This window comes from Xenopus tropicalis, chromosome 10 (assembly GCF_000004195.4).
Source record: "Xenopus tropicalis strain Nigerian chromosome 10, UCB_Xtro_10.0, whole genome shotgun sequence".
Lineage (NCBI taxonomy): Eukaryota > Metazoa > Chordata > Amphibia > Anura > Pipidae > Xenopus > Xenopus tropicalis.
The window spans coordinates 33465313-33592338 of NC_030686.2; the positions used below are offsets into that span (position 1 = coordinate 33465313).

The window sequence follows — 127026 nt, forward strand, 5'->3', positions numbered from 1 at the left end:
GAAAGGTCGTGGAATTAACCTAAAGTTGCTAAAGTTAGAAATTTACCTATGTGAAGTGGTTCCTAACACTGCCTGAAATTAAGAGGTGGGAAAGCAGAGAGTCGTGAGCTACAAGCGAACCAATTGGATGCCATATAAACCCAAGGGGGTCTGTAAGTACATTGGCAATCGGAAAGGGATATCACAACGGGGCACAAAAGGGTGATATAAGTAAAAGTCATCACTGGTGTTAAAAAGCACATGAGAGTGCACATTGTGAAGTAATAACAGTATTACACTATATATTTTTTTTTAATTTTTTTTTCTTTCTGTCTTCTTTTCCTCATAAGACCTTCTCGCTAAGTCTAAAGCAGAAGAGGGCGCTTTGGAGTAATTTATTGAACTGTATAACTCTTGAGCAAGGGCATGTTTATAACCCCAAATTGCAGTCGTTAGGGTTGGAGGAGTTATATGTGCCACTCAGATGCATAATGGTTGCCTAGCCAATAATTCCCTCCATAGTGCTTCCAGGAATTGTGCAATATTCAGTTCTTCTGAACCCAGCAATGATTGTAATTACAGAGTTCCGCGGTACCTTTATTTGGCATGCTAAATGGTATTGCCTCGGCACGAAAGAAATCTTCCATGAGATACGTCACCGTGTTTCTGCAGGGGGAGGATGCACATCAACATGTAGGAAGTGCCCATAATCAGGGATATTGTCTATGGAAATGCAAACAAGTTGACAAGACTTTCTTAATTGACTCTTTCAAATGAAGGAACATTTGCAAGTATATATATATAAAAGAACAGAGGTTGAATGGTTCCATCGCCTTAATGCATTGACCCCTAATGGCTTAAATAGAGATTTTGATTTACATCTTTTCTTGTAATTTAATAATTAGTATAAAGTGTTTTTCATTTTACTACAATGATGATGGGGTGAACTAATATGTTCCTAATCTTCATCTGGGGTGTTTTGCTAGACTTGATTTATTTGCTATATGGGGAATAATGTCTGATTACTTAAGTAACTATACCTTTATGCAATGTTTGTCATGATATATCACGGAATGGGTGTGCTTGCTTCCTTGTAGGTGTGACGCGTTGGTTGTGCGTCTCGTCTCCAAGGGACCTGGTACGTCACTTCCGTGTGCTTATTTATACACGGAATTGGCAACGGATGTATACTACAGAGTTTTGAACAGTCACGGTAATACACTTGAGAAAGGGATATGGTATTCCCGAAACGTTGCGTGCTGACTGTTATTTTAATGGACAAAGTTTTACATGGATGTTTTTCGTATTTGGATGTTTAATCTGAGCTTCAATAAAAGCTAAGTTTTATCTACTTGGAGTGCGACTTGGTTGGAATACATATATATATATTTATTTGAGACAAGAGCTTAATTTCAAAGGCAAGTTCAATGAGTTTGTATGGATACAAAGGTAAGCATGCAGTGCTGCTCTTCACCATGGTCCATGCATGCTCCTGCCAAATTGTGGTTAGCACCAATGCACCCCTGCTGTTACAAACAAGCTCACACATTTGACGCAAGGGGACCCAGGGATTACCAGTAGCCGGTACCTCCCTGTAATTCCCTTAGCAGGTGGCATCAGTAGCTGCAATTGACCTTTATTCCAAAAATATATGCAACTTGCATGCTACTGACCAGAAAACACAAATTTGCTCCTATAGTGGTGCTAAAGTTATGAACGAGACCTGTGATTTCATATATTGACAATTTGGTTAGCAACACTTATTCAGTCAAGGTAGACTCCTGTATCAGGGTCCCTGTATAATCACAATAAAGGATTTAAGGAGGATTAAAGAAATGGCTGCCAAGATACCACTGCTTCCCTGTGCCCAATAGGGCAGCTCTAGCAGACAGAGGCAGGAGATGATCTAAGATGCCTCTGAAGGCTTTTAGCTTATTTGTTGTAGTGAATAATAGCTGTGCCCTTCCTCCGACCGCCAGCATTACTTTTCTGCCATACTAGAAAACAAGACGTTTTATGACCGTATAAAGGAACAAAGCTACACAGGGAACCTTAAGTATCACTCATGTGTCATCAGTGATAATGTACCCCCTACTGTAAATGATAAGGATATTAGCAGTCACTGAGGGGTTCTGTGACCATATAAAGGCACAAGGCTGCAGGCTGAGTTATACAGGGAACTCTGAGTATCACTCATGTATTATAAGGGATAATGTACCCCCTACTGTAAATGATAAGGATATTAGAAGTCACTGAGGGGTTCTGTGACCATATAAAGGCACAAGGCTGCAGGCTGAGTTATACAGGGAACTCTGAGTATCACTCATGTATTATAAGGGATAATGTACCCCCTACTGTAAATGATAAGGATATTAGAAGTCACTGAGGGGTTCTGTGACCATATAAAGGCACAAGGCTGCAGGCTGAGTTATACAGGGAACTCTGAGTATCACTCATGTATTATAAGGGATAATGTACCCCCTACTGTAATTGATAAGGACATTAGCAGTCACTGAGGGGTTCTGTGACCATATAAAGGCACAAGGCTGCAGGCTGAGTTATACAGGGAACTCTGAGTATCACTCATGTATTATAAGGGATAATGTACCCCCTACTGTAAATGATAAGGATATTAGAAGTCACCGAGGGGTTCTGTGCCCATATAAAGGCACAAGGCTGCAGGCTGAGTTATACAGGGAACTCTGAGTATCACTCATGTATTATAAGGGATAATGTACCCCCTACTGTAAATGATAAGGATATTAGAAGTCATTGAGGGGTTCTGTGACCATATAAAGGCACAAGGCTGCAGGCTGAGTTATACAGGGAACTCTGAGTATCACTCATGTATTATAAGGGATAATGTACCCCCTACTGTAAATGATAAGGATATTAGAAGTCACTGAGGGGTTCTGTGCCCATATAAAGGCACAAGGCTGCAGGCTGAGTTATACAGGGAACTCTGAGTATCACTCATGTATTATAAGGGATAATGTAGCCCCTACTGTATATTACAAGGATATTAGTTACTAAGGGATTCTGTGACCACAAGGGGTCAGGCCGAGTTATACAGAGTCTCTCCTAATGTAAACTATAAGGATATTAGCACAAAGCAATTCATAACTTTCTTAATATACAAGTAAGTATATGCAGAGACTTTATAGATTTTGCTTTTCTTTAAATCCGGGTACACTGTGGCAGAGAATACGGGGCTGCTGGGACTATTGTGGGTAAATCACTAACAGAGTACGGTAATGCAAATTGTGGAGAGAACAAGTACAAGCCATGTAACCATGTACGCCAGTGATGCCCAACCAGTGATCAACATGTTACTCACCAACCCCTTGGATGTTGCTCCCAGTGGCCTCAAAGCAGGTGTCTGTTTCTGAATTTCTAGCTTGAAGGTAAGTTTTGGTTGCATAAAAACCAGGTGTACTGACAAACAAAGTCTTCTGTAGGCCACCAGTCCACATAGGACATCTACCAGACAACCAATCACACAGCTTATTTGGGACCCCAAGGGACTTTTTCATGATTGTGTTGTTCCCCAACTTTTTACATATGAATGTGGTTCACGGGTGAAAAAGGTTGGGACCCCAGATGGCAATGCAGTTTTGGAGAGATCTTTGGTTCAGATCATGTAGATATCAATTTATTTTTCCAATTTCTTTGCCAACCTTTCTATGTACAACACGACTGCTATGGTACGGCCATAATCCCCTGGAATTCTCCGGTTAAAGATCTTTGATTACAGCACGGAATCTCTGTGGGTACCTCAGCAGGGCCAGGGGAGCAGTAGGCACTAAATCACTGCTATTATTTCAGTCTATCCGCACTGATACAAAAATGATCATTTACAATTGAGAAATGGAAAGGGAACAAGAGGAACAGAATGTTGAAATCTCTGTTAGGGAGTGTGACACAGCATGGAAAATGATAGCAGCTCAATCATATCTCTTCCAAAAGAACCGACGATTCAAGAAGAAGAAATAACTCATCCTGAGACACAAATGAGATTGTTAATATAAAGAGGGAACAGACTGTCTATAACAGTGCGGTTTCCTCCCATTCTGTACAAGGTTTAAAGGGAAATAAACCGAGACAATCATTTTGCATTCAGCTTATGGCACACTGGTGAGGCAGAGCCGTGCTGAGCCCACCACTCTCCAATCTAACACCTTCATACAATAGACAGTGTGTCGGGAACAGGTAATTAAATGTCATTTTAGGGACAGTTAGAGAAGGGGTGCAGGTAGGAAGATTTCTGATTCAAGCATTAGCATTAGACAGAGAGGGAGGTTTGCTGAATAGAGGTTAAGCCACACCAGGATACTGGAATAATTGTAGGGATACAGAACCCTCAGTTTAATTCTTCCTAATCCACAGGGCAAGTAGCTGGAGCAGGGGTCCTCAAACTTTTTAAGCAGAGGGCCAGTTCATGGTACCCCAGGCTGTTGGGGGGCTGGACTAAAATCCTCCCCCAGGGACCTCATACTATGGTGTGTTCCCTGCTGCTTCCTGCTCCCCCCTGCGTCCTCCCGCTCCCTCCTCTGGCTCCTCACTGCATCTTCCCACTCCCTCCTCCGGCTCCTCACTGCATCTTCCCACTCCCTCCTCCGGCTCCTCACTGCATCTTCCCACTCTCTCCTCCGGCTCCCCGCTGAGTCCTCTGGCTCCCCACTGCATCCTCCCGCTCCCTCCTCCAGCTCCTCACTGCATGCAGTCTTCCTACTCTCTCCTCCGGCTCCCCGCTGTGTCCTCCAACTCCGCCCTGCGTCCTGCTGCTCTCCGCTGTGTCCTCCAGCTTCCCATTGCGTCCTCCGCCCCCCCCCTGCATCCTCCTGCTCCCCCCTGCATCCTCCCGCTCCCCGTTGCATCCTCCAGCTTCCCACTCCTTGCTTCAGATCATAAATTACCTTGGGGGGGCAGTATCTGGCCCATGGGCAGTAGTTTAAAGATGCCTGAGACAGAGAATAGTTAACTCTGGGCAATATTTAAGCTCTAGGGCTCCAGTCTCAAATGACAAAGCAAGTTTGTGCCTGCGCCCCTCCAGCTGTGTCTGGGTGTGTGAGGGTTGGGGTAGGTAGCTGTTAATTTGTGTCCCTATAAACGTGATTCAGGGAGCCCTTTTGTCGTGCCATTGTACCATGTAAGCCTTTGTGCCTATTATTATCGAGCTGCATTGTGAAAGGGACCCTGAATATGACAAATGCCATTCACCTTGTATTCTGCTCTGTTTCGCTGTAAGTGAATAGTGTGTGTGTGTGTATGGAGGACATATAAGAAAAGGATGCCTGCATCTGTGCAAATGCAGTTTAAAAGGAGCTCAAACTCTTCAGATGCACAGTCAGCCATTGTGTTAAGAAGTCACTGAAAACAGAGGAAATGCTGCTACTTTAACTACACTGTTTTTATTCTGGATATTAGGGCCCATTGCAGAGACACATAGCCGGACGTCTGATTAAAAGGCAATATATTCCTATTAGCGCAGTTGTGCATCACTGAGTGCAAGTGGTAAGTGACTGTGATATTCACAAACCAATCATTCCTGTGCCGACTTACAGCAGGGAGTCAATTATAGGAGATGCTGAGAGAAGGGAGAAGGGCACTCAACTGTTATAGTTCAATGAAGTCCAACTAAATACAAAATGTCCTGCTGAATTGTGCTTAGTACAGGGGAATCCCTATGCTGCCATAGTTTTATGGTATCTCTCTGTACAGGCTATGAGCAAACTTAGGGGGCTGTTCCTGCTGAATTGTGCTTAGTACAGGGGAATCCCTATGCTGCCATAGTTTTATGGTATCTCTCTGTACAGACTATGAGCAAATTTAGGGGCTGTTCCTGCTGAATTGTGCTTAGTACAGGGGAATCCCTATGCTGCCATAGTTTTATGGTATCTCTCTGTACAGACTATGAGCAAACTTAGTGGGCTGTTCCTGCTGAATTGTGCTTAGTACAGGGAAATCCCTATGCTGCCATAGTTTTATGGTATCTCTCTATACAGTCTATGAACAAACTTAGGGGCTGTTCCTGCTGAATTGTGCTTAGTACAGGGGAATCCCTATGCTGCCATAGTTTTATGGTATCTCTCTGTACAGACTATGAGCAAACTTAGTGGGCTGTTCCTGCTGAATTGTGCTTAGTACAGGGAAATCCCTATGCTGCCATAGTTTTATGGTATCTCTCTATACAGTCTATGAACAAACTTAGGGGCTGTTCCTGCTGAATTGTGCTTAGTACAGGGGAATCCCTATGCTGCCATAGTTTTATGGTATCTCTCTATACAGTCTATGAACAAACTTAGGGGCTGTTCCTGCTGAATTGTGCTTAGTACAGGGGAATACCTATGCTGCCATAGTTTTATGGTATCTCTCTGTACAGACTATGAGCAAACTTAGTGGGCTGTTCCTGCTGAATTGTGCTTAGTACAGGGAAATCCCTATGCTGCCATAGTTTTATGGTATCTCTCTATACAGTCTATGAACAAACTTAGGGGCTGTTCCTGCTGAATTGTGCTTAGTACAGGGGAATCCCTATGCTGCCATAGTTTTATGGTATCTCTCTGTACAGACTATGAGCAAACTTAGTGGGCTGTTCCTGCTGAATTGTGCTTAGTACAGGGAAATCCCTATGCTGCCATAGTTTTATGGTATCTCTCTATACAGTCTATGAACAAACTTAGGGGCTGTTCCTGCTGAATTGTGCTTAGTACAGGGGAATCCCTATGCTGCCATAGTTTTATGGTATCTCTCTATACAGTCTATGAACAAACTTAGGGGCTGTTCCTGCTGAATTGTGCTTAGTACAGGGGAATACCTATGCTGCCATAGTTTTATGGTATCTCTCTGTACAGACTATGAGCAAACTTAGTGGGCTGTTCCTGCTGAATTGTGCTTAGTACAGGGAAATCCCTATGCTGCCATAGTTTTATGGTATCTCTCTATACAGTCTATGAACAAACTTAGGGGCTGTTCCTGCTGAATTGTGCTTAGTACAGCCTATGTCATGGAACATATTTATTGTGACTGAGGTGCAGTGTTCTGAGTGCATCTTCCATAGGGCAGTCAGTATTTAATGGTTACCTTTTCTTTGCATGGATTTTAAAGCCTGTGCCCAGTTGTTGCTCTTATTAACATGACTGCAACTGTTGCACAAGGCCTACTTTGAACCAGTTAAACACCAGCAATCTACCAATTTTGGTAGATTGGATGGATGATATTTCATTGCACCTGAGAATAGGAAGCAGTATGGCAGCTCCCACACATACAACACAGATACGCATGTTTAAATACATAAAAGTTACCCATTGTGTCCCATAAAGGGAGAGTAAGGGTGCATGCAGGGAGTTCTGGCCCTGCAGAGAGTTGCACCTGATATCTCAAAATGAATGTTATACAGCTGGAACTTTGATAGAAATGTAAATAAATGATCCACTCCATCCCATATAACTGAATCAAACACACGATTTTCAGGCAAAAATAAAAATCTTTTTATTGTTCCTGTCAAGCTGATGAATGCAGTGCATGAATGGAGCATACTGTATCACCAACACGCCACTGCTGTTATTAAATATACAGTGTTTTTTTCAATGAAAAAAAAAATATATTGTCACATTATTTCAGAACTGATTGCCGAGTGATGTGAAGGCCTCTGTGATGCCATACCAACTGCTCTGTATTATATATATGATCAGTATCTGCACAGTATTAACAAAGAGAAGTCACCTGACATAAAAAAACAGCAGAAATACAGATAAAAGGGCCACCATACCTTTGTGTTTTAGTTCGCCTTTGAATTATAAAAAGCAAAATTTTCCCCTTTTTCCCCTATTTTTTATTAAGGTCTTATTGCCTCAGCCTACAGTTATACCCTTGATTTTATCAGTTATACCCTTGACCTTATCAACTCCCATAGCCCCCCTACTGTGTTCTAATCTTCTAGCAAGAAGCCAAAAGAGGGCATGGCCTGGCAGCACAAGTGAATGGTTTGATATGATTGAGAGCATATCCCACTGAAAAGGGCTGTATATAGAGCTCTCCATAGCAATAAAACAGTCTCTAACTGTATGCACGTACTAACAATTATACCAGCCCATGTATTCCCCTGTGCTTATTACAGTTCTGCAGGGCCAGTCCCCTAAGTTTGCTCATAGCCTGTACAGAGAGATACCATAAAACTATGACAGCATAGGGATTCCCCTGTACTAAGCACAATTCAGCAGGAACAGCCCCCTAAGTTTGCTCATAGCCTGTACAGAGAGATACCATAAAACTATGGCAGCATAGGAATTCCCCTGTACTAAGCCCAATTCAGCAGGAACAGCCCCCTAAGTTTGCGCATAGCCTGTACAAAGAGATACAATAAAACTATGGCAGCATAGGGATTCCCCTGTACTAAGCACAATTCAGCAGGAACAGCCCCCTAAGTTTGCTCATAGCCTGTACAGAGAGATACCATAAAACTATAGCAGCATAGGGATTCCCCTGTACTAAGCACAATTCAGCAGGAACAGCCCCCTAAGTTTGCGCATAGCCTGTACAGAGAGATACCATAAAACTATGGCAGCATAAGGATTCCCCTGTACTAAGCACAATTCAGCAGGAACAGCCCCCTAAGTTTGCGCATAGCCTGTACAGAGAGATACCATAAAACTATGGCAGCATAGGTATTCCCCTGTACTAAGCACAATTCAGCAGGAACAGCCCCCTAAGTTTGCTCATAGCCTGTACAGAGAGATACCATAAAACTATGGCAGCATAGGTATTTCCCTGTAATAAGGACAGTTTTGGAATAGAATTTTGGTATAGTGGCCCTTTTATAGGAAATAAAAGGATTAGGACATAGTAGTAAAACGCAGAACCGTTTTTACAAAATTCTGACATTGTTTAGGATACAGAGTATACAAGGGGCCCATGTGCAGGCTGGAACTGACCCCTTGTTTTCTTGTAAAGCATCTGTCACAAATATGAATTAATTGAGAAACATCTCTAAAAAACCCTGCCCTTGAAGAGTTTTCTGTTTTTGTTTTTTTTTTTTTTGTTTTTTATTAGCGAAGGCGAAGCGGTGATCAGATATAGCGATACTGTAATCAGCCACTCACATGACAAAAACCGCCCAAAAAACTTGGTTGACAGTTAGTATGTATATAGATGCTGTAAACTACCCTTAAGTGCCGATTCCATCACCGCCACTTTTATGTTCATCCATACCACATCACAGTGAATGGATCTGTCCGAACACTTCATCTGCTAATTTGTCTGTAAATAGAATTCTGTACATTCATATTGGAACTGCCCCCACAGTCAGGTCTTACGCCCCAGATGTGCTTGCTCGTTGCTATCCAGAACAGAAGGCAGTTCCCATTTTAGTGTGTCTGACTGGTTAGGTCACAGGAGGCGCCGGGCGCCATGCTAGGTCTCCCGTAGCTCTGTAATGCTCCGTTAGTTTGTGTAAACATTTCACAGTTTAAATAAAACTTTTTGTAGTGTTCATATGCGTTTAAGACGGCTGCCGTATTCCCTGAAACCCCACGATGGCGTGGGACCTGTCATATTAGAAAATTAAGTTTATCACAGTTTTGTCATTGTTATTTGGTGTCCAATAGTTTGTGTTCGTGGCTCCCCGGTACCGTTGTATCCCTCCAAATCTGACACGGACATTGTAGCACCCACTTCTTCAAAAAACTTTTTTTGTGGATAATGATTGACTTTTCAGTGGCAACAGTCTAATGAAACCATTGATATCTCATGTAGTCCAGTCAGAAGTTGAACGGTAACGCCGACGGATCGGACTGATAAATTATTATCTGACCCTGAGTTGCATTTAATAAGGTCCCTTCTTGAAAGAAAGTCCCATTATGAAATAAAGTCCCTTCATGCCATAATGTCCCATTTGACCTAAAGTCCATGAACTAAGGTCCCATTTGGTCTCATCATAAAATAAAGTCCCATCAGAAAAATGTCCCATCAGGTTTTAACATGAAATAAAGTCCCACCTTGAATTAAAGTCCCATCTTGACTTCAGTCTCATCATGAAATAAAATATCACCATTTAATAAAGTACTATCATGAAATAAGATAAAAAAAAAAGTCTCATCAGGCTGAAACTTGAAATAAAGTCCCACCTTGAATTAAAGTCCCATCTTGACTTTAGTCTCATCGTGAAATAAAATATCACCATTGAATAAAGTACTATCATGAAATAAGATCAAAAAAGTCTCATCAGGCTGAAACTTGAAATAAAGTCCCACCTTAAATGGAGGTCCCACCTTGACTTCAGTCCCATCATGAAATAAAGTCCCATCATGAAATAATGTCCCTTCTTGAACAAAGTCAGATCTGTCCAGAGACTATCATGAATTTAAACCCTTTGTTTAGTCTGTAGCAATTAATTGATGGTAGTCTCAACATGTCTTATGTCTAATTAGTATTTGAATGACATATCTTTGAAGGTAAACTATATTAAAAAGGTTGTTGGACTCTTCCGTTCTGGGCTTTATTTTGCCTGGTTCTTTCAGGCATTACATGTACACACAGTTCACAGCAATGAACCAGTTCTGCATCTTCATTAATCCTAATAAACACGAGGCACTTTTTCAAGCTTAATTCATTTGGGGCAACTGAAAGCTTCCCAGCTGTTCCTGCCTTTGATCTGATATTGTGATGTTTACAACATTCTAGCCAACAGTGTTTTACATGAGACTACCTGTCACATCATATATATATATCTGCATTTATATACATCCCAGTGACATATCACACACACACACACACAAACTACCACAAATGCCATTTTTTGGGGGGGAAGGTTGAGGTGGGGATATTTCAGGAGACATTGCTTTATGTATTACAGAGTCCTATGAAGAGTTAAATGTAGTTTTTCTGACTATTTCACACAAGCTGACACTTGAAATGATGCTGTTTATACACCCTGTCTTCTCTCTTCGAAGGTCAGCTTCCTTCTGCAACCGTATGTTTAGAAATGTCCAGACGCTGTGTAAGGCGAGTGAGCTTCTGCAGGACCCAGAGGGACCTATGTCTGGCATTCACCAAACATGAGCTCCCAGCAGAAAAAGCAAAGTTGCATTTAACTCTTTATAAGTTTAGAATTTTTCTGCACTACTCAATTTGATTTCATAAGAGTTCCCCTTTAAAAAGGGTGGTGTTAACGTGTGTTAGGAACTACATTTAACTCCAATCATCTCATAAAAATAAATAACTCTTCCCTGTCCTTTATAGCTGACATCATTTAAATATAGAAAAATAAAGACCCCCATCCCACCTAAATATCACTGGGTGTAGAAGGGTTGGGTGGATCACATTGTCGGGTATTGCACCCTTATTTCACAATATCATTTAGTCTAGGGCACTTACCCAGATATCTTATATACATATATAAATGAAGTACTACAAAGTGCAGCATGTTGTGAATCCATTGGCACACTCCATACAGTAAAGAGTTCTTGAGCAAGGTGGTCATCCCAAACCATTAATGGGTCTTCATGGCCAAATACCTCCCTCCCCATCCAATTAAAAGATCTAACCCTATCCACATTTCCCGAAATTCATGCCATAGCAGCATATGATTTCTTTGAAGGTTTTCCGCATCTCCAGACTGCGGAAAGCATAGATAAGAGGGTCGATGATAGAATTGCACATGATCAGTATGAGGTATGTGTTGAAGTAGGACGTGTAGCAGACACAATAGGAGTTGGAGGGGCATGAAATGATCAGGATGAGGTGGAGAAAGAATGGTGCCCAACAGACAACAAAGACTCCAAGAAGTATGGTGATGGTAATAGCTCCCTTCATGCACGTGCGCTGCTGGACCACGCCGTCCACTGGGAGGGCAGCGATCCGTTTCACGTGCAGCCGCGCAAACAAAAACATGTGCACGTACATGGTGGCCATAAGGACCAGCATGGTGAAGAACATGGTGATGAGACACACTATGACGGTTTTGCTTTCGGAGAAGACAATGAACACAATGCCGCAAATGATACACGATGTCCAGATGACCACGATTAAGGCTATCGCTTTTTTCACAGTCATGATGCTGTGGTAGCGCAGGGCATAAAATATGGTGATATACCGGTCGATAGCAATTACCAAGAGGTTACATATAGAGGCTACTAAAGAAATGCAGATCATAGAGTCAAAGACGTCATCCAGATGCTGCAGCAGGTAGTCCCCGATGACCAAGTACTTGTTCTGAATGGCAATTACAATTGTCTCGAGGGCATTGGACACGCTGACCAGCATGTCAGCCACGGCCAGGCTGCAGAGGAAAAAGTACATGGGCGAGTGGAGGTTTTTATTTTTTAGTATGGCAAGGATCACAAGGATGTTCTCCAGCAAACTGATGATCCCAAGGGTTAAAAAGACCTCTGTCTTTATCAAGACTTGTTCACAGAATCCGATCCTGCTGAGGTTGCTGAGAAAAAGTGTCTCGTTCGGATCCAGAGTGGCGTTCGCCAGGACAGCCTGGACAGAGAAGACGTTGGTCGTGTTCATGGCAAAGGCTTTCGCAGACATAGCAGGAGACTTCAAGCCGAGTTGGAACTGACAACACTTCTCAGAAATTCATCTTCTAAACAATCCATATATTTATGAATCTGCCGTTCCTATGGTAATCCCTTGACGAGGTCCAGAGGAGTCATCTCTTTAATGACTGCTGTGCATTACATCTGTCTCCATGCTCCTGGCACGGGCACTTGGTTGCTGTGTTGTGCCTCAGTGCTCCGTGGAATCCAGTTGTACTCCAGGAGAATATGTGTGTGTGTGGCAATGGCAATGTGAGGCAGAGTGCATCTATTTTCCACTTTCATTGATAGCAATTGGCTCCTCCTTTAGTTCCTACACTCCAGCCTCTCCTCTCCGCTACTTACAGAGCAGGTATATTTCTAAGTAACAGCCCAGTTCTACTACCCACAGCCGGTACCTTCGGAACTCTGAGCTACTCCATAGCCGATGTTCTGGTGCCCTCTGCAGATTAAACCCTTAATTCCACCGCTGCGCCGGCTGCTAATCTCTCTCTCTTTTAAAGCTGGTGATAAATGTGGGACACTGGGGAAAGGCAGCAGATTGATGTAATTCATCTAATTACTATAGACTACGCTTAATAATCTATATAATGTAGGTTAATGTATATTCTCTCTATAGACAGGGGCATCGTCTGAGCAGCTGCAGTGACTGTGCCCTTCTAATTGCTCAGACTGGGATTTTTTTTTTTTTAATACATGACATTTTCTATCAAATGAGTATTGGGCTAATTAGCTAAGCAATTTATTAATGCTCATCGTTATTCATTCTTTGGTGAATCTGATGGAAAGGTTGTGTGACACACAGATTGGGATGATAACCTTTGTACTGAAATGGGAAAATCAGCACCTTAATGAGCAGAAGTCCCAAAACACAGTGCAGGAGCGTTGTGATTGGCTGCTTGGTTTTTAGATCTCATGCAGTCAATAGGAATGTGTCAGCTTTACTGGCGCATAAACTGTTAATGCAGTGTGTGTGTGTGTTTGGGGGGGGGGCGGTTAAAGAGAGACGGGTTAGATGGGAAGTCATAGCCCCTATAAGCACCCCTATAAGTGCCCATTAAAAAATACCATTCTGTAACCTGCACTATTTTTGTCTGTCAGTCTTTTAACTCCTTCCTTTCCTCCCTTTCCCACACTTTCTACTCAGCTGCTACATTTTACTATTCTTTGTTTAACCTTTACTTACATAACTTTAACCCTATTCTCCCCAGACTTGATATTCTACATTTCATCTGTCTTTGTTCATCCTGTTCTATTCACTAATTTGTCTCTGTTTAACTCCTTTCTTTCCACACTACCCACACTGAATGTTGGTATTTGTTCTTTCATAATCTTATGTTCAGCCTGTTCTTCGCCAATCTCTCTGTTTAACCCTTTCCACCCTCCAGAAACTGAATGCTGAAATTCTTCCTTTCCACGCTCTGTGTTCGCTCTGTTTCATTCACTCTATGTTCAGCCTGTTGCAGTCACCGGTCTCTGTTTAACTCTCTCCTTTCCTCCCCTAAGCTATTGTTGAAATTCTCCCTTTTATCACTTAATTCAACATATCCCTTTCACCCACCACTTGGTTTAACCATTTCCTTATTGTGTGTCCTTCTTCCCCAGAGATAACTGAAACTGAAATTGTTCCTTTCATCATAAAGTTTTTCATTTATGCCCTCCTGTTCCCTTCACCAATTGCTCTCTGTTTAACCCTTTTCTTTCCTTGGTGAAATTTTTTTCCCATCATTCTGCATTCAAAATCTTCCATTAACCCACCCTTCTAAGTTTAACCCTTTCATTTCCTCCTTCCTTATTCAATGTCTTTTATTCATCACACTGTGTTCATTTGTCCCACTGTGTATTTGGAACAAGTCCGCTGTGCCTATTGATGCAATTTGCTGCGGATTACCTCCACATTCAGCAGCACTTTACATAAACCAGGCAGGACAGACACAGTGGCGCTTAGTGCAACTATATGGAGATGTTTTTGGATGCAAGTACCTTCAATGAATGGCATCAATGCGTGTAACTACTAGTGATTAGGGATAATGGCCTGTTTTGCTTCGCTAAAAATAAAAACAGCAAAATCATAGAAAAATTCTAATTCTAATTTTTTTTTTCCCCAGCAAAAAACATGATGAAATTCTATTGCATGGAAATGTTGGCCTTTGGTGAACATGCAGATTTTGCCATGAAACTGTACTCACTCCTCCCCGGTGACCGCACTTGGCTGCGTTTGTAAACAGCCTTTTTGCAATAGACGGATCAAGACCAATTGCAGATTGATTATTATGTATATATGGGCAGTTGCAATTTTAACCTCATCCTTAACTCTGTGTTCCTGCTGACAATATATTCTTAGATTAACCCTTTTGTTTTACCTCTTATTTCCTCGTATGTTCATTCTTTCATTGAGAGTTTCCTTCCCAATTTTCATTATTATTATTAACCCATTCATTCTACAACTCATTTTATATCAAACACTTCTATGTCACTCATACAGAAACAGCTGTTCTCTAATCTTTCCCCTTGCCTATACTGCTGCCAATGTAGATTATATAGTTAACTTCATTAGCAGTGAGCCCATTGCTCCAGTGAGATACACAATGTATGCAAACCATTTTGATTTGCAATTTGTCAATCTGTCAGCCAAGGTATTAATCAGTTTGAACTGATGTATCAGTTTGACAGATGAAGCCTTTTGATCTGAGTGAGTAAAATATGATCGATCTGTGAGTTATTTCCAATTCACTGATCAGTTTATATGGAGGAAATAAACCCACATAATCAGCTGTTCTCATTTAAATTAAAGGGCACAACAAATGCGTAAGCTGAGAACTGCAATTAAATGGATACATGAAAAATCTACAGACGATTCACAACCATATAGATACAGATTTGTAGAGACAGAGATGAGGAGAAAGCGTTGGAAGAGTAATTGCCTGTTTTGCTCTCTTTTCCCTACAGAAATAGGGGTTGGTAACACTAGATAGGTACCTAATATATAGGGACAGAGACATGGGAAAGTGTTGGAAGGGTTACTGCCTGCTCTGCTCTCATTTCCCTACAGAAATAGGGGTTGGCAGCACTAGGTAGGTACCTAATATATAGGGGCAGAGACAGGGGAAAGTGTTGGAAGGGTTACTGCCTGCTCTGCTCTCATTTCCCTACAGAAATAGGGGTTGGTAACACTAGATAGGTACCTAATATATAGGGACAGAGACAGGGGAAAGTGTTGGAAGGGTTACTGCCTGCTCTGCTCTCATTTCCCTACAGAAATAGGGGTTGGCAGCACTAGATAGGTACCTAATATATAGGGACAGAGACAGGGGAAAGTGTTGGAAGGGTTACTGCCTGCTCTGCTCTCATTTCCCTACAGAAATAGGGGTTGGTAACACTAGATAGGTACCTAATATATAGGGACAGAGACAGGGGAAAGTGTTGGAAGGGTTACTGCCTGCTCTGCTCTCATTTCCCTACAGAAATAGGGGTTGGCAGCACTAGGTAGGTACCTAATATATAGGGGCAGAGACAGGGGAAAGTGTTGGAAGGGTTACTGCCTGCTCTGCTCTCATTTCCCTACAGAAATAGGGGTTGGTAGCACTAGATAGGTACCTAATATATAGGGGCAGAGACAGGGGAAAGTGTTGGAAGGGTTACTGCCTGCTCTGCTCTCATTTCCCTACAGAAATAGGGGTTGGCAGCACTAGGTAGGTACCTAATATATAGGGGCAGAGACAGGGGAAAGTGTTGGAAGGGTTACTGCCTGCTCTGCTCTCAGTTATACACCGTTAGCCAGTAAATGTTGCACTGGTAGATAAGGAACCGAGCAGGAGTTGCCTCTCCTTTTCATTTCTTGCAGGTCTAATGATTTGGGCTGTCAGCTCAACAAACAGAACAATAGATAGATGGCCATATCATGCAGGAATTCTTATATGGTATTCATCCATTAAACCCTGGATGGTCCATTCTGAGCATTGGCCAGTGTACAGTTTGAGTACCCAACTCAGGCAAGAGAAGCTGTTGAAATAGCAGATACAATAGATAGTTCCAAGAAGGTTTGGATGCAAAAGTGATTCAGATCTATTGCCATTTTGAACATTTTCCTTCCAGACAAGCATTTGTTATGACATTTTACCCCTTATAGTGGGGAGAATTATTTAAGAAGTCAGAAGTGTTTTCTTCGCTTCATCTTAATAAAGAACAAATAAACAGTGAAGGATGAAGGGATTATGGCACATAAAACCCTAGTGGGTCCCCCAGTCACTGAGAGAGACAGTCTTGGTTAGTACTGTGTCTCAGAAGGATAAGCTACAACTTATATTGAAGGTTTTTACAGGCGGCCAATTGTCCTCTGATGGACACGGAAGGGGCATTAATATGGCTCCTGTGTCAAAATATGAATGTTTATTTAGGACTTGGGTTTGGATTCAAACTACTAGTTTGTAGGCAAAATTAATTCAGTCCCTCCAACAAATGTCTCCAGCTGCCGCCTGTTTGTACTGAAACAATGAAACCAGATTAAATACGAACAGGAAATTATTATTGTAATAAAAAAAGGCCCTCAGCTGTGCACAAGTCTGGATTTTATATCCTTAATAAGCAATATCTCCGGCTTCCCTTCTAGTGCAGGATTTAATCACCGATTCCCTCTCTGCTCCTGAAACTGCCGACACCCATCAACAGAGCTCACTGACTGCTATTCCATCTTCCACCAGCAGTTGTTGCTATAAAGTTTCTTTCCCAAAAAGCTATACAGCTATACTCTGTATGTTCTGGGCACACAATAAGCTGTACCCTCATACTGTACTGTCTAAGGGAAACAATATGGCACCTCCCTCCCATATGTATAAATACAAATATACAGAGAAGGAATGTTCTGGGCACACTATAAGCTATACCCTCATACTGTACTGTCTAAGGGAAACAATATGGCACCTCCCTCCCATATGTATAAATACAAATATACAGAGAAGGAATGTTCTGGGCACACAATAAGCTGTACCCTCATACTGTACTGTCTAAGGGAAACAATATACAGTCCAGAGGGGCAGAACTGTTGCTTTACTCCTGTATATGTAGAGAGTCCCTAGGCTGCCATAGTTTTATGATATTTCTCTGCACAGACTATGGGCAACTTAGGGGGCTGTTCCTGCTGAATTGTGCTTAGTACAGGGGACTACCTATGCTGCCATAGTTTTATGGTATCTCTCTGTACAGGCTATGAGCAAACTTAGGGGGCTGTTCCTGCTGAATTGTGCTTAGTACAGGGGAATCCATATGCTGCCATAGTTTTATGGTATCTCTCTGTACAGGCTATGAGCAAACTTAGGGGGCTGTTCCTGCTGAATTGTGCTTAGTACAGGGGAATCCCTATGTGCCATAGTTTTACGGTATCTCTCTGTACAGGCTATGAGCAAACTTAGGGGGCTGTTCCTGCTGAATTGTGCTTAGAACAGGGGAATCCCTATGCTGCCATAGTTTTATGGTATCTCTCTGTACAGGCTATGAGCAAACTTAGGGGGCTGTTCCTGCTGAATTCTGTTTAGTACAGGGGAATCCCTACTGTATGCTGGTCAGCAAAGTTGTGGTCCTGTTATTGCTTTACATCGCTGATAATGTTTGCATATAGTATTAGGCAGTGATTCCCCCAAGAAAGGTTAGGGGAGTTGTGGTGTTCTTTAATAGTGAAACTGATAAGATTTACTGTGAAATTCCTTTACACTGTGTAACAGGAAAGCCTTCTGGGTCCCAGAAACAGTATAATGTCAGTCTGGATGTTATTCTTGGGTGTTTTGAATACAACCCATCAAAATCAGCTAAACATAATGGCATTGATCTTTCAAAGCAAAAAGCAGCCCAGGGACCCAACTGAGAACATGATTAACAAGGATTTTGTTACTGCTCATCAAGCAAAGTTGTGTTATGTCATGTGACAAGTGTATTGATTGAATTACTACACTGTTTCTCTTTATTCCTCCCAGCTGGGGAACTGGTGAAGGGTTTAATACAATTGGATAAGTCAGTTGTCCTGTCAGACTAATGAATGAAAAAAACACAGTAACTGTTTCTGATTAAAGCTATAAAGCTAGAGTACTCCCATTTGTATAGCAACGCTTTGTTCAAATAGGTGTACACTATCCCTAATAATACTCTCTGTTCCCTGTATAACTCAGCCTGCAGCCTTGTGCCTTTATATGGTCACAGAACCCCTCAGTGACTTCTAATATCCTTATCATTTACAGTAGGGGGTACATTATCCCTTATAATACATGAGTGATACTCAGAGTTCCCTGTATAACTCAGCCTGCAGCCTTGTGCCTTTATATGGTCACAGAACCCCTCAGTGACTGCTAATATCCTTATCATTTACAGTAGGGGGTACATTATCCCTTATAATACATGAGTGATACTCAGAGTTCCCTGTATAACTCAGCCTGCAGCCTTGTGCCTTTATATGGTCACAGAACCCCTCAGTGACTGCTAATATCCTTATCATTTACAGTAGGGGGTACATTATCCCTTATAATACATGAGTGATACTCAGAGTTCCCTGTATAACTCAGCCTGCAGCCTTGTGCCTTTATATGGTCACAGAACCCCTCAGTGACTTCTAATATCCTTATCATTTACAGTTGGGGGTACATTATCCCTTATAATACATGAGTGATACTCAGAGTTCCCTGTATAACTCAGCCTGCAGCCTTGTGCCTTTATATGGGCACAGAACCCCTCAGTGACTTCTAATATCCTTATCATTCACAGTAGGGGGTACATTATAAAACCATTAAACCCTCAAATCAACCCTGTAAATCAATTCCTGTACCTTCTAATCAATGGGGAAATCAACCTTATACATGATTATAATAAATGCAGTTCATAGGCCAAATAGAACAATTCATTTAGCAGTATAGTGATTTCCTTAATTGATGATTAGTGGGAGGGGGAGGGGGGAGAAAGGTAGGAAGAAAACATTCTGCTCCAGTATATCTATAATATCAATAAGGGTAGGAAACAATTAATACTTAGGGGCACTATATACATTATTTACATAATCCGTGACAGCACCACGCTGTATAGGGTGTATTAGACTAGCTGCTTAGCTTTAAATTGAAATGGAAGGGATATACACCATGCCTGCTCCCTTCCTGCCTCCCTTCCCTGTATAAGGCCTGCAACCTTGTGCCTTTATATGGCCACAAAACCCCTCAGCGTGCAATCTGGTGCCTTTATATGGTCACAAAACCCCTCAGAGGCGTCTAAAATCCTTATAATTTACAGTTGGGGGCACATTATCCTTTATAATACATAAGTGATACTCAGAGTTCCCTGAGTTCTCTGTATAACTCAGCCTGAAGCCTTGTGCCTTTATATGGTCACAGAACCCCACAGTGACTTCTAATATCCTTATCATTTACAGTGGGGGGTACATTATCCCTTATAATACATGAGTGATACTCAGAGTTCCCTGTATAACTCAGCCTGCAGCCTTGTGCCTTTATATGGTCACAGAACCCCTCAGTGACTTCTAATATCCTTATCATTTACAGTAGGGGGTACATTATCCCTTATAATACATGAGTGATACTCAGAGTTCCCTGTATAACTCAGCCTGCAGCCTTGTGCCTTTATATGGGCACAGAACCCCTCAGTGACTGCTAATATCCTTATCATTTACAGTAGGGGGGTACATTATCCCTTATAATACATGAGTGATACTCAGAGTTCCCTGTATAACTCAGCCTGCAGCCTTGTGCCTTTATATGGGCACAGAACCTCTCAGTGACTTCTAATATCCTTATCATTTACAGTAGGGGGTACATTATCCCTTATAATACATGAGTGATACTCAGAGTTCCCTGTATAACTCAGCCTGCAGCCTTGTGCCTTTATATGGTCACAGAACCCCACAGTGACTTCAAATATCCTTATCATTTACAGTGGGGGGTACATTATCCCTTATAATACACGAGTGATACTCACAGTTCCCTGTATAACTCAGCCTGCAGCCTTGTGCCTTTATATAGTCACAGAACCCCTCAGTGACTTCTAATATCCTTATAATTTACTGTAGGGGGTACATTATCCCTTATAATACATGAGTGATACTTAAGACATTTGGGCCGATGCCCAATTTATGCTATTGCTGTGTTTTACATTATGGCCACATGGCTGACCTCATTTAGCCACAGTACTATGCTGGGACATCAGCCTAATATGAATGCTTTAAGGTTCCTCCATGGAGTTGCATTTATGGGCTTGTCTCTTTTGTGCATAAAAGCGCTGCAGAATATGCCAGTGCTATATAAATAAAGCATATCTATTATTCTGATGAAATGCATTTGCCGATGCGTGTGCACTTTATTGTGCTGTTAGCATAGATGCATGTTGTGCTGCTCCTTGTTAGAAGGTCACTGGCTGAGGTTAATGTACAGTAAGTCTTTTTCCCCACTCCACAAAGGCTTTAAAAGAAATGATCTAATGAAGAGGGGTACTTGAGACTCTTCCATTGCATTCTGAGTATTACGCACGTCAGTTCCAAGGAAGCGCTTCTTTCCCTGAGCACAAGTGGATCCTGATTAAGCCCCCCTTGTGCCCAGCTGTGTGCCGGCACATCCCCTGGGAGCCACTATGGCTGCTGGTGATAAATGAATAACTCGGCACACTCATCCTTATCCTCACAGCCACGGCTGGTGGGGACAGGTGAAATCACTCAGGCTGCGAGGAGAACACAATTTGAATATCATTAGCAAGCGAATGAGCTTGGCACACAGCTACCCGGGAAGTGCTTCAACTAAACTTTTTACTTTCCTCAAGTTCATGAAAAGATTTCCATAAACAGGCCAAGAGAAGTGAACTGGGACCCAACTGGTAGGCCATCTGCACAAGTGCCCAGTTTGCCTTGATCTTCTCGTTGGGACGATTACCTGCAAAAGGAGATGGAGCTGCAGTCATTTCTGCATTAACCATAACTGTTCATATATCCAGCTTCCAACATCCCTGGAACAAGAATTAGGTTATAAGTCATTGCCCTGAAGCAAATGGAAATCAAGTTGCTATCTTATTTAACATGAAGTGGGTGCTCTCTCTTCCTACAATCAATGGATAGTTCTCATAGACTACACAGAGGCAGCAAATAAATTCACTGGGCACCACTCAGTGGCTTTAGATCCTTATCGAATAGGTTGTCAAATTGTGGGGCTGACCATCTTCCTTTAGGTCAGGGGTCCCCAACCTTTCTCGTGAGCCACAGTCAAATGTAAAAAGACTTGGAGAGCAACACAAGCATCATAAAAGTTCATGGAGGTGCCAAATAAGGGCTAAGATTCGCTATTAGGTACCTCTATGCACCCTATCAGCTTACAGGGGGCTTTATTTGGTAGTAAATCTTGTTTTTATTCAACCAAAACTTGCCCCCAAGTCAGGAATTCAAAAATAACTCCCTGGTTTGGGGGCACTGAGAGCAACATCCAAGGGGTTGGGGAGCAACATGTTGCCCCTGAGCCACTGGTTGGGGATCACTGCTTTAGGTACTGAAAGCAGTATATGCTTATAGGCCATATTCTTTTTTGCTTTCCTAGATATTCATTGAAGCCACTCTAAAGAAAGTTGTGGGCCCCAGATGGCATTGGTGAAGATGTTGGCAGAGGCCTTCTGCTTGATGGAAGGGTAGGACTACAGCTAACTCCCACTAGGCTTCTCCAAGCAACCAAATCATTTCAAGGATGTCTGACTATGTGGGTCCCTGAGCATATATTCTACTGCAAAGCATTTTGAGCATTTTATATTCCGTCAGTAGCAAAACATACAACAAAATCCACTTTAACATACACAATTCCCCAGATACCAATGCAAGAGATTTCTTGCATGAACTCTAATTTTCAAAGAAAAAGGGCAAATCTGACATATGTTCGACATATAGGGATGGGAGATCATCAAAATTCAGCAATGTATGAGACATTTGCATTTTTCACAAGAAGAAAAACTTGATGTTCCTCAGTAATTTGCATCAATTGCCATAAAGCGGCTTAAAGTGGCATTTTGCATATTTGTGCGTTTCCCATCTGTAACAGTTTAATATTCACAGATAAACCGGAGCTAAAAAATTCCCTGTCTGTATGAGAAATCACAAAGCGTGAAGGCATTAGCGTTATTTTTAGATGTCGACACTAAAGGGTTTCTCCATAGGCATCTCAGTAGATCAATGCAATCAAAGAGAAGAAACCAGGGTGTGTGAATTGATTATCAGCTCAGGGTGCCGACGGCTAGCAAAGCACATTGGGTGCAAATTGATTTTCAAGCCATGAGGCAGACTGCTGCCAAAAATGTGTAGGGTGGGGGAGGGGCAATTGATTTCCAAAGCATGGCTCCTGTCCAACCTAATCAGAACTGATTCATTAGTTATTTTGTTTTGCTCAACCTCATGGAGTGTAATGGAAAAAAGGCCAATTTATACAAGTGTATAGATGGAGATACCAGTACAGGTTGCACTCCGACCCCCTGGCGCTCAAATGAATAGTGAATGTTTGAATATTAGAACACAACAGGCCCACGTGGCTCTTCAGAAAGAAACTAGTGGAACAGACATACAGTATAGGATAATCAAAAATCCCTCCAATCCTGTAGGCAATAATGAATAATAGTTGGTGCTGGATTCACTTTGGAATAAAAATGAATATTATCTTTAAAAAAGACCTCCTTGGAGCTTATTGGGCGTGTCCTAAGGGTCCCTGAAGGAAGCACAGTAAGTGAATGAAAGCCAATCACAGCCCTACAGTCACACAAGCAAAGACAGGCTTCAGTTCCCTATCAGGTCAGCCTAGTTGCTGATTGATTCTATTCTACATTACAGTGTGCCGCCGGCCCCCCTGCACAGCCTGGGAAGGAGGCAGGAGGCAGGAGGGATAACAGATAAGCAGGACTAGTTGGGATTTTTAAGAAATCTTTAATAAATCAGCCCTAAACACTACTTTTTTAAGTACATTCCTTCTATATTTAGAGGAGTATAATGCACTGACTAGTGACGAGCAAATCTGTCCCGTTTCGCCCAAAAGTTCGCAAAACATTGAAAAAATTTGCAGAACGGTAAAAAATTAGCAAAGCGCGAAAATGCAGTGCATCCAAAAAAAATAGGTTTTTTGGATGCGCGCAACATTTTTTTTTTGCCACGCGTCATTTATTTATTTATTTTTTACAAATTTTTCACACTGAACTTTTGCGCCTCTTCCGCCAATGGTGAAACTGACGCATTCCTGTTTTCACCCAATATGTCTCCTTTAAAGGAGAAGGAAATGTTGGCATTTTACTGCCAATAGATTCGCCACATTAGTGCCACCTAGAACAATATATTTTTTCTGCAGAAACCATTACCATACCTGAGTAACAGCTTTAGAAGTTTTCTCCGTTTGCTTAAGATTCTGTGTCTGAGAGAGAAAGTCAGACACTGGAACATCATGTTTACAAAAAAAGAGACAAGAAATCCTGTGTTTCTTTTGATAGAGGATTCTATAGTGTGAGTGCTTATGGCTGTATTTACATAGACCTTTTCTGATAAAGCTTACTTAGTTTTTACCTTTCCTTCTTCTTTAATAAGCAATCAGGCAATTGTACAATGTTAATAATGGAACAGTTGGCTGAACAGATCACAGAACATAAGGGGTAGTATCCAAAGGGCTGATAGGGTGAGGGGCACCCATGATCGAGTTGGCAGGGAGGCCAAGTTCCCACTACCATGATTGTTGGTATCAACATCTCCTATCTACATCTATATCTGTCTGTCTATCTATCTATCTATCTATCTATCTATCTATCATCTATCTATCTGTCTATCTATCTATCTATCTATCTATCTATCTATCTATCTATCATCTATCTGTCTATATATCTATCTATCTATCATCTATCTATCATCTATCTGTCTATCTATCTATCTATCTATCATCTATCTGTTTGTCTCTATCTATCTATCTATCTATCTATCTATCAAAGCTATCTCTCTATTTCTGTATCTCTCTCTATATATCTTTATACATGAATCTAAGCATGATGGTTTGTTGATGGATTAATTCAGAAACCAGTTGCACAGACCTGGAGAACTAATACCATATTGCCCACTTTCATCTCCCCAGTACCGTGCTTGTTTTGCTTGTAGATATTGAGCTCTATCAACATTTACTATCTATATCTATATCCATCATCTCCATCCATCTCCATATCTATCTTTGATATTTTGTAACCTGCAGTACTACATTTGAACCCTTTCCGTCCATGGCCAATCTTTCTCCCAGGGCCGCCTGGGAATTACATATTTGCCAGTGAAGGCCGAGAACGCATTTTAATAAACTAAGTGAACTCCCATAATCTGTATAGCAATAATAATAATGCTTGTTTTTTTTTTTCTTTTACGGAAATGCGAAGGTGGGAGTATGAGCAGTTTAAACTCATTGAACTAGTAAGAACATGACTGTATTTGGTAAGTTAAATATCTACATTAAAAAGCACAGAGCAGCATATGATGTGGGTGGTGAACTGATTGCACTTAAAGCCCAATTTCTCTATATATTTATATATCTTGAAACTACTGTGGGTTCAGGAATATAGAGGGACCTAGAATGATAAGTAACTTCCATAGCCAGTATCTGCCTCTATAGCCTGACTATTTTGTAGATAGATAGATAATCTAAAGGCAAACTTCATCTTGGCATTGACTCTTTTATCAACTCTTATCTATTGAATGTCTACAGGGGCTGATGTGGGTGCAGGAATAGACATGGGCCCAATGGGTTTTCTGGATGATAAGCAATTTCAATATAAGTAAATAAACCAGAACATCTTGCCTATTCTGAATACAAGAAGTGAAGAGCGGAAAGCTTTTTCAGTTTTAACCCAAATGAGTGCTATTGATTTGCAGATGACTAAATGCAACATGCCTGGTTTTAAAATAGAAATTATAAATAATGAGTAATTACAGTCTATTCTATAGAGTCCCAGATATTTCCATGTGTGAGGACGGCTTTGATTCATGAACCATGAGGAGCTGGGGTCCGATAGGCGCCTGTTTGCTCGTGTGATATGATAAAAGGGATTGATTATCTCAGTGTCACTGAGTCATTATGTGCTCTTCTCACTTCTACAAGGAGAACTTGAATTGGTTCTTCCTGGAACAGCCAGCGAGATGAAAAAGCTGGGGTGCCACGTGCAGGGGGCTGCGGCATGGATAAGCTAATGGGTGATGTATTAGTCTGTACTTCATGCTTTTTATGCCTTTTGCTGAATATTTCATTAAATAATCTTTAACTGTGATGTTCTGTAGTAACAATCACCTGATTAGTGATTGCCATAGAAGTCATAGAACTTTCAACTTAGCCTACGTGCTTCTTGGTAGAAAAAAATAAAGTTCTTATCCACAACTCAGCAGGATTCATGAGGAGGTCCAGATGGACTGCACCTTGCTTCTAGGGCCAGATTTAGAGCAGGGGAGTATTTATAATAAGGCACCCGCAGTCCTGTGACTAGGGTACAAGGTTTTGGGGGGGGGCCCTCAGATGCCTACATATTTTGGCATGGATTTTCATAGGAAATCCGGTGAAGGAGCTGGGGGGTGAGGGGGTAGGGGTAGCTTTGCGGAAGTGACATCACGCACACAACCTAGGGGACGTTTTTAGGCCAACATGAGTTTCCTGCTCACTAGTGTTGAGCAAAATTTTTTGCCAGGTTTCACAGTGAACTTGGACTTCAACGGGTAAAACAAATTGTTGTTCGAAAAAACGGCCATTGACTTCAATGTATTTTTCAACTATTTGTCATTTCACAAATTTTTTGGCAAAGCAAAACTGGACAGATTCACTCATCACTACTGCTCACTCCTTCCCCACCACGTCTCTTGCCTCTAATGTGAAGTCATTCTGCCTCAGTCTGCATGAAAATCAAATGAAAGGTAGCTGGGCCCTTATAAATTATAGGCCATGGCGACTTGGAGAGACTCTATGGTAATGTGCCACCCAGTATTAACTTAAGAAAATACCATAAGAAAACAATTTAGACCATAAGAAAATAATTCAAAACTTGGTATGACCAGGCCATGGATTTGCGGCGAATTTCGCGTTTTGCCATTGGGGGATTTTTTTGTGAAACAGGTGACAAAACTCGCCGTACATCCAAAAATTGTCAAGCTTGTCAAAAGAATTGTCGCGCGTCACAAGTATTGTCTTGTGCCAAAAAGAATTGTGTCTCTCATCAAAAAAATTGTCTGTAGCGTCAAAAAGAATTGCCGCGTGTCAAATGTATTGTCGCACGTATTTTTTTGACGCACAACATTTTCCCTGTTTCACAAATATTTTGCTGTTTCGCGAATCTTTTGAAAGATTTGCAAATATTATAGTGAAGCGAAACGGCACAGATTCCCTCATCACTAAGTATGACCTTTTAGCTTATCCTTGCCATCCAATGGCTCTTGAACTGCCACTAAACTATACTTCCCATGATCCTCACCTTGTTGTCAGTTAAGATGTGTAGTTCATGAAAAGATCTGATCTCAAACAAAAGGCAAGTGCCTTAGCATCCAAAGCCTGTGGCCAATATTTGCCCATAAATAGGAAGAACCACGTCAAGAAAGACCTTTACAATGACTACAGAGAGCCCCAGGAATTCTATCAGGGAATTCAGGTCAGTGCAACACAATTTTTTAGCCATAAACCATAATTCATGCCATATAATCAAGACTATACAGCCTGCTTAAAGGTCAGATAACATTTTTGGATCCAAAGTCACATAGTTCTTCACAAGTAGGGCAAAGCCAGCTAACTTCCATATAGAAGACAAAACCTATTCCTGTATTGGATTCCATCCCCTGTAATATTGAGTCAACCAAAAAAAAAAAAAATGATTCTTCTGGTGGGATCTATTATCTCAAGTTTCCAGTTCCTTCAAAATGGGTCCTTATTGTAATTAACATATCCTTCATATTATGGATGCAATAGGAGAGGCCCATGCACAAACCTTGTCACTTCCGGAATGAAACATCGTTATAAAGATGTTATAATGAAGATGAGCCCCAGAGCCCGGCATGACCATCTCCAGAGCTATAGGGTAGCATGTTTCTACATATGATAAAGCATCTATGACAATAATCATTCTAGCGCACATTGGCTTCATGTCTCCTATATGACACGGCTGTCCTCATTGATAATGGGGCCCCTTGGCAAGTGTGTGCAATCCCATTATGTATTATCCCAGGTGAAATCTCCGGTTGCTTTTCAGCTACAATCTGTAACAACAGAAGATATCCCTTCTTTATATGGTATCAATGTATCTTCCACTGATGTTCCCTGAAGACCACAGTAACACATGAAGGCATACTGTAGCTTATTTTCGGCATACATTGGAGAGCTGCTATCAAACCCAGCACCAATGCAACTCGTGTTCTTGTATATAAAAGCCTTTGTGCTGAGAATAAATGTTTTTTTCATGCACCAAACTGTGCGCTTTTATTTTACTCTCTGGGGGGACGGTTCATACATGGTGAACATTTCTCAGAAACAGTGGAAACGTAAGCATTTTAAATAGATATCCAAGCAATCAACCAGATCCGAACTGTGAGTCAAATTTATAGTGAGATAATTCCAGCACCTAATTGCTTATATTGTGTCTCTCAGTTAGCTCCTAGCATATACTGTATATCCTGCCTGGCAGCATAACAAACTACCCCTTCTGTGGGATTACACAAATACCCCCCAGTTGGATGAGAAATGATAACTGTTTCCAATAGCAAAACACACAATCTGAGGGGTTCTGTGCCCATATAAAGACACAAGGCTGCAGGCTGAGTTATACAGGGAACTCTGAGTATCACTCATGTATTATAAGGGATAATGTACCCCCTACTGTAAATGATAAGGATATTAGCAGTCACTGAGGGGTTCTGTGCCCATATAAAGGCACAAGGCTGCAGGCTGAGTTATACAGGGAACTCTGAGTATCACTCATGTATTATAAGGGATAATGTACCCCCTACTGTAAATGATAAGGATATTAGCAGTCACTGAGGGGTTCTGTGACCATATAAAGGCACAAGGCTGCAGGCTGAGTTATACAGGGAACTCTGAGTATCACTCATGTATTATAAGGGATAATGTACCCCCTACTGTAAATGATAAGGAAATTAGCAGTCACTGAGGGGTTCTGTGCCCATATAAAGGCACAAGGCTGCAGGCTGAGTTATACAGGGAACTCTGAGTGTCACCCATGTATTATAAGGGATAATGTACCCCCTACTGTAAATGATAAGGATATTAGAAGTCACTGAGGGGTTCTGTGACCATATAAAGGCACAAGGCTGCAGGCTGAGTTATACAGGGAACTCTGAGTATCACTCATGTATTATAAGGGATAATGTACCCCCTACTGTAAATGATAAGGATATTAGAAGTCATTGAGGGGTTCTGTGACCATATAAAGGCACAAGGCACAAGGCTGAGTTATACAGGGAACTCTGAGTATCACTCATGTATTATAAGGGATAATGTACCCCCTACTGTAAATGATAAGGATATTAGAAGTCACTGAGGGGTTCTGTGCCCATATAAAGGCACAAGGCTGCAGGCTGAGTTATACAGGGAACTCTGAGTATCACTCATGTATTATAAGGGATGATATCAGATATGTGCATAGAACTGCAGTTATGAAGTAGCAGATATGCTGCAAAATAATTAATCATTAAGGTTGGATAATTGGCAAGAAGGCCATAAAAGTGCCTTGGAACAAAGCATTTTGCCCAAGGGTCTACAACCCTGGTTCATAAAAGTACACTTATAAGGCATTATTATTCTCAAGCATCTATACAAATAATTTCCATGATTTGAATAGACAAAAACTGAGCATTTCTCCCAAAGCGGCACTCATATTCCTATTTACTTTATATTATAGATAAAGTAATATACTTATACAAATGTTTTAGTACGAATGTATCCCTGACTATCCTGCCGGCAACCCCATATTCCTAACTGATTTTGTGACTTTAAAAACTTGCTATTTATTTCATGTTGCATTGTTTACAGCCCCAATATGACCCTTTTATTAGGTTTTCATTATTATTGATTTATTCTTAAATACTCAAAAGGTCACTTCCATAGTAGTATGTAAACCTTTAGAATATTGGCTTGTCACTTAGAATAAATGCCAGCTAAATAATGCATCGATAACAGGCTTAAAGAGGTAGTTCAACAATAAGTCAACTTTTACTATTTCCAGCAACTTTTCAATTGGTCTTAATTAAATTTTTTTTTTTTTTATAGTTTTTGAATTATTTCTACCTTATCATTATAGCTTTCAAATGGGAGTTACTAAACCCAAAACAAAACAAATTATTGCTCTGCAGACTAGGCATTAGTCATTAATAGTATCTGACATTACATCATCACCCGGCAGGGCATTCCCCAATCCCCACATGATATTTTCATCCCTCAAGTTTATAGCCTTTTTATGCAAGAAAGTAATTGGCTTGAGTAGCCACTGAATGACACTGCCTAGAGTTGCAAAGCTTGTTATCCACAAAAATCCCCATATTCTTCTCAGTTAAAAATCCCCTGACACACAATTTAAGTTTTTTTGTCTGAGATTTGGAAAAAAGTTAAAAAAAAAAAAAAAAAAAATGAATAGATAACTCCTTCTATTCTCATTTCCATCTAGATATCCATCTGGGAGTAAGTCGGGCAGGGCCTACGCATTGGCAGATAAGCTTCCCATGCATGGCCAGTTTTAGGGAGACCTACTTACAAAAAAAGCAATGGAGCAATGGATTTTAGAGACCATGACAATGCACCAAAAAGCAAGACCAGTGTACATGCTCAGTTAGTAAGACTATGGGGATGATTTACTAAGACACGAATTCCAACCGAATTGGAAAAATTCCGATTGGAAAACGAACATTTTGCGACTTTTTCGTATTTTTTGCGATTCTTTTCGGCGACTTTACGACTTTTCGGAAATTATCGCGACTTTTTCGTTACCAATACGATTTGTGCGAAAAAACGCGAGTTTTTCGTAGCCATTCCGAAAGTTGCGCAAAATCTTGCGATTTTTTCGTAGCGGTAAAACTTGCGCGAAAAGTCGCGCCTTTTCCGTAGCATTAAAACTTAAAAGGCGCGATGTTTTGCGCAAGTTTTAACGCTACGAAAAATCGCGACTTTTTGCGCAAGTTTTAACGCTACGAAAAATCGCAAGATTTTGCACAACTTTCGGAATGGCTACGGAAAACTCGCGTTTTTTCGCACAAATCGTATTGGTAACGAAAAAGTCGCGACAATTTTCCGAAAAAATCGCAAAATACTGATCATTACGAAAAAAACGCAATCGGACGCATTCGGCCCGTTCGTGGGTTAGTAAATGTGCCCCTATGAGTCAGCTTCCTGCTGATTGGCTCAGATCCACATTCCTAAGGGGGACAGTGAGTTCTTAGCATTTTTGAGGGAGGGGGGAGCAGGAGAGGGGAGAGAGGATAGAGCTGCGTGTCTCTGGCACAGGAAAACAGACACAAGAAATCTTTTGACAGAGGACTCGGTGCAGCGTTTCTGTGAGTGCTTATGGCTGTATTTACATAGACCTTTCTGATAAAGCTTACTTAGTTTTCACCTCTCTTTCTCCTATAAGTCTAAACCTGGTTCTCTGCATCTAAATCAATATTACAAAAAACAGTTTTCAGGTGCCATTCACTTTTGATTTATGCCATTGGATGTGTCAATAACTCTATTAAACTCATCAAAGTAAGCAGAATCCTCCCTGTGCCTCGGAGACACGTTGCAAGTTAAGCTAAAGACATGGCAAATGATTTCCGCACACAATATAGGCAGAACGATCCATTCTGTCTGTTTTCTTCTCTTAGTCCCATATGTTTCCTATAGATCAAAATGATTTCATATGGGAATAAGATCAATGTCGATGGCTGAGCACAGGCCTGTCTAAAAAGGGAAACAGCTCTCTAATGGAATCTGATTAAACCAAACAATCCCACCGCTTTGTCAGCATGAACTCTCCTGCCGGAGTTGGGGATAGGATATACATATATATATGTCAGGGAGTGAGAGAGAAGTGCATTGGGAGAGGGTCGGAAGGGATTAGAAGACTATGCTATGAGAGCTGCTCTACTGCACACACATTGTAGCCTTATACACACATAGGGTGATTGGCAGGTTCTTTGACTGTTGCCCACTCCGTTAATTTTCCTTTCTGTTATAATTGAAAAGTAAATATTGACCCAGCCAATATCTATTTTCTTGGTATGTAGAGTCACTGTTAAACCCTCATTTGTGCACAAAATACCCCTAGCTCTGTCTGTGCAACTGGATCATTTTATAGACAGTTATAGACTAGTTACTTCATTGCTCCTTAATTTCAGGGTTCAGCCTAGGGATGGGAAGAAGAAGCAGTTGTCCCTGGCACGAGTGGAGGGTGGGGTGCAATTAAAATATAAAATGACTGAAATAATTACACTGCTACTGCTCCCATCCCCCAGCTTACAAGTTCAGGGAAAAATGGGGGGCAGGACGGGGTAAGTGATGGAGGGGATCTGGGGTCATGAATGGAAGGGGGGCTTTTATGCAATGGTAGGCTGTAGGACCATAGAGCACCATATATGAGTGTCTTGGCAAGGGGACACCTACATGCCCCCCAATGAACAGAGTACAGGGATGGGACCCGTTATCCAGAATGCTCAGGACCAAGGGTATTCCGGATAAGGGGTCTTTCCATAATTTGGATCTCCATACCTTAAGTCTACTAAAAAAATCAATAAAACAGTAATTAAACCCAATAGGAGTGTTTTGCATCCAATAAGGATTAATTATATCTTAGTTGGGATCAATTACAGGTACTGTTTTTATTATTACAGAGAAAAGGGAATCATTTAACCATGAAATAAACCCAATAGGGCTGTTCTGCCCCCAATAAGGGGTAATTATATCTTAGTTGGGATCAAGTACAGGTACTGTTTTATTATTACAGAGAAAAGGGAATCATTTAACCATTAAATAAACCCAATAGGGCTGTTCTGCCCCCAATAAGGGGTAATTATATCTTAGTTGGGATCAAGTACAAGGTACTGTTTTATTATTACAGAGAAAAGGGAATCATTTAACCATTAAATAAACCCAATAGGGCTGTTCTGCCCCCAATAAGGGGTAATTATATCTTAGTTGGGATCAAGTACAGGTACTGTTTTATTTCTACAGAGAAAAAGGGAATCTCTTTTAAAAATTAGAATTATTTGCTTATAATGGAGTCTATGGGAGACAGCCTTTCTGTAATTCTGAGTTTTCTGGATAATGGGTTTCCGGATAAGGTATCCCATACCTGTATTCATTAAGCAATTCAAGTTCTCTGCACCTTGCTTATGGTGAAGAAAGGGTGCAAAGAGCTAAAAACATGTTTGTGTTAAAGGGAATAAAAACCCCAAATGAAATTTTGCTGAATGAAAGAGAATGTAATTGTAAGCAACTTTCCAATATCCATTCATTAAACATCCCAGGCTACAAAGTCATGTGACAATGTGATTGCCATGGAAATCAGCACTTCCTTGTTTCTCTCTCTCTACTTCCTGCCTCTGAGTTCTGAAACAATGTTTCCAAATTCTGTTAATCAGCTGCTTCTGTTACATTGTAACGAAGGTCCGAGTCCCCAGGGCAGCCCGTAGAAAGGGACAGATGTACTTTCTATAGTATTGTTAGTGCTATTTAAAATTCCGGTTGCCCACTCCGCCCATTGGCATTGGGATTAACCCCTTCTTGGACACATTAGGAAATAAAGAGACATTTGGGGAGTCTGATCAAGCAATAGGAAAGCATAGAGTCACCCACGCATGTCCTTATATCCCCATTAAACAAATAGAAGGGGAAAGGGTAATGCGCCATCAGTGATCCACCTTGACAAACATCAAAGGCAAATCAAAACGCAGTAATTTCCCTGAACTCCATTTACAGCGAAATGACACATTTAGGCAGAAAAGCTCCGACCATCTCGTCATTATGTGTGATTAGCAGACACCGAGCCCTAATGGGCTGCTTTCCCTGTTAAGATGAGCCGTGAAACACAATCAAAGTGTATTTATAACTGAGCTATTATTATTAATAACTTGTATTTATAAAGCGCCAACATAATCCACAGCGCTGTACAGTAATTGGGTTTATACATTAGACTTATAGAATTACATACAAAGCAGCCAACAGCCGATACAAGAGGTGAAGAGGGGCCCATAACGTATATTCTGCCATATCCAGTCTGATTTGGCTCACTAAATCAGCAATTGTGATTTTAAACGGAATGAAGATTTTTTTTTAGTAAATAATCAGAATTATTGAACAGGGCACAGATATTACTAAATAGAAGTTAAGTGGTCAATAGGCGCCCTCTCCTGGTGGAAATACTACATATCCACTCACTCATGATACACTTGAACAGGCATCCTTAAACTACAGCCCACGGGTGGATACGGTCCCCCCAAGCAGGGGCGCTTCTGCCATTAGGCGAGTTGAGAAACTCGCCTTAGGCGGCAGAAGCGGCCCAGTTACCAGGGGCGGCAAAAAAACGCTCCTGGTAACTTTAAGAGCCGAATTTCCGGTTTTTAAACCGGAAATTCGGCTCTTCTAGTGCAGAGAGCGCAATTACGCTCTCTGCACTAGCGATCTCACCGCCCCCGGACCCGCTCCTGCGCTCAGAAGGTAAGCGCTGGGGAGCGGGGGGGGGGGGGGCGGCATCCAGGAACCGCCTCAGGCGGCGATATGTACAGAATCGCCCCTGCCCCCAAGCTAATTTACCTGGCCCCCACTATGATCTGATGTGAGAAAGCAGCGGAAGCAGGAGGACACAGGGGAAAACCGGAGGAAGCAGCGGGAGTGGGCCATAGTAGGAGGACACGGGGGGGGGGGCTTTATTCCAGTCCCCCCAACAGTCTGTGGGACCATGAACTGGCTCCCTGCTTAAAAAGTTTTAGGACCCCTGCACTAGGAGTTAATTATGCCTCTGTGTTTGAGGGATAAAAACAGAGCAGGCAGTAACCCTTCCAACACTTTCCCCTGTCTCTGCCCCTATATATTAGGTACCTATCTAGTGCTACCAACCCCTATTTCTGTAGGGAAATGAGAGCAGAGCAGGCAGTAACCCTTCCAACACTTTCCCCTGTCTCTGTCCCTATATATTAGGTACCTATCTAGTGCTACCAACCCCTATTTCTGTAGGGAAATGAGAGCAGGGCAGGCAGTAACCCTTCCAACACTTTCCCCTGTCTCTGCCCCTATATATTAGGTACCTATCTAGTGCTACCAACCCCTATTTCTGTAGGGAAATGAGAGCAGAGCAGGCAGTAACCCTTCCAACACTTTCCTCTGTCTCTGCCCCTATATATTAGGTACCTATCTAGTGCTACCAACCCCTATTTCTGTAGGGAAATGAGAGCAGATCAAGGGAGTAACGCTTTCAACTCTCTGATGCCTGAACTAGTAGTGCTTTCCAGGAGACACAAGGAAATCCCTTGAGTTTGGAAAGGATTGTTACATTGAGTCAAATTGTGAAATTATCTCCCCATGGGTAAATTAAGCTGGCCATACACGCACTGATAATATCGTATGAAACCTCGTTTCGTACGATATTCTGTGCGTGTATGGCAACTCGGCGAGGCGACCGATATCGCAGAAGACTGTAGATATCGGTCGACTCGCCAATCGGGCAGGTTAAATGATTTTGATTGGCCGCCATTGAAGGCGCCCAAGCAAAATCTATGTTCTAATTGGCCCCTCTTCTCCACTCACCACCTCTAATGCAATCATATCAGCACTGTTTTCCCACAATCCAATATAGGACAAATAAAGCCCCAGATGATTAAGAGGAAGGGCTTCCCCATAAAAATATTATTCCAATAGACCAGTGATCCCCAACCAGTGGCTCACTAACAACATGTTGCTCCCCGGCGCCTTGGATGTTGCTCCCGTGGCCTCAAAGGTGCTCATTTTTGAAATTCTGACTTGGGGGCACAAAGACCATGGGGCCTATTTATTATGCTGTGCAAACGGAAATTCACAAATATAACAGTGTAAAAAGCTGTGTAAAATAAATGGAGATGTTTGCCATCCAAATGCCAGATTTTACACCGTTATTTTACCTAAGTTCTGGCGGAAGAAAAAACAGTGTAACGCATTAAAAATCACTCCAATTTTACTCCATTTTTTACACGGAGAAGTCTGGCAATGTTTGCCGATTTTTGTCGTCATTTCTTACACAGAATGAGCCAATAAGGTGCTTAAGGTTTGGGACTGTCTGTATGAGAGCCAAGGCAGGTCTGGGAATATATTTTGCAAGCTTTTATCTGTCTGAAATGTTGGTTGCTGCTGATTTAGGAGTTATTTAGAAACCAGTAGGGGGCAGTGTATGAACACATAAATTGTGTGTCTTTCGAAGTTTTTTGATTTTACAACAAATTAAAAAAAATAAACAAAGTAAATTGGCTATTTTGGCTATAGCATGTCCCGATCTGGCCTCATTCCCACCTACATCACTGTAAGTGCACCACTTTTGGGGTGATTTGGGGTGGGGTGGAGGTATGGTATAGTTATATCTGTTGTCCATCACCCTTGTTCTAGAGACTTTTACATTCAGTATATGGAGTAACAGCCAACTGCTGTTATTAATCGTACTCATTTTTACATGAGAGGAAGGTGCCGCATTGTTTCCCTTAGACAGTACAGTATGAGGGTACAGCTTTTTGTGTGCCCAGAACATTCCTTCTCTGTATATTTGTATTTATACATATGGGAGGGAGGTGCCATATTGTTTCCCTTAGACAGTACAGTATGAGGGTACAGCTTTTTGTGTGCCCAGAACATTCCTTCTCTGTATATTTGTATTTATACATATGGGAGGGAGGTGCCATATTGTTTCCCTTAGACAGTACAGTATGAGGGTATAGCTTATTGTGTGCCCAGAACATTCCTTCTCTGTATATTTGTATTTATACATATGGGAGGGAGGTGCCATATTGTTTCCCTTAGACAGTACAGTATGAGGGTATAGCTTATTGTGTGCCCAGAACATTCCTTCTCTGTATATTTGTATTTATACATATGGGAGGGAGATGCCATATTGTTTCCCTTAGACAGTGCAGTATGAGGGTACAGCTTATTGTGTGCCCAGAACATTCCTTCTCTGTATATTTGTATTTATACATATGGGAGGGAGGTGCCATATTGGTTCCCTTAGACAGTACAGTATGAGGGTACAGCTTATTGTGTGCCCAGAACATTCCTTCTCTGTATATTTGTATTTATACATATGGGAGGGAGGTGCCATATTGTTTCCCTTAGACAGTACAGTATGAGGGTACAGCTTATTGTGTGCCCAGAACATTCCTTCTCTGTATATTTGTATTTATACATAGGGGAGGGAGGTGCCATATTGTTTCCCTTAGACAGTACAGTATGAGGGTACAGCTTATTGTGTGCCCAGAACATTCCTTCTCTGTATATTTGTATTTATACATAGGGGAGGGAGGTGCCATATTGTTTCCCTTAGACAGTACAGTATGAGGGTACAGCTTATTGTGTGCCCAGAACATTCCTTCTCTGTATATTTGTATTTATACATAGGGGAGGGAGGTGCCATATTGTTTCCCTTAGACAGTACAGTATGTGGGTACAGCTTATTGTGTGCCCAGAACATTCCTTCTCTGTATATTTGTATTTATACATAGGGGAGGGAGGTGCCATATTGTTTCCCTTAGACAGTACAGTATGTGGGTACAGCTTATTGTGTGCCCAGAACATTGTTTCACTGTATATTGTATATAGGAGCTATCGTAGAAACTAGTATGTGATCACACGAGTAGTGCCTTGGTACCACGCAAATCTCCTGACTTGATTGTGAATACCTTGGAATTTATTTGATAGTTTTGTGTCTTTAGAATTTCGAGTGAAGGTCCTTTCTTTCAAATACTTCTGAATCATTTAAAGGAGAAGGAAAGGTAAAAACTAAGTAAGCTTTATCAGAAAGGTCTATGTAAATACAGCCATAAGCACTCACAGAAACGCTGCACTGACTTCTCTGTCAAAAGATTTCTTGTGTCTGTAAGTCCTGTGCCAGAGACACGCAGCTCTCTCCTCCCTCCCCTCCCTCAAGAATGCTAAGAACTCACTCCCCCCCTTAGGAACGTGGATCTGAGCCAATCAGCAGAAAGCTGACTCATAGGGGCTGATTTACTAATCCACGAATCCGAATCCCGAATGGGAAAAAATCGGATTGGAAACGAAAATTTTGCGATTTTTTCGTATTTTTTGCGTTTTTTTCGTCACCGTCGCGACTTTTTCATAGCCATTATGACTTTGGTGAATTGTCGCGACTTTTGCATAGCCATTATGACTTTGGTGAATTGTCGCGACTTTTGCATAGCCATTACGACTTTCGCGAATTGTCGCGACTTTTTCGTATTGAGCGCTCGAAAAATTTGCGACAATTCGCGAAAAAGTCGCAAAATAGCGATCATTATGAAAAAAACGCATTCTGATGCTTTTCAGACGTTTGTGGATTAGTAAATGTGCCCCTTAGTCTTACTGACTGAGTATGTTCACTTGGTCGGGGTCTCGGTGCAGGAGTGAGGCATTATGGGAACTTTCTTTACACAGCTCAGCGTTTTTTCTTCCTGTTTGGCTTCTGATCATCTGAACAGGTGAAATATGGGGAGACTTAAGGGCACTATTGAGAGAACTGAAGGTATGCCTGCAGCTTGAGATTAACTCTTTATTAGCCTTTCCTTCTCCTTTAATGGTGACCCCCCCCCCCCAGTACATACCTATTGGCGAGTTCTCTGTATGTAAATGTTTTTGTGCACCCCCGGTACGTACCTACTGGCACATCTATAATAAAGTGACTGCCCAATGCAGTATATTGATGTTAGTAATCCTGAGTAGGTCTCGCTGGCTCTCGGGTACATCTAAGTGATTGCCAGACACAGTATCCCCAATTGAGCAACCGTAATCTCCTTCTTCTGATCTCCGTATGTGTGATAATATCACTTACCTCCCTTTCCCACCACAGTGTATGTGAATAGACTGGATGTTTACATTTGTTTCACATAAGCGAGCTAGCCGGAACCTTACTCTCCTCTTAATAAAGTTCAATTTGATTTTCTGTAAGACCTGCGAGTGTGGACCCTTGACTTATATTGTGTTTAGTGATATCTCTAATGGGCTGCACCCAGGCAAATGTGATCTACTTGAATGTGAGCGCCGGCAAACTTTGTATATGGTTAACCCCTTTCTCATATATAGATATAGAACCTTGATGTTTTATAACATGGAAAGATTTTGTTACTGATTACTTCCAATTGAACAGTATTTTAGATGTTTAATACCAACTATAATTTTAGTATTTGCATTCCTGTCAGTCACCACTAGAGGTCTCTCTATTCACTCTGATGGAGCAAGATGCTCAATATATTTGTAGGCAGATTCCTTTCAACCTTTTAGCCATCAGCTTGCTTTGTATTGCTCACAAACTGACCCTGCCTGCCCCCGACTAACAGTATGAACTGGATTTATATGTAAGGGCATATTATGTAATGCTCTAGTGCCATGGCATGCTACAGAACCCTTACTGGGGGCACATATAGAACTCTTGTTCCCTGACTAATGAAAGAGTCTGGAGACTGCTGGTCAGTACAGCGGCCTTACTACAAGCCTGCAGATCCTGGCATGCTAGGGGGCTGGTGGTAGGGGGGCTTGGGCAGGGCCTGTGTCCCTTACTATCTCTCTTTTGAATATGTCTGGCTGACAAATGTGTAAAGGTAAAATCTATTTAACTATAGAACCTGGTCATCCTACTCCCCTAGTTCAAAGTTGCAATAAAGTACTATTCCCTATCTAGTAGAGTCAGTGGTGAATGCAGACTGTCTATGAGCAGCTGATCTGTATATTCCAAGCTTCTGGGCAGAGCAGTTAATTTCTATTGTGATTGGGGAAAATGTCCTGTGTTATTAAGCTGATAAATACTACCGGCTTCTGACATTACACCTGTCCTTGCTGCACACTTGAAACAAAAAATAAATGTATAGGAAAGAAGAATAGAAAGCTGAGGCCCCAGTCCCGACAGGTGGTGGCTACTTGCTCTGAGTAGGGAACAAGGAAGTGGCTTTCCCAGCCCACAAGGAAGTTACCTGCAGGCAGAGATTTGCGCAGCAAGTTTGTTTGGGTCAGACATGCACCGGGCTCAGCCTCAGCTGGGAACTGAGATAATACTGTTTGTTGCTAGGGGCTACATATGGAGAAACTTGTAATGGCCTGTACAAACCCCTATCTGATTAAACAGGTAAGTCATTATTCAGATTTTCTATCTGCTCTGAGTAACCTGACTGTATTAGCTATCCGGTAATGTCCCTATCAGCACTGCGGGAATTTCCAACTGTAAGAAACTCACCTGTATAACTCAGACTGCAGCCTTGTGCCTTTATATGGTCACAGAACCCCTCAGTGACTTCTAATATCCTTATCATTTACAGTAGGGGGTACATTATCCCTTATAATACATGAGTGATACTCAGAGTTCCCTGTATAACTCAGCCTGCAGCCTTGTGCCTTTATATGGTCACAGAACCCCTCAGTGGCTTCTAATATCCTTATCATTTACAGTAGGGGGTACATTATCCCTTATAATACATGAGTGATACTCAGAGTTCCCTGTATAACTCAGCCTGCAGCCTTGTGCCTTTATATGGGCACAGAACCCCTCAGTGACTTCTAATATCCTTATCATTTACAGTAGGGGGTACATTATCCCTGTATAACTCAACCTGTAACCTTTTGCTGTATTACAGATATTAGAAGAACAGATATAATACTAGGAGGGAGGGTTCTGATTGGAAAATGTACTTGCAAATAAACATAAAATGACTTTGGCTAGGGGGCATACACATAGTATAACTGAATGGAGTACCCAGGTCCCTTTATTGCATGACGGGGTTACAGTAATGTTTTCAGAGAACAACAGAGACTCTCAGCCCTAGTGCGTTACTGCCTGCAGGCATGCTGAGCCGGTTCTCTTGCAAACAAAACCTCTTCTGTAATTGCACAACCAGTCTTTCTCCTCTAAAGGCAAAGTAAGAAACTACTTAATTATTTCATTATGATTGTCATTTAATATTGTTGTAATGACCTGTAAAGAATTCATACTTTTTCCATTACAGAGTATCACTCTTTTGTCCATTCAGTTATACTATATGTATGCCCCCAAGTCATTTGCAAGAATATTTTCCAATCCGCACCCTCCCTCCTGGTACTATAGCTGCTCTTCTAATAGCTGTAATACTGCGCAGGGCTGCAGGTAGAACTATACAGGGAACTCTGAGTATCACTTGTGTATTATAAGGGATAATGTACCCCCTACTGTAAATGATAAGGATATTAGCAGCCACTGAGGGGTTCTGTGCCCATATAAAGGCACAAGGCTGCAGGCTGAGTTATACAGGGAACTCTGAGTATCACTCGTGTATTATAAGGGATAATGGACCCCATACTGTAAATCAGGGGTCCCCAACCACCAGGCCAGGGACCGGTGCCGGGCCATGGGCTGTGCTGAACTGGGCCACCTCTGGTCCCAATTACAACTTTGTGAAGCCTAGGGAGCTTTCTACTGATCGCAAAAAGGACCAAAGTACTAAAACTTCATATTAAGCATCAGGGGATGTCACCACTTAATTGGGAGAAAGAAGACCAAGGGGGCTGGGGGCATCTAGTTGCAGGGAAACAAGCTCAGGTCTCCCAATGATTTTGTATTATGATGATCTGTATTATACCCACCACCCCTGGTCCTCGGAAACATTGTCTTGCTTGAAACTGGTCCGTGGTGCAAAAAAGGTTGGAGACCATTGCTGTAAATGATAAGGATATTAGAAGTCACTGAGGAGTTCTGTGACCATATAAAGGCACAAAGCTGCAGGCTGAGAATGTACCCCCTACTGTAAATGATAAGGATATTAGAAGTCTGTGGAGTGGTGAATAATCCTTGTATAATATATACAGTGGCTTGCAAAAGTATTCGGCCCCCTTGAACTTTTCCACATTTTGTCACATTACAGCCACAAACATGAATCAATTTTATTGGAATTCCACGTGAAAGACCAATACAAAGTGGTGTACATGTGAGAAGTGGAACGAAAATCATACATGATTCCAAACATTTTTTACAAATAAATAACTGCAAAGTGGGGTGTGCGTAATTATTCAGCCCCCTTTGGTCTGAGTGCAGTCAGTTGCCCATAGACATTGCCTGATGAGTGCTAATGACTAAATAGAGTGCACCTGTCTGTAATCTAATGTCAGTACAAATACAGCTGCTCTGTGACGGCCTCAGAGGTTGTCTAAGAGAATATTGGGAGCAACAACACCATGAAGTCCAAAGAACACACCAGACAGGTCAGGGATAAAGTTATTGAGAAATTTAAAGCAGGCTTAGGCTACAAAAAGATTTCCAAAGCCTTGAACATCCCACGGAGCACTGTTCCACCGATCATTCAGAAATGGAAGGAGTATGGCACAACTGTAACCTACCAAGACAAGGCCATCCACCTAAACTCACAGGCCGAACAAGGAGAGCGCTGATCAGAAATGCAGCCAAGAGGCCCATGGTGACTCTGGGGGAGCTGCAGAGATCTACAGCTCAGGTGGGGGAATCTGTCCATAGGACAACTATTAGTCGTGCACTGCACAAAGTTGGCCTTTATGGAAGAGTGGCAAGAAGAAAGCCATTGTTAACAGAAAACCATAAGAAGTCCCGTTTGCAGTTTGCCACAAGCCATGTGGGGGACACAGCAAACATGTGGAAGAAGGTGCTCTGGTCAGATGAGACCAAAATGGAACTTTTTGGCCAAAATGCAAAACGCTATATGTGACGGAAAACTAACACTGCACATCACTCTGAACACACCATCCCCACTGTCAAATATGGTGGTGGCAGCATCATGCTCTGGGGGGGCTTCTCTTCAGCAGGGACAGGGAAGCTGGTCAGAGTTGATGGGAAGATGGATGGAGCCAAATACAGGGCAATCTTGGAAGAAAACCTCTTGGAGTCTGCAAAAGACTTGAGACTGGGGCGGAGGTTCCCCTTCCAGCAGGACAACGACCCTAAACATAAAGCCAGGGCAACAATGGAATGGTTTAAAACAAAACATATCCATGTGTTAGAATGGCCCAGTCACAGTCCAGATCTAAATCCAATCGAGAATCTGTGGCAAGATCTGAAAACTGCTGTTCACAAACGCTATCCATCTAATCTGACTGAGCTGGAGCTGTTTTGCAAAGAAGAATGGGCAAGGATTTCAGTCTCTAGGGGGCTGATTTACTAAGACACGATTTCGAATCCGAATTGGAAAAATTCCAATTGGAAACGAACATTTTGCGACTTTTTCGTATTTTTCGCGATTTTTTCGGCGTCTTTACGAAAGTTGCGCAAAGTCGCGATTTTTTCGTAGTGTTAACACTTGCGCGCAAAGTCGCGCCTTTTTCGTAGCGTTAAAACTTAAAAGGCGCGACGTTTCGCGCAAGTTTTAACGCTACGAAAAAATCGCGACTTTGCGCAACTTTCGTAATGACGCCGAAAAACTCGCGTTTTTACGCAAAAATCGTAAAGACGCCGAAAAACTCGCGTTTTTACGCAAAAATCGTAAAGACGCCGAAAAAAATCGCAAAATTACCGATCATTACGAAAAAAGCGCAATCGGATGCATTCGGCCCGTTCGTGGGTTAGTAAATGTGCCCCTAGATGTGCAAAGCTGGTAGAGACATACCCTAAAAGCCTGGCAGCTGGAATTGCAGCAAAAGGTGGTTCTACAAAGTATTGACTCGGGACTGAATAATTACGCACACCCCACTTTGCAGTTATTTATTTGTAAAAAATGTTTGGAATCATGTATGATTTTCGTTCCACTTCTCACGTGTACACCACTTTGTATTTCAATTTCACGTGGAATTCCAATAAAATTGATTCATGTTTGTGGCTGTAATGTGACAAAATGTGGAAAAGTTCAAGGGGGCCGAATACTTTTGCAAGCCACTGTATATATGTATTCCTTTTGTATGGGAATTTCATCAAATCTTGTGTCTATGCGCGTTTAGCAGGAGTTAGAGTTACTGTCCATGGTTTGTGAATTGCTTTACATAGAAATCAGGTTTTTATTATCCCATAATTGGCCTCTGTAAAATACATATTAGTTCTGGCAGCTAGAGTCAAGGAAAATAAAATATATGGCTACTGAAAGAGGCTGCCTGTGCAAGATCACATGTACTAAAAGGAAGTGTAAAGGGAAAAATAGGAACTAACCCATATTTGAGGGTATGTGCCCTTATCTGGGAATCTGTAGGAAAATAAACATATCGAGTGATGCATTTTTTAAAAGAGAAAGTATACCTTACGTAAGTATTCTCCCATTAACCCTTTCATCTGCCTTGTTATTGTGATCTGTCCGCTCTACTTGTTACTGGTAAACCCACAGACAAATGGGTAATGTCAAACCATAGACTAGAGTCCTACACGGGTCCAGTTGGATAGACCTGTACCCAACCCAGACCTGCTGACCCAGGATTGGACTGGGCTGGTAGAGCATCAGAAAAAATATGGTGGGCCTCGCAGACCCAATCCCCACTGACACTTCTCTGCTGAGGGGTTGTGTGGGCAGCGGGCGAGGGGGTGCTGGGGCCCCTGGGACAGCAGCCCTGGTAAACTCTGCACCCCCAGTCTGACCTTGTGCTGACAATATGTCCCATACCCGCCACCCTGCCTAGTCTGCTACCTGGGCCCACCCGAAGTGAGATTATTTACCACCCAAGCTAGGACCTGCCAATCTGGAAGTGACATCACTCAGGAGGAGGATCCACTAGGTAAAGAGAATTTTTTTTTTAAAATCATGGGTGGGTGGGTGGGAGGGATAAGAGAAGAACTTTACCCTCATATCCAGACAGGGTACCCACGGGCCACATTCCTACCCCTACCGCTTTGTGAGTATTCTGCTGGTCCCCTTGGTTTCCCAATCCACTGCTGGTGTTGAGCGAATCTATCTCGTTTTGCATTGCCAAAAAAATTGCAAATCTTTCAAGCGAAACGGTGAAAAAATCAGCAAACAAGAAAAGTGTGCGTCAAAAAAAATTGTCGTGCACAACAAATTGCGACAAATTGTCTCAGCTCTTTTGACATGTGACAATACGTTTGATGAGACAATTCTTTTTGGCACGAGAGACAACTCTTTTGATGAGATAGACAATTCTTTTTGGCGCAAGACAATTCCTTTGACGCATGACACAATTTTTGGATGCACGCTGAATTTTTCGGCTTTGAATTTTGTCTCCCATTTTGCAAAAAAAACGCCAATGCGGAACACGCTAAAACCATACCTGCCTAATTTTTTCACCATCACTAACCACCACAGGTCTGTACTATAAATTCTATGGCATGGTGACGCTAGCCTATCAGTCTCTAGTCTACCATAGACTCTATGGCACTGGTGCATGTCAGTTTTAGCAAAGTTTTATTTCCCCTTTAATAGAACAGGTTGGAATGACTGATATAACAGAGCGCATGAAAGTGTGTTGGGGCGGTTGGGGGTCTCCATAATATAATCACGTTGTACAAAGACAAATCACTGACAATAAAGCTAATGTACTTGAGAGCTGCAGTAATTCCACATAATCCACTTAACAGATCAGCCTCACAACTGCCATTATGTCTGTGCAATAGAAACATATATTTAAATGGTGTCCCCCCTCCCCAGAAATCACATGAAATGACAAAACATCTGTAAAGAGACTCGCTCCCAGGGAGCCATTAATAGATAATTACTGTGTGTGAATTACCATTCTGCTCTCCTACACAATAACTGTATGTGCCGAGAGCGGCAAGAACAGTCGCCGGCCCTGCCTGCTTAGCATTCATACGGCCGCCAACATACGACACAAACGCACCGTGTACTGCTCTCCAACTGGAGACCCTGACTCTCTCTTTATTTCTGCATTTCAAAGTAGCGCAGGCGCTTTCTATATCCCCAGATCTGATTGGAATGGGGCATTGTTCCATTTAAAAGAAAAATAAATAAAATATAAGCAATAAATAAAAAAGGTAATGGTAATTTTCCAGCATATAAATAGTTTGGGGGATCGTAGGGAGAAGCAGAGGGAGCACCAGATTAAGGACTTCTCAGGCCTGGAGGTGGATAATAAAATGGGTTGTATGCAAAGGCATACTGTTGACTGAATAAAAAAATGTTAATTTTACACTTGAAGAAAAAAAAAATTGCAATATTAGGTGTAACAGGGAAGCAGAATACATCTACATTTACATGTATGTGACTAAACTGTAATACTTGCATATCCATAGTGTTTATTCAGGTCTATAGGGATAGTCAGCATCATATTATCTACTGTGGCATGTATATCCATATTTTGCCAGTATAAGGTCTCTCATTCCATATATATTATCCAGAAAGTGCTGAATTAGGGAAAGGCCTTCTCCCATAGACTCCATTATAAGCAAATAATTATAATTTTTAAAAATGATTTCCTTTTTCTCTGTAATTATAAAACAGTACCTGTACTTGATCCCAACTAAGATATAATTACCCCTTATTGGGGGCAGAACAGCCCTATTGGGTTTATTTAATGGTTAAATGATTCCCTTTTCTCTGTATTAATAAAACAGTACCTGTACTTGATCCCAACTAAGATATAATTAATGCTTATTGGGGGCAGAACAATCCTTTTGGGTTTATTCAATATTTAAATGATTTTTAACAAACAAGGTATGGAGATCCAAATTACGGAAAGATCCATTATCTGGAAAACCCCAGGTCCCGAGCATTCTGGATAACAAGTTCCATACCTGTATATATACAGTATTTTCCTCTCTCTCTTTCTCTCTCTCTCTCTCTCTCTCTCTCTCTATATATATATATATATATATAAAAATATATATATATAATGCCCTACTGCCTGCACCTTGCCCTACCGTCTCCATTTTGCTTTGCCGTCTCTTCGTCAAACTGGAGGATAAATAATTCTGAGCTTCAAATTATGACAAGAAAAACTGCTTGAGGGATTTGGAATGAATGGAATGTCACTACTGCTCTGTAGTGTGTTTATCTGCCCCAGTGCGTTAAATTACATAAGATCTTGAATTGTTATATTCCAAAATCTGTGACTGAACAGATGTCAGAAAAGTATTTTCTTTTAGAATGGGCAAAGTTAAGAGATCATGAAAGTAAAGGTAAGAAACAGAGATCAGTGTAGCTACAAATCCTCACTAAACACATGAACCTTCTAACTTTTCCTTTATTTGTTACTCTTTTGTATGATTCAAGTTTTCTGGCCTATTTTTTAAGCCTACAAAAGCTACATTAGTATAGCACAAAGGCAAAATGCATCTAAACCTGCTTGGCCAAAGGAAGATCCCTTGCTCCCTGGCACTGATTGCCCAAAAAGAGCAGGAGCTGATCTGGTCCTGGCTCCTAATACACATGCTCATGGCCGGCGATCAGTGCCAAGGAGCAACAGAGTGGAAGCAAAGCTGTTGAACACGGCGGCCACCATTTTGAGGGCCAAGGTTCTGTACTGAGTACCTGTAATATTAAGGGACAATTGCTCACCACAATTGGCATGTGCAATGTTCAGCAACTTCACTTCCATTTCCTTGCCCCTTGGTGCAGATTGTTGGCCAGTAGCATGTACACTTGGAGCTAGAACCAGATGAGCTTATAATACACATACTCATTTTGTCAATTGGGTGCCAGGAAGAAAGGGACATGCCCAATCATGTGCTCTCCAACTGTGCTGCACAACTGAGACATATTGGGGGGCAGCCTGTCCGTTTTGTTATTTTTTCTCCAAAGAAAATTGGAAAGTTGTGGAGTTCTGTCCTAGGGTTGGACTGACAGATAAAATAAATAGTTTCAAGGAAGCGTTGTGTGTAATTTTAGCAAGTGAGGAAATACAAGTCAGATGGAGTTGCTGATGCCTTGGAGTAGAAGTATCGGAAAACCCTATTGTCCAAACACACCAAGTGAGGTCAAGTGGGATTAAACATGGTCTCTCCTAATGATCTGCTGAGTAACTGAATGGCTGAACAGTGAGTTTAGGTTGAGCTAAAGCTTTCAATAATACGCTGTCTGGCCATTCCCTAACAATTCCGGGTGACACAGATTCGCTATCACAGTCGGTTCTGTTTAACCCAATAACCGATACAGAGCAGCACGAAAGACATTACTCACATTTGTAACTGCATATTATCCCTAAATGCAGAAAAGTTATAAAAGTAATAACCAAGATATTTGCCTTCTTTGCAGTGGGGAAATCCCTTGTTTCAATGTCTTTTTAATGTCCTTTTATTGATTTACTTCTGTAAAGTTATAAAATTAAGCTAAACATAACACAAGGACAATGGTGGCAGCCAGTTAGAAATTCTTTTGGGGAGCATTATTGTAGCAGGTTGGGACAGATGACCTGTGAAGGGCCAATACAGTATGTTGGTTAAGTCAATTTAATTGAAGAAGAATGAGTAAGTGTCCCTGGATGTTGCCAGATTTCCTAGGTCTAGAGGAGATGGTATTAGGCTTAGTTGAAGATGAAGCTTTTGCCCCTGTTTAGAACACATAATAACACATACATAATGTTTAATTCCTTCTTCTATGTCCCCACATCCTTTCAGACAGTGGGGCTCGTTTATCAACACTGGGCAAATTTGCCTATAGGCAGTAAAGGTCCCCATACACGGGCTGATAGAAGCTGCCGATATGGGTCCCTTGGACCGACTCGGCAGCTTATCGGCCCGTGTAGGGGCAGAACAGAGTGGCCTGGCCGACCGATATCTGGCCTGAAATTGGGCAGATATCGATCGGGCAGGTTGGAAAATCCCGTCGGATCGGGGACCGCATCGGCTCGTTGATGCGGCTCCCGAACCGACTGCCCCATTGCCGCGTGCAGAATTCAATCGTTTGGCCCACCGACATGCCTCCCCGATATTGCCACCCGTAGGTGGGGATATCGGGTGAAGATCCGCTCGCTTGGCGACATCGCCAGCTTAACTCATAGCAACCAGTGATCAGTGATTGGCTTTTTTCAGCCAGCTGCAGGTAGAACAGTGAAAGCAACAATTTAAATGGTTGCCATGGGTTAAGGTCCCCATACACGGGCCTATTATAGCTGCCGATATCAGTCCCTTGGACAGCTAATCGGGCCGTGTAGGGGCAGAACCGAGGGGCCTGGCCAACCAATATCTGGCCTGAAATTGGCCAGATCTCGTTGATGTGGTCCCCAAACCGACTGCCCCATGGCCGCAAATGTAATTCGATCGTTTGGCCCCTTTACTGCCTGTGGGAAAATGTATCCAGTGTTGATAAATGACCCCCAGTGTCTTCTCAAGACCTGCTGTAGGGCATTTCATGCACATTATATGGTATATGTTGGAGGCTCTGCAGGTTTTACGGCATTACAGCAGTATGTTACTTGAGGAAGATCGCATTGCAGTTGTGTATTTACACTTGGGCGTATATTTATCATGCTGTGTAAAAAGTGGAGTAAAACATTACCAGTGATGTTGCTCATATCGGCCAATCAGATGCTTTGCTTTGGTTTTCTGTTGAAATCTAATTGCTGATTGGTTGCCCTAGGCAACATCACCGGTAATGCTTCACTCCACAGCATGATAAATATACCCCTTAGTGCCTGGTGTAGCCATAACTAGCTTGGTGGCTGACCTAAATCCACTTTTATTGATGACTTAGCACTTATCTGCCATTTTGCATTTGATATTACTGCTGTCTGTTATATCTATAAAAGGGGCAACCACATTCATAGCATTATTCTGCTCAGCTTTTGTAGGAAACCACAAACCACAATGTATATGAATGAGCAGTATTCCTTTAGACACATTATTACGTATGGACAGTCGGTAGCTCTAATCGTGCCGCTCGCTGGAAGAAACTGAAGATCTTCTAGCAGATATCTGAGGGTCTGCTTACTCACGGATTTTTAATTTTGTTTTTAGTATTATATTGATTTTCTTTGTCTCTCTTGATTTTGTGTATGCGTGCCATCGCTCATACAAAAAGCATAAGGAAAAGTTAAATAACAATTGATATTCTCATCTCATACTTGGCTCGGAGACGAAGAAATAAAAGAAAAAGCTTTTCCTGCCAACTCCAGTTTGTACGTGGAGAAGTCAGCAGTCTGCAAGAGTACAAACACTCCCGGACTCAGGAACCTGAATCTCTCTGAAGGGTTTTATCGGTGGAAAGCATTTACAGGGCATGTGGTCAATATAATATAAAATATGAATTAAGTAATCCTTTTAGAATTGGTGTAGCGGATGGGAAGAAAGAAGCAGAAATGCAAGCTTCCTCAGAGGATTCTAGGAAATCATACACTCTATACCTGTACTTCTAAAACTCCTTGTTCATTGGGGTAGTGCTTCTTTGTCTTAAAGTGCTTGCTCTCCAATATCTTATGTTGCACTGCTCTATACATAAGGCACCAGTGCTCAGAGTACAGATTGCAGTCTACTAGTAATTAGCGAATCTGTTGTGTTGCTTCTGCGAAAAATTTGCGAAGCGCGAGTGTCACGCAACTTTTTTTTACACAACCCATTTTGGGGTGACCATGCCTATTTTGATGCGACTGTGACTTTTTTTGACGAGCAACACATTTTTTTTTACGCCAATTTTCATGGACGTTTCACGAAGAAATGCGGAAATTCACCTGGTGAAAAAAGTTGCTTATTACTACAGTCTACTAGTAGATCTTGAGTTGACAGTAGACAGGGTCGGACTGGGCCGCCGGGACACTTGGAAAAAACCCGGTGGGCCCTGGCCCTAGTGGGCCCTGGTTGGCCCAGACCCAGTGCCTGTTGAGGCCCCCCCCCCCCGCCGCAAGTGTCCTCCCCTGACACGTTTCACTTATGTGTGGTCAGGGGAGAACGTCGGGAGGGGGTTGCATTGGGGGACGCGGCCGGCGGGGGCACTTTGGGGGATTTGGACCCCTGGGGCAGTAGCCCCGGTTGGCCCTGCACCCTCCAGTCCAACCCTGCTAGTAGATCACAGCAACCCAGCACAGTCTTTATTAGATCACTGTTTAAAACAATGGCATCAGAAAAAAAAGCTTGTCTTGTCAATTTTGGGTATCATTCAGTAATTAAATTACATTTCTATGGCAAATGTAATATGTTGAGTGGTAGCCCCAAACATGATAGACCCAAACACATAGTAGACACCCTGTTACAGGTGTTATGTTACTGCTTCTGTTTGTGGAATTAATGTTTTCTTCTGCTCTGTTCCCCCATTGTGTTACCCTCCAAAAATCATCTTCTTTAATGTATCCCCAGTAGTAGTGACCTCAGTAGGTCTCATAGAATGACGAGGGACAGCAAAGAGCAAGTAGAAAGTGAAAAGATATTTTCTACTCTTCAAAGACACTCTAATGTTTCCTTCTCCTACAGCGTATGGAGCACCAGTAGGTCCAAGATTTAGAGCGTCTCTTTGAACCGTACAGTAGGTATATACAATAAATGGTGTTTTTTTTTAATCCAGAAATCAGCTGGCAGAATTATTTTCACGTTTTTATGTAAAAAAGAAAATCATTTTCTGAATGATACAAAAATAAATAATTTAGATGGTAAACGATAAATCCTCTCTTTTCTAACCTTGGGTCTTCAGATGTTTCTTAATGAAGATCCATGCATGGAACAAAACGTTGGTGTTACAGTGATATCATTTTCTATATGAATATTTCGATTAACATCATAAAGAATGTGCATCAGATTGGGGCTATTATTATTATTATTATTATTATTATTATTATTATTATAGGCTGGCACTATTAGCTTTTCCATGTTTTGACCCAAGGTTAAGAAATAGCAGAATTTTCACTCTTTTGAAAATCTAACCATTAATTTGTGATGTGATTCATTTTGATGAGAAAGTTTTTACTTAGAATCAAGCCCACAAATTCTTATTTATCAGTTTTTGTCCTCGGAAATGATATTGTAATTCAGTATAATGCGAGTGTCCCGGGCAATTCATATTCTCTGGCTGAGAGTGAATTTGTCAGCAGGATCCTTCACTTTGTCAACAACTGACTCACCTTTAGTGTCTCCAACTGACTGCAAATCCACAGGGAATGGAAATCAATAGGCAAAGTCAACCTCTCATCACGTCACCATTTTCCTCTAACATAAGACAGTTCATACAGTATTTTTTATTTTGATCGACAATTAAATACAGGAAACACAGAAAGAATAGCCAGCACACACTGTGGCAGCAGCTAGAACACGCCTGTGCCGGCACTTGGTCTAAGCCACATTCTGGAGTTGGCCAGCTGCTAGAAACTACTGTATAAAAATCCATTATTTTTACACAAAATGAAGGAGAAAGGTTGCCAGTGCCCAGTTTCCCTTTAAAAATAATTGTGATGTTAGTACGACACTTTGGCCAAAATATGTAAGCTCACGTGCCATGTCAAGACCCCTCATTATATGTGAGTCCTACACTGCCTGTTAGCATTCTAAGTTTGTAGTGCAGTTAGAAAAACATCAAAATAATGAGGATCCCTAGAACTAAAAAATAAAGGTGGGCAAACACTATAAAATGTGGTATAGAGAAAACTCCCCCTGGTGACCAATGGAGGGTAAAGCTACTAGACACGATTATATAAGCTCAGTTACCACTCATGATTAGTAAAAAATTGTATACATTTAGTTAGAATCAAGTCTCCCAGAAAACAGTGTGACTGAGTACGACCATGTTGCACTTACCCTTAGCTCAGGAGCTCTAATGAGACAGCAGGGAGCTTTAAGCCCCACCTGTAAGTAGTCCCTTATTTTAAAGGCTGAATGGCAACTAGAAGCAATATTTGGCTACAATATGTACACGAAACACAGAAAGAAAATGCCAGCACTCAGTCTAACTCACGCTGACGCTGAACTCAGCAGCTAGAACACCCTTGGGCCAATGCTTGGTCTAACCCACATTCTGGAGTTGGCCAGCTGCTAGAAATGATAAAAAGCCATTATTTGCTCACAAAAAGGGGAAAGATTGCCGTTGTTCAGTTTGCCTTTGAAATGACTTTTTACAAAAAATGAGGTTAGTACCACACTGTGGCCAACATATGTAAGTCCTACCCTGCTTATTACCAGTCTATTCTAAGTCTGTAGTGCAATTAAATCAAGTCCCCAAACACAGGAAAGTGCTGCAGTTTTGAAGCAAGAAGTGAGCAAAATGTATCCAAAAATTCTGGAATTCAGCCTAATTTATTTGGTAGAGAGTACTGCATGACTACATGGTAAACCCTAAAAACCACACACAACATACACATATATACTGTACAAGGTTGGAGACAGGTTCTAGCTTTTTTGCACACTCAACTAACAATAACTTCAGCACAAGTGATTAGCCAGAACCTGCTTACAGGGGCAGGCCACCTATAGAGATTTCATTTGCCAACCTAGGATAAACCTAATAAAATAAGTGTTCCTTCCTACAGCTGTCACAATGCCCAAATATAATGGCCCATTTGAACTTTATTTACAACATGTATGCTAGGTTCCACCACTGAATTCCCCATTGACCCATTAACCTATCAGCTTGTCTCTCTACAGAGCGTATCTAACACTGACCCCCAACAAATCCTAGCCCATCCCTGTTGTCCTAATATTTCTCTATGAACCTAACCGTGTTGTTGCACCCTATGCCAAATAATGCTGACAGCTACACCCCCATGTCAGTGAAGGTCCATTCCGGCCTTTCTCCCTCAAGTTGCATACATTAGACAGCAATATACGTATACTGAAGCTTATTTCTTAAATCCTTTCAGAATCCGCTATACATAAAACTGGTGTTATTTTGATTTCATTGCAACTTCATGGCTGCCCAGCCAGAAACCTGTAGGCCAACCTTCCATAGAAGGAGGTAGCTTAGCTTGATTATTTCACACACTGGACCAATAACTTGCATTTGAATCATTCTGGGTTATTCTGTTTAAATATTTTCAGCTCTCCCAAGAGGAGATTGCAGAGATTATGAAGAAAGTGAAAAACAGAGAGATTAGTGTCGAAGAGGCTGTAGAGCTGACAAAAACCGAGGGCAAAGTGCAGGGGGAGGAACCAAAGCTTTGTAACTCGGTATGTATTGACAAGTTTCTTCATTTATTCATTTCATTTTTGATATCAGGGGATTCTATTCTGCATTTAAGAACGAAACTAACTTTTGTCTATTTTCATGGCAATGAAAAAGTAATACATTCCACTGAACTTCATCTGCAGCTAATACATATATAGGCCAATATACTGTATAGGCCAGTCTGGGCCCTTAATACATTGTAATGATAGATCACTGTAAAACGTATTTATTTATTTTTGCTTGGGAATAAAAATGAATCCCCCAAGCCAATATTTGTTCAGTTTGTGGTGATTTCTACCCAGCATGCCAGTCATTTTATACTACATAAAGATCAATTATCATATTAAGTGTTCCATATTATAATATTCTGTTTCATTTTGTATGTACTTTAATTAGTGCTAAACAGTTTTCTGTCAACAATTAAATTCAGTTAATTGCATGTTTTAAAACAGTGATGGAGTTGTTGCACATCTAAGCTTCTTAACTCAATTACTCTGTTCATTGTTCCTGTGCTCTGAACAATAGGTATCAGATTGGATCTCTCATGACACTCGTCTGAATATTCTGGTATATACACAACTAGAATCTTAGCCATAAAGCAGGGCAGGACTGCTGCTTACAATGGGTATCAGATAGGATCTGTGCCACTGTGACAGAATGCTCTGTTATACAGATAGCTAGAATCTCAGCCATAAAGCAGGGCAGGACTGCTGCTTACAATGGGTATCAGATAGGATCTGTGCCACTGTGACAGAATGCTCTGTTATACAGATAGCTAGAATCTCAGCCATAAAGCAGGGCAGGACTGCTGCTTAAGGCCCCCATACACGGGCCGATAGAAGCTGCTGATATCGGTCCCTTGGACCGACTTGGCAGCTTATCTGCCCGTGTAGGGGCAGAAACGATTGGATTATTTATTTTTTTTAACTTCAAGCTCCCCGATATCGCCCACCCGTAAGTGGGGATATTGGGGGAAGATCCGCTCGCTTGGCGATCTCGCCAAGCGAACAGATCTTACCGTGTATGAGGACCTTTACAATGGGTATCAGATAGGATCTGTGCCACTGTGACAGAATGCTCTGTTATACAGATAGCTAGAATCTCAGCCATAAAGCAGGGCAGGACTGCTGCTTACAATGGGTATCAGATAGGATCTGTGCCACTGTGACAGAATGCTCTGTTATACAGATAGCTAGAATCTCAGCCATAAAGCAGGGCAGGACTGCTGCTTACAATGGGGGGGGATCAGATAGGATCTGTGCCACTGTGACAGAATGCTCTGTTATACAGATAGCTAGAATCTCAGCCATAAAGCAGGGCAGGACTGCTGCTTACAATGGGTATCAGATAGGATCTGTGCCACTGTGACAGAATGCTCTGTTATACAGATAGCTAGAATCTCAGCCATAAAGCAGGGCAGGACTGCTGCTTACAGTTATCAGCATACAATCACTATTATCATGAGAAATGAAATAAAATACTGCAGTTTTACATGAGTATAAACCCACACAAACAACAATGTAAAGCTACTAAAAAGTGCTCTTCTTTTCAGCAGTTCTGCAATTAACATATATTCACTCCATTCCAATAGCCAGCCATTAACCGAGTACAGTACATAAAGGTTTATTAACTTTCCTTCAAAGCGATTCTGCTTTTCCTCCCTAAACGAAGCGCCTGCTCTCTGCACCCACCGTCCCTTTCAGCCTTGGAATAGGAAAAAAATTTTTTTTTATTAAATAACAAAAAGCAAATGCATTCAGCGATCCACAGGTTCTGCTGAACCTTTCACAACAGAGAAGAGGGTTAGGCTGAGAATCTCATTTATTTCCACACCACGCTGCATACCAAATATCAACGCAGCAATAAATAAATAAAAGAAATAAATCATAGGAAACAACGGTCCTTGTGTGGGTCACAATGAAGCAAATATCTGAGAAATTACTTTGCCGATATCAATCTTCCATGATAAGGCTATTTTATTACATTTTTTTATTATCTAAATCGGGTGATTTTTTCCCCCCTCTTTTTTTATACATTCTTACATGGCAAAAACTCTTTATGGACCCAAATTTTTAAAGGACAAATTTAAAATACAGGTATCGGACCCCTTATCTGGAAACCCATTATCCAGAAAGTTCTGAATTACGGAAAGGCCATCTTCCATAGACTCCATTATTAGCAAATAATTCCAGTTTTTAATAAAACAGTACCTTGTACTTGATCCCAACTAAGATATAATTACCCCTTATTGGGGGCAGAACAGCCCTATTGGGTTTATTTAATGGTTAAATGATTCCCTTTTCTCTGTAATAATAAAACAGTACCTGTACTTGATCCCAACTAAGATATAATTACCCCTTATTGGGGGCAGAACAGCCCTATTGGGTTTATTTAATGGTTAAATGATTCCCTTTTCTCTGTAATAATAAAACAGTACCTGTACTTGATCCCAACTAAGATATAATTACCCCATATTGGGGGCAAAACAATCCTATTGGGTTTATTTAATGGTTAAATGATTCCCTTTTCTCTGTAATAATAAAACAGTACCTGTACTTGATCCCAACTAAGATATAATTACCCCTTATTGGGGACAGAACATCCTTATTGGGTTTATTTAATGGTTAAATGATTCCCTTTTCTCTGTAATAATAAAACAGTACCTGTACTTGATCCCAACTAAGATATAATTACCCCTTATTGGGGCAGAACAGCCCTATTGGGTTTATTTAATGGTTAAATGATTCCCTTTTCTCTGTAATAATAAAACAGTACCTGTACTTGATCCCAACTAAGATATAATTACCCCTTATTGGGGGCAGAACAGCCCTATTGGGTTTATTTAATGGTTAAATGATTCCCTTTTCTCTATAATAATAAAACAGTACCTGTACTTGATCCCAACTAAGATATAATTACCCCTTATTGGGGGCAGAACAGCCCTATTGGGTTTATTTAATGGTTAAATGATTCCCTTTTCTCTGTAATAATAAAACAGTACCTTGTACTTGATCCCAACTAAGATATAATTACCCCTTATTGGGGGCAGAACAGCCCTATTGGGTTTATTTAATGGTTAAATGATTCCCTTTTCTCTGTAATAATAAAACAGTACCTTGTACTTGATCCCAACTAAGATATAATTACCCCTTATTGGGGGCAGAACAGTCCTATTGGGTTTATTTAATGTTTAAATGATTCCCTTTTCTCTGTAATAATAAAACAGTACCTGTACTTGATCCCAACTAAGATATAATTACCCCTTATTTAGGGCAGAACAGCCCTATTGGGTTTATTTAATGGTTAAATGATTCCCTTTTCTCTGTAATAATAAAACAGTACCTGTACTTGATCCCAACTAAGATATAATTACCCCTTATTGGGGCAGAACAGCCCTATTGGGTTTATTTAATGGTTAAATGATTCCCTTTTCTCTGTAATAATAAAACAGTACCTGTACTTGATCCCAACTAAGATATAATTACCCCTTATTGGGGGCAGAACAGCCCTATTGGGTTTATTTAATGGTTAAATGATTCCCTTTTCTCTGTAATAATAAAACAGTACCTGTACTTGATCCCAACTACGATATAATTACCCCTTATTGGGGGCAGAACAGCCCTATTGGGTTTATTTAATGGTTAAATGATTCCCTTTTCTCTGTAATAATAAAACAGTACCTGTACTTGATCCCAACTAAGATATAATTACTCCTTATTGGGGGCAGAACAGTCCTATTGGGTTTATTTAATGTTTAAATGATTCCCTTTTCTCTGTAATAATAAAACAGTACCTGTACTTGATCCCAACTAAGATATAATTACCCCTTATTGGGGGCAGAACAGCCCTATTGGGTTTATTTAATGGTTAAATGATTCCCTTTTCTCTGTAATAATAAAACAGTACCTGTACTTGATCCTAACTAAGATATAATTACCCCTTATTGGGGGCAGAACAGTCCTATTGGGTTTATTTAATGGTTAAATGATTCCCTTTTCTGTGTAATAATAAAACAGTACCTGTACTTGATCCCAACTAAGATATAATTACCCCTTATTGGGGGCAGAACAGCCCTATTGGGTTTATTTAATGGTTAAATGATTCCCTTTTCTCTGTAATAATAAAACAGTACATGTACTTAATCCCAACTAAGATATAATTCATCCTTATTGGAGGCAAAACAATCCTATTGGGTTTAATTACAGTTTAAATAAATTTTTTTTAGCAGACTTAAGGTAGGAGATCCGAATTATCCGGAAAACCCCAGGTCCCGAGCATTCTGGATAATGGGTCCCATACTTGTATAATGTTTTATAAAACTAATATGGGTCTTCTTTATTAAGCTGTAGCAAGCTGGAGATTTTTTAGGGTGTAATGATAATCTGATCTCAACAGGAAGCTCTGCCATCATTTGGGAAGGTTTATATTCCCTTTATGTTCCTAGCAATACAAACAGGGTCAGACTGGGGGATGCAGGGCCCACTGGGGCTACCTCGGGGCCCTGCACCCCCAAAGGTGCCCCCATTGCATCCCCTGCACCCCCACAGGGGCCCCTGTTGCTCCTCCCTAACCCCCCTAACCCGCCCAAAGTCCTCCCCTGAGCGCTAAACTTACTTTCAACCCATCAGGGGAGGGACACCGGGGCCCACCGGGTTTTTTTTCCGGCGGCCCAGTCCGACCCTGGATATGAATAGAAACAATCCTAAAACTATTCATGTGAACTTCACCTTTGTTCATAAAAAGCTTAAGCAAATAAATAGTTTGGATTTCTGTGGAAAGGAGTAATATTCTGGATTTCTATGGAAATGATGAAATAATTGCAGCCTGGAAAAGGGAAGTGATAATTAAATAAACAGAGATGATAATAAAGTTATAAGTAACTTCTGACAGTTTCCTGTAAATTGTCTGTTTTATACCTGTTTTACAAGGGTTATTTATTGATAGAGCTGGGGGTAAGGTAATTTCATACTCCCCCTACATTTATTTTAGTTAGTATCCTGCTAGGGGGCGATACAATGGGAATGTATCTTGGAGCTATGCTTTGCTGATACTGGGACTCTATTAATTTGCCAATTTACAACCTCCCATCTGAACAACAAGAGACAGGCTGGGGCCACTGTGTCATAAACGGCCCAAATCTGCGTCAGAACCTGGACCATGAATTTACTGGGTCACATATTACTGTGGCTACTGTGTCATATATCACTAGTCAATGTGGTATGAAATTCTGGTGCCACTGTGTCATATAGATTACTAGGAATGTGGAGCATTTTGGCATGGAATGCTGGGGTCACTGCATCATATATTGCTGGAACCACTGTGCCATGACTAGGGCTACTGTGTCGTACAGTATATTGATATGGCTACTTTTATATATTGCTATAAGCCTGGGTCACTGTGGCATGAAATCCTGGGGTCACTGCATCCTATATTGCTGGAACTACCGTGCCACAAAATACTAGGGTTACTGTATAGCAGTGATCCCCAACCATTGGCTCAGGGGCAACATGTTGCTCCCCAACCCCTTGGATGTTGCTCTCAGTGCCCCCAAACCAGGGAGTTATTTTTGAATTCCTGACTTGGCGGCAAGTTTTGGTTGAATAAAAACAAGATTTCCTACCAAATAAACCCCCTGTAAGCTGATAGTGTGCATAGAGGCTGCCTAATAGCCAATCACAGCCCTTATTTGGCACCTCCATGAACTTTTATGGTGCTTGTGTTGCTCTCCAAGTCTTTTTATATTTGACTGTGGCTCACAAGTAAGAAAGTTTGGGGACCCCTGCTGTATAGTAATGAGCAACATTTTTTCACCCGGTATGGATATTACTGTGGCCATGTATTTCGCTAGAAACCTGAGTTACTGTGGCATAAAATCCTGGGATCGCATATTTCTGGCGCCACTGTGCCATAAAATACTAGGGTTACTGTGTCATATTTTGCTATGGCTACTGTTATATATTGCTAGGTCACTGTGGCATCTCTGTGGGTCTCTGTTGCCTTTATTACTAGAGCCACTGTGTCACATGTCAATAGAAAGCTCAGGTCATTGTGGCATAAAATACTAAGGGGACTGTTTTATACATTGTTTGGGTCAGGATAGGCATCAGCAGCACAGTTTTAGGGTACAACCATTTTGGGAAAAGGGGTTTCAACTGAAAATAATAATGGGGTTTATTAAGAGCAGAGCCAGGGGTAGACAGGAGGGGCAATCGTGGTGGGGTAGGCAACCTCTTCTGTCGCCTACCTCTATTTAGGGCCCTGTGCACATTTATTAACTTGCGTTCATTTGAACTTGTGCAAGTGGTCTGCTATGTTCCCTAGGGCCTAGGGCCGTCACTAATTGGCTCGGATCAGTGTCATGAAAATGCAAGGGATAAAAATCACAATATATTAGATGTAGGAGTCCTTGTAGCTTAAACGTCCCTGCAGAACTGCATTTGGCTCAGTGGCTTTTGGAATATTTTCTCTCTGTACAGCGTATGAGTAAATATTTGTGGAAATACCAGTGCTGCGTTAGTTTTATGGCATTTCTCTTCCGTGTTTGATTACCACAAAGTAAAGCATTATTTCAATTAGTTTGATGAAATAAATAAATAAATAGTATTATTTATCATTGGTAGAAACCAGTATTTAACCCACTTTTTTCAAGTTTTTGCCCTTCTTAACAGATAAACACAATTAACATAGAACAGTAAAACTGTGAAATACCAGCATGTCAGGAACAGCCTTGTTTCTCCCGCGTTTGCCCTTTATATTGCATCGCTCAAAAGGCAAATTATATTCACACTAATCTGTGCTGGTTTCCAATGTCTCCTTTTTATCTTAATTGCTTTAATGTACCAAATATTTGGAGAAAAGGTCTCTGCTTGATTAAATGTCACATAAACAGCATGCAAAAAAGCCAGTTTTTAAAAATGTTTTAATTTAATTTGAAATCTCACTTTTTAATGTGCAATTCTTTTGTGCATTTATTTATAATGAATTCATCATTTATTATATACAGTAAAATGGAACAAAATCGATAATACAATATAACATCCATATTATATAAAATTATATTTTAAATGTATAATATAACAATAGCTCTTTACCAATTAAAGGTGCACATAATGGTAATATTTTCATATTGAACTGTGCTTAGTACAGGGGAATCCCTATGCTGCCATAGTTTTATAGTATCTCTCTGTACAAGCTATGAGCAAACTTAGGGGGCTGTTCCTGCTGAATTGTGCTTAGTACAGGGGAATCCCTATGCTGCCATAATTTTATAGTATCTCTCTGTACAGGCTATGAGCAAACTTAGGGGGCTGTTCCTGCTGAATTGTGCTTAGTATAGGGGAATCCCTATGCTGCCATAGTTTTATGGTATCTCTCTGTACAGGCTATGAGCAAACTTAGGGGGCTGTTCCTGCTGAATTGTGCTTAGTACAGGGGAATCCCTATGCTGCCATAGTTCTATGGTATCTCTCTGTAGAGGCTATGAGCAAACTTAGGGGGCTGTTCCTGCTGAATTGTGCTTAGTACAGGGGAATCCCTATGCTGCCATAATTTTATAGCATCTCTATGTACAGGCTATGAGCAAACTTAGGGGGCTGTTCCTGCTGAATTGTGCTTAGTATAGGGGAATCCCTATGCTGCCATAGTTTTATGGTATCTCTCTGTACAGGCTATGAGCAAACTTAGGGGGCTGTTCCTGCTGAATTGTGCTTAGTACAGGGGAATCCCTATGCTGTCATAGTTTTATGGTATCTCTCTGTACAGGCTATGAGCAAACTTAGGGGGCTGTTCCTGCTGAATTGTGCTTAGTACAGGGGAATCCCTATGCTGCCATAGTTTTATGGTATCTCTCTGTACAGGCTATGAGCAAACTTAGGGGGCTGTTCCTGCTGAATTGTGCTTAGTACAGGGGAATATCTATGCGGCCATAGTTTTATGGTATCTCTCTGTTTTTTCTAAATTGATGATAAGGGATATTTCTTCTCAAGTTTTTTTCTCGCTCAAATTGTATTAAAGTCAGTGGGCATTTTTTCTTTACTGCGTGACTTTTCTACATGCCTAGTGAAAAAGTTTGCTCATCACGAACTTGTGCTTAGTACAGTGTAATACCTATGTTCAGTTAAAAAATTTAACCAAATGAGAATCTACTGGTGCATGGCTGGGCCAATACTGCCAACCATGAAGGTGCACAGAGGAGTATAAATGTGGCAAACTTAAGCCAACAGTTGTCCAGTCTGACCAGACACTAAATGGCCTGATTGGCCATTTTGTAATCAATAGACTGAGTTCTTAATAAAGATTCACACATTTGGCCAAATCCCCAAGTCATGGCTTAATTTTGTCCGTAGTGATTGAAATTTTTCACTATATTAATTGAAGTCTGATTGGGCCCCATCACATTTTGTACATTTTGGACTCATACATAGGTCAATATGGATGCCAACGTGGTCAGGAGTAGTGATGAGCGAATCTGCCCCGTTTCGCTTTTCCATAAAATTCACAAAACGGCGAAAAATTCATGTCTATTTTCTGTCGCCCGCACTGTTTTGACGCATCCGCGCCTTTTTTCATGCTACCGCGTCCAATTTTGGAGCGCGAAAAAAAAGATTCCGCGCGATGCATTTTTCCGTGGCGCAAATTTTCACGGAACATTCGCGAAACAATTTGCCAATTTGCTGCGAATCCATGCCTGCCGAAAAAATTCGCTCATCACTAGTCAGGAGAGGCTTAAATGACAATCAAACTCGGTCAGGAGTAGTGATGAGCGAATCTGTCCCGTTTCGCTTCGCCATAAAATTCACAAAACGGCGAAAAATTAGTGAAACGCATTTGTTGCGTGATTTTTTTTGACGCCCGTGTCTATTTTCTGTCGCCCGCACTGTTTTGACACGTCCACGCCTTTTTTCATGCGACCACGTCCAATTTTGGCACGTGACAAAAAAGATTCGGCGTGATGCATTTTTCCGTGGCGCGAATTTTCACGGAACTTTCGCGAAACAATTCACCAATTAGCTGCGAATCCATGCCTGCCGAAAAAATTCGCTCATCACTAGTCAGGAGAGGCTTAAATGACAATCAAAGGCTTTTAGAATAATTTGGGTTATTGTGTGCAAATCAAATGTACCAGGCGTTTTCCCAGCAATGAAACAAAAACTATTGGTAAATAGGCAATTTTATTTTTCATAATCTTCATTCTGTCCTAAATTGCAATAATATATCCACTCTGAGCCCTCGCTGCCCGACCAATCAGCAGGAAACTCATGGTTATATATATATAAATGAAGTGCTGAGATGTGGTTCCTGGAGCGCAGTCAGGAGAACAGACAATCATTTTTAGGAAGACAATAGACGTGTGTATCATTCATGCTCAATCCATCTCTGCTTCCAACGCTCTTATGGATGGAAGGTCTCTATCTGACGTGATCCTCTCTAATGATGTCTTCTAGGAATCGCCCAGCAAGCAGCAATACAACTTCACGGTGTACAAATTCCGGTACAGGTGGCAGAAGCGAATACTGCAGGTAAACCATCAAGTCTATATTAATTGTGTTCTTGGGTTCCTTGATTGACTCCCTTTCCAACTAGTAGGCCCTTAAAAGATTAATAAGTAAAGACCAAGCAATAATATTCTCCAGCATTTCATAGCAAAGTCCCAGTTTCTGTCTGCTTTCTGCAAAATGTGCACTTGATAACCTCACTTGGCCCACTCCTCCTCTGTGGGTCAGATGTTCATACAGCTTTCCTTACTGGAATAGAAAACATTTAAAGTCTTGTTAAAATGTACCCAATCATACCAATTTTTTCCATTTATTATTCTGGGTGTAAAATTGTAATAATGCAATGAGGGTACAGCTTATTGTGTGCCCACAACATTCCTTCTCTGTATATTTGTATTTATACATATGGGAGGGAGGTGCCATATTGTTTCCCTTAGACAGTATAGTATGAGGGTACAGCTTATTGTGTGCCCAGAACATTCCTTCTCTGTATATTTGTATTTATACATATAGGAGGGAGGTGCCATATTGTTTCCCTTAGACAGTACAGTATGAGGGTACAGCTTATTGTGTGCCCAGAACATTCCTTCTCTGTATATTTGTATTTATACATATAGGAGGGAGGTGCCATATTGTTTCCCTTAGACAGTACAGTATGAGGGTACAGCTTATTGTGTGCCCAGAACATTCCTTCTCTGTATATTTGTATTTATACATATGGGAGGGAGGTGCCATATTGTTTCCCTTAGACAGTACAGTATGAGGGTACAGCTTATTGTGTGCCCAGAACATTCCTTCTCTGTATATTTTGTATTTATACATATGGGAGGGAGGTGCCATATTGTTTCCCTTAGACAGTACAGTATGAGGGTACAGCTTATTGTGTGCCCAGAACATTCCTTCTCTGTATATTTGTATTTATACATATGGGAGGGAGGTGCCATATTGTTTCCCTTAGACAGTACAGTATGAGGGTACAGCTTATTGTGTGCCCAGAACATTCCTTCTCTGTATATTTGTATTTATACATATGGGAGGGAGGTGCCATATTGTTTCCCTTAAACAGTACAGTATGAGTGTATAGCTTATTTTGTGCCCAGAACATTCCATCTCACTGTTTTTGTATTTAAACATAGGGCTTGGAGCTGTCATATTGTTTTCTATTTGCCAGTACCAGTCTTGCCTATTATTGTCTTCCCCGGTACCCGGTTCCTCCTCAGTTTTCACTTTAAACCTAGATACCAGCTGCGCTTATACCATGTTGCACAGACAGTACCGTATAAAGCTTTGCCTTATTGTATCTTTTTATCATTTCTTTTAAATTTTGTTGTGCATTTTTTCCATTGTAAGACCGAGCACATGAATGACATAAAGTAGACTTATCTCATTCACTAAACCAAACTGTTTGTTTCCAGGGATTATAAAGAGCTGAGACTGTACCCATAGGGTCTAATTTACTAATCCACGAATCCGAATGGGAAAAATTCGGATTGGAAAACGAACATTTTGCGACTTTTTCGTATTTTTTGCGACTTTTTAGTAGCCATTACGACTTGCGCGAATTGTCGCCACTTTTTCATAGCCATTACAAATTTCGTGAATTGTCGCAACTTTTTCATAGCCAGTACGACTTTTGCGAATTGTCGCGACTTTCGTATTGAGTGCTTGAAAAAGTCACTAGAGATGTAGCGAACTGTTCGCCGGCGAACTAATTCGCGCGAACATCGGGTGTTCGCAAGTCCGCAAATTCGCGAACTTTTTGTGATGTTCGCAATTTGGGTTCGCCGGCACCGAAAAAATCGCAAAACTTACGATAACGGTACGAATTCTCCGAAAAAAATCGCAAAACTTACGATAACGGTACGAAAAAGTCGCAAAACTTACGATAACGTTACGAATGAACCGAAAAAGTCGCAAAACTTACGATAACGGTACGAATGATCCGAAAAAGTCGCAAAACTTACGATAACGTTACGAATGATCCGAAAAAGTCGCAAAACTTACGATAACGGTACGAATGATCCGAAAAAGTCGCAAAACTTACGATAACGGTACGAATGATCCGAAAAAGTCGCAAAACTTACGATAACGTTACGAAAGCTCCGAAAAAGTCGCAAAACTTACGATAACGTTACGAAAGCTCCGAAAAAGTCGCAAAACTTACGATAACTTTACGAAAGCGCCGGAAAATACGAAAAAGTCGCAAAATTACCGATCATTTCGAAAAACGGCGTGTGTCAATTTTTCAGAGGTTTTTGCCCTTGATCCCCCTCCTGCATGCCACTGTCCAGGTCGTGGCACCCTTTAAACAACTTTAAAATCAGTTTTCTGGGCAGAAATGGCTTTTCTATTTTTTAAAGTTCGCCTTCCCATTGAAGTCTATGGGGTTCGCAAAGTTCGCGAATATTCGCAATTTTCGGCGGAAGTTCGCGAACAGGTTCGCGAACTTTTTTTTTGAGGTTCGCTACATCCCTAAAAGTCACAAAATACCGATCATTACGAAAAAAAATGCATTCGGACGTTCGTGGATTAGTAAATATGCCCCATAGTATCAAGGTGTGTCCAGAAAACCAACAATGAGAGATTTATAAAGCATTAGAATCTGTAATACAGATAGTTATGGTACAAACGTCTCCCCAGCCCATTTCCATATCCTTATCTGTAGGTACATAGCAGCGAAGGGTTTGTACATGGGGCTGTTTCTGGAATAAACTCAGTGTAAGAACCTGAGGGGGTTTTGATGTAATGATGTTTATTTATATTTTAGATTACAGTGCAACCAACTGAATTGCTTCTTGTATTTCTTCTGCTTTGTTTTGCAGATTGATTTCTATTCAGAGATGATTTTTAACATAGAGAAAGGGACCCTGAAGAAGCAGTTTCCGTTCAGCCAAATCAAGGCCTGTAAAAAAACCGATGACCTCAAATTTGTTATCTCCTTCTACGGCCACCAGGACTATGAGCTGGAAGCTGCCTGCCGCGAAGATAAAGAGAGTGTATGTTCCCAGAATAAAACAATGTTTCAGCTGAAATACAGTAGAATGTTTGTGCAGTTGCCTTCTGGGTAACGGAAAGGTGAAAATTTACCTAACCAATTGGAGGCAAAGGGCAAAGTCGGTGTCGCCAAGCGAGCTGATCTTCTCCCGATATCCCCCACCTACAGGTGGGCGATATCAGGAGAATCCTGGCTAATTCGATTGTTTGGCCCTGGGGCCAAACGATCAAATTATAATGACGGGTATAGGCAAAGTCGGTACGGGGACCGCATCAACGAGCCAATGCGGTCCCCGATCCTACTAGATTTTCTGACCTGCCCAATCGAGATCTGGTCGATTTCAGGCCAGATATCGGTCAGGCAGGCCCGTCGGTAGTCCCCATACACGGCCCGATTAGCTGCAGAATCTGTCTAAGGGACCGTTATCAGCAGCTAGAACCGGCCCGTGAATGGGGACCTTTACACTTCTTATGTGTAACAATGACCACACAGTCCTAAAACTAATAGCTGTAGACATGGCCAGGCTGTGGGCCAACCCTTATTTGCAAAGGTTCTACCTTAAGGATTCTTTTTCTGAAGTTAACTTCTGGGTAATGAAAAGGTGGCAGTTTGGCTAACCAATGGGAGGCTGAGGGCAAGGGTCGATGCACACGTCTGTTTGTGTAACGATGGCCACACAGCCTTAAACCTAATAGCAGTAGACGAGGTCATACAGGTGTGGAACCTATTATCCAAAATGTTTGGTTTACTTTAATGTAATGTAATGTAGAGCATTCTGACTTAGCAATATTTTAACATAAAATAAGGCAAAAATAAAGAAGCACTGCTGTATTTTAGAGCATTTCCAACCCACCCCGTACTTGTATAGCTTTAGCATGACCTAATGGATGTTTAATACCTGTGTTTTACAGTTATCCTTTGAACTTATTGGCATGTTGGCATTCCATGCAGGAACCAACTAGTTAGTTGGGAAATGACCTTAATTAGGTTTTATCTTTTTTTAGATCATGAAGATCATGAATGATATCATCCAGAGAAATGACCAAACCTCACACTCGCAAAGTTACGCCAAAAAGCATGCCTACTCAGATGTTCTGCTAGAAGGGATACTAGAACTTGCGGAACCTAATTCGGACACATGGGTGAAGTATGGTGCCATTTCTCCTATAGAGTAGCCCTGTCATAAAATAATAGCTTAACCTTCCTACCTAGCCCTTGCCAAGGGTTGCAAAAAAATAACTTCTGTCAAGAGCCAAAATTCAATTTTTTAACTGGAAATCCAGACAGTATATAAAGTTTAACGTTGCTCTCTTCATTAGTTAATTTGGCCCCTGCCCCAGACTGATCACTGAAGGTATGCATGGTGGGTAGCTGAGGCAGCAAATTTAGAAGCAGACCCATATTTGTGGGAATGAGACAAAAGGTTGGGCCGAGCACAGAAAGATTTTGGGGTGGGATACATTTACACCTGATATTCAAATGGCTTCCAAGATCTCCTACCTTCTCAGTCCCAGGTCTGGATTGGGAATTAAAAATAGGCCCTGGCATTTTAACTACACAGAGGGTCAAACAGCCTCCTACAAACCCAATAAATAGCGACTGTCTATGATATCTTACAGCAGCCCCTCTGGCATTTACCCAGACCCTAGTAATGCCGGTCAGGTGTAAGCAGGGCTGGGCCTTCTTAAGGGAGCGTGCAGACACAAAAGCACTCTCCAATGAGAGGGAAGAGGGGAGTGCAGGAGAGTGCAGGGGGCTGCTGAAAGTGCCATTTTAGATCCTCCAGGGCCCAAACTAGTGGAGCGCAGGCAGAAAAGGTACGTAACCAGCGTCCCATCCCACCACCATAGGCACGTGCCTCTTCTTCCTACCCCTAGTTCCAGCCTTGGGTGTGAGAGTGTATAGTAGTGAGTTTCGGGACACCCCACCATCCAATTAGGCCCTGCCCAGGAATGCCTATCTGACCAAGGATATAAGTGTGGATTTTGTCCAGTTTTGGGCAGATTTCCGCACCACTCTGAGCAACTACATGTGCAGTATTGCACAGTCGGTGAGTTTATAATACTGTGCATGTCCCTGCCCAGAGTGGGAAAGAGGATATTTGAGACATGGATCAAAAACCCAGTGGTGCCCCCTAGTGTAACAATGCCAAATAAAGATTTTATCGGCCTTAGGTCAAGGGGCAAGGATTCAAACTTCTCTTTCAAGTTCATTAACATTTATAAACTACATTTTCTTGGCACAGCACGCCATTTAAGTTTAGATTCAGGGGCACAATACCCATTACCCTGTATGAGAGCTGATTGCGCTTTTTTGGCTACATTCACCGTATTAATCAGAGCCGGATTACAGACACAGCAGCACACAACAAACATATTCACCCACACACAAATCAGTGCTTCACACATCAAGAGGACTTATGAGAGTGAGAGTTTAGCAGGGAATTGGAGAGATTAGAGCAGAGAAGAAATAAATTCACATTAAACAAGGCAATCACAGAAACGCTACAAGCAATCGCCTATAGGCATTGTACTGCATACGTGTTGATGCAATCTTCCTAAACCGTCTGCCTAATTAGCTGCCCGTCTTGCCAGGCAATTACCTAATATATTTAACTGTGGCTCTGAAGGTTTCGTTTGTTTGTGTTGGTTTATTGTGCATTGAAACACACATTCTAAATACTGCTTTGATTGCAAGCTTTCTTATTGGTCGTTATTACCAAGTCAGTCTGGTTATTAGGTGGGCAGACATTAATTGGTATAAAGTAACTCCAATGAACAGAAAGCACAGATCTGACAATGGTTGCAGGAGCTGGACATATTTCTTCACTGCTGTTCCCCAAAGTCAAGTAGTCTTTATGGAAGGAGATAGCAACAACCAGTGGTAACTTCAAGCAGATGCTGTCTGTGTTTTATTCACAATAGATTTTTTTTTCTACAAAATATGCGTGTCCACATGATAGGATTCTGTATTTATTAAATAATATGAAAGATTACCCTTTGGACTGAGCTTTACTTTATACAATACATACTGTATATATACTCAGTCTCAGGCCTCATTTTGCATTCATAGATATTGCACAAAGTGCCAAAATGGCGCGTGAACCAATTGAGCAGAATGGTTGTACCCCCTCTCTCTTTACACCACTACCAGATTTATCCACAAGTGTATGGCAGTGTAGGAGAGGTTTTTAAAAATGTGTTTTTTTTTAACTATATAGTCCCCCTTGAAACTGCAATCCTAGGCAAGTGGCTATATAGAAAATTTGACCCTTGGTGTAGGAATTTGCCCCCAAACTTGGCAACATTAAGGCACAATGTGCAGGAAAGGCCTGTATTCTCTTCTGCCCTAATCTGGCAGAGTGCCCAAAGTACTAGGGGGGTCTCCCAATGGGAATTGACCCTAATGGGCCCCTGTCAATGACAATTCATAGCAACCCTTTCTTATTTCCATCACTGCTCTTTATGGCAACTATTACATTTAGGGGGCACCCTATTCTCAGATCCGGCCCTGGATCCAGTCCAATATTGCCCTCAGTATTCATGCACATAAGCTCCCCTGGCTATTTTTTTCAATAAACTATAAATCTAGCATTTTTACCCTTTTTTCAGGGAAATGCAACAGTTTCAACATGGCAACAGTCACAGGCAAGAATAAGAAAATTAAAATAAAGTGCAGGGAACCCAATTAGAGAAATGATCATTGGCAAAGCTGGCAACACAATTATATCCAATTAGATTATTTGAATCGCTCCCATTTATATCTAATTACACATTTCTAAATAATAGCTTCCCAATTATGTCCAATTATATCTTTACTTTCCTGTAAGCTAAAAGAAATGGAACTAGAATTTTGGTGCCTAATATTTGTAATTATTTATTAACCCTAATGTCCCTGGTTTATCAATAAAAGTCTCAAAGTTAATGTATAAATTCCTTAAATACTATGGAGAAAAGTCTCCTAGCCATGTTTCTTTAAAGAGTAATAATTTACTATTGAGTACTGCTATATACTGTTGTATGCAATCGGCCTTTACAGATAATGGAGGATGTAATTATACTCAGGGTTTAACTGGAAGGGAGAATCTAACTATCTTCTCATCCCACAATTGCTCTGAAGGACCAAGTAAATGAGGCCAAATGAACCATAAAAATGCTTTCAATTACACTGTCCTGCACTGATTTATATAATTAGAGCATTAGGAAGAATGTATTTTCATTGTGAACCCTGTTGTATTGTTGTCATCTAAAGCTGACCAGGCCAAATGAGAGGATCTTTGCCCAACTGGACCACTCATGTACTGAGCCAGTCATTGGGCACCTTAGGTCAATGACTGGATTGCATGGGGGCGAGTGTGGTGAGATTGACCATAGATGACACATAGAGGCTGACAAATCCCTTGGTTGACTGGCCAATCAGTATCTCAATGAGCCTGATCATATCTCACTTGGTAGTAGCCAACTTTTTCATCCCATACACAATATACTATCTGCATGGCTAAGAGACCAAATCAGCATTCAGTATCTGTCCATATACAGTATAGTCAGGGTACTGTTAGGAAGTACATACATGGTATTTTCACCCAGCCAAGACAGGGTTGGTAATAGCAATATATTTGCAAATACACTATGGGTTAATTTGTAACACCCTCTTGTTCGGTCCCTGGTCCAACCATTTAAGCCCTGATCCACCCCCCAAGTCTTGCTTCATCTCATTACTTCTGTGCCCCGATATGTCCACGATCCAGAATCCACCGAACCTACCCCTTACTACATCATCCATTCCCTCCCACCTTATGTCATAAGTCAACCCCACCCCCTTACATCATTGTCCCACCTACTGCCTTACTATACTACAATATAAGGCAGATTAGTAATTACTACATGGCAGCTCACAAACCAGTGCAGTTAGCATCAGAATTTAATAATAATCTTATATGACAGGCCAACTTCATTTTCTGCTATTTAATTTGCTACGACCCCTAAGCTTAGCTTCTCAGAGCGCACTGAGCATGTGAGAGTCACTGACACTTTCCAAGATGGGGAGCTCCTGTGACAAGCTTGGATCATTGCTGCTATTGAGATGCAGAAACTTTAGGTTTGTGGAGTAAGTTTAGTATATAAAATATGGTATTTTTAACCCGATTCATATTTAGGGTTTAGTTCTTCTATAACATTCACCACTGCCTGAGGGTTATCTAAAGACCGTCCTCGTTTACAAAATGATTAAATGAACATGAGAGAAATGTATTGACGGCCACTCTGTGCAATCGCTTGCCTTAATTCTGGTCCGGAATATTGGGCGCCTAAAATATCTCAGGGATTTGGCAACTGTCCCTCCAGCTGTCCCCTTTATATTCATTTGATATCGAGCTTCACTTTTGATGATGCTGACAAAAATAAAAATCAATGTGGTAAGCATATTTTTAAGGAAGGGCATAGAAGAATAAGTGAAAGTCATTGTTTTAGAGAGGAGAGTTCTGATCTTGGGCGCACTCGGCACGCTAAAACACGCACAACGCAGGGTGGCTTCCACACTGAGTATACTATCAGTATATATACAGAATCACTTATATTTTCATTGAACCTTTATTTATAACGTATTTGTTGTTTTCCAGTGGAAGAAAAGACATTGTCTCATTGACATTTATTCTGTCTTTGCTGATTCCATGGGCGGGGCTATGAAATGTACCCACCTTTGAACACACCTGTTTTAATTACATGCTGCTGATAATTGGACTTGCAGTACCTTTCATACTGTTCACTTTAAAGACAGTACTCATTAGGGATAGCAGTGGCAATGGGGTCTTATGTTTGATTCCAGTTGGGGCACAATCTGTAAGGAGTGTGTATTTCCTCTCTGTGCTTCAATAAGTTTCCTCCCACACTCCAAAACCTACAGGCAGGTTAACAGGCTCCTGATAAAATGGCCCCCCTGGTGTGTTTGTCTGTGATTGTAAGCACCACTGGGGCAGGGACTGATGGGAATGTGATAGGGACCTTAGATTGTAAGCTCCACTGGGGCAGGGACTGATGGGAATGTGATAGGGACCTTAGATTGTAAATTCCACTGGGGCAGGGACTGATGGGAATGTGATAGGGACCTTAGATTGTAAACTCCACTGGGGCAGGGACTGATGGGAATGTGATAGGGGCCTTAGATTGTAAGCTCCACTGGGGCAGGGACTGATGGGAATGTGATAGGGACCTTAGATTGTAAACTCCACTGGGGCAGGGACTGATGAGAATGTGATAGGGACCTTAGATTGTAAGCTCCACTGGGGCAGGGACTGATGGGAACGTGATAGGGACCTTAGATTGTAAGCTCCACTGGGGCAGGGACTGATGGGAATGTGATAGGGACCTTAGATTGTAAGCTCCACTGGGGCAGGGACTGATGGGAATGTGATAGGGACCTTAGATTGTAAGCTCCACTGGGGCAGGGACTGATGGGAACGTGATAGGGACCTTAGATTGTAAGCTCCACTGGGGCAGGGACTGATGGGAACGTGATAGGGACCTTAGATTGTAAGCTCCACTGGGGCAGGGACTGATGGGAATGTGATAGGGACCTTAGATTGTAAGCTCCACTGGGGCAGGGACTGATGGGAATGTGATAGGGACCTTAGATTGTAAGCTCCACTGGGGCAGGGACTGATGGGAATGTGATAGGACCTTAGATTGTAAGCTCCACTGGGGGAGGGGCTGATGGGAATGTGATAGGGACCTTAGATTGTAAGCTCCACTGGGGCAGGGACTGATGGGAATAAGATAGGGACCTTAGATTGTAAGCTCCACTGGGGCAGGGACTGATGGGAATGTGATAGGACCTTAGATTGTAAGCTCCACTGGGGGAGGGGCTGATGGGAATGTGATAGGGACCTTAGATTGTAAGCTCACTGGGGCAGGGACTGATGGAAATGTGATAGGGACCTTAGATTGTAAGCTCACTGGGGCAGGGACTGATGGGAATGTGATAGGGACCTTAGCTTGTAAGCTCCACTGGGGCAGGGACTGATGGGAATGTGATAGGGACCTTAGAATGTAACATTCACTGGGGCAGGGACTGATGGGAATATGATAGGGGCCTTAGATTGTAAGCTCCACTGGGGCAGGGACTGATGGGAATGTGATAGGGACCTTAGATTGTAAGCGCCACTGGGGCAGGGACTGATGGAAATGTGATAGGGACCTTAGATTGTAAGCTCCACTGGGACAGGGACTGATGGGAATGTGATAGGGACCTTAGAATGTAACATTCACTGGGACAGGGACTGATGGGAATCTGATTGGTACCTTAGATTGTAAGCTCCACTGGGGCAGGGACTGATGGGAATATGATAGGGACCTTAGATTGTAAGCTCCACTGGGGCAGGGACTGATGGGAATGTGATAGGGACCTTAGATTGTAAGCTCCACTGGGGCAGGGACTGATGGGAATATGATAGGGACCTTAGACTGTAAGCTCCACTGGGGCAGGGACTGATGAGAATGTGATAGGGACCTTAGATTGTAAGCTCCACTGGGGCAGGGACTGATGGGAATGTGATAGGGACCTTAGATTGTAAGCTCCACTGGGGCAGGGACTGATGGGAATGTGATAGGGACCTTAGATTGTAAGCTCACTGGGGCAGGGGCTGATGGGAATGTGATAGGGACCTTAGATTGTAAGCTTCACTGGGGCAGGGGCTGATGGGAATGTGATAGGGACCTTAGATTGTAAGCTCCACTGGGGCAGGGACTGATGGGAATGTGATAGGGACCTTAGATTGTAAGCTCCACTGGGGCAGGGACTGATGGGAATGTGATAGGGACCTTAGATTGTAAGCTCCACTGGGGCAGGGACTGATGGAAATGTGATAGGGACCTTAGATTGTAAGCTCCACTGGGGCAGGGACTGATGGGAATGTGATAGGGACCTTAGATTGTAAGCTCCACTGGGGCAGGGACTGATGGGAATGTGATAGGGACCTTAGATTGTAAGCTCCCCTGGGGCAGGGGCTGATGGGAATGTGATAGGGACCTTAGATTGTAAGCTCCACTGGGGCAGGGACGCCTTAAACATAGGGGGGGCTTTTTTCAGCCAGCTGCAGGTAGAACAATAAATGCAACATTTTGACTGGTTGCCATGGAATACTGCCCATGGAAAAATTTGTCCAATGTTGATAAATAAACCCCAGGGATTTCTGTTTTAGATTACCAATACAGTTAAGATCCATGCCTTCAAATCTTTCCCTAGTTGGCTTCTCGTTGGTGTCAGGGGCACTGCACATGCTCAGAGTGCTCTGTACTTTCTCAGTGCTTACTCAGTACATACTCAGTGATCAGCACATTGTGTGCATTGCCAGTACAGTTTTGCACTGAGCTGTGGGGTTACATTGAGAATCTTGGGATCTCCACAATTTTGGGATTCCTGCACGAGCCTTCATGTACTTACAGAATACACTTCAAGCCTACATACAAAATGTCAGCCATTTGCTCGACTAAATCAATCTATCATTTCTACCTCTTTAAACTTCTTTATTTTTAGAATTGGAGATCAATGTGTTATGAAAGGATACAATGGAAATCTAACAATGAGCCCTTGTCAGAAGATTGTGTGAAACCTTAATGCTTTCATTCTCCTAATGTAACTCGTTAGCTGGCAGTAATATAATAATTAATGGGACTGATGCCACCAGTATTGTACTCTGACATTCACTTCCAGTGAAGGCATGTTCTTTATATAAGTACTAGGTGTTATAAGTACTACATGCTATCAGATATCAGTGTTTCACATATGCATTCCCCCTAGCAACAACCCCCCATGGTGAGGTTATGGACTACAAGAAAGTGAGTCTGCCTAGTTCCATGTAAAAGGGTTTAGAGAGCTGAAATGGGAAAAGGTAAAGCCATTAAAGGTTTTCTTCATTTAAACCATTAATGAAAAATGATTGATTAATCACTTGGCAGAGCCAGGGTTAAGTAGTGTTGGTACCCAAGGCAAATAATAAATGGCTCGGCAACCTCACTAACATATCCCCACCCCTACCAACGCCACTCACATCCCCCGCCACTTACATCCCCCGCCACTCACATCCCCCGCCACTTACATCCCCCGCCACTCACATCCCCAGCCACTCACATCGCCCGCCACTCACATCCCCAGCCACTCACATCCCCCGCCACTCACATCTCCCGCCACTCACATCTCCCGCCACTCACATCCCCCAGCCACTCACATCCCCCGCCACTCACATCCCCCGCCACTCACATCCCCCGCCACTCACATCCCCCGCCACTCACATCCCCAGCCACTCACATCCCCAGCCACTCACATCCCCCGCCACTCACATCCCCCGCCACTCACATCCCCCGCCACTCACATCCCCCGCCACTCACATCCCCCGCCACTCACATCCCCAGTCACTCACATCCCCAGCCACTCACATCCCCCGCCACTCACATCCCCCGCCACTCACATCCCCAGCCACTCACATCCCCAGTCACTCACATCCCCAGCCACTCACATCCCCCGCCACTCACATCCCCCGCCACTCACATCCCCAGCCACTCACATCCCCAGCCACTCACATCCCCAGCCACTCACATCCCCAGCCACTCACATCCCCAGCCACTCACATCCCCCGCCACTCACATCCCCCGCCACTCACATCCCCAGCCACTCACATCCCCCGCCACTCACATCCCCAGCCACTGGGACCTCACACCAAACCACACACTTCTGCTCAAATCTGTTTTATATGTCAATAACAGAGACCAGATAGCATAATAAATTATTTTGTGCTTTGATGAATAAATTCTACATGTTTGCATTCATTCCCAACTCAACCACTGCACATAGGCTTGGCTGTAAGCTTATACAATCTTTCTGTTTTGGCTAATTTTGCAGAAATTTGGTCAAAATGAAGAAAGAAGAGCTGATATTTTACTCATATGAGCAGAAGACAGAACCACTGAAAAACACTTTAACCTTGTCTGATTGCCACGTCACCCCAAGTCCAAATGGTGTTTCTCCCTCCTTTACACTGAAATCAGGAGGGCATTCCTACATGTAAGTATTCCCTGTATATTTGTATTTATACATATGGGGGGGAGGTGCCATATTGTTTCCCTTAGACAGTACAGTATGAGTGTACAGCTTATTGTGTGCCCAGAACATTCCTCCTCTGTATATTTGTATTTATACATATGGGAGGGAGGTGCCATATTGTTTCCCTTAGACAGTACAGTATGAGGGTACAGCTTATTGTGTGCCCAGAACATTCCTTCTCTGTATATTTGTATTTATACATATGGGAGGGAGGTGCCATATTGTTTCCCTTAGACAGTACAGTATGAGGGTACAGCTTATTGTGTGCCCAGAACATTCCTTCTCTGTATATTTGTATTTATACATATGGGAGGGAGGTGCCATATCGTTTCCCTTAGACAGTACAGTATGAGGGTATAGCTTATTGTGTGCCCAGAACATTCCTTCTCTGTATATTTATATGGATTTAATCAGAGTTCAGCAATGTTGTGCAAACTGATTTGCATGATTTCAGCTAATTAGAGGAAGAGGTTATTACCCATCTGACAAGATCATTAATATGACACAGGCTTGTAGCTTGGATGCGCAGAGCATTGGTCAGACACAAGCATTAACTCTGCCAACCTGCCTTCCAATTAAATCACAGCTGTTGGCAACGGTCCCTTGTGAGGCAGTGCTTGGCATTGTGCGGGGAATAATTACCCACAACCACACATTCCCATAGTACACAGTTACAGGTTACACAGTATATAGTGCACATTATGCTCATCTGTCCATGTGTTCTTGCTATAAGAATTGTGGGAAATCCTCCTGTACAGGTGCTGCCAATTTTGCTCACAGCCTGTAAAGAGAGATACCATATAACAATGGCAACATAGGGATTCCCTTGTACTAAGCACAATTCAGCAGGAACAGCCCCCTAAGTTTGCTAATAGCCTGTATAGAGAGAGATACCGTAAAACTATGGCAGCATAGGGATTCCCCTGTACTAAGCACAATTCAGCAGGAACAGCCCCCTAAGTTTGCTAATAGCCTGTATAGAGAGATACCATAAAACTATGGCAGCATAGGTATTCCCCTGTACTAAGCACAATTCAGCAGGAACAGCCCCCTAAGTTTGCTCATAGCCTGTACAGAGAGATACCGTAAAACTATGGCAGCATAGGGATTCCCCTGTATTAAGCACAATTCAGCAGGAACAGCCCCTAAGTTTGCTCATAGCCTGTATAGAGAGATACCATAAAACTATGACAGCATAGGGATTCCCCTGTACTAAGCACAATTCAGCAGGAACAGTTTTAGGTATAGCAGCACTTTTGAGTTTAACTACAATTCTTGGGGTAGTGGCATGTTACTATATAGTGGCCCTTTAAATGGAGCTGAGAAAGGAAAAGTGCACGTGAGGTTTAGCAGAAGTGTATTTAAAAGTCATTATTTATCATCTTCATTCCTCCAAACAATGCTGCCCAGGACACTTAAGCAGAGGGAGAAAGATATCTTGATCCAAACTCCCTGCCCAGACGGGAAGCAAACTCACTGCTGAGTCAGATCATGGCAAGAACTCAACTCTCTCAATGGAAATGTCTGAGCAATTAATGTTGCCTGAAAAGGTCAGAATCAGCACTGTGCCTCCCATCCCACTCACACAGCCGCTCATATCAGTCTGCCCAAACTAGGGGCATCTGTGACCATAGCAGTTAAAATAAACTATTTAACTCATTCCTGGCTAACTCATAAATATATTTCTGTAGGGAAATGAGAGCAGAGCAGGCAGTAACCCTTCCAACACTTTCCCCTGTCTCTGCCCCTATATATTAGGTACCTACCTAGTGCTACCAACCCCTATTTCTGTAGGGAAATGAGAGCAGAGCAGGCAGTAACCCTTCCAACACTTTCCCCTGTCTCTGCCCCTATATATTAGGTACCTATCTAGTGCTACCAACCCCTATTTCTGTAGGGAAATGAGAGCAGAGCAGGCAGTAACCCTTCCAACACTTTCCCCTGTCTCTGCCCCTATATATTAGGTACCTATCTAGTGCTACCAACCCCTATTTCTGTAGGGAAATGAGAGCAGAGCAGGCAGTAACCCTTCCAACACTTTCCCCTGTCTCTGTCCCTATATATTAGGTACCTATCTAGTGCTACCAACCCCTATTTCTGTAGGGAAATGAGAGCAGAGCAGGCAGTAACCCTTCCAACACTTTCCCCTGTCTCTGCCCCTATATATTAGGTACCTATCTAGTGCTACCAACCCCTATTTCTGTAGGGAAATGAGAGCAGAGCAGGCAGTAACCCTTCCAACACTTTCCCCTGTCTCTGTCCCTATATATTAGGTACCTATCTAGTGCTACCAACCCCTATTTCTGTAGGGAAATGAGAGCAGAGCAGGCAGTAACCCTTCCAACACTTTCCCCTGTCTCTGCCCCTATATATTAGGTACCTATCTAGTGCTACCAACCCCTATTTCTGTAGGGAAATGAGAGCAGAGCAGGCAGTAACCCTTCCAACACTTTCCCCTGTCTCTGTCCCTATATATTAGGTACCTATCTAGTGCTACCAACCCCTATTTCTGTAGGGAAATGAGAGCAGAGCAGGCAGTAACCCTTCCAACACTTTCCCCTGTCTCTGTCCCTATATATTAGGTACCTATCTAGTGCTACCAACCCCTATTTCTGTAGGGAAATGAGAGCAGAGCAGGCAGTAACCCTTCCAACACTTTCCCCTGTCTCTGTCCCTATATATTAGGTACCTATCTAGTGCTACCAACCCCTATTTCTGTAGGGAAATGAGAGCAGAGCAGGCAGTAACCCTTCCAACACTTTCCCCTGTCTCTGCCCCTATATATTAGGTACCTATCTAGTGCTACCAACCCCTATTTCTGTAGGGAAATGAGAGCAGAGCAGGCAGTAACCCTTCCAACACTTTCCCCTGTCTCTGTCCCTATATATTAGGTACCTATCTAGTGCTACCAACCCCTATTTCTGTAGGGAAATGAGAGCAGAGCAGGCAGTAACCCTTCCAACACTTTCCCCTGTCTCTACCCCTATATATTAGGTACCTATCTAGTGCTACCAACCCCTATTTCTTCAGGCACAGAGGCTCAAAAAACATACCTCCAAACAGTTGAAAATTGGAAAGTGGGACCAAAAGATCTGCTACACACCCCCTTTTCCTTCTTGATGTGGCATGAAAAATGAAATAGATGTGAAGCATGCATAACAAAAGGCATTTATTGTCTATTTCTTTTAATGCTGTTTTTTGCTGTTAATAAGCACATTTATGAGTATGAGGGCATAGCTTATCTTGTGCATCACCCATTCCAGCCTAGTGCTGTATGTAATAATAACGAATTAGCGTTGATGAGGCTATGGCACTTATCTAATTGGTTGTATGGAGTGCTACATTAGTCCCACATTTTCCTCCTTCTCTGCACATATGCAAATGAGCCAAAGCTAGCATTTTGATTAATTTGTATTAAGTTATATATTATGTGTTTTATAAATCAGCAGAGTTGTCAGTGGGGTCAGAGTATAAGACCTTTCTTCATAATTATATGGCCAGTCTGGTTGGTAACAGCCAGGGAGCTGGGGAGAGAATGATTGGATGCTCTCCTGTGTGAATAGGGCAATTAGAGGGGTATGTAACGGTACAGCAAGGTGCCGCAGTGCCCTGCACCTCCAACACAGACTGGCAGCGAAAGAGTTAAGTGAAGGGATTTGGCTTATCTTGCTTATTGTGCTTATTTGTGCCCTGGGTACCCCTGGAACTATAGCAGGGTGACTGTTACCCCAATGTTTCTATATATCTGTAACCTTGTTATGAGCTAAGGGGGCCCAGCCTGAAGGCCAGTTAGGCGGAGATTTGGGGTGAGTGCTTATTTGTGCCCTGGGTACCCCTGGAACTATAGCAGGGTGACTGTTACCCCAATGTTTCTATATATCTGTAACCTTGTTATGAGCTAAGGGGGCCCAGCCTGAAGGCCAGTTAGGGGGAGATTTGGGGTGAGTGCTTATTTGTGCCCTGGGTACCCCTGGAACTATAGCAGGGTGACTGTTACCCCAATGTTTCTATATATCTGTAACCTTGTTATGAGCTAAGAGTGCCCAGCCTGAAGGCCAGTTGGGATGGGACATAATGTAAAAAGTCTGACAACCAGTGAAGAGTCTTTGCTATAAAAGTCCATCCCTGATGTGGTTGGACTACATCTCCACTTAAAGGACATTGTTGTTAACATGCTTAGCACAGTACACCAGGAGAGGTCTATAAGTACTACATTGATTACAGTTTTAGAATTGGAACTTGTTGTTAGGTTCTGCCAACCTTGCCTTCCTATTTTCTAGGTTTCGCATTCCTCTGAACAAACACACACAAGACCCAGAAAACCGTATCAAAGAGAGGGATGATTGGGTTGCCCTTCTACAGAAACAATGTGCCCAAAGCCAACAATGTCCTGCTCATCAAGAAGAACCACCTTCAGATGCAGGTCACTTAACAAATAACCACACTGAGCCACTGCTATATCAGGAATTGCACATATACAGTCAGGTCAAGCGTGGCCCTAGAGACTGCAATGAAACAAACATTTATAATGAACTTTCATTTAGGTCTACGTCCCCTAACAAAGAAGTGTTAAGTCCATCTGCAGGCTTCCTGATTCCTCCAAGTCGGCCGGCTCCACCACCACCACCACCCCCTATTCTATTTCCTTCAGTCCAGAGAGACATAATTAAAAAAACCAAAGCTTTCCATTGGGACGTGGTACCCAACGATAAAGTAAGTCAATAAGACAATATCATAATCTTAATGTGTGTAGTCAATGTATGGAGCTGTCTGATAGCAGTCAAATGAAAAGTCTACTAGAGTGCCACAATGACTGGTGCCTTCAGTGGCATCACATGACACCCCATGGGCAAACTGGCCAATTGGAAAATCAGAGATGGGAGATACCCTCCTTTCCAGCCTGCTTTAGGATGAAAGTCATTTTATCTTTTCTGGGTCTCCACAGGCTTTGGGTCACTGACTACCTTCTAGGATGATCCCTAATCCTGATGTTAGAGAGAAGGACTGAGACTACCATAGATATTCTTATTACTGTGTTTATAGCTCCAACCAAAGGACTCGAGTGTGAAATGAATGCCCACAAGGACATTAAGCTTAAGATGATACCTTGCCACTTAGTTGGAAGCAGAAGTAAAGACATTGGCTTTATACTTACAACCCTCAACAGTCCACATGTTGTTGGGTCACAGTTCAATAGTACAATATTTTTGATTACATTCTTCTGTTTATCTGAAAAATATGTTCTAATGGCAATTCCCATCTTACAGATCAAACATTCCATGTGGTCTCAGGCAGCCTCAGACCCAAAGATACTCGATACTCAAAGAATTATGTTCCAGTTTCAAACCCAGGACAAGCCGGTGGCTACAGACATGTCTCTAGATAACTTAAAGAATCAACAAATAATATTAAATGTCAAGGTTGCGCATAATTTCAGTAAGTATTACTGTCTGTTGGTTGTGTATTTTTTTTTTTAGCTATTGAACACATGAGCAATACGATAAAGCACAGAAAATTCCACTCTTTTTGCCCAGTTCCCAAGTGGCAGGCTCAAACTTTGGCCCCTGGGCTCTAGATAACATAAAATGGAGATTCCATGCAGAGCTATCTTGTCCACCTGTGGCTTTTGCCCAACAGTATTTGCTTTCCTGCTGTCTAGTTATTTAAAGGACCGCACATCAGATATTAATTATGGCGGCCATGAATTGGGTTTTATATGTAGACCAACTCATTTAAAAGAAGCCAAGTTAGTAGCCCCTATCTGAAATGTGTGGGGATTCTACTATGATTAGGCTGAAAATTACGACTTATATCCACTGAGCTCACCATTTCCAGAAGAAAGCAAACTATTGATATTGTAACCATAAAAATACATATTTATATAAATAATACATCACAATGCAAGAGTTCTCTTACTGGAAGGAAATCACTTGCTACCACTTCTTTTAGCATAGGGTAAGGTAGTGACCCCCAACCAGTGGCTCGGTTGCTCAGTGGTTGCTTACCACCCCTTTGTTGTTGCTCCCAGTAGCCTCAAAGTAAGTGCCATTTTTAAATCTCTTTCTTGGAAACAACATTTGGAAGCAAAAAGATACAGTTTCACTACAAGCACAGCCTCCTGCAGGCCATCAGCCCACATGGGGCTACCAAATAGCCAATCATGGCCCTTATTTTGCAAACTCAAGGAACATTTTTCATGTTTGTGTGGCTCATGAGAAAAAAAGGTTGCGGATCCCTGGGGTGAGGGAATGGGATTTGCTGTGATAATTTGGGTTCTGACAAAGAGAAACCTTTATATACCTGCCAATGTTCCTATAGAAAAAATTCAGTCACTTTGATTCCACCCACCAGATACTACCTGATTATTTACAACCCCACCCACTTCTTGTAAAGGTCCCCATACACGGGCCGATTCTAGCTGCCGATATGGGTCCCTTAGCCCGATTCGGCAGCTAATCGGCCTGTGTATGGGGACTACCGACGGGACTGCCCGACCGGTATCTGGCCTGAAATCAGGCAGATCTCGATCGGGCAGGTTATAAAATCTAGTCGGATTGACCCAACCCGACTGCCCCATTGCCTCCAATATAATTTGATTTAGCCTACATGCTCCCCGATATCGCCCACCCATAGGTGGGGATGAAGATGCGATCTTGCCAAGCGAGCAAATCTTAACGTGTATGGGCACCTTAAGTCCACAAAATTTGCAAAACACTGGGGAAAAGCAGTAAACGGAAGAAGAGGTAGCAGCAACTTCTGTCATAAGTCTGGCAATGGATAACAAACCTGGCTGAATGAAACACGGCAATTGTTTCAGATTCTAATGTCCTTACCTTATCTGTGTCTTTGCTTTTTTAGGTATTGTTCTGAAAGGATTTAACATGGAACCATGGCAGCTGAAAGACAAATTACTAATAATTCATGAACGAGACGGCGGTTTATCAGATGAGAATCTGACTAATCTAAGGAGGTAAGTATTCCTTTACTCACTCTGCTATGTGCAGCCTGTGCTCCAGGTAGTATGGAGCTTCTGTGCTACATACCCACTGACGAGACCGACAGACAGTATAAATAGATGATAGATGATAGATAGATAGATAGATAGATAGATAGATGATAGATAGATAGATGATAGATATAGATAGATAGATAGATAGATGATAGGTAGATAGATGATAGATAGATAGATGATAGGTAGATAGATAGATAGATAGATAGATAGATAGATGATAGATATAGATGATAGATAGATATCCATATAAAGAGAGAGATCCATAAATCTATCCCCTCCTATTATAATACATAGATAGGCAGATACATCTATCTCTTCCTATTACAATTAGGGATGCACTGAATCTAGGATTCTATTCAGAATTGGGTTCAGAATTTGGCCAGGATTCTGCCTTTTTTAGCAGGATTTTGATACAGAAGATGAATTTTTTTCACCATTGTGTGATCTATAGCGATGAGCGAATCTTCACTGAAAAATTCATGAAATTGTGTGTTTTTTTGCTGCGACCGTACCTATCTTGATGCGTGATTTTTTTTGACGCGTGACTAATTTTTCCGTGGCGGATTCTCATAGAAGTTGTGCAAGACAATTCACCAATGGCGAAATGCGGAAATTCGCTGTGAATCCATGCCTGGTGAAAAAACCTGCTTATCACTAGTTGTCTAATTTAGTTCGGTATTTGGTATCTTTCACAAAGGATTCGGGGTTCGACTGAATCCCAAGATAGTGGATATGGTGCATCCCTAATTATTATACATTTCAATAGATGCTTTTCCCACATTTTCCCCATCATTTTGGCCTTATTTCCTTCGTTTGTCCCCTGTGAATGTTATTTTTCATTGAACATTGAATTTTTTCAGTCAAACTTGACTCATGTATGTTTATTTTATTGATATACATTCATTTTTTAATTCAAATGTTTTCAAACTTTTGGGGGGATCTAATAAAAATCGTAACCAGAAAAAAATGCGCACAAATAAGAATAAAAATTCGCATTTCGCAATGTAATATTGTTCATTGGAATTTTTAAGGCATGCTTGAAGGTGGTGTAATCGAGCAAACAATAACATTCGCAAACTTTCTTCCACTGTCGGAAGTGGTCGCTAAACAGTTTCTGCGTATGCAAAGCCCATATTAAATACGCACAACAGCAGAGTTGTTCGCACAAAGGCATAGATTTTCCCATTGTGAATAATTCTCTGACTTCTAACTCGACTGGAAAAATAAAATGATGTCCCTCTTTATATATGACAGTAATGATGAGCAAATGTTTTCACCAGGCATAGATTCGGCACGGCAGAAAAATTTGGCACGTGGCTGAAAAAGTCGCAGTCGCATCAAATTGGGCGTGGCTGCGTAAAAATGGCGACAAAAAAAAGACGTGGGCAACAAAAAAAAAGAAACGGGTTACAAAAAAGTTGTGTGACGCGTTTCGCAAATTTTCTTGTCACTTCGGTGAAGCAAAGCATTACAGATTCACGCATCACTAGTGAAAAATTCACGAAACGTTTTGCCATTTTTTTTGCCCAATTTCGACGCGACCGCGCCCAATTTGACGCACAACAAAAAAAATTCCATGCGACAAATTTTTCCATAGTGAATTTTCACAGAAGTTTCGCAAAACAATTGATGCGGAAAAAAATGCGGAAATTCGCTGCAAATCTGTTCCTGGCGCAAAAAATTCGCTCATCACTACTCATCACTATATAATTACACCTAGAAACACAGGTCCAGATCTTAAAGGGTTTAAAGCCGTCTCTGTTCAGATGTAAATAACCCCAGGGAGTGATTAGCCGAAATTCCGTTTGCATGAAAAGGCTTGATTTGTGGATGCACCTAAATATTAATTAAACAGGGGGGAAATGATTGGGAGATGCTTGATTAGCGATAAGGAGAATTTAATTACTTCTGGATCTCGCTTATTTAATTCATTAAACACATAAACAGGATATGGAGTCCGATGATTATTAACATAAGTAAAAAGCTTTTTTTTTTAAGTTTTAGAGGTGAGATTTTGTTGAGAATGTAATTAAAGGAATACTGTCATGGGAAAACATGTTTTTTTCAAAACCCATCAGTTAATAGAGTTTCTCCAGCAGAATCCTGCTTTGTAATCCATTTTTCATAAACGCAAACAGATTTTTTCATTTTGAAATTTCACATGGGGCTAGCCATATTCTTCATTTCCCAGGGTGCCACAGCCATGTGACCTGTGCTCTGATAAACTTCAGTCACACTTTACTGCAAGTTGGAGTGATATCCCCCCCCCTCCCAGCAGCCGATCAGCAGAACAATGGGAAGGGGGCAAGATAGCAGCTCCCAGTAGATACCAGAATAGCACTCAATAGTAAGAAATCCAAGTCCGGCTTGGGACTCCTCCAGTTACATGGGAGTAGGAGAAACAATAGGTTACCCGAAAGCAGTTCTAATGTGTAGCGCTGGCTCCTTCTGAAAGCTCAGACTCAGGCACAATGCACTTTGGGGATTGGGGTCATATTCACTTTATCATCTGCCCATGCACTGGTAGACATGGTGCATTGGCAGATAAAAGCTCCCAGCATGCCTGTCCCCAGACAGATCCATAGTACAATACATCAGTCAGGTCCAGAGGGCCACCATACACATAACATATAGTACAGGTATAGGACCCGTTATCCAGAATGCTCGGGACAAAGGGTATTCCGGATAAGGGGTCTTTCCATAATTTGGATCTCCATACCATTATTTTGCATCCACTAAGGAATAATTATATCTTAGTTGGGATCAAATACAAAGTACTGTTTTATTATTACAGAGAAAATGGAATCATTTAACCATTAAATAAACCCAATAGGGCTGTTCTGCCCCCAATAAGGGGTAATTATATCTTAGTTGGGATCAAGTACAGGTACTGTTTTATTATTACAGAGAAAAGGGAATCATTTAACCATTAAATAAACCCAATAGGGCTGTTCTGCCCCAATAAGGGGTAATTATATCTTAGTTGGGATCAAGTACAGGTACTGTTTTATTATTACAGAGAAAAGGGAATCATTTAACCATTAAATAAACCCAATAGGATTGTTCTGCCCCCAATAAGGGGTAATTATATCTTAGTTGGGATCAAGTACAGGTACTGTTTTATTATTACAGAGAAAAGGGAATCATTTAACCATTAAATAAACCCAATAGGGCTGTTCTGCCCCCAATAAGGGGTAATTATATCTTAGTTGGGATCAAGTACAGGTACTGTTTTATTATTACAGAGAAAAGGGAATCATTTAACCATTAAATAAACCCAATAGGGCTGTTCTGCCCCAGTAAGGAATACTGTTTTATTTTTACAGAGAAAAAGGAAATCAATTTTAAAAATCTGAATTATTTGATTAAAATGGAGTCTATGGGAGATGGCCTTTCTGTAATTCGGAGTTTTCAGGATATCGGGTTTCTGGATAAGGGATCACATACCTGTACTGGCAGGTCAACTCCAGCACAGTTTAATAAGATAAGAAACAGTAGATAGAGACTTCATGATGAATACTGGAAGTCATTGGTTAATGTAATAACTAGCACACAGCATATTTTGTTACCCATAACATCCAATCAGCAGGCATCATTTTAGTAGCTACGGCTTACCAGGACTTACCAGGTTACTGTTATCACATTATTCCAAACCAACTTTGCTTTGCTTTGCTTTCAGGTTGTGGCAAAATGAAACTGACCCATTCATTTTCTTTTTTTCATTTTGTACTACAGATATATACCAACGCTGAAAGATAAAAATACATACCTAGCTCTGAAAAGCCCTCCCTCTGAATTGCACATTGTAGACCAGTTTATGCTAGAGGTAAGAGCAATGACCTTTTCTGCAGACGCCTATTGCACCTACCTGGCTTAGAGTAATAGGACAGGGCCAATGTTCCTCTTGGCTTTCCAGTATAACTAAATGATGGATGAAGACAGAGTTGATTCTTAAGGTGGCCATACACAAGCAGATTTGAGTCATTTATCCAGCCGAAAATCGGGCAGGTTTGATTTTCCCGTTGGACCGGGGCCCACATTAGCTCATTGATGTAGTCCATGGTCCAATTATACCTATGCCCGTCATTGTAATTTAGTCAATTGGCCCTAGATGAGCTGATAAGTAGAGATGTAGCGAACTGTTCGCCGGCGAACTAATTTGCGCGAACATCGGGTGTTTGCAAGTTCGGAAGTTCGCGAATTTTTCGCGCATGTTCGCAATTTGGGTTTGCCGCGTTTTTTTCCGCTACGTTTTCTCTCTGCGTTTTTTCTCGGCCTAAAAACGCCGCACAAGCCACACATGGCGTTTTTCAGCCTAGTACTGGTGTAAGCAAATCCCGTTTCCATGGTGCTAATAGTGCGAAATAGCAAAAAACGCCGCTTATTTCCGCTAGGTCTGCCAGCTGCCTTTGCGGTTTTACGCAAAGCTGTGTCAACAAAGTATTTTTCAGAGAAGTTTTTGCCCTTGATCCCCCTCCTGCATGCCACTGTCCAGGTCGTGGCACCCTTTAAACAACTTTAAAATCAGTTTTAAAGTTCGCCTTCCCATTGAAGTCTATGGGGTTCGCAAAGTTCGCGAATATTTGCGCTTTTTGGCGTAAGTTCGCGAACGTGTTCACAAACTTTTTTTTTGAGGTTCGCTACATCCCTACTGATAAGTTTAGTCAAAGGACATCTCCATTGATTGTCTAGAAGTTCCAGTCGCTTGGTTGCTCTTTTACCAGCTAATTGCACAATGTATCAAGTAGGTCAAGACAAGACAAATTGTTGCATATAAATTCTAAGAAAGGGAGTGTTTATAGTATCAGGAGCTGAATAAACAAGAGTTTTATGAGTGTCGGCATTTTGTCTTCGATTCGCCTTTTATTTTCTCTGTACCTGTAATTCCCCAGCCACCCAGACTTCACTAGATCTTTAAGGTGACATGTGTTGCTGAGAAGAGCCAGAGACTTTCACAATTAAAAGATTGCAGTTGACACTGCCTCGTGTTTATTACTGTACAGTGGGAAAGTTTCTCACCAATACGGTTGCTTCCTTGTGGTTTAATAACATCCAGAAAGCTATGCAGTGTCACACAAGTCAAAGAGTAGCGGCTTGACTCTTCTGCTAAAGAACTGCTGTTTTGACAAATCCAGCTGGCTACATTAATCAAAGAGAGATGCGGAATCTCAAGGTATTCAGAACAGAGAGCTCCGAAAGTCTGAAGTAGGAGATCAGAATTGCTTCAGCGACAGTAGGGGGCCTCCATATTGAAAGCTCAGGAGCAGGGCTGCCTATTATACTAAAGGACTTGTGTGAAGCTTGATGACATATTTAGAAATGAACATGACAGACAAATTCACGGTAGGATTCATTTATTAATCCGTAGTATGGGACGACTCTAGAAACAGGCAACAGGGCTCCCAAAGACCAAATTATATTCCTTTGCTTTACATCTATTATTCCTAATGCCTTGCAGTGCCACCTCATTGTACATCATTCTGTAAATGATTGGTTTACAATTAGGGATAATAATTGTTCTATTTCTATCCCTCAAAGATGTGCAAAATTCCAGACCTAGGTCCAAAACTTGATGTCTTGCTTGCCATACGTGAAGTGCCAATGTATATGAAAGACATTCACCCGGTGAGTAATATGTTCTAAGCCTCAATATGACTATAATAATTGCTTTTACATACACAATTTAGCCACCACACGAAGATATGAATCATTGGTTATCAGTTGAGAGTAATAAGTAGAATCTATTTTAGTGATACTGATACCAGTAGAGTGCTTCCATCTCCTTCTGAATTTCCCAGCACTGCATTACCAGCACCATGGAACAAGATGGCTCCAGGCTGACATTTATTTGTAGTCCCATGATGGTTGGGTCCAGTTAAACAAACCCACAGATATATTGTAAGAAAAACAATATCTTCCCCTTAAGATAATAGGTCTGGGGTAAACTAAATCCAAGCGCCACAAATCTATACATGAAATTGAATGAAATGATAAATTGAGGTCAATTACTATAGGTCATTTACCTATAGCCATGTGTGAAAAGATTGAGACGTGACCCCAAAGGGGTCATTTACTTATCCATATGTAATTTTTTTTACCCACAATACAGCATTCCCTCACCCTATTATTCTAGCATAATTATGGACATGAAGGGGGGAGTTGTGCTTATCGCAATAACGTCCGATCCGTTGCTAACTGCGTAACTAAGCTAGAGCTTGGCTGGGAATTGGCCCAAAATACTATCTGGATGGCATTATTTATGCCCCTGAATATCAGAATAAAGTAGATTATTAGGTGCAATTTTCCTTTAATGATGTATATAGGGCTAGTGTCACCAACGAGTTGCCGGAGGCTCTAGACATAAAGACAATCTATGCAGAGTTCCTATTCATGCACATAGCAGATAAAAATTAGCAGTCAACGAAAAAGTAAGTTGTGGACAGAACAAATTGAACCAACTATTTTTTTCTCCCTGAAATCCCGGGAGGCAGTTTCACGCTAATGCACTTTATCCATGTCGTACTGTTTCCCTTTCCTTTTTGAGCAAAGACATTAATTGAATAAATACAAATGGAAAACTATCAGTGCTAGAATAAGCATTTTTAATTTCTCCTACAAGTCCCATGACATGTAATTTAATATCCAGCCTAATTTACTGGAGTGTTCATTTTGGTTTTGAATTTCAGCTAAAGCTTTCCGACAGATAAATACAGTCTAACAACCAGCAAACAGTTTGGGTTTCCTATGTTCTTATCTGCATCATAATGATGAAACCTTAATATGTTTTTGGTCTGTCTATTATTTTACTGGCTATACATTGTCTTTGTATATTTGTATTTATACATATGGGAGGGAGGTGCCATATTGTTTCCCTTAGACAGTACAGTATGAGGGTATAGCTTATTGTGTGCCCAGAACATTCCTTCTCTGTTTATTTGTATTTATACATATGGGAGGGAGGTGCTGTATTGTTTCCCTTAGACAGTACAGTATGAGGGTACAGCTTATTGCGTGCCCAGAACATTCCTTCTCTGTATATTTATATTTATACATATGGGAGGGAGGTGCCATATTGTTTCCCTTAGACAGTACAGTATGAGGGTACAGCTTATTGTGTGCCCAGAACATTCCTTCTCTGTATATTTGTATTTATACATATGGGAAGGAGGTGCCATATTGTTTCCCTTAGACAGTACAGTATGAGGGAACAGCTTATTGTGTGCCCAGAACATTCCTTTTCTGTATATTTGTATTTATACATATGGGAGGGAGGTGCCATATTGTTTCCCTTAGACAGTACAGTATGAGGGTATAGCTTATTGTGTGTCCAGAACATTCCTTCTCTGTATATTTGTATTTTTACATATGGGAGGGAGGTGCCATATTGTTTCCCTTAGACAGTACAGTATGAGGGTACAGCTTATTGCGTGCCCAGAACATTCCTTCTCTGTATATTTATATTTATACATATGGGAGGGAGGTGCCGCATTGTTTCCCTTAGACAATACAGTATGAGGGTACAGCTTATTGTGTGCCCAGAACATTCCTTCTCTGTATATTTGTATTTATACATATGGGAAGGAGGTGCCATATTGTTTCCCTTAGACAGTACAGTATGAGGGAACAGCTTATTGTGTGCCCAGAACATTCCTTCTCTGTATATTTGTATTTATACATATGGGAGGGAGGTGCCATATTGTTTCCCTTAGACAGTACAGTATGAGGGTACAGCTTATTGTGTGCCCAGAACATTCCTTCTCTGTATATTTGTATTTATACATATGGGAGGGAGGTGCCATAGTGTTTCCCTTAGACAGTACAGTATGAGGGTACAGCTTATTGTGTGCCCAGAACATTCCTTCTCTGTATATTTGTATTTATACATATGGGAGGGAGGTGCCATAGTGTTTCCCTTAGACAGTACAGTATGAGGGTTCAGCTTATTGTGTGCCCAGAACATTCCTTCTCTGTATATTTGTATTTATACATATGGGAGGGAGGTGCCATAGTGTTTCCCTTAGACAGTACAGTATGAGGGTACAGCTTATTGTGTGCCCAGAACATTCCTTCTCTGTATATTTGTATTTATACATATGGGAGGGAGGTGACATATTGTTTCCCTTAGACAGTACAGTATGAGGGTACAGCTTATTGTGTGCCCAGAACATTCCTTCTCTGTATATTTGTATTTATACATATGGGAGGGAGGTGCCATAGTGTTTCCCTTAGACAGTACAGTATGGGGGTACAGCTTATTGTGTGCCCAGAACATTCCTTCTCTGTATATTTGTATTTATACATATGGGTAGGGGGTGCCATAGTGTTTCCCTTAGACAGTACAGTATGAGGGTACAGCTTATTGTGTGCCCAGAACATTCCTTCTCTGTATATTTGTATTTATACATATGGGTAGGGGGTGCCATAGTGTTTCCCTTAGACAGTACAGTATGAGGGTACAGCTTATTGTGTGCCCAGAACATTCCTTCTCTGTATATTTGTATTTATACATATGGGAGGGAGGTGCCATATTGTTTCCCTTAGACAGTACAGTACGAGGGTACAGCTTATTGTGTGCCCAGAACATTCCTTCTCTGTATATTTGTATTTATACATATGGGAGGGAGGTACCATATGAGAATGCAGGGGGTTAGCTATTAATACATACAAGAAGAGCTGTCCTGTATTATACACGCACATTTTTTAACTACAATTAATTTTGTTGCAGCTTCTATGCCACAAAATCCAAGCGTGCCAGCAACTGCTGAAGAGCCAGTCCTTCTCTCAAGTTCTGAAGTATATCTTGGCCATAGGGAATTTCCTGAATGAGAATGCAGGGAAGGAGAGCGCTAAGGGATTTCGGTTATCGTCCCTGCTAAAGGTGTGCTGCTATGTTCCTTATTATACTAGAACTGATAGTTATACTAGTGTTAGACTGCGATTGGGGGGGCACTAATGGCGCAATCACACGGAGATCAGAGTTGGCTGCAGTTTGTATCCCAGAGCTGCCCGTGCCACATCTGTAATTGCCAAAGCCATGACCCCATGTTCTCCGGCTGAGACTGAAGCCCAAATTAAAGGGAAGCCTACATTATACAGTTGCCCATTGTGACTCTAATTGAGGGCACACAGGTCATACCAACTATTGCTGCTGTCGTGCAACCAGCGAACATAGTATTACCTTGTAATGTTCTGGACTTTTGCTTGTTAGAATATCTGTGGTGGGAAGGAAACTTTCTCTATTTTAATCACAGCTGAGTTTCATTTTATAAAGTAAAATATGGGGTCAAAACTGTGCCCATAACCTTCCTCTAATGTATATTTATATTAATGCTTATGAATGGGACATGCCATTATTTTTCCAAGATGTTTTGGTATTCTATACATATAGATAGAATGAATCAATGCAAGCATAGGTAATCCCATGTACTGAGCCCAATTCAGCATGAGCTGTTCCCTTATACTGTATAAGTTTGCTCATAGCCTGTACAGAGAGATACCATAAAACTATGGCAGCATAGGTATCCCCCTGCACTAAGCACAATTCAGCAGGAACAGCCCCCTAAGTTTGCTCATAGCCTGTACAGAGAGATACCATAAAACTATGGCAGCATAAGTATTCCTCTGTACTAAGCACAATTCAGCAGGAACAGCCCCCTGTTTACTCATAGCCTGTACAGAGAGATACCAACTATGGCAGCATAGGGATCCCCCTGTACTAAGCACAATTCAGCAGGAACAGCCCCCTAAGTTTGCTCATAGCCTGTGCAGAGAGATACCATAAAACTATGGCAGCATAGGGATCCCCCTGTACTAAGCACAATTCAGCAGGAACAGCCCCCTAAGTTTGCTCATAGCCTCTACAGAGAGATACCATAAAACTATGGCAGCATAAGTATTCCTCTGTACTAAGCACAATTCAGCAGGAACAGCCCCCTGTTTACTCATAGCCTGTACAGAGAGATACCAACTATGGCAGCATAGGGATCCCCCTGTACTAAGCACAATTCAGCAGGAACAGCCCCCTAAGTTTGCTCATAGCCTGTACAGAGAGATACCATAAAACTATGGCAGCATAGGGATTCCCCTGTACTAAGCACAATTCAGCAGGAACAACCCCCTAAGTTTGCTCATAGCTTGTACAGAAAGATACCATAAAACTATGGCAGCATAGGTGTTCCCCTGTACTAAGTACATTTCAGCAGGAACAGCCCCATAAATGTACCCAGTGCATAAAACACAGGTATTCCCTAGAGCTAAACATAGCTCTTTAGACAAATGTTAACTTATTAGGTACCTAATCAATACATAGCTGGCAATAACTCTTACCATACAGGTTTTTATGGCAAACTGTAGTTCATCTGATATCCGATAAGTGGATTTATCTATGTTTTCATTTACCAGAACATCTTCAGCAAATAAAAGAGGCAAAACTGAACCCCTGGGGAATAGATGAATTTATTATACCAAGCGTTTCATACTTTATAGGAGAACAATAAGCTAATCATTTATGGGAAAAAGCAGTCTCCTCCCTTCTGAGACTTTGATAGTACTGTAAGTCATTCTTATTTAGTATCTAGAAATAAGTGAATTATCTCCGGGTGCAGGAAAGCACAGGTGTAAGTACTTTATAGCATCTGATACGGCTGCACCAGGGGTAGGTGCTAGTGCAAGGTGCACCAATGGGTACAATCTAGGGTCCATAAACCCACCAGTGCTCCCACTTACCCCTTAACTGACAAGGCTTAGTATTATCATACTAATTTACCCATTGGAGACAGTATCTTTGACGAATCAGCAATGAATAGCTATTGTGCGATTGTGTTATTATTGTGGAACGCAGTGTATATATGAGTCAATGAGTGATTTATTACTCTTGAGTTGATTTTTGGAGCTCAGCTAAAATCTTCCTTATATTCTCCCCAATCCCCTCATCCATCACTAAGAGAAATGTCTACCGACTCAGCTTTTGCCACAGTACATCTCTTGGGTCCCCCGGTGCTCCAAACCCATCAGAAGTATTGTTACAAAACATGATATTAACACTGAGTTTATTGTATCACAATTGGTCGGAGAGGAGCCGCCCACTGCCTGACCCTACTGAAGGAGGTCATTCCATGATTTTAACTGAGATTCTTTATTATAAGGAACTGTATATTTAGTGGGAGATATTTATATATAATTACATGATTGTTGGGATTTAATATGGCAATCATTTGGTTCTTGGAAGTACCATAATCTGCAACATGATCTAGAAAAAATAGGGGGTCAGTATGAAATGAGACGAAAATCAAATGACGAAATGGATCCAGAGCTGAGCGACCATAGAAGCCAAGGTTGCAGGAGGGTAGCCTTGAGGCTCAGTGTTCCTCTACATACAGTAGCCAGCTGAAGAGCCTGGTTCCAGTAGAGTTGCCACAAGATCCCCTAGTTCAGTCTCCTCATTGATATAAAGCACTATAAAAGTGAAATAAGTGCTATATACATATTCCATTGCCCTCTTCAATAGATCAAAACCCCATCTAAAACACAAGTTACCGTTAAAAGGTTTAAGGGTTACTTACTTTGACCATGGCTGCAGGTACATTAACTCGCCCCTTAGTGGTAATTTGAAAAGCACATGTGCCCGGGGTTTGGCTGCTCTCTACACCTAGTGCCGGGGGGTGCAGGGCAACTCTGTCCTTACTGCCTGAGGGAATAGGTAGAGGGTCACCAACCTGGAGCAAATGTACCTCCATGTACCTTTGGCAAATCTTCCAAGTTCAGGGCAAGGCACAAAGGCTTGGTGGTCTCAGTCCGTTTATTTGCACTTTGCACCATGCCCTGTATGTAGTAAATGACCCACTTAGTATGGGAATGTAGAGGTAAACAACCATTTTTCTATTGTTTCATACTGAAACTGCAGCTTACATGGCGACTAAACCCTAAAAAAAAGGTTTTCCCCTTATGTCAGCTTGACGTGTGTAGCATGCCAATGTAGCTATAGTCTGGGTCACTGTTTTCTAGGGGGTTTCTAGGGGGTTTATTTACATTTCTGCTAATGAGAAGGGTAAGGCCTATTGGTGGAGGAGCCCCAATTTTGAGTTGCTGCACAACTGTCCCATTCGCTGGCACAATAATTTCTGGGTGTATATAAACCAGTTATAATCAGGGAAAGTATGTATTATATATTATTATAACCAAGGTACAGATGACTGCCTGCTGCTGTGTGATGACCGCCCCACATTGGCTCGCTTGTAGCAGCGTCCTGGCGCTTTAAGCCTCATATTTGGGACTGGCATTTAATATAAAAGTCATTCCTAGACAATGAGCAGATTGATGGGAATGAGGAGAGGAGCAGATATCTGTCATAGCGAGATGAACACAATCTGCCTTGATACATGCATTACTTGCAGATTGATTGTCAGGCCTGTCAATTGCCTCTTGATTCTGTCTGCAGATGTCCCATCTCATGAGTAAGGAGAAGAGGTTCACCTTGACGCACGCCCTTGTGGAGCAGATCCTCTTACAGGAGCCCGATTTGGCTTCATTTTCTCAAGAGTTGACAGAATTTGAAGCTGTTCCTGGGGGTAAGCAGATCAAAAACAATTTTCCATCGCTTTCATAAAACCCTCAGTCAAAGTACAAAGCGCATCGATTAAATACATTGAAATAAACACCTCTTTCTCTGTATTCATTTCTTCACAGCTTCCGTCAAAGGTCTGACTGCAGAAGTTGATGGTATGTAAATATTGGTGGGGATTCTGCTGGGCAGCGAGCCAAGAGAAACCATGCCCTGCCTTAACAAGCGGCTAAAGTGGTGCTGTGCTGAATAGAAATCTCAGGATAAAATATCATTGCTATTAAAACAGATGAATGGGGATGCATATTGTTTGCTCATATTCAGTTCCAGGGAAGCTTCCTAGGACTCAGGCCCAGTCCAAGCACTCATTACACTGTGATTAACAGCTTCCCTTAGCTATACCATTGCTGTTAAGCCTAGCCTGTCTAACAAGTTGTTCAGACTCCCTTTTTGTCAGACTTTAATGTTACAGGGAGTGGTTTAACTACAATCTCAGGGACCCTTTTCACTCTACACTATCCTCATTACCAACAAGATAAGGTTCTGGTATCTCCTGTGGTTACCCAGTTACATGCCCCCAAAGTAATTACACCACTGTGCAAATGCTCTTACAATAATGTGAGCCCTTTCCCCAACTGCCCCCCCTCAGTGGTGTAACTAGAGTAACACACCCCCTTTTACCCTAGGACTGGCCTCCTCCACTCCCTACACTGGCCCACTTCCTGGACTCACCCCTTCCAGCCTACGAACAGCCCCCCAAACCCCTCCAGATGGCTCCCCCACCATCAAGATGTTTTTGCACCTACATGGACACCTCCCCCTTTCATTATTGTGACGGGCGCCACTGTGTCTGTGATGGGTTCCATGGGGTGCAGGCCAGGTGAAATTGCACCCCCAGCACTCCTAGTAGTTATAGCATTGGTCTATGTTGAAACCCCAGCAAGGAATATGAACATTTAGGGGTATATGTATCATGCTGTGTAAAAAGTGGAGTGAAGCATTACCGGTGATGTTGCCCAGGGCAACCAATCAGCAATTAGATTTCAACAGTTCAAAACCAAAGAAAAGCATCTGATTGGCTGATATGAGCAACATCACCGGTAATGTTTTACTCCATTTTTTACACAGCATGATAAATATACCCCTTAGTCTCATTTCTAAGTGGGATTGAAAAACTAGGGTTTATAAATGACAACAGTGTCCCATAAATTAATATGACTAGCAATGCTGTACTTTAAGTACTATACTTACTGTACAAGCCCGGAGGTTCAGCAGCCCTATAGCAGTAATTATCTAGGCTTTCACCAGCAGCTCCCCATCTTGGAACTTGTTAGGCCATCAATTGTGTGTCAGTGGCACTGCACATGCTCAGTGTGGGCTGCTAGTGAGAAGCCAAGCTTAGGGGGTGTGGGAAATCATCAAATAGAAAATGATATTCATCTGTCATAGAAGCTGATGCTAAAGGGTTATTGATTTTGATGCAGACTACACTGATTTTTATGCTGAAATGTAATGTATTGTGATGAATTACTTATTAGCTTTGGAACAAGAAGTTTATATTGTATATATACAATGTATTGTGAGTCGGTCCCTAAGTTTAGGTAAGTGACAGCAGCCCAGAGAATTTGCTGGGTGGATAATTTAATGTAAAAAGTAAAGAATAGTCAAGTGAAACAATTCCTTTGCTTGCCCTTGCTGATAATGGAGTTAAAGGCTATAGCAATCACGAAGGGAAGTGAAAAATGCATATCTAGAGGACGGAGCCATTTAAGACCTCCCCTGAGGTTTGTCATTATATTGTGTATATCCAGAGAGACGGAGCAGAAGGAAGAGATCTTGTCGCATGTGGGACGTATAACTGCATTATTTATCTATGGGATACAGATGACCTGATTACTGAGGGGTATTTATAGCTGTCCTGCACCAGACATCTCTCCCTGTATCCATATCTCTCCTGCCACATTTACTAGAAAGCGTTACCAACGCATGGCAGAGCACGGCAACGGAAGGGAGAGAAAAACGCCTCTCAACTGGCTCCTTTTTATCTTGCATTTAAGATGAATTTTAAAAGGAATTCTGTTGTGCTTGTAGCCAAACCCTCTGTTTAATATTATACAGGTATAGGACCCATTATCTAGATTGCTTGGGACCAAGGGTATTCCGGATAAGGGGTCTTTCCGTAATTTGGATCTCCATACCTTAAGTCTACTAAAAATCAATAAAATATTAATTAAACCCAATAGGATTGTTTTGCATCCAATAAGGGGTAATTATATCTTAGTTGGGATCAAGTACAGGTACTGTTTTATTATTATAGAGAAAAGGGAATCATTTAACCATTAAATAAACCCAATAGGGCTGTTCTGCCCCCAATAAGGGGTAATTATATCTTAGTTGGGATCAAGTACAGGTACTGTTTTATTATTACAGAGAAAAGGGAATCATTTAACCATTAAATAAACACAATAGGGCTGTTCTGCCCCCAATAAGGGGTAATTATATCTTAGTTGGGATCAAGTACAGGTACTGTTTTATTATTACAGAGAAAAAGGAAATCATTTTTAAAATTCTGAATTATTTGATTAAAATGGAGTCTATGGTAGACGGGAACTTTCTGGATAATGGGTTTCCGGATCCCATACCTGTATAAAGAAGAGCAGTCGTTTTGGCAAAACATTGTTATAGCTGACTTCTGAGACAATTATTGTCTCTATTTTGCTGGCATGGGGGAGTGTACTTCCTGGTACAGGTATGGGATCCATTATCCGGAAACCCGTTATCCAGAAAGTTCTGAATTACAGAGAGACTGTCTCCCACAGACTCTATTATAAGAACATAATTCTAATTTTTAAAAATAATTCCCTATTCTCTGTAATAATAAAACAGTACCTGTACTTGATCCCAACTAAGATATAATTACCCCTTATTGGGGGCAGAACAGCCCTATTGGGTTTATTTAATGGTTAAATGATTCCCTTTTCTCTGTAATAATAAAACAGTACCTGTACTTGATCCCAACTAAGATATAATTATTCCTTATTGGGGGCAGAACAGCCCTATTGGGTTTATTTAATGGTTAAATGATTCCCTTTTCTCTGTAATAATAAAACAGTACCTGTACTTGATCCCAACTAAGATATAATTACCCCTTATTGGGGGCAGAACAGCCCTATTGGGTTTATTTCATGGTTAAATGATTCCCTTTTCTCTGTAATAATAAAACAGTACCTGTACTTGATCCCAACTAAGATATAATTACCCCTTATTGGGGGCAGAACAGCCCTATTGGGTTTATTTCATGGTTAAATGATTCCCTTTTCTCTGTAATAATAAAACAGTACCTGTACTTGATCCCAACTAAGATATAATTACCCCTTATTGGGGGCAGAACAGCCCTATTGGGTTTAAATGATGTTTAAATGATTTTTTTGGTAGACTTAAATTATGGAGATCCAAATTACAGAAAGATCCCTTATCTGGAAAGCCCTGGGTCCCGAGCATTCTGGATAATAAGTCCCATACCTGTACCTATATGTTAGGCTCTATAACCATAGAGTTCTCCATTTGATAAACACGCTTCTAAATATCCCATAGGAATAGATACAGTGTGGGTGAATTTTTCTGTAGTGAGCTCTAATCTTACATTCTGACAAATCTGCCCCTTAGTTTCCATTATATAGAGTTTTGCCAGACATTCATTAGCACAACGAGTGTCCCTTTAACGAACAGGCAGGTCGATAGCGTGACTCCGCGCAGACGTATGAGCCATTCCTCCCGCACAGCAATGCAGACAGGAACAAATTCTAGCAGCCCGAGATCCTGCTGGGAAATAACAATGAAATTTCTCCCTGCGATCGGACAGACTCGGCCTCTGTTTTTTTTTTTTTTCCCCAGCATTTTACCAAGACAGAAAATAATATGCTTTCTCCCCTGGATAAAAAATGCCTTTATCGATCGCCCTGTGTTTACCTAAGAATCAATAAAAACAACAAATCTCCTTCCTGCTGGGAGGATGAGTTGTTGCACTTCATAGGGATCAGCACTGATATGGTTAATGTGGCCTCTGAATGCATTACCTTTAACCCCCGTCATAATGAAAAGGTAGGACAGCAACCATATTTGGCTGTTTTTAAACATTTGTTTCATATGATGTCTTTTCCCGTTCCTCCCGTTAGTGACAGCCAAGGAACTGGAAAAGATTAATCAGTACCGGAAAACATTTAAGAGCAAACTTCAGAAAGGAGCAGCCAATGAAACGCAGTTTCTCAAAGACCTTACGGTAGGTGGTGTGGGTATAAGGCATGGTGACGGGCCTCTTCAGAGGCAGAAAGGAACTAGAACTAAACCATATAGTTGAATATAGCAAACTAATTAATTATAAGAATTAATTAATGACAGCAAGGCTTTAAAAAAGATATATATTTTTGCCCCTCTGGTGGCCATTCATGGAAAGATTCGCTCGTTTGGCAAGTTTGCCAAGTGAGCAGATCGTCTCCCTATATGCCCAAAGGTGGGCGATATCAAGCTAATTTGATTGGTTGGCCCTAGCGCCAAATGATCAAGTTACAATGGCAGGCATAGGCACCGTGTTATTGGGGACCACATCGACGACCCAATGTGGCCCCCGAGCCAACATAAAATCAAACCTGCTCGATCACGATCTGCCCAATTTTAGGCCAGATATCAGTTGGGCAGGCCCGTGATTAGTGCCCATATAGGGGTAGATAAGCCAACGAATCGGTCTAAAGCAGTGGGCCCCAACCTTTTTTGCACCACAGACCTTTTTCAAGCAAGGCAATTTTTCCAAGGGCTGGGGTTGTGGTTGGGCGCAGCCAATGCATAGTATATAATTGAATTATTACATATATGATGTAAATGTAATTATTATTGCACTTTATTTTATTATTATTATTGTATTATAAAATATAATACAGCTCATCATAATGCAAACTCAGTGGGGGACCTGAGCTTGTTTCCCTGCAACTAGATGCACCAGGCACCCTTGCTTTTCTTACTCCCACCTAAGGGTTGACATCCTCTGATGCTTAGTATGGAACTTTAAGTACTTTGGCCCTTGTCGCAATCAGTAGAAAGCTTCCAGGGCTTCACATTGCTGATGTCATGGCTGTGTAACACATTGTGGAATTGAGATATCAGGTATTTAGGACCAGAGGTGGCCCAGTTCAGCACAGCCCACGGCCCGGCACTGGTCCCCAGCCCGGTGGTTGGGGACCCCTGGTCTAAAGGACCAGAATCAGCATCTGAAATCTGCCTGTGTATGGCCACCTTTAGGGGTGAAGACACACAGAGCTACTAGTAGCAGCTACTTGTCATGGCTACTAAAATAGACAATGCTGATAATTGTCTCTACGTGTGTTTTAGCAGAGGCAATTCTCAGTATTGTCTATGGCAGGGTATTTTCTGGCATTTAGTAGCTGAGAAAAAGTAGCTGCTACTAGTAGCTCCATGTGTCTTCACACTGGGATTCCTCAAGATCTTTCTGTTACTATACAAGACAAAATGTACTTATCTTTTTTTTCTGAATCAATGTCTCTTAATCAGATGGAACCCAAATTGAGGAGCCAAATTATTACTGATTGGTAAATTATACTGGCAATTATATTTCACTGGAATGATTTATTCTAGCGCTTAAAGTAAATGTCCGAATCCTTTCCCTTGCATGTGCTTTGCATAAAAATTAATGAAGGATTGAAGTGTTAATGCTGAGTGCAGCTGCTGGGTTGCACCGAGCACTAACGAATGAGTTTGACTAGTCAAAAATGTAACTGCATTAAAAGGGGATCATTGGGGCCCACTGTTTTTGATTGCTGACCATCAGACTATTGCAAACCAACGCTGTTTTTATGTCCCAGGATTTTATGTGTTCCATAAAGGCAAACTGTGTTTTTTTTCTTTTGTAAATTTCATGTTTTACTGAAAAACATAAAATTAGGATTCTACTGTATAAATAACTGCACATTTATGAAGCTGTGGCATTTAAAATCCCCATAATGCATTGAGTGTGGGAGGGCACCTACATACCCCACCCAGCCCCCTTTAATACAGTATGCGGAACATTTGGTATACAGAGCACTGAGTCCTTGGGAAATTCTTTGATCATGTGCAAAGAAATAAATTGCATTTTGCACCCATTTTTGCACTAAATAACCCCTATATTCTGAAATCATCACATTATAACTATCCCTCTCGTTGCCATGCTGGACTTGCAGTTTGTCTTGACTCTCTTCCCTCTAATCGGCCCCATTAACCAGTCAGCGTGGTGTAAATGTGAGTTGCAAACACCGTCTCTCTCTCTGCTGGGCTCCATTAAAACTTTTCTCCGTCCTATAAAACACAAGAAGCTCAGACTAAACTTCTTTCCCTAAATCAATGCACCTTATCTGCAAACTCCACAAAGCAACTCATCGAACCCTCTCACAATTTCACTCTCAGTCTGGAATCCTGAAGTCACAAATCCCTTAATCAAGCCGCCTGTGCTGACTGCTAGGTTATTACCTTTAAATATTCCATTAAAGTGTTCTTCCGCAGCACCAATAATTACTGTTCAACTCGTGTCTAATCACCTTTTTCTCAGTTCAGCTTTTACTCCGTAAAATGGGACATTTATTAACAGGGGAGCAATCAGCGGATAACTGGTTTCCCATAATGCAATGCATAAGACCTGTATAAGCACAAATGATACCAATAATATGGATTCTGCCATGCATGTAGGTGGCAGCCCTTTCCTGTATGTATAGCCATGGTACTGGGGCTCCTGGGTTAGTTGTGGGAGCACGCCCAAGCTAAGCGAAATATACAAAAATAAAGTGCAACTGATCTGGCCAAATTAGCTACAAGCATACAAACGAGGGGGGATTGATCAATGCACATTCCCTGGTCCCCTTTTAAGTAATTTAGTATCTGTGCATGGGCATATATTTTCAAAAACTTCCACATACTCCTAGTTGGAGCTCAAGCTGTCTATTCTCACTATCCTAATCATTCCTTACACTACTATAGTGTGCTATTACATAAACCAGACTCTCACTAACTTACATTCCCTACCTTCTCCTCTCCTGGTTTGTTCTACTGGTCATGTGACTTCCTTACACCCTGCACACCCAATTTCTCAGACACTCCTCCTTTTTGTATCCTTTCTAACCTTCACCCTTTGGGGCTTTCCAAAAACTGTATTAAACTATTTCTACTTACTAGCCCCCTCTAGAGGCCCTTGTACTGCAACTACAACTAATAACTTTTTTCCTAACTCTTGGGCTTTATTTAGTACCCAAAACTAGAAATGACCCCAGAATTAAATTAACAACCTTTCCACCCTTTTACACCTCCAGCCACCCTTTGGCACCTCCCTGCATAGTTGCATTGCTTTGAAAAATTGTCTCCTGACCAGTACAACTCATACTTGTTGGGTGGGGTTGACACCTTGATGACACTACTGACAGTAGATATTAGACTAATTAGTTTTCATTGTGAGTCTCTCTAGTTAATTCAATTTTCAGTCTGTCAATTCTCAGCTCAGCTCAGCAATTGATAGCAACTTCTGTCATAGCACATTCATAGGAGATATGAGTTAACAAAGTCAACAAAAGCCGCTGACTCCACTAGACCACATCAGCAACTCACTGGCCTGTGTACGGGACTCATTGATTGGCCTGCCCCGCTGATGTCTGGCTGAAAAATGGACAGATATGTTTGATAGGATAGGTTTGAAAATCCCCTTGGATAAGGACTGCATCGCCACATTAATAAGAACCTTATCCAACAGGTCCCCGTAGGCTGCACTGTGTGATCACGATGGGCAGAATTGGGCTGATGCAATCACTGGCCCTAGGGCAAACCTCACCATACAAGCAGATCTGGCTGTGTATGGCCACTTTAGACAGGCCAACTTACCATCTAGGAAAAGTGTGTCCCAAGTGACACCTGCCCAAGTGTAGGGATCACAGGTTGGATAGGGGCTCAGGCTATTTTCTTCCCTGAGGGGTAGGGATGTAGCGAACTGTTCGCCGGCGAACTAATTCGCGCGAATATCGGGTGTTCGCAAGTCCGCAAATTCGCGAACTTTTGGCGATGTTCGCCATTTGGGTTCGCCTTAGCTGGCGCCAAATTTTGACCTCTCACCCCAGACCAGCAGATACATGTCAGGCAATCAGGCAGCTCTCCCTCCTGGGCCCCCCCCCCCCCCCTGGACCACTCCCTTCCATATATAAACCGAAGCCCAGCAGCCATTTTACATTCTGCCTGTGTGTGCTTGAAGAGATAGTGTAGGGAGAGAAGCTGTGATTGATTTCAGGGAGAGTTTAAGTAGGATTTCTGGCTAGTAATCTACTACTGCTCTGTATTTGTGTGGGGATAGGAGCTGTGCATTCATTTCAGGGAGAGTTTAAGTAGGATTTCTGGCTAGTAATCTACTTTCTACTGCTCTGTATTTGTGTGGGGATAGGAGCTGTGCATTCATTTCAGGGAGAGTTTAAGTAGGATTTCTGGCAAGTAATCTACTTTCTACTGCTCTGTATTTTTTGTCTAAATAACAATTTGTCTAAATAACAATAATAATTCCGTGTCCAGAAACATCACTTGAGTGACGGTTTTCCACCAGCAATAATATATTCCGTATCCACTACTGTATACGTTGCCCTTGCAGGCCTTGTTGCCCGGTGTCTGCAACCAAGTGCCACCTAGCTGTGTGATCTTTTTCACAATTTGTCTAAATAACAATAATAATTCCGTGTCCAGAAACAACACTTGAGTGACGGTTTTCCACCAGCAACAAAATATTCCGTATCCACTATTGTATACGTTGCCCTTGCAGGCCTTGTTGCCCGGTGTCTGCAACCAAGTGCCACCTAGCTGTGTGATCTTTTTCACAATTTGTCTAAATAACAATAATAATTCCGTGTCCAGAAACATCACTTGAGTGACGGTTTTCCACCAGCAACAAAATATTCCGTATCCACTATTGTATACGTTGCCCTTGCAGGCCTTGTTGCCCGGTGTCTGCAACCAAGTGCCACCTAGCTGTGTGATCTTTTTCACAATTTGTCTAAATAACAATAATAATTCCGTGTCCAGAAACATCACTTGAGTGACGGTTTTCCACCAGCAATAATATATTCCGTATCCACTACTGTATACGTTGCCCTTGCAGGCCTTGTTGCCCGGTGTCTGCAACCAAGTGCCACCTAGCTGTGTGATCTTTTTCACAATTTGTCTAAATAACAATAATAATTCCGTGTCCAGAAACATCACTTGAGTGACGGTTTTCCACCAGCAACAAAATATTCCGTATCCACTATTGTATACGTTGCCCTTGCAGGCCTTGTTGCCCGGTGTCTGCAACCAAGTGCCACCTAGCTGTGTGAGCTTTTTCACAATTTGTCTAAATAACAATAATAATTCCGTGTCCAGAAACATCACTTGAGTGACGGTTTTCCACCAGCAATAAAATATTCCGTATCCACTACTGTATACGTTGCCCTTGCAGGCCTTGTTGCCCGGTGTCTGCAACCAAGTGCCACCTAGCTGTGTGAGCTTTTTCACAATTTGTCTAAATAACAATAATAATTCCGTGTCCAGAAACATCACTTGAGTGACGGTTTTCCACCAGCAATAAAATATTCCGTATCCACTACTGTATACGTTGCCCTTGCAGGCCTTGTTGCCCGGTGTCTGCAACCAAGTGCCACCTAGCTGTGTGATCTTTTTCACAATTTGTCTAAATAACAATAATAATTCCGTGTCCAGAAACATCACTTGAGTGACGGTTTTCCACCAGCAATAAAATATTCCGTATCCACTACTGTATACGTTGCCCTTGCAGGCCTTGTTGCCCGGTGTCTGCAACCAAGTGCCACCTAGCTGTGTGATCTTTTTCACAATTTGTCTAAATAACAATAATAATTCCGTGTCCAGAAACATCACTTGAGTGACGGTTTTCCACCAGCAATAAAATATTCCGTATCCACTACTGTATACGTTGCCCTTGCAGGCCTTGTTGCCCGGTGTCTGCAACCAAGTGCCAACCTAGCTGTGTGATCTTTTTCACAATTTGTCTAAATAACAATAATAATTCCGTGTCCAGAAACATCACTTGAGTGACGGTTTTCCACCAGCAATAAAATATTCCGTATCCACTACTGTATACGTTGCCCTTGCAGGCCTTGTTGCCCGGTGTCTGCAACCAAGTGCCACCTAGCTGTGTGATCTTTTTCACAATTTGTCTAAATAACAATAATAATTCCGTGTCCAGAAACATCACCCAAGTTGTTGTTGTTTTGTAAAAATAAAAAAAATGCCAGGCAAAGGCAGGCCGCCACGCAGAGGCACTAGGGGCCGTGCTGCTATGATATCCTGTGGCCCTAGGAAATTGCCCAGTTTTCCGAAGGCACTTACCCTGAACTCCCAAAATGCTGAAGAGGTAGTTGACTGGCTTACACAGCACACCCCATCCTCTACTGTTTCTAACTTTGCCACAACATCCTCATCCTCCTTTGCTATGGGCACCCCACGTACCACTTCCTCCACCACCGCCGCCCCTTCTTCACTGGAATCAGAGGAGTTATTTACTCATGAGTTTGTTGAACTGAGTGATGCACAACCATTATTGCCAGAAGAAGATGAAGGAGATGCGGACGTTACACCAGATATCATAATTCAGGCAGGCAACACAACAGAGATGGACATAAGGTGTGATGAGGTCCCCGCTGCTGCTGTCTTCTGTGAGCTGTCAGAAGAAATTGATGCATCTGAGGAGAATGATGATGAGGAGAGTGATATTTTGTGGGTGCCCACAAGAAGAGAGCAAGAGGAGGATAGTTCAGATGGAGAGACGGAGAGTCAGAGAGGCAGGAGGAGATTAAGACTTAGAAGAAGCAGGGACAGCTCCCAGGGAACAGTAGGGCAACAACATGAATCGGCACCTGTGGTCAGCCAGCCAACGCACCCGCCAACTTCTACTGTTACTGCTAGAAAGCCCACATCAAAAGGCTCAGCAGTGTGGCATTTTTTTAATGTGTGTGCCTCTGACAAAAGCGCTGTAATTTGCAATGAGTGGCAGTCAGAAACTGAGTCTTGGGAAGCCCAACACCCACTTAGGTACAACTGCTATGCGAAGGCACATGAACGCCAAACACAAAGCACTATGGGAGCAACACCTCAAAGGCAGCAGCCAAACGCTAAGCCACCCTCCTTCTGCTCCAGCATCTTACTGCTCTACCTCTGCTGTCCTTGACCCGTCTCAACCACCCTCCACTCCGCCTTCCAGTTCCTGCTCATCTGCCCCCAGCCAAGTTTCTGTGAGGGCCATGTTTGAGCGTAAGAAACCAATGCCTCCGAGTCATCCCCTTGCCCGGCGTCTGACAGCTGGATTGTCTGCACTCTTAGCCCGCCAGCTTTTACCATACCAGCTGGTGGACTCTGAGGCTTTCCACCAATTTGTAGCAATTGGGACTCCGCAGTGGAAGGTACCCAGCCGCAATTTTTTTCACAGAAGGGAATACCACACCTGTACCAGCATGTGCAGAGCCAAATCACCGCATCTCTGTCATTTAGTGTTGGGGCAAAGGTCCATATGACTACTGACACATGGTCCTCCAAGCATGGTCAGGGCAGGTATGTCACCTACACTGCCCACTGGGTGAACCTGGTGATGGCTGGGAAGCAGGGAATGCATGGTTCAACAACAGTGGAGTTGGTGTCACCGCCACGGGTTGCATGCGGGTCTGCCACCACCTCTACTCCTCCTTTGCTCTCTAACTCGTCTTCTAACTCGTCTTCTAAGTCGTCTTCTAAGTCGTCTTCTAAGTCGTCTTCTAACTTGACTTCTTCCTCGGCTTCTTCCTCCTCTGCTGCTGTGTCCTCCTCCACACCTGTGCACCCCCAGCTCCACATAGGCTATTCGACGTGCCAGGTACGCCGTTGTCATGCTGTCTTGGGCATGACGTGCCTGGAAAGTAGAAACCATACCGGATCTGTACTCCTGTCATCTCTGCACTCACAGGCCGATCGGTGGCTGACCCCACACCAACTGAAAATTGGAAAAGTGGTGTGTGACAACGGAAGCAATCTGTTGGCAGCACTGAGACTGGGCAATTTAACACATGTGCCCTGCATGGCACATGTTTTAAATTTGATAGTCCAACGGTTTGTCTCGAAGTACCCAGGATTGCAGGACATTCTCAGGCAGTCCAGGAAGGTGTCTGGCCATTTCAGACGTTCCTACACAGCCATGGCACGCCTTGCTGACATTCAGCGGCGGCACAACTTGCCAGTCAGGCGTTTAATTTGCGACAGCCAGACTCGCTGGAATTCAACGCTCCTCATGTTTGAACGTCTGCTGCAACAACAAAGAGCCATCAATGAATACCTATTTGAACTGGGTGGTAGGACTGGATCTGCAGAGCTGGGGATTTTTTTCCCCCGTTACTGGGTGCTTATGCGCGACGCCTGCAGGCTGATGCGCCCTTTTGACGAGGTCACAAATATGGTTAGTCGCACTGAAGGCACCATCAGCGACCTAATACCCTTTGCTTTTTTCTTGAGCGTGCCGTGCGACGAGTGACAGATGACGCTGTAGACCAGCGTGACCAAGAGCCTGATTTCTGGGCGGAATCACCAGAACGTTCCCAGGCACCTGCTGCAACGCAGGGAGAGGTGTCAGAAGCGGAGTCAGAGGAGGAAGGTAGCTTTGTGGAGGCAGAAGACCAACAGGAGCAGGCTTCCCAGGGGGCTTGTGGTCACCTTTTGTGGAGCCCTGGTCTTGTACGTGGCTGGGGGGAGGAGACGGTGGTGGATGAGGACGTAGTCCTTGATAACGAGGAAGGGGAGATGGATACCTCTGCATCCAACCTTGTGAGAATGGGGTCTTTCATGCTGTCATGCCTGTTGAAGGACCCCCGTATCAAGAGGCTTAAGGAGAAGGACCTGTACTGGGTGGCAACGCTACTAGACCCCTCGTTACAAGCATAAAGTGGCAGAAATGTTACCAACGTACCACAAGTCCGAAAGGATGCTGCATTTCCAAACCAGCCTGCAAAACATGTTGTACAATTCTTTTAAGGGTGATGTCACTCCACATTCCAGGGGCAGAGGTGCCGGTAATCCTCCCACGAGCACACCTGCAAGGACAATGCACTTTGGCCACTCTGTAACGTCAGACATGCAAAGTTTTTTCAGTCCAAGGCAGCGCCAGGACCCTTCTGGATCCACCCTCAGAGAACGCCTCGACCGGCAGGTAGCGGACTACCTGGCATTAACTGCAGATATTGACACTCTGAGGAGCGATGAACCCCTGGACTACTGGGTGCGCAGGCTTGATCTGTGGCCAGAGCTGTCACAATTTGCCATAAATCTGTTGTCTTGCCCTGCCTCAAGTGTCCTCTCAGAAAGGACCTTTAGTGCAGCAGGAGGGATTGTAACTGAGAAGAGAACTCGCCTAGGTCACAAAAGTGTTGATTACCTGACCTTTATTAAAATGAATGAGGCATGGATCTCGGAGGGTTACTGCACGCCGGAAGACTTGTTCTGACTGCCCATGCAGCTGTCCTTCTCTGCACGCCGCTTGACACCACACACAGCTGTCCTTTAGCGTCCTCCTCCACCACCGTACAAACTAGGGTGCAAATCCTACTGGCTTAATTGTAAGCCAAACTTTTTGGACAGGTAAATCCTGAATTTTTCTCTCTTCTACTCTTCTGTGCTTGTCACCCTATCTGAGTTCTTTGAAAGGGTTTGGCTGGGGCATGGTTATGATACCATCTAGCTTTGATGTTTTTAATGTCTTCTGTGCTTGTCACCCTATATGAGTTCTTTGAAAGGGTTTGGCTGGGGCATGGTTATGATACCATCTAGCTTTGATGTTTTTAATGTCTTCTGTGCTTGTCACCCTATCTGAGTTCTTTGAAAGGGTTTGGCTGGGGCATGGTTATGATACCATCTAGCTTTGATGTTTTTAATGTCTTCTGTGCTTGTTGTCACCCTATCTGAGTTCTTTGAAAGGGTTTGGCTGGGGCATGGTTATTATACCATCTAGCTTTGATGTTTTTAATGTCTTCTGTGCTTGTTGTCACCCTATCTTAGTTCTTTGAAAGGGTTTGCCTGGGGCATGGTTATGATACCATCTATCTGAGATATTTTTTCTGTCCTCTGTGCTTCAGTGGCTGCAACAAAAAAACCATAATTTTTTAGGAATGTACACATTCCTGATTTTTCAGGGTTCTGCAACTGCGGCAAAATCGTATCTTTTATGGTCACCACAGGTGATCGAAAAGGTAGGACAAACCTGGGCCCACACTGCAGAATCAGTGTTTTTTGGTTCACGTTACTCTACATTGAATTACCTCTGCCTGACCATGCACGTGCGCACAAGCACGGTGACTGCTAAACACACCACTACAGAAATATTCCCACCGACGGGACGAACGTCCTGGAGGTGACAAGCAACTAGTAAAAACTAATATTCGCACACTTGACAGTATCATTAAAGCTTTTTGCGTTTTTTTTCGTTGCAGTAAATGCGGCGTTTTGTCTTTGCGTGTGAACCGGCCGTAACCTTTACACGACTTGATTGGAATGTAGATGCCGGACTTTTTAAAGCAGTTTATTACATAAGTTTAGGAATGTAGTGTGATTTCTGCCCTTTACAGCACAAAACGCAACGCTGTGTCAACAACGTATTTTTCAGAGAAATTTTTGCCATTGATGCCCCTCCTGCATGCCACTGTCCAGGTCATGGCACCCTTTAAACAACTTTAAAATCAGTTTTCTGGCCAGAGATGGCTTTTCTAGGTCTTAAAGTTCGCCTTCCCATTGAAGTCTATGGGGTTCGCAAAGTTCGCGAACGTTCGCACTTTCTGACGAAAGTTCGCGAACGGGTTCGCGAACATTTTTTTTCAGGTTCGCTACATCCCTACTGAGGGGCTTCCACTCAACATTTCACCAAGGTGTCCCTCTAGTGGTGAGAACAACCCTTCACACCCTTACTGTCTCAAAGCTAATGGTGCTGGTTCCTCTGTACTAACTTGCTTAACCTTTGCTTTGCCGTTAACTCTTATATTACCTGGCCATTTGCTGTTATCATGTTGCAGTGTAACAGTAAAGGGAAATCATTTAACCCCTCTTCGACCCATTTATACTTGCTTCATGCTTATCAGGAACCTGATCCACAGCAATAATACAACAAATACGCATAAATCTTCTATTAACCATTACTTTTAAGCAGAGCTAATACTCAGATACAGATAACTTTGGCATTGTATCAATGTTTGTCTGTCAGTCAAGAGATTGCCTATTGCTCAGGGCTAATCATTTCATTGGTTTTATTGTTTCCCCAGAATATCCTTAAAGTGTATCAGGCACAACAAGAAGAACTGTCTAAAAAATCCTGTGAACTGAAGAAACTTTACTCTGAAGTCCTGGTAATACAGCACTTAGCAATTTTCTTTTGTAGCCATTTTTCAGTTATTGTTTATAGGAATCGTTGTGGGAGACACACAGACAGACACACAGACAGACACACAGATAGCAGCACTTATACAAATTAACAATTTGATTAATTATGTTACTACTCCTTTAAATGCGAAGCTGCAGGGAAGATGGGCAATTGTATCAGTTCTTCCCATTGATTCTAATTACACATGACTTGCCCTTGGCTCACCTGAAATGGGCCGACTGTCCGAACAGATCTGGATATTCCGGCAGCAATCTGTCCGCTCCTGTCTAATTGGAATCCATCAGCGCTGAACTCTGCCCACTCCAGTCAGTATAACGAACCTCACCGGGGCCACATACCCTGCATCAGCATCTGACGTCTAAAGGAGAAATATTTGGGGGATTTTTGCTTAAATGGAGTCTCAGGGGAAGAGCTTCATGCTATTCAAAGCTAAAATGAATATTGGTAAGGTTTCCAAAAAGTACATTCTGAAGCATAATGGTCACTTTATTAGGGAGCTCTCAGCACAAGGGAGAGGGGTGATCAATAGGCACCTACAGGCAGAGAAACCTCCCGCAACTCTCGTAGGAACTTCTAGCAGGTTTTTATGCCATAATTTTAATTAAAAGAGAAAATTTATATCGATGTAATCATTTGCCAGATAAATTACACATGCTCTTATATTTTATTGTGCATACCTGTAGTAATCTTTGGCTTCAATGGGAAGTTTACCTATAGATTAACTTTAAAGGAACAGTAACACCAAAAAATGAAAGTGTATAAAAGTAACTAAAATATAATGTGCTGCTGTCCTGCACTGGTAAAAGTTGTGTGTTTACTTCAGAAAGTCTACTATAATTTATATAAATAAGCTGCTATGTAGCCATGGAGGCAGCCATTCAAAGGAGAAAAGGCACAGGCACATAGCAGGTAACAGATAAAACACTATTGTATTCTACAGAACTTATCTGTTATCTGCTATGTAACCTGTGCCTTTTCTCCTTTTTTCCAGCTTGAATGGCTGCCCCCATGGCTACACAGCAGCTTATTATATAAATTATAGTAGTGTTACTATAGCAAACACACCAGTTTTGCCAGTGCATGGCAACAGTGCATTATATTTTTATTACTCTCTTTTATTTTTTGGTGTTACTGTTCCTTTAAGGGTGAAGACACACTGAGCTACTAGTAGCAGCAACTTTTTCATAGCTACTAATCTCCAGAAAATACCCTGCCATAGACAAGAGTGATCATTTTTTCGGCAGACATGGATTCGCTGCAAATTTTTGCATTTTGCCATTGGCGAATGGTTTGGCTAAACTTCTGTGAAAATTTGCAGCGGAAAAATTAGTTGCGTGGAATTTTTTTGTCGAGCGTGAAATCAGGTGCGGTTGCATTAAAAAAGCGGAGGTGACAAAAAAATAGACGCTGGTGACAAAAAAAAAAAATATGCGGTTGACAAAAAAGACGCGGGCGTCAAAAAAATCACGCGACAAATGCATTTCACAAACTTTTCGCTGTTTCGCAAATTTTCTTGCCATTTCACGAATTTTATGGCGAAGCAAAAGGGGACAGATTCGCTTATCACTAATAGACAATACTGAGAATTGCCTCTGCTAAAACACACGTTATCAGTAAATGAACAGCATTGTCTATATTAGTAGCCATGACAAGTAGCTGCTACTAGTAGCTCCGTGTGTCTTCACCATAACAAACCTATTTCAAGCAACGTTCAACTGGCCCTCGTTTATTTTGCTTGGCTTAGAATAATTCATGCTTGTTTTTTGCAACTGAATACACCATTTTGTTGTTAGGGTCACAGACCCCAGCAACCTAAATATACAGTATATATGTATATGGTCATTATTATGGGCAGTGCGTGCAATTTTGGATGCAGTTCGCTGTGTTTTTTACCCATAATAAAGTTCCCCCCCCCGAAAAAAAATTCCTGCACACAAAAAGTGCATCAAAATGTGCGTACAGTTGCTTTAGCTGTTAAATTGGATGCAGTTGCACTGAAAATTGAGTTGGGATAGCATCATTTATGGTGCTTGGTGATAAAATGGGTACATGGAATTACCACCAGGTAGAAAGTGGCGGTAACACCAGGGTTCCCCTGCACCAATCTGTCCACTCCTGTCTAATTGGAATCCATCAGCGGCCCCAAGGAGCCAATTACATTCTCTCTCATTATGTAAGAAGTGTCCACTCCTTCAGTGCCAGGGTTCATTTAACCCACGAGGCAGTTAAAAAGTTTACATCCCTTTTACAATAATAAGGACTAGTCAATATAAGTGACCCCTGGGAAGAAGCCAACTGCCCCAGGTGAGCTTCATGTCAATGCAACCCCCACTATTGGGTCTCTATGAGTTTGCTAGATATTGAACCTTCTCTGCTCTTGTTAACTACACACATTTAATCTGTGATTGACTCATGTCCCTTGAGCCCTATTGAAAAACCACAGAAAAATGGTTTCATTTAGACTGACAATCCGGGGGGGTGAAATTGCCTATTGACGATAAAAGTGTTGAAAGTAACCTAAAGAAAATGAACTAGCAGTTGATATCACTAAAACAGTAACATTTTACAGACATCCCATTATGTTTATACCATTTCAGTGATTTCTATTACATTTCCAAGGCCAAGCTATTAAAAGACGTAGCTCCTGTACTTCACTTATTTATAGCCTAGGTTTATTTCATTATTTTAGTGTTACTTCGGGTTTTAAAATACACATTACTGATGCTGTAAAAGTTCTGGAAAATGTTTCCATGTGTGACCCCCATTTGGGAACCCCTTGACTTAGCTTTCTCTTCAGCAGCTCTCTGGTTTGGAATTCCAGCAGCTGTTTGGTTACTAGGGTCCAACTTACCCTAGCAACCAGCAAGCGGCATGAAAAAGTGACTGGAAGATGGAGAGGAGAGGTCCTAAATGGAAATACAAGAAATTAAAAATATCAGTTTATCTGTGGGCTCATATCAATAGTTTACATTGCTGGTGACAGTGACCCCCATTTCATGGATAATAATTCAAAAAGTGTGAAAAAATAAAGACTATTTGAAAAGTTGCTAAGAACAGGAAATTCTATAGCACAGGGCTATGGGCACTGGAGGCCTGCAGGCTGGATATGGTCCACCAAATTATTTTTATATCCCCCAGTCTCTTGAAGGTTCCATAGACTTCACTATATGACATCATTATTTAAATTTAATTTAGCCCTCAAAAATGCTGTATGAGAAATAATTTGCCCACTACATGTATGTTGGATAGGACTGCTATAGCATAGTACAGTATAACCTCTTTAATATTGATGCAAGAGGTTTGCTCAATAACAATTATCCCAATCAATGCCATTATTTTGTTATCTAACATAGGGAGCTGACCGTGCAATATTTGCTTGATGATATTTCATTGCAATCAGTCATCAAAAAGGGCAGATATAGCGCTATTTAGGCGTATGAAACGATATGAGAAGATATTTAATGCCTCCAATGTCATATTAATCCAGAACAGATGCACAAGGAAAGCAGGATTCTCATTGAAGGACCCTTTTGCATAAATTAAGCATTACAGAGCCATTAACACTGCAGCTACAGATCCCAGCGTGCTTTAACTCTTGATTGGACTGGGAATCCGGCCGTAGTTGCACAGAGGAATGCTGCTGTGTAAGGTTTCTGTCACTTTAATATACAAGATAACATTTGCCAGCCCATTTACTGCCTTTTATTATCTCTTTCAGCAAAAATTTGGAGAGGAAGATGATCAAGACTCCCAGGAGCTTTTTGGCTGGGTTTCAAGTTTCATTAAGGAGTTCAAAAATGCACATTCCGCAGTCAGGTCTGCGCAAATGATCCCAACCGCCGCTCCTTCTCACTAAGGACTCATGAAAACAAGACAGACGTTATTCCTGCCAAGCCATTTCCGGGAGGGCTGGGGTTACCTGGGGTAACGGTGAGGGGCCCCAGGGGCTATGTGCAGTTTATCATTAACACTTACCCATAATAAGAGAACTAACTACACTATGAACCTGTCTGGGGCAAACAAATTCATTCCTTCTTAAAGGGGACATGCAGCCAAAAACTGTCTTTTTTTGCACAACTTTCCCATTAATGATCATTAAAAATGTAAATGGTTTTAAAGGGGATGTGCAGCCAAAAACACATTCCCATTAAAAGGGTTGTTCATTTTTGAGTTTACTTGAGCTAAATTGAGTTAGTATGATGTAGAGAGTTCTATTCTGGGACAATTTGCAATTGGTCTTTGTTTTTTTTATTATTGCAGTTTGGAATTTCAGCAGTTATCTGGTTGCTAGGGTGAAAGTTATCTTAGCAACCAGGGAGTGGTTTGAGAAATTGATTGATATATGAATACTAGAGGGGACGAATAGAAAGATATGTAATAGAAAGTAACAATAACAATAAAACTGTAGCCTCACAGAGCAATAGTTGTATGGCTGTTGGGGTCAGTGACCCCCATTCGAAAGCTGGAAAGAGTCATAAGAAGAAGGCAAATAGTTAAAAATCTATAAAAGATAAAAAAGGAAGACCAATTGAAAAGTTGCTTAGAATTGGCCATTCTATAACATATTAAAAGTCGCCCCTTTATCGATCATTAAACAATGTAAATGGTTTCAAAGTTCCATGTAATTGCTACTGCAGCTTCTGTCTTTCACTTTCTGCTCCTTGGGTTCCGTCCCTTGAAACAATGTAGCAGAAGGTTCTCCTCCATGGTTGTTAGTCAGGAGGCTTCTGCTACATGAATATACCCCCATATGCAATAGAAGTCACTTAGTTTGCCCAGGAGCAGTAACCCATAGCAACCAATAAGATGCTTTTAAACCGGTAAATGCAACCTGCTGATTGGTCGCTATGGGTTACTGCTCCTGGGCAAACGTAATGCCTTTTATTTATTACATAACCCCGTAAACTTTACCATATCTATTGTGTATATCTCCTCTATAAGCAAACAGAAACAAGTGGCTTCTAAAACCTGCAGTCTTTTTCAGCTCCCTGAGCCCATAACAAACAATCTATAGTTTAATCTCCCCCGTGGGACAGCTGGGCATCTGTTTGCTTCTCCGGCTTTTGCTCACTGACAAGTAGATTCAGGTTCCCCTATTAATGTCTTTTAACGATAGGAAAACGACCAGTGGAATCATTAGTACAATGCAGCAGCCCATTTGTATTTAAAATAAGAACCTAGCCGGGAGTAAAGCGGTGCGTCCCAGCCAAACTGTTATACTTGCTGCCAAACGGGTATCGATCGGGGCAGGGGGAGATTACTCCCAATAAGTTCTTGATTTCCAATCAATATGCGTTAATGGCGGCAGGCATGAATAACTTATACTGTCTGTAATGATGATAATCATGATGATATAGGGAGAAGTCGGTCATAGACCTTATTAAAGAATAAATAACAAAGATGAACAGTTGCACCGAAGGTCAAACCTCCCTTTCTATTTGCATAAGATAATGCAGTTATTGTATAGTTTTACCCCTGCACCTTGTTTTCCCATCTTCTATGAAGGTGGTACTGACTCGGCAGTTTCAGCCTTGTATAAGTCTCCCTTGGCCTAAACCTTCCTTATCTTCTTTCATACCCTTCCTGTATAATATTGCCCTTATACTGTAAGCAGGGTCGGACTGGGTGCCGGGTCACCGTGAAAAATCCCAGTGGGCCCCGGCGGCCCAGACCCAAACCCGACGCGTTAAACTTACGAGTGCTCAGGGGAGGACGTCGGGTGGGGGCCCCTGTGGGGGGTTAGGGGGGCCCCAGCAGGTGGGGTGTTAGGGGACATGGCCGAGGGGGGCACCTCCCAGTCCAACCCTGCTTATAAGATGCAAATGTCTCCAATCAATGGGGAGGGCACAGTCCTCCTCAAATAAATATCCAAAACCTCATAGAATAGGCCTGTAGTTTAACCATTGCCGGCTGTAGATCACAGAATTATAGAATAGAGCTGACTGTCCCGTGCCTGAATGCAACGCACCTTGATTAATATAGGGGTAATTGAGTAACACAAGTGCATATATTTCAATAAAAATCGCCATGTTTTTACTCATAATTCCAATATAACTGCAGCCACTATGGCTTTTTAATTATTTCACTTTTTGTTCAGTTTGGAATTTCAGCAGCTTGGTTGCTAACATTCAGTTTACCTTAGCAACCAGGGAGTGGTTTTAATGAGAGACTGGTATATCAATAGGAGAGGACCTGAATAGAAAAATAAGCCGTGGCGGCCGGTAGCAAAAAGCGTTAACATGGACCCCTTTTTAGAAAACATTGTACATACTGTAGGTAACTTTTCCTCAATACTGGAATTATTTTATATGGATACTTACAGGGCTGTATATAAAGGGTTAAACTGATTTGTAGTTTTAGCTTGGGCACCACTATATATGTGTTATTAAATGTTTGCTAATGAAGGTGAAATTGCCCTTTAATAGTGATGAGCAAATTTTTTCGCCAGGCATGGATTCGCAGCGAATTTCTGCATTTAGCTTTTGGCGAATAGTTTTATGAGACGAAAAAGTCACGTGTCAAATATCTTACCGGTTCCAAATTTTATGGCGAAGCGAAATGGGACAGATTCGCTCATCACTACCCTTTAAGCTGCAAGTCTCAGTTCCCCCAAGAGACTTGTTTATCTTATTAGTTACAACTGTATCTAAGCGCAGGGGTTGAGCATTCTGGGCTCTCTGCCAAAAAGCTACTTATCTTATTAAGTTTGAGAAACTTTGTATCTTTTTTTTGTTTGTATGTGTCACATGGTATAATTAATTTTATGAAATAAAAAAACTTTTTACAGGTCCCATCTTTATGAGTGCAGGTGCAATTTTCAATGTGATTTACCATGCTTTGTACCCATAATTCAGTGTTTTTTCCCATCAGTGTAATTGTGGGCAGTACCATTGTGTCTAATGCATTAGGGCAAATTTAAGCTCACAACTGTCAGCGTGGGGATTGTATCATTTCTGACGCTCGCTGTTCAATTGATGTCTGCTTGATTTTTTAGGCGCAAGTCTGTAAGGGATTCATAAGAATAGATTGGGTGGGTGCCAAGGTACAGTGGCAAGGAGCATGCTCAGTATGTGCAATGATTGCATCTCTATTTGCTTGGCTGCAGCTGCAGTTGTTAATGAGCCCTTATGGGTGTGCGTCACATGGTACAGCCCAATTAGAAAAGCTCATTAAGATATGAGGAAAACTTCTATAATTGACATATAAATGATTTGTCCCCACTCACATACCCATCTGTGTTTCACATTACATTAATAGCGATGAGCGAAATTTTTCGGCAGTCATGGATTTGCGGTGAATTTCACCATCGCCGGATTCTTTTGCGAAAAGGGTGCAAAAATTCACTGGTGAGGAATTAACATAAAAATGGTCGCACAAAATGGTCGCACGCATCAAAAAAAGTTGTTGCACGTGTCAAATTTTTTTACATGCGTCATTTTCCATGTTTCTCAAATTTTACGCCGTTTTTTCACCAGGCATAGATTCGCAGAGAATTTCCACATTTCACCATTGGCGAATTGTTTTGCGAAACTTCAGAGAAAATTCGGCACCGAAAAATTTTTGCGCGTCAAAAAAAGTTGCGGTCACGGCAAAATTGGGGCGTGGTTGTGTCAAAATGGTCGCGGTTGCGTCAAATTGGGCACGGTCACGTCAAAATGGGTGCGGGCGACAAACACGATTCACAGATTTTACTGTTGTTTCGCAGATTTTACGGCAAAGCAAAATGGGACAGATTCGCTCATCACTACTCATTACGTTACATTAATTATAAATGACTTTTTACCGTCCTACCACTTACCCATAATTCTGTCATTTCTATGTCACATGGTAGAACTGGTGAAGGCAAAATACAACTAGAAATAAAAAAAAATTAGGGGTCATTTACAATATTGACAGCTCAATCTGCCATGTTTTAGCGATTTGCACCCTGCCTTTCACACCAGATAAATTGCGGCTGTTTTGAAACGCAGAGACATGCAGCTTCCCCCATGAATACGGAACTACCTACATTCGGCAGTTTTGTACCCATTATGGGGTGGTGCACAGGTGCCCCCTCCTGCCCCCTAGCAAGTAAGTTAGGAAGTGGCAGCCTCTCTTATACAACCAATCACAACTGATTATAAGCTGGGGAACCTCTGTGACCCCTATAGCCTTGTGGGTTTATTTTAATACTGACCACACGCCAGTGGCCCTTCTTATTCACCACTAGTGATGGGGGAAATGTTTCGCCAGGCATGGATTCGCAGCGAATTTCCACGTTTCGCCATTGGCAGATTGATTCGCGAAACGGATGAAAAAATTCGCAGCGCGTCCAAAAATTGTCACCCACGTCAAAAGAATAGTCACGCGGCAAAAAAGAATAGTGGCGGGCATCAAAAGAATAGCCACGGGCGACAAAAGAATAGCCCCGGGCGACAAAAGAATAGCCGCGGGCGCCAAAATAATAGTCGCGGGTGACAATTTCTTTTTGATGTGCAACATTTTCGCCGGTTGGCAAATTTTTCGCCGTTTCGCGAATCTTTTAAAAGATTTGCGAATTTTTCGGCAAAGCGAAACAGGAGAGATTCACTCGTCACTATTCACGACAAACATACCAACAATGTTACACTTTACCTGCATAACAACGTATTTTTAGCAGGTGTATGTACTTGCCGGGGTGACCTATTTTTATTTTACAAGAGGAATCAAGAAAAAGATCTCACCGGGATAATTTTAACATCACTGGAGAAGAATCGGCAGATCAGCAGTTTTTTTTTTTTTTCCCTTTTTAAATAAGTGTTGGATTCAGTGGCGCTTCACTCAATTACTGCAGATAAAGAGAACTCCACTTTATCACCTTGTCAGGGAGGGAAAAAATAAAGCAAAGAGGAGATTGGCTCTAACGTCCCGGCTTGCCAGCCTTTCTTGGAAAATCAGATATGAAGAAATGAGTATAAAAAATATATATATATCTAATAGTAATGATTATTCTATCTGCCGGCAACAGTATTAGCCATTGGGTACAGGGCAGAACATGCAGCCGTGGCTTTCAGAGCTTTGTGCGTCTGTTTCTTGTGAAGATCAGTATCCGGTGTTTCTGAGATTATGGTTCAAAGGGCTGAAATCCCAGATGAAAATGAAACACCGCAAGACAAATGAATTCAGATACATTTTCTTTGCTTCTGGGGTTTTCTGTTTTATTGCTTCTATGTGTCTAGAATCTTCTTAGAATTTTACTCAAAGCCGATCACCTTTGAGTTGGACAATAGAAAAGACAGTAAGGGTCATTTATGGTGATCCTGGGAGCAAGTGCAAGAGCTCTAAGGCAGGGATCCCCAACCTTTTATACCCCAGAGCCACATTTAAATGGAAAAAGTGTTGGGGAGCAACACAAGCATGGAAAAGGTTCCTGGGGGTGCCAATAAGAGCTTTAATTGGCTAATTAATAGTCCCTATGTGGGCTGACAGCCTACAGGAGGCTCTGTTTGGCATTATACTGGGTTTTTATGCAACCAAAACTACTTGCCTCCTAACCAGAGCACCTTCTCTGAGGCCACGGGGAGCAACATCCAAGGGGTTGGTGAGTAACATGTTGCTCATAAGCCACTGGAAGTGGATCACTGCTCTAAGGGGTGCATAAGCGTGCCTATTGTGCCATAGGACAGGTGGCCTGCAGCCACTGGTGCTCCATAACTTGCGTATTTGAAACACAAGTCAAGGGACAGGAAGGGAGTGGGAGGGATGCTAAATACCTTCTCCTCATCAGCCCCTCAGGAATATGGTCCATTCGAAAGGAGGCCGCTCTTTTTCAAGGGGGAAATTACTCATGGTTTACTCAACAAAGGGATGAAAGATGTTGTTTTGAACCTTTAGGTCAATGTGGACTCAAATAGTAAACCATGGTATATCCTTGTTTTGACATTATAGGGCTCAGTTACAACCTATAAATACATCTGTGGCCATGCTAAAATTGCCCCAATCATTGTGCAAATTGGCACCATTCATGGAAAGCGATTTAAGGGGGGGGGGGGTTTAGCTATATAATCATATGGATAGACATAGGGAACCTCAGTGTCAGGCTTTAGCATAGGGTGCAGGAGGGAGAAGATGAAATGGAACTGTAGATTGTCTGCTGTAAAGGTGAAGGAAGATGGTAACTCCTGTAATTGCTGGACAGACAAGCAAATTAAGGAGAACATCTAAACAGCAATCTAACCCCCCCTCCTGCTGTTTATTTCCAGTGTAATACAATGAGCCAAAATGGCACAATATTCTCTGTATGTGAGATAATATCAAGATGCAGAATAAAGTGCCAATAAACAGCATTTTCACTGGGGATTCCTGGCATCTTTAATTGCAATATGGAGACTGTTTCATGGAGGGTTTATATCCCCTTTAATCTCCTTGATTTGATTTGTGATTCTATTATTTTAGTTGATCCCGTAGTGCACAGAATCCATTTGTTTTACAATCTGCAAGAAAGACAAATATGTGTATATTAATAACAATAATATTCTGCAGCGCTAAAAAATGAGATCCGGTGAACAACTGTGAATGATATTAAGCTAATTACGCTAAACCAATTCTTTTAATGATAATTTCCCTATGAGGAGTCTGTTCAACTACTGCTTAGTCTTTGTGGCAGCTGAAATTAATTATATGGAGGATAATGGCAGAATTCAGACATTTTTCATTCCTGGATGGGGAGGGAAATTCTGAATGCTTAGGGTATAAATACTAGGGATGCACCGAATCCAGGATTCGGGTTGGTATTCGGCCAGGATTCGACCTTTTCGTATTTGGCCGAATCCACGGTCCTGGCCAAACCAAATCCAGGGTTAATGTTGCCGCATAAACAGGAAGTGTAAAATTTAACCCTTCCTAATTAGCCTACGCTAATTAGGATTCGGATTCAGTTCGGTATTTAGCCAATACCCTTAACATGGATTCTGGGGTTCGGCCAAACCCAAAAAACTGGATTCGGTTCATCCCTAATAAATATACAGGAATTTCAGGATTTGGAGGTTACTAGTTATTTGCTATAGAGATGGGGGAGAATAACTGGAAGCAGAGACATTAACCAGGCAGGGTTATTGGGTGCATGATCCACATCCTGTTATGCCCCCGGGATGGCCCATTACACCCCTGGGCATATCTCCAAGTTCTGCCAGTATTTTCATATAGTATTTAGGCCTTTTGTGCGAATAACTGCAATTTGGTGCTAAAATATGATTAGTAATATACAAGGACCTACGATCAAAGTTCTATTGGCCAAGATCACTCCCTTGGCTTTGAATATGCCAATCAGACAGCCTTTTAAACATAGATGGACTCCAGCAAGGGTGGAACTAGCTAGTAGCTGCTCAGTATCTATTGGTACACTTTAAGAAGGTTTTAAACTTAATTACAGATGCAAAAAGACTATCCAATTAGCGCAAAAGATATAGGGAGACAGTTGTCAAGGATTCCTTGACCTTACAACTTGGGCTCATCTGTAGGGCTTATTTCCTTGAGTTCCTAGGTGTGCAACTATCCTGTCTTGACTCTCTGGCTTTTGGTCTGTCCTGTTCACACTGACTTACCCTTACTCCTTGCTTCTTACCCTTACTCCCCCTAATAATCTGTCTGCTCCCTAGTCCCTACTTCTTGGTCCTAATGGTGTTGAGGCATTACAAGAGGATCCTCTTGCATTAAAAATTCGATTTTTTATCCACTACAGAAAACCTAGGTAGCCTTACGTCTACCCTGATGTTTGATTACACTGTAATTTAGGTAAGTAAAGTTATAGAGTCATCTCTCGATGCAAGGGAACAGCAAGATGGCTTACATACTGCTAACAGTCAGGATTGGACAATATGCCTGCATTTACTCTGTAGAGCTAGCGGGTGCAAATAGGAGAGTTTAATAGAAGATTTATGTCCCTTTTTAAAAACCCAGTGTGATATCTTCAAATGATAGGGTACTCCATCATAATGGAAAGCAAAAACTGACTTCCCATCTAGACTATTTGCTGTTTTGCATACATCGGATATGGAGCTTTGATTGCTGTTTAAGCATTTTTCTTTAATAACTGGGTTGAATTGAACTGATTTGTTTTTTCTAGAGAATAAAGAATGGATTATTAAGGTCTTATTTAAGGTACACAACAGGCTTATTATTGCAATAAAGTCATCCAAACCTCAGCGATAAAACAGCAAGGATCTTCATTTTTAAATTGCACAGAAAATAACTACTTATCCTATGGAAACAGAGAATCACATCTTTTGAGGGACTCTACGCTACTTATGTATCTCTAAATAAGGCATTGAAGCTATTTTAGAGTTGTCTTCTCCATGTTGCAAGGACATGGAAAACCAAAGGTGCAAAAAAAAACTCATAGACATGATTAATTTTAGTGTTATGGTTGACTGCCCACCACCAAACCATATTTATCTATGTTTAGTCTCCTACCCATGGACTACTAGAAATGTGCTGATGCAGATCTTCTAGAGAGTATATATATAAATATATATATATATATATATATATATATATATATATATATATATATAACATGCTGGGAACTTCAAACTAATAGGAGAGAAAAGCTTCAATTGTGCACTGTTGCTTTAAGAATGCTTTATGGTTACCACCAGTGAGGAGAGGACACGTGGATTAGCGACAAAATTCCGAATTGTGCCATCAGCACAATTTTTTTGCAAAAGTTCACCATGAAAAATAAATTGCCAATATAAAACACGAGAAAAATGCAGCAAAAAAAATAAATAAAAAGTTGCACAAAAGACGCCTATTGACTTTAATGCGTTTCACAAATTTTTCACAGTTTTGCAAGTTTTACCACTTCCAAAGGTTTTTGATGGGTAAACCACACTGCCTTGTTATATATGGTATATATGGTATATATGACCTTTCATTTGTGATTAAGTTTGGGATCTCTCTGTTGAAAAGCTATCCTCGGGCCCAATAATGCAAAATGATTCTCCAATGAGAATCCTGCCTGGAGGTTTTTAATAGATTACATTTTATAGAACAGAACACCTAAGGGATCATTTATTATGTGCAGGGCAGGGTAAAATGTGCAAAGTAAAAAAAAAAAAAAAGAAGGGACAATAAACAGTCTTCCATGTCTGTTCCATGGTAAAGGTCATGAAAAGTCTCAGTTATGAAGAAAGACTGGCCAAGTTGGGGCTGTTGATGTTGGAGAAGAGGCGCTTAAGGGGTGATTTCATAACTATGTATATATATATAAGGGGACCATATAATAATCTCTCTAATGTTTTATTTACCAGTAGGTCCTTCCAGCAGACACAAGGGTAACCATTCCTATTAGAAGAAAGAAGGTTCCATCTTAATTAAGAAGTAAAGAAGACGGGTAGAAATGTACATTATGTCTGGGGCTTCTGTACCAGCCCAAGGCAACCCCAGCCCAGAAGATCTGTGTCCCCAAAGATGCCCTCAGTAACTCCCCGTATTCTTCTCTGCTTCTCAATGCACATGAGTTGTTGTCAATTAGGGACCCACTCACAATATACTGTATATATAAATGTCACAATATATACAATAAAAGGCTTATTAGTAAATAATACAGATTATTAGTGCATGCAGCTCTGAAACCACTGCAATTATCATCTGAATTGAATAATCAGTCCTGTATCATCACCCTCTATGACAGACAAACCTTATTTTTTGCTTGATAAGACCCCTATTCTTAGCTGCTCAGAGCACGTGTGGTGCCACTGACACTCCCACCAGTATGGTGACCACCCCGTAACAGCTTTAATGTACTGGATCATAACTACTATAAAGATGCTGAACCTTTAGGCTAACTCAATAAGTTCAGCATTTATAGCCATATTCATTTTTAGGGTTTACTTCTCCTTTAATATTCAGAAAGGGTTTTTACTGTGAAGTTGTGGAATTCCCTCCCTGAACCAGTCGTACTGGCAGATACATTAGATAGCTTCAAGAAGGGGTTGGATGGCTTTTTAGCAAGTGAGGTAATATAGGGGTAGGGGTGATAGCTCTTAGTACAGGGACTTGGAATCAGGAAGAATATTTTCCCCTCTGCAGCAAATTGGAGAGGTTCCAGAAAGTTTTTTTTGCCTTCCTCTGGATCAACTACCAGTTATTCAGGTTTTATATAGACATACAGGTTGTAAAAGATTGATCTTGAAGGATGTCATTCAATCTGAATGACTGTTACTATGTAATTCCACCCTTATCTCCCTATGTTGATAACAAAGAGAAGAATGACATAGCACTTAATTTTGTTACACCTTCTTTGGAGCACTGGGGGTACAAACGGGACCTTTAAATCTCCTATAAAACTTGCCATCTTGCACTTCCAGCTTGGAGCTTCCCAATGTGTCTTATCTCTCGCTCCAATGTGCTTGGTGCTGTTATCCAGCAATATCTGGGTGCAGCGAGACTGCTGAGGAATTGTTATGTCCTGTTTAATAGTTGCCTTTCTGGTAAGTATCATCATTAATCCCTGTGTGTGAGAGATCTAACACATTCAGGCGCCACTCTGGCAACAATCATTCACTTACTGACGGGCATCACAATTATTTCTCCTAAGTATTTCTACACAAACATCTGGGCTGCGGCACAGCTAATCTATCCTGGTAGCTACGATACAGTTACCTGGAATATCCACTTGGCAGCGCCACAAAGTAAAGCAGGGACATTCATCTTCATAGATAGTTTGTCAATAGCATTTCAGCCAGAGGACTGATAATTGTTTTACCTTTCAGCTCTCTGTGCCGGGTCATTTCAGATTTCATTAAGATAATCAGTCTTAAAAGAAGTTCTATCCCAATTTACCACAGCTATTCACATTTACTTGTTATATATATCAAGCACACACCAGTTGCCCCAGATTCAGTAGATATGCCAAGCATGAGTGAAATAAATCCTTACAAGCTATGGATATGAGGGTTTTTCTGGAGTTTGGAGAGATTGATGATACATGGATAAATAGATAGAAAGATAGGTAGACCGATGGATAGACAGATGGATAGATATGTCCTATTTAATAGATAGACCGATGGATATACATACAAACATAACTAGATCATAGGGGTAGATGGATGATAGATAGATAGATAGATAGATAGATAGATGATAGATAGATAGATAGATAGATAGATAGATAGATAGATAGATGATAGATAGATAGATAGATAGATAGATAGACAGATAGACTGATGGATATACATACAAACATAACTAGATCATAGGGGTAGATGGATGGATGATAGATAGATAGATAGACTGATGGATAGACAGATGGATAGATAGATAGATAGATGATTGATAGATAGATAGATAGATAGATAGATAGATAGATAGATGATAGATAGATAGATAGATAGATAGATAGACTGATGGATAGTTAGATAGATAGATGATAGATAGATAGATAGATGATAGATAGATAGATAGATAGATAGATAGATGATAGATAGATAGATAGATAGATAGATGATAGATAGATAGATAGATAGATAGATAGATAGATAGATAGATAGATGATAGATAGATAGATAGATAGATAGTCTGATGGATAGACAGATGGATAGATTATAGATAGATAGACAGATAGATAGATAGATAGATGATAGATAGACAGATGGATAGATATGTCCTCTTTAATAGATAGATAGACAGATAGACTGATGGATATACATACAAACATAACTAGATCATATGGGTAGATGGATGGATGATATAGATGGTATAGATTATAGACAAAAT

General features: G+C 41.7%; 2 protein-coding genes across 3 annotated transcripts; one reads left to right on the forward strand and one right to left on the reverse strand.

The window, feature by feature from the left end:
* Positions 1–8544: 8544 nt before the first annotated feature.
* mc3r (melanocortin 3 receptor) lies at positions 8545–12953 on the reverse strand. Its single transcript, XM_002935390.4, has one exon. It carries the CDS (start codon positions 12511–12513, stop codon positions 11524–11526), a length of 990 nt encoding a protein of 329 aa, XP_002935436.1. The 5' UTR covers positions 12514–12953; the 3' UTR covers positions 8545–11523.
* Positions 12954–39679: 26726 nt separating this feature from the next.
* On the forward strand, positions 39680–115725 carry LOC101733308 (formin-H-like). 2 transcript variants are annotated; one of them, XM_031894753.1, is made up of 18 exons: positions 39680–39839; positions 50997–51052; positions 53547–53675; positions 63117–63191; positions 65990–66163; positions 67167–67309; positions 76054–76215; positions 80535–80967; positions 81522–81690; positions 83113–83224; positions 87002–87092; positions 88805–88891; positions 91992–92144; positions 95703–95832; positions 95951–95983; positions 100001–100104; positions 111173–111256; positions 115010–115725. In XM_031894753.1, the coding sequence occupies exons 3-18, from the start codon at positions 53574–53576 to the stop codon at positions 115145–115147; spliced, it is 2190 nt and encodes a 729-aa protein (XP_031750613.1). In that variant the 5' UTR covers positions 39680–39839; positions 50997–51052; positions 53547–53573; the 3' UTR covers positions 115148–115725. The 2 variants fall into 2 exon arrangements, with proteins under 2 accessions (XP_031750613.1, XP_004918788.3); XM_004918731.3 differs by lacking the exon at positions 50997–51052.
* Positions 115726–127026: the final 11301 nt, after the last annotated feature.

What these genes read in the sequence shown, in the direction of transcription:
- mc3r (XM_002935390.4), bottom strand. Translation starts at nt 12,513, where the DNA reads ATGTCTGCGAAAGCCTTTGCCATGAACACGACCAACGTCTTCTCTGTC.
- LOC101733308 (XM_004918731.3), top strand. Translation starts at nt 39,792, where the DNA reads ATGGAGAAACTTGTAATGGCCTGTACAAACCCCTATCTGATTAAACAG. An exon ending in TAGACCAGTTTATGCTAGAG is followed by an intron (nt 87,093 to 88,804) that starts GTAAGAGCAATG and finishes TATCCCTCAAAG; the next exon opens with ATGTGCAAAATTCCAGACCT. An exon ending in AGTTTCTCAAAGACCTTACG is followed by an intron (nt 100,105 to 111,172) that starts GTAGGTGGTGTG and finishes TTGTTTCCCCAG; the next exon opens with AATATCCTTAAAGTGTATCA.